Source organism: Helicoverpa zea, chromosome 4 (genome assembly GCF_022581195.2).
Source record: "Helicoverpa zea isolate HzStark_Cry1AcR chromosome 4, ilHelZeax1.1, whole genome shotgun sequence".
Lineage (NCBI taxonomy): Eukaryota > Metazoa > Arthropoda > Insecta > Lepidoptera > Noctuidae > Helicoverpa > Helicoverpa zea.
This window is the reverse complement of record NC_061455.1, coordinates 4,243,904-4,388,082: the sequence shown is the minus strand read 5'-3', so window position 1 is coordinate 4,388,082 and position 144,179 is coordinate 4,243,904. Positions and strand designations below refer to the sequence as shown.

The 144,179-nt window shown below is 36.5% G+C and overlaps 2 protein-coding genes and 1 long non-coding RNA gene across 5 annotated transcripts in view; 2 read left to right on the top strand and 1 right to left on the bottom strand.

The window, feature by feature from the left end:
- LOC124629573 overlaps positions 1-22,181 on the top strand; it is a 26,809-nt gene extending 4,628 nt beyond the window's left edge. The window contains exons 2-3 of the long non-coding RNA XR_006984311.1: positions 18,409-18,804; positions 19,118-22,181. This is a non-coding gene — a long non-coding RNA (uncharacterized LOC124629573). The remainder of the gene's footprint in view (positions 1-18,408; positions 18,805-19,117) is intronic.
- Positions 22,182-28,562: 6,381 nt separating this feature from the next.
- On the bottom strand, positions 28,563-30,341 carry LOC124629652. Its single transcript, XM_047163153.1, has one exon. The coding sequence runs from the start codon at positions 30,339-30,341 to the stop codon at positions 28,563-28,565; it is 1,779 nt and encodes a 592-aa protein (XP_047019109.1).
- A 41,603-nt stretch (positions 30,342-71,944) lies between these two features.
- On the top strand, positions 71,945-138,903 carry LOC124629866. Of its 3 annotated transcripts, XM_047163518.1 has the most exons (15): positions 71,945-73,799; positions 97,420-97,794; positions 110,372-110,536; positions 127,959-128,146; positions 129,772-129,950; positions 130,405-130,546; positions 131,402-131,416; positions 132,222-132,374; positions 132,878-133,062; positions 133,364-133,506; positions 134,321-134,461; positions 134,862-135,119; positions 135,223-135,386; positions 135,572-135,727; positions 136,043-138,903. In XM_047163518.1, the coding sequence occupies exons 1-15, from the start codon at positions 72,482-72,484 to the stop codon at positions 136,151-136,153; spliced, it is 3,693 nt and encodes a 1,230-aa protein (XP_047019474.1). In that variant the 5' UTR covers positions 71,945-72,481; the 3' UTR covers positions 136,154-138,903. The 3 variants fall into 3 exon arrangements, with proteins under 3 accessions (XP_047019474.1, XP_047019475.1, XP_047019476.1); XM_047163519.1 differs by lacking the exon at positions 131,402-131,416; XM_047163520.1 differs by lacking the exon at positions 134,321-134,461.
- The last annotated feature ends 5,276 nt before the right edge of the window (positions 138,904-144,179 follow it).

Here is a 144,179-nt window from a genome sequence, read left to right as displayed (position 1 = left end):
CGCGCCATTTTGTTTTTTGAGTTTAGAAATTTCCTCGATGAGGTGGGATGAAAAGTTACGTGTTGCACTCGAGTGCAAAGATTTTTCACCTTGTGCTCTTTTGATTCCCTCGCTATCGCTCAGGATTCTAATTATTGAAACACTCGCTACGCTCGTGTTTCAATTTTAGAATCCTTCGCTTGCTCGGTCATCAAAATTGAGCCCGCGGTTAAAAAACAACTTTGCACTCTTGTATAACAAATAACTATTAACCGAATTATCCTGCACTTTCATCGAACTCTGTCGAAGTTAGAAACTGCTGCTCATTTAATATTTTGTTCAATTCGTGGAAAATCGAAGCGTGTGAATTTTGATACATTTCTGATAATTTTCATTCGTGGGTGAGACTAACTTTTATGTAAAATTCGACTAACTTTTTAGAAACGAATTGAGGAAAATTGTTTTATAGTAATTTGTCACATCATCGTTGTATACAGGCTATCTTTTAACAATTACACAATTCCTTTCTATTTGTGATGACTTGATAGAACGTTATTAAAAATAACCTTTATATTTTTTGTTGTTATTCTGGATTTTTTGATATGGATAAAGAAGACAATATTATTCGCTATATACAACATGTAACTTAATTAACGCACATCCTGAAATTAGTTTGTTCAGAATCGTTTGCTGAATCGATTTATATCATTTTAATATAGGTAATTGTTTATCCCAAAAATAATTTAAACTACGTAAATTATTGTCATATTAACCCTGTACAGTCAAAACAAATTCAAATAGACCGTAACTCAAAGTAATAAGACTTCGTGTAGGTATTGTCGGCTTTTTCCGTAATTTGGTTATGTTGTGTCGAGTCGAGCGGCGCGCGGCGCGATATTTGCGTGCGTAGTAGTATGACCAAAAAGTTCTCCAAGAATTGATATAACTAATTTAGTAAATAACAATGCATATAAATGTTAAATTAAAAATTCAGTGTATGTATTATGATTCTAACATAATATTCTAATTGGGGTGTTTGAGGGTGTGCGTTAATTACGTTACATGTTGTATATTGAACAGACTAATCTTATACCTACCATATAAAGGATCACTATGCGTTTATATTCTTGTAGGAGCTCCCAACTGAATACAATTAATTATGATTGAAGTGGGTTCATCATAATAGTAGTTGAATGTGAACTCCCAAGACCCCTGCGGGGTGCTTGTCTTTTATTCGTACTAGTATGATTATATCGTATTTGATAATAGTAGGTTACCTCTAAAGATTAGTTTTTGAACTTTGAAGCAGCTGGCCCTTGGACGTTAAGTTTTAAGAATGACCACTAATATCGTACAAATATAGTAATTTAAAAATTAAAAATGGTTTTGTCTAGAAAAGTGATACGGTTTGACTGGAAATTGATAAGTGCGTAAACTAACACTATGCTCATACATTTTTTTATGTCGGAAATGTAGTTTTAGCTACTGTTATTGTTAAGTCAAGTCAATAAAATGCCTGACAAATTACAACTTAATTTAGGAGCTATTTATAACCACTTTTCTAATATTATGTAAACAATCCCGTGACGGACTTTATACTTTCATAGGATAAATTTAGAACAAAAACAAGCGGAAACAAAAGAGTAACATCCCTATCAGCTATTTATAACGAACCCCTTTTTTCATGCCTCTCTTTGTTTTAGAAACTCTTGCTAAAACAATCTTATTAGAACCGAAATTTTCTAAAACATTTCCCAATACCAGCTTCCTGCTTTTTTACATACTTAAGTTTACCTAATTTTCTTCCTTTTTTTGAAAGCCACACTTATCAAATTTTATAAAACTCTCATTGCTTCCAAACCAAATGTCTAACAAGATAAGAAGAGTGTTGATATAATTATTTACGCATATCTATGTATTAACGAACCGTTAACCACAATGTTTAATTAGACACACAATACACCCGCGACAACACTTACATAGTGTAACAAAATACTTAACAAAGACAATAATTATTGAACGTATCACAATACAGTAACACATATTTATTTACTCTGTAATTACGAGGTACACCGTACTTAATACCATATAATTGTAATTTAGAGTAAATATTTATTTAATTAAGAAGCAATTGTTTGTCTCTCCTTGTTTACTTTATAAACTATCTAATTTTGAGGTTTCTATATTTGGACTACAATTACGGATTATTGTTTGCAATAGAAACACAGAGCCCACTGCAGACTTTTAGTCGGCCGATACTTCGTTTGGGATCATAAATCAGTATGAAGGAAGATGAATGATAGACAGTAGTACGCAGATCAGTACAAAGATCAGGTATTCAGCCTGTAATAAATCGACTAATTTTGATTGGAATCAAGATTATAATCAAAAATAATAATTTTGACATCATGTCAACCGTTTGCCGACTATTTAGTCTCCAGTGTGTTCAGTACTCTAAATGTTAGGAAATAATTCAACCCTTCGCGAGCTAGTTACGTCGTCTATTGACTTTGAATGAAGTTTGATTCCAAGTTAGTTTCTGAATGTACGAACTACCTAATGATGTGTATGAGTTGTATGGAGCTCAAAACAAATAGAAAGGAAATGTCTATTTACATTCAAAAATAGTGTTTGCAGTTTGGTATTGTAGTATGAAACCACTATAACAAAGCACATTGAATCACCTGATGAATTTATCATTACAATGGGATTATAATTTACGCACTGCACTTATAGAGGTACATTATATCGCGATTCAATTATAAAATTATAGATGTAATCAAAATATTATTCATTCAGACAACATACAAAAGGCAAAAATACATGGTGAATCCATGTATTTTAATGGATTGATAAAACAGTTAACACATTTTTATTTTACATAACTATTGATTGAATTCAGTATATTTTTTGCCTCATTTACAATTCAGGATTCTGCAAAGGGAATACCTTGTGTACCTACCTGAATTTGTATCCAGAATGTTACAAATATTTATAACCTATTCTAAAACCAACGTTTCAAGATCAACAAGTAATTTCTTAACTTTATAAAGATTACCACTTTAGGTACATTTTCCGCACACAGTTTCCTTTTCCCATGTCATGAATTAATGACGCCACAAACAAATGACTCGTAATAAAAACAAGAGACGCACTAAAGCACTCCTTATAAACTTATATATATAAAGGAACGCCTGACTGCGACCCCTAACACCAGCCATCATAATCAGTAACCCGATTACAAGATACACCGAATCTTAAACTTACGTTCTTAATTAGTGCTAAAGTTATTACGAGCACTCGAACATGAACATCGTATATGAGTTAATTGAATGTAAGGCTCGTTGTAGGCGCCTCTATTAAGTTTGAACATCGCGTGATCGATCGCCATGTGATACGGATGGATTTCGGTAGCCAAGTGGAGTCAAGTGATTTTCTTTTAGATATATGTAGGTAAGAATGAGGTCGGCACGCGATAGATACATATGAGATAAAGAAAAAAACGATGTTAGTTCTTCATAGTTTTTTTTACTATATTGTATAGCAGAAAACTATCTATGAGTTTTACCTACAATAAAATACCGTACGGGTCGAGTTAAATAAAACCGTTTAAAAATATGCCATTTAATATGTATAGAGGATTTCGTCTTATGTACAAAGGTTTAAATAAAAGCCACTTTTAAAACATTTTGTGATTATATTTTACTGAATTATTTGTCAATTCCAGTAGTTTTCCATTAGCAAAAATACTCGGAAATGCATAAATAAATACCTTTAATGAAAGTAGTAAGTGGAAAGAGGTATACCTGAAATTTACGGCAAAGCAATTGAGGTCAAAAGAGCTTCATTCCACGGACATTAGGGCCGGCAATCACGTAGAACACCCATAGAGAGCAATTCCATTTGTAAAGTCATAAAACCAAGGAAAACGGCTGGTGCTCCAAGTATGCCTTTAACGTTTAAAACGTTTTGGAATGAACATGTTGAAAACATAGTTTTCAACTAGATAACTGACGTTTCTATACTGACTAAAGTACACCACAGCTTGTATAAATTAGGTAATTCAAATTTTGGATAAAAGACAGTAATATTTTAGTAATAACTACAGAAATTAAAATTACAGAAATGTTACAATTTATTATTTTTTGTGGAGCTGACTTTTACGTCCTTCCAAAATAAAGACTGATTTACACACATAAACGGGCTCACAGTAAATAATCCAATCGGGCCCAGTCGCAAAAAGTTTCTATATAGGTATCTACGGGAACGTTTTCCAATGTGCGAATATTGCCTATGGCCATGATACGGACGGAGGCAGCATCGAAATAGTTAGCTAAACCGATTGTTCGAGCATACGATAGGAAACGAGAAAATCCAAAATACCCCTTTTTTCGTTTTTCACGAGCTCCAAAACTATCGGATTGAATTTAATTTCAAATCCAGTATTACTTTTTTGCAGCTCAGTCTCTTAAATAACAGCAATTTTTTTTGTCAGCTAAAATCGCTTAAGGATCATCGACGTAAAAGTGTTCAATCAAAGATGAATGAACAAGGGAATGAATTCCTTGATTGGAATACCGACTGCTTTATTCATTCATTTATTCATTCAACACGTATTTTTCTGTGATCTGCCCTTTTTGCTTTATTAATATTAATGTTACATCCCTTTATGACTCGCGTTACCTTTTAACAAAGTTAGTATTGCAGCCTACGTGTCGCTTTTCGTGTCGTAAGTGTATTTATATTTAAAAAATCATGTAGATTGTTTTATTGGCGTATTTAATAAAATAACTCCAAGTTATTTAAGTATAAATCATTGTACACCTAGCTTTATATTATTCAAATAATCCTTAATTCTGTACTGTATATATTTGAATACATTTGACAAACTCAAGAATCTGTGACAGCGGTTTATTTGATGTTTCACTAGTTGGTCAATTTATTAATCTCGTAAAATTAATAGTAGAATCAATGTTAGCTGACCAAGAACAAAGAAAATAGCGGTATCTATTCGTACTTCCGCAACACCAAAATCAGGAACACGCAAAAAACTCGTACCTCTTTTCTAGGTGTACCTAGTATTATTTTGTTCTTTTGTTAAGACCGCATCGAGCGGTACTATCACCTCCTGGCACCATAGCATCAGCAAAATAGAAAACAGCTCGCTTCTAACGCCTGTCTATCTATATCTATGCCAATATTATAAAGAGGAAAAATGTGAACTTTTGTTTGTTTGTAGTGGACAAACTCAAAATCGAATGACCCGATTTGAAAATTATTTCAATGTTGGAAAGCTATTCCCGACACGGGCTTTTGTTTTAACAGGGTACGGGTAGTAATTCCCACAGGACGCGAGTGAAGCCGCGGGAAAACAGTAGTGTTATATAAACCTTTATGGAACACGTCGCTTCAACGCTTAAAGAGTTCGTGAGTAAACTTTATACCGTGGGTGTGCTCGCTCGCTAAGATTCGAAATTCGGTACCGAAATAAACTTACAGTTTTGTTATTGCGATAAGAAATGCTATTTTGTACGGTATCTGTAATGGAGGTGTTGTTTGCGAAATCCTACACAATTCTATTTGTGTAAAAATATATATTTTATTTACCGCTAAATTGATGTGGGGGCGAATAGTCAATATTGTTATTTGTTCGAGATGAGTTTCGCTGTCTTATCAGAGGAAGATAAAGATCAGTAATAATTTTGGCCAAAAATATCACAGTAATTGATAAAACTTTGTAAAAACCGGCCAAGTGCGAGTCGGACTCGCGCACGAAGGGTTCCGTACCATTATTTATAAAATGGACAAAATCACGTTTATTGTATGGGAGCCACCCAAAATATTTATGTAATTCTAGTTTTCAGTATTTGCTGTAATAGCGGCAACAAAAATACATCATCTGTGAAAATTTTAGCTCTCTAACTATCACGGTTCATGAGACAGCCTGGTGACAGACGGACGGACGGACGGACAGAGGAGCGAAAACAATAGGCTCCCGTTTTACCCTTCGGGTACGGAACCCTAAAAACTAGCTTATAAGTAGATAAAGTTTTATTTCCTCTACAAACTTCGAACATGTGCCGAACCTTGCTTTTAATATTCACCTTCTTATAAACCACGGATGTAAATATCACGTGTCATACCCACTAATATATTCCTAGAGCGCACAATACGCTTCCCTACCCTCCATTTAATACTACATCATTACGAAAGTGCAACGTCACGAAGGAACCCATTCTCTCTGTCACTCATACACTATGGGATACACACAAAGCCCTCCATTTGTATATTAAAGTGAGTTTCAAATGCCGACTATTGTAAATAGGTACCTAGTAGCTACATATTGTCTAATTTAGGCGGCCTCGAAGTTGACGGACGATCATTAATAATGGCTTTAGAATATTGATATGTTTGGTGGAACGTACCTTTATGGTAGTCTGAGGCGAGCTCATTCGTAGGTCGAAGTTTGAGGTGCTTATACTTATATCTGGCTTAAATTGGACATGTTTAGGATTTTAAAGCTGTGATTATTTAACATGTAAGTGAATTTATGAATATTAATCACATATTAGGCTCTCTATAGAAAGTGGTAAATTTTTATTTTTTATAATTACTTAAACAGAGCAATCAAGTATCTCTGTTATATAACCCTAGTTTTTAACCAGAACCCTCAACTCACCATATTACTGCCTGCCTTATAACGATCATACCAGATTAAATTCAATCCTGTCGGATAAGACACGGGGCCTTCACAGGAGCCCTTCATCAAATTTGACCCTCGACATAATCTGAGTGATTTACCGCTAAGTACAGTTATACTAACTTATACCTGGGACTAAATCTCAAATCTGTTAATAACAATTTTAGGGCAGGTATCACGGCATAGTTCACTCTAACTATCCAAGTCCGGATTAGGCGCGCGCCTAAATTTTAATACGCAAAGTTGGTGCAACCCTAAAGTTATGCTAAATTGAAACAGGGCTTTGTTGACGCTTAGACTGTTTTACCCACGTCTGTAATAGCTCAAACTTTGTACAAATTGTAGTTAATGACTAAGGCGATTGGGCAGTCGAGTGAGCGGCCATTTATCACAATACAGGAAACTCCTACCTTCGGCTGAGTCAGCAGAATCCTGAATAATCAGGCGAAAAGTGCACATCGATATTTTTAACACGATTAGATTGAGTGTACTATATTTGCTGCGTATGTATGTATGTATGTAAGTCGAAAAAAAGTCGTGGTGGCCTAGTGGGCAAAGAACCAACCTCTCGAGTATGAGGGCGCGGGTTCGATTCCAAGTCAGGCAAGTACCAATGCAACTTTTCTAAGTTTGTATGTACTTTCTAAGTATAGCTTAGACACCAAATGACTGTGTTTCGGATGGCACGTTAAACTGTAGATCCCGGCTGTCACTGAACATCCTTGGCAGTCGTTACGGGTAGTCAGAAGCCAGTAAGTCTGACACCAGTCTAATCAAGGGGTATCGGGTTGCCTGGGTAACTGGGTTGAGGATGTCGGATAGGCAGTCGCTTCTTGTAAAGCACTGGTACTCAGCTGAATCCGGTTAGACTGGAAGCCGACCCCAACATAGTTGGGAAAAGGCTCAGAGGATGATGTATGTATGTATGTATGGTATAAATCAAGGAGTATGGATGTATTACCCGTGCCTGTGATTTCCCATGAGACTTTTACTTTTCCGCATATTTCGTGACCCATGTTACTTGTGTATGAAATATAATCTTATGTAACGGAAAAATCAAAATAAACCTTCATAAAAACTGATATGTTTTTCTCGTGTCGATCATCAGTCACGTAAAAGTAGGTGTATAGAGATGAAGTAACAATTGCAGGTAATGTGAAAACTTGGATTTTCATCAATATGATAAATAAAAATCACGACCAAAATAACATTATGTGATCAATTAAGGTTACATTTCTCTTGCTATTTCCAACAACTCTTGTTTTTTCAAAGTTTATTAAATACACATATTAGATACAACAGACTATGAAAAAAACGTAAAAAGACTACACTATCATGACTAAGCGAATGCTACGCCGTAACCACAACGTAGCGTAGGTCTTAGTTGACCGAGAGATTCCATTTTAAGCTTGAAAGAAATATACGATGGTATTTTCTTTTTGCTTTTATACGTTTTAAAGTGTTATCAAATTTTGAAGTACAATATGACAACTCCCACACTAAAGTTGTATGGACTTTTCAACAGACGTGTATGTATTAACAATTAACACGCCTACGCCGATACTTAGCTACACGTGAGGTAATATCGAGATATTAAAAGCGGTTCATTTTACATAATCGATAATCGATATGATGACTAGTTTCGTATACCATCGTTAGATCACAACCTGGGGTTGGTAAATTTTTTTTCGTTATATCACTCGAGAGACCATGTAGTGTTCAGTAGGATATAAGAGCATAAAAAATAAAATTTATGGGAGTATTCAATTTAAAAAATCGACTCTAGCAAATAACATACTTCTACCAAGAAATATGTCTTAGTAGAAAGCAGTATAATTATTCTGTTAATTCACATAATATCCTATTATACGTACAACACCACAATTTAATTTAGATTCCTTGTACAACCTCAAGTTAACATAGGTAGTCAATAATTGATCAAGCGAGTCAATATTTGATTAACCCAGACATTACATTAAAGTCACTAGCTGTAGAGATAACGAATTTCAACATTATTGTATTACTTAATCCTTTAAAATACCAAAGGGCTGCTTCCCATAGTTTCATTCATTAACTACTACGTACTCCAAGATAAGCAGTGTCCTGTAGCTTGACTAAATGAATAGGCTATCTTACACTGAAAGATTTTTTCTTATAAGACTGGTGTGTTTTGAAGATTAGCACGTTCAAATCAACAAACAAACTATTCAGCTTTATATATTTTATGAGTATAGGTACTTGAAACAGATAACTAATCGCGGCCAAGGCGCGTCGCTAGTTTATAGTTAATGAATTGCGAATATATCTAATGCGACTAATAAATCTAGATCATATTAATTCCACTCCACATTTTGACCATTATCACCCCGAATTACCCACTATCCATATTCTCATCAGACCTATAATCCACCATAATATAAAGCAGACACTCCGTTTTCAATTAATCCTGGATACAGTTTATAGGTCATGGCATTCGGCATACAAACTAATTATTTATTCGTAAACGATTCCTGCGTGAGCCTGATTGGCACGCCGCAGAATCAGCGCCATATTGTTTCAGTTTCAGAACGTTTCTGAGTAAATACTGGCCGTCGGGTTTGCTTAGTTTGGATAGAAGACGATTGTGGCTCTAGTGTGCTCCATCGAGGATATTAAACCTACTTAAAATCTAGAACAAATTCAATTCAAGTAGAAAAAAGTAAGGTGTTAAGAAAGTAAGATAAACACGTGCAATTATGACAGTATAAAAAACATAACTTTTAAAACTATCAACAATCGATTAACACATCTCTATCGCGTAAATAGAACCAATAAAAAAGCACAATGGCTTGGGCCTAAATAAACGCAGCTTACCTGAATGAGACAAAACGTCTAACGTCCTTACACCCTCGCTAATCTGATTTAAACCAAACACAGGTTGCGCTAAACAAAAAACAACGTAAACGAAGAATGTAATACCACATTACCGACATTGTTTCCAGACAAAATACATGTGATGGGTTAGGATTACAATCGAACGACAGACAGTAGAACAAGTACCCCCCACTTACCTCCTTAATCCCCCCCCCCCTCCCTTCTACTTTACTGAGTGACGTAAAGCTGATGTGTGATACCCTGTCAAGACCCCAACGCCATAGGCACAAGAATGGCGCGGAAATTTGCTTACGAATTGTGCAATTTCGATTTCCTTAGGGCAAAGGCAGCGGTGAAATTTACCCGGTTTTATGGAAAACTGTTGGCTATACAAATCAGGCGATTTCAAGTTTGTGATCCTCAAGTGGGAGGCCTAGATAAGGGAGAGATACAGAAATCTATACTAATATTATAAAGAGGAAAACTTTGTTTGTTTGTTTGGTTGTAATGAATAGGCTCAAAAACTACTGGACCGATTTAAAACATTCTTTCACCATTAGAAAGCTGTATTATCTGCGAGTAACATAGGCTATATTTTATCCCGGTACGAGCAGTAGTTCCCACGGGACGCGAGTGAAACCGCGGGAAAACGGCTAGTAGATAATATATATGTGTGGGAAGATACCAAAAAACCTTCTTTGTAGTGACAGAAAACAAATGGATAGATTAGTGGATGGATGAATCTGTTTTTCCTTTTGTCCAATTACAAGCATACAACTTCTATTTCGGTGCTAACAGATAATGAACATTCACCGTCTTACCACAAAAACTTTTTAACGTCAGTTTAAGACTTGTCTAAAAAAATGTCAAATTATGACGTTGACATATGGTTCATTTTGGAGCCACATTTTTTTTAGACAACTGTAAAACAGTGGTTAAAGTTTTTGTAGTAAGGCCATTAAAGTCTAGTCACAACCAGTACATGTATTTCGTAGATATAGTGATAGCTTTATCTAACTTCTGAATGCTGCATTTTTTGTAACGAAGAGTTATCAATCTATCGATGCCTCAATGTTTTTAATATGGCTGATTCTTTATTGATTAGAATCTCCAAAAGATCTCATAACGCGGCTTTTTGATCGAACAAAGTCGATAACCACCCAATAGGTAGCAAAACAAACGAGCAATTACTGCGAGCCGCCAGAGAGTACTTAGCATAACGAGGTTCGATATAGCATCTCGCATCAACAGCTATTTAGCCACGCATGAATTAGCGCGGCTATACTCGTACTAGATTACCTAACTGATATTTCCATTCTGAAAGTTCAGAATATCCATATTGAACTAAGCGTATGGAAATCAAAATCTTTAAGACCTTGTTTCTATCAATTTATGTCGTTGATAAGCAGTGAAAAGTGGTTTATACAATTTTGTAGGTAGGTTGATTCTAAGGAATTCACGTAGTAGAGTTTTTCTTTTGTATCCGTAAATCTGGATAGTTAGTAGATAGGTTAGTAGTCTTTAGGAGCCTGTAAGTTTGGGAATCCTGATTTACGAACAACGAAAAACAATAAGAAATTCCAAGAAGCTCTTTCCTTAATACCTTTCTTTTTTTATTTATATGGCTTCGGAAACCTTGACTGCTTCCCTGAAATCAATCTGTATTTTAATCAAATTTTATTTGTTCGGAAAAATATGAGTCAAAACCACTTGGTCTTGTTACATGACCTTTGTAGTAGGTAGGGTACGACATGTTTTGATTCGACCTTTCTTTAAAAAGTACCTTAATGTATTAAGCTGTTGTACATGTAGGCACATACATATATTTTATTCAAGGCCTTAAATTAAATTACACGCACGGAACCAACAAAAGCCCTTGACCATTCCAGTCTCGGTACATTTTCTTACAGCTAAGTTTACTGCCTAAAACCCTTATAATTCGGGCCTACCACCTGCTTAACGTTTAATGTTTTAGCCTGTAACTTTGTTAAGACCCTTAAAAGGGATAATACGTAGATCGTAATACTCTCACGGTTATGAATTTGCAGATAATGAGGATTAGCGTGCATTTATTATCAAGTAATTAAGTGCTGATTAGGATACAATAAAATTGTAGTTTCAAAGAGACTTGAATGCTTACGGACATATACATAAGGTATAAGTTAAGAATGTATCTCTTAATAATGTTTAATTGTAGATACTATCCTACTCCATGGTATTGTCTAAGATTTATATTTAAGTACATTTCTACTAATTACTTAAATAAAACTCAAGGAAAATTCAGACATAATTGCTAACGTTTGCCCAGTCTGAATGTCAACCACATTAATATTTAATGTGGTGGCCGGAGGTTAGGGAAGGCACTTCCAGCAAGTGGGAACGGTTACGATCATTACTCTAGTCTTCTTAGTATTGGGGATGGAATAAAGGTATATATGATTATGACTATTAAACATTTCATTTACAAAAAATGCATATAACTTTTCTCAAAAGGTCAACACACGTTAAATAATGTCCCATGAAATTACAAAGTAATGACGTATCCCTACTAATAGCCCTACTTCCCTACTAATATTACAAATGCGAAAGTAACTCTGTCTGTCTGTCTGTCTTTTACGCTTTCCCGTCTAAACCACTGAACTGATTTTAATAAAATTTGGTACAGAGATAGAGTTGAACTTGAGAAAGAATATAGGATAGTTTTTATCCCGGAATTTTGAAGAGTTCTCTTGAAAACGCGATATAACCGAACTCGACGCGGGCGAATCCGCGCGCGGAAGCTAGTAACATATAAAACCTTTTTCGATATCTTTGTAAAACCATTTCAACAACCCAATATACAGAATGTTTTTTACTAAGTTCCAAGTTATTATTCCCCCATGGGTAATCGATGGTGGTCGTTTACCTTTTTTCGACCTTCGTTCAGGGTGGATTGTATGGGCCATTTGGTCAATTACTTTGTTATTTATTCAATGAAAATGAATGTTATGTCGATATAACTTTAGGTCTACACTATGTATTAAGCCTAAAGTTATTTTCATTTGGTTTGGTATTATAGTACCAATACTTCTGTACCATTCAAAACAAATCTGTACAGTTATAAAATAACATTATAATTTCAAGGATTTACTATGTACTTTACAAAATTGTGTGAAGCAGTGATAAAGTTAGGAGTATCGAATGTTTTGACAGTTTTCAAGTGAGAATTTCAGTTGTTTGTGATTGACTCTTATGTGGTGCTCTAATTCTTGCATTCTATTTACTTCACAGATCATAAGAGATCATTAGAGGAGTATATAAGGCTAGTAAATAAGGGGAGTATATAAGAAAGCACATAAGAGGAGTACATAAGAAAGTACATAAGAAAGTACATAAGAGAGTACATAAGAGAGTTCATACGAGAGTACATACAAGAGTACATAAGAGAGTACATAGTACGAAAGTACATAAGAGAGTACATAAGAAAGTACATAGTACGAAAGTACATAAGAGAGTACATAAGAGCGTACATAATAGAGTACATAAGAGAGTATATAAGAGAGTACATAAGAGGAGTACATAAGAGAGTACATAAGAGAGTATATAAGAGAGTACATAAGAGGAGTACATAAGAGAGTATATAAGAGGAGTACATAAGAGAGTACATAAGAGAGTATATAAGATAGTACATAAGAGAGTATACATATAAGAGAGTACATAGAGAGTACATAAGAGCGTACATAAGAGATTACATAAGAGAATACATAAGAGAGTATATAAGAGAGTACATAAGAGAGTAAATAAGAGAGTATATAAGAGGAGTATATAATAGAGTACATAAGAGGAGTACATAAGAGGAGTATATAAGAGAGTACATAAGAGAGTATATAATAGAGTACATAAGAGAGTATATAGGAGAGTACATAAGAGAGTTCACAATAGAAGTACATAATAGAGTACATAAGAGAGTACATAAGAGAGTATATAAGAGAGTACATAAGAGAGTATATAAGAGAGTACATAAGAGGAGTACATAAGAGAGTATATAAGAGAGTATATAAGAGAGTACATAAGAGGAGTACATAAGAGAGTATATAAGAGGAGTACATAAGAGAGTACATAAGAGAGTATATAAGAGAGTTCACAATAGAAGTACATAATAGAGTACATAAGAGAGTACATAAGAGGAGTACTTAGAAGGAGTACATAAGAGAGTATTCGAGTGTGTCCTACCTATAGATGTAATATACTAAACAAGATTGCGCACGCTCAAAATATATATTTACGAAAATGAACTCTATTCGAACGCAATAAGGTACTAAATTGGTTGCATAATACACAGAGACAAATCCGAGCCGTGAGGGATAGAACGGAGGCCGTTTGTCTCTTTCTAACACCTTGCCAGCATAAAAAAATGTTGTGATCAACAGTTTTGACTTCCCAAAAAAACAATTGAATCACTTATATTTTTATCTTATTTTAACAATTGTAAGTCAACAAATTAATAACAATCACATTCATTTATTCGTATGAATTCTTAAAACATAAACAACATAAATTTTTATTTTGCTTTTTTTTATTTTCTAGTGGTAACCCCGAACATTCTTGGTGCGTAATCAGCATTTAAAATTTTGTTTATATTTTTTGTATTAAATCAATTTAAACTATCAAAATGGTGAAAAAATGTTGCGTTTATACTTGTAAAAGTGAATCCTATGGTGGTTGCAATATATCGTTCCACAGGTTAGCTAATAATAACATTTTCGTAAATCAAACAACTAGGGTGCCCATGAATTCTTGTAATGAGTCAAAATATGGGTGATGGATTTTAAAACTGTTGTACTATTGTTATAGCTTCCCAAAAAATGAAGAAAGGCGACATAAACGGCTCAGCAGTCTATATGTGAAGCAAAAATACAAAAAAAGCAGTCTTCACTTCGAATCTTCCTGCTTTTATACTGCTAATTCCCGCTAATTATTAAAAGCTTATATTAGTATTTTAAGGTCACAAACTGCGTAAGTTAAAATTTCAATACCAATCTGTGTTTAATAATCTTAGCAAATTCGGATTTGTCCCACATAGCTTAATCTCATAGTCACCCTATTAGAAAGGGACAGACGGCCTCCGTACTAACTGTTTCACTCGGCTCGTTTTTTGGATAAAGGTGCGCGCGCAGTCCTGTTTACTATATTATGTCTATGGTCCTACCTAAGCACATTATATAATTCCTATCACATATTACTTTATGACATTCTATGGCGAATTAAAAAAAGTAACAAGTTTTTTTTTACAATTAACCATAGTCTATCATTAAGAATACCTATGTGATAGGATTTAATGTGATTATTGTAGGTACGACACACCCGATATATCAAGACACGGATAAACTTCTGCGTATGATATAGTAAGTGAGAAACTTGACGTACAATGTACAAGAATGAGTAACCGAATACTCCTAACGGTATAGATGGAAATTTTTTTTAAGGCTGTATTATTTTCATTTTAGTATAATTGTCATTGTTTCATACTACCTCTAAAACCACTTGGCAGTAACATCGATCATATTTCAGAATAACTATTAGGCTATGTTTGATCTAAGTGCGGACAGTAGTTGCTTTAGAAAGCTGGTGAAGCCGCGGGCAATACCTAGTAGACAATAATTTATTCATTACAGGATTCAGGGACGTGATTGAATAGAATACCAGCCCAATCTATATTTATTTAAAATCTTCAAAGTTTTGAGAGCAACATTTGAAAACCTCGTTATTTTTAAAGCGAAAGCCGAAGCAATCTATGAAATTCGTCGGTAAAATTCCATTGGCCTATTTTCTTTGCTGGACTCATATCCGCTAAAATCGTTTGACTTAAATAATGGTCTTGGAACCCTGAATTTTATGCCCGTCATCTCGCTTCAAGTTTCTTAGATTTAAACTTGATTTCTATAATTCAAAAATGTTGATTTTAACTTGGGATTGTCTATTTAATTAATCTATTTAATGGGCATGTAAATAGTTCAACTAATTTAGGAAAGGTCCTTTATACCGACCTGTTGAGCTAAAGAATTGAATTTTACCATAGATGTTTTATGATCCCCATATGTACGTTGCAGTAGGTATTTAAATATCATTATTTTTTGTGGACGTAAGGTGCTTTCATGGCTGCAGAAATAACTTATTAACTTTGAATTCATTATCAACTAAGATTTTTAACTAGCACTGTTATGAATTGACCATAATTCTTTAGAATTTCTCATATAACTTAATTCCAATTTAAATATTCTCACTGTAACTGATATATTTCAACAAAACAAATTGCCAGTTATATCGTATAATAAAAAAAAAAACAAAACTAAAGTCTCACGTATTTACAGGTACATTTGCTATCTTCGATAAAAGAAACCCTCTTTCTTTTGTCTGTAGTTGCAAAAAGAACAAAAAAATTGTCTACGTAATACTAGAAAAAATAGAACAGCCTACGCAGCACCCAAAGAAATGTTTACAATAGGCGCCAAAATGAGAAATAAACTGAGTTCACCTCTGTGAGTAAGGTACCAACAGTCTATTTCAGGTATATAAGTATACGTTTGTGGTACATATACAACGATTAACTATTAACTATTGTATGTTACCTTTACTATTTTAACAACTGTGTGTGTGTAGTCATAGAGAAATTAAAATCGTTTGATGATTTCACATGTACTAAACTGAGAAAAAAATGTTGACTAAAAACTATTTTAATTATCTTTAACCTCGGTCTGACCCGCGTCTTGTGGGAATTCCCTTCCTTCGAACAGAAGCAGGCTATATTGTTTTGGTAAACGAGCTCTATTGTTGCTAGGTTTGATAAAACATCTGCTAAGCAATCAAATCAATTGCGAGTAATTTTATAAGCATAGATAAAAACACACACCAACTTTCGTCTTTACAATGTTTGTGTGATTAATTTCAACTACTATATACCGTATTTTATGCTACAAAAATCATATTCACCTGCTTAAAATTCTAGGACACTTCAATCTTCAAATGTAAGTATCTCGGTGTCAGTCATACAAATATAACGAAACATCGTCACAGTACAACGAACCACAAACTTTGTTGTCAAGAAACTTCGCGTCCTTTTATCAAATTGATATCTTGAACAAAAGACAAAAACATTTGCCCTTTTCCCTTGGGCTACGCAAATGTAAGAAACTTTTTACAAGTAACAGTATGAAAAAGGATAGTCTGACATTTTGTAGGCGTATTTTTATTTATGTTATATTTTTTTGTTTGTTGCTTTGTTAACTAAATTCATCTAGTATATTATATGCCACATAATATCAGCATCATTTTTAACAACTATCCTCGCTTGGATAGTTGTTAAAAGGGATGAAAAACTTATAAATCAACAAACACCTAACATACCACTGAGGCAAACAAGATGTAGGTAGGTATATATAAACTAACTCCCGGCTACCTAGCAAAACTCAAATTAAATAGGAAAGTCACTAGTTGAATCTACTGTAAACACTTCTGATAAACCTAATCAAATACAGTGATAACCATTTTATCCCATAGGTCAATGACCTTTCATTTCGCTCTTACACACCTTTCCGTAACCTCGACATTTTCCACGAAATATTTCTTTCCATCTATGTATCGACACACGGGCGTGTTACGAGCCGACGTTTCAGTGCCAAAACATATAAGATACTGTCAAGCGAAAGGTTCCGTACATAAATCTCTAAGTTACGGCTATTATGTGAACAAAGGGAATGAATTCCACTCTCCGTCCGATTTATCGCTCCGTTATGAATCCTCACAAATGCAAAACAGATATAAATATTTATTTAGTGTACTTAGGCCGGGTAATCGTAAAGGTTCTCGATTAAAATGTATGGTTTTTACGTGGAGAGCTTTACGGTCGCCCGGAAAGAGGTCCGTATTAAAATACGTAGGTAGCAGCCAATTCTTTTGGAATCGTTTTAAAGCCAGATTAAACTGTGCGTGAAAACAATGTAACGGAACCGCACGAGAATATCCGAAGCGGAAAACTCGATGTTACACGGATCCTTTTTCCCAGTAAGACTTCGAAAAAGCATATTACGGGATTGTGAGAATGATTTGATAATTTGTCTGGGTTTTCATTCGTGTGAGTATTACTCACGCGAAATATTTTTGTTAAGTGGCAAAACCATTGACTTAGTGATACTATTTTTGGCTACATTGTTGATACAGAGTAAAATAGTAGTAGGTAGGTATATTGTTAGTTTAAATACCGGGTCTCCCAGGTTTGATTGATTGATTTGGCAAAATGTTGTTCAACTTTTTCAATAAAAAGTCTCATTAACTAGACGTCTGGATTTCAAAACGTACCAACTTTATAAAACGTTAATTCGTGCGTTAAATATACCTGAGTCCTTTATCAACTGTTATTACCAATTGTAATATCAGACTTTTAATAATTCATAAAAAGTCTGGCTCTATTCGAACGTTGAACTCAATGGTGAATAAAAGTCGTGCCCGCGACATGAGACTTACTGAAAATTGGAGCAGACGTTGATAAATTGTATAGACGGCTGGTATTCGAAAAGTCTGTAATCTGAAACTGGCTTCAAAAATACAGAAGGCTGGTTCTATTTGTTCACTACAAGATTCGGAGCATAAAAGCCGAGTGCTCATTCACTGTGACAATTAGGCCGCGTTCACACCAAACGTATAATCAGCTGTTGACTAGGAGCAGGCTGACTGCGCTGCCGTAATGGCGTGCAATCCGCTCAGTGTGAACGTAGCTGAATATGTATGGGGCTGTTAAACGCTCGCTTAGAGTCGGTGCCTGATTGTGATCGCGACTTTATTGTAATGCCGATGAAACAAAGCTTTTTCAATACACTTAGTATGGTTTTTATTTGTTTCAGATATCAAAACACCACAACAATGCTATAAGATGAGAATAGCAGTGCCTCCCAGTTCGTCACGCGCAGAATGTGAGGGGAGCTAGCCAGTGTCATGCAACTTGTAATGCTAAACTTTCTAATCATGTTCGACGTGGTGTTCATATTCTTCTTGTTCCTGATCGCTGTGACTTGTGTTATGAACTACATGCCGGGCCGAAGCAAGCGCTCCGAGGTCACGGAAGATGAGGTGGATGATGACGTCATCCCTCCCCCGCCGCTGTTCGCGGGAGATGACGATGAGGTTCCTACAGCTAGTCGAGACACGTACGTGGTGATTGCGCCGCCGCTAGACAACGTTAGAGCTAATAAGGGCAGCTGTCCTGTACATGTGGTGTAGTATAAGCACTGATATAATATGTAAGTATCTTATATTTTGTATACCTTTATCGGAAAGTGGACCTAATAATCCAAGGCTTATAGAATAGGTTATTATTGCTTGCTCCAAACAAGTCAGTGTGTTAGGTAAAACATTTAGGACCAACTTGGCGTTAACAAAGCATCAATTCATTACCCCAATTCAGAACTAAACTTCAAACAATGAACCCTTCTAAAAACCAGAGAGAGCATTAAATTTTAACATAACTTGTAAAATATTCGGAGCTTCGAAAGTTGGCAATTTATCTGAACAACTCAGCTCAGCATGACTCATTGAACCTTTCCTTTGTTTCAGATCAACGTAGGAGTTTATTATGAAGAAGCCTTATGAGAATGTAGGTGTCGAAATGTAGACATTTTTTACCAATTAGTCGAGTTTAAATAAATTCTTGTTATAAAGACTAAGACGGTGGAACACGGGAATCAAATGGATATAATGAGTTGGTCTGTAACATGGGTACTATCAGAATTAACCTCTTTCGATTGCACTTTATGAAGAAATAGATATAAATATAGAGCTGTAACGCGAACGTTATTATAATAAATGTATAGGGGGCCGTGTATATTGAAATGAAATAAAAAATAGTTGCAGTGTTATGAATTGAATAGAGATTTTGTTACTATACAAAAGTTTGCTACTGCATAACGCATTGTATATGTTTTATCAATTATATTCGGGATTTCAATGGCGTTATCCTCGCTGTGACGGATTTAGGAGCCATATCACAGAGCCCTGACAACAGGGGACTACGCTGCAAATATATAATAGGCAACAAAACGCAAATAGTATAAAACTGAATAGAACTTTTTTCGAATAAAAGAGGTTTTTATCTTTTTCAGCGGTACACGCGGCAAAGCCACGCTTAATCGAATGTCAATAACATATTGAACGTATAATTGAAACATCTGTTTGCTCGCTATAAGAATAAATAGCAATTTCTTTTGTAAAATTTTATCGCCTAATTTTATACTTTCTTGAAGGCCTAATAAAGTTCAGTTTTTATTTCTGTAACGACCATTAACGAAATCGTTTGTTACGCCTAACAAAGTCTATGTATTCGCGTGAATAAATAATTTGTTACGTAAAGTGTTCAATTTTCAGAGCAAATATTTGCAAGTGCTTGTTGAAGATGAATGTGACTGAATTATAAGTAAATGGTTAATAATGTTAGAGTAATAATTAGTTATACGTTTCGCTTGCCACAGTATTTTGTATGAAATACTTAATTACAACATTATGCTAATATTTATTTTATAGGTTTAGTCTGCTAATATATTGGGAGTAGATTAAGGAGTTTCAAATGGCTGCCTAATGTTTCGAGTTATATTTATTCTGAGTGTTCTGAATAGATATGTATCTATATAAAGCTGTTTGCTTTTTAAATAAATTGATATTGTAAAGTTGGGTGTATCGACAACTCTGTATAGGTACCTAATGTTAAAAAAAAACAGACAGAATACAATGCGGAATTCGTAATATCATCTGTAACTGAATACTAGTTTTTCGCCCCTTCTATACATCCATAGCTACATTTATTGAATCCAAAAATATTGTTGTGAAACCTTGTCAAAGTTCTCATTCGCAAAATATGCTGCTTCAGTCCCCTGCCGGCTTATCCTATAATCTTGTCTATTTCCGGACTTTAGGGTGTGTTCAAATGTCACTCGCTGATATAGAACTGTCAAACGTGTTCGAAATTCAAATTGTAATTTCCGTTGTTAATGGCTGTTGAGAGGGTCTTTTAATTTTCGAATTCTATTTTTGGATAAAAATATCTAGTGTGGCTGCAAGCCAGTAACAAACGAGAATCGGATTATATTCAACACTAATGTATGTATGTATAAGTTTGGTTGAACTCATTCATGTAGAAAGCCATATATCCAATATTTCCCCTTTGTTCTGAACATGGAGTTCGCCCCAAATTATTATAACATCAGTGCGATATTGAGTTTGAACTAGTGTCGTCGGAACGCACCCTTCATTTCTCTATCTATCTGTATGAACATACCCCCTCCCTCTTATGTACACACAACGCTTCCCCGCTTGCGTCGACATTCAATTATTCGCAATTAAGGATAAACTTTGAATAATTGACTATTCAAACAATACAAAATATCAATAGACTAACACAGACATTTAGTTATAGTTATAATAGTTTATACATTAGTATTTAAGAAATTATTATAATAATAAAAACGACAATACATGTTACGAATGTTTTCTCATATCATTCTGGTTAAGTGGAGTTTATTGTTCGGGTAATTAGTGTTCTTGTGTTTATAATATCCATTTACTATGGAAATATCTTGTAACCTATTTTTTGTAGGGAAATAATTTGATTTGGAACCAAAATATTATATAATAGACCGGTGTAATCAAAAATAGCATATAGAAACAGTCGATGACAATATACGACAAACAAAATATTTTCGACCCCCCTATATATGTAGAGACATAGCACCGGACTTTGCGGGTACAATAAGTTATAACCTTGTAATAGTAATTCGATAACTGTTTTAAACGATATACATATTAAAGCCTGAGTATTAACTTACTTATGTTGCTAACTGTACCTCTATGAAATAAATAAGGGTGTCTTTTCAGTATAAAAACCCGAGTACGGATACCTAAGTAAACAAAGTGGGTGTGGCTCGCGTTTCAGAGCCACTGAACTGAGTTGGAATGAAAAAACCACGAAATTTCTGCATAGTCACCAACTAAATTCAGCTTTACGAGCACAAAATAAAATATTTAATACAATATCTACATCATTAATCAACCAATCCATTTGACGAAATAAAATTGATATATTTTATAATTTGACATGTTAAAACGTAAACGTTTCAAAGATAATTAAAAACATAATAGATATTTCTTTCGACATTGCCGGCCCAAATATTAATGGATCCGTTAAAATTGTTGGAAACTTCGAAAAGCTGTGTTCATTAAGTATTTGTTGGATACCCTTTAAATCATTCTAAGTCTTCGAAATACCGGGTAATTTGTGAAAAGCTGAAATGTATATTATAATCTTTATTACATTATTTTTATCCTAGAGTAGAATTTATTTGTTTTTTTTTTCAGTCATATAGATTGTAGGTACCTGAAACAAATTATATAACACAAAAATGTAACTAAAGAGGTAAAAAATAATAATAAATTATCCAAATTCGAATAGTAATGAGTATAAAATCAAAAACATACACTATGTGATATAAATATACACAATTTTTAAAATGTAGTTGTATAGAAAAACTAAAGCATTGTTTTGAATTTATTGTTATACTTGCGTTGTCTGAGGACGCATAATAATGATGTAATTAATAAAATGCACTAAGGCAGTGTCGTCATAACATGATTCTTTTGTTTTATTCAACAGTACCCTAACTACATTTATTTTAATATTGTACATTCATATGAATACCTTTTTCTAAAGTGCCAAAGGCAGCTTCAAAACTGTTTACACCATCAAAACCGCAATTAAATGTTAGCTAAAACTTTTTAACGTCAGTTTAAGACTTGTCTAAAAAAATGTCAAATTATGACGTTGACATATGGTTCATTTTGGAGCCACATTTTTTTAGACAAGTGTAAAACAGTGGTTAAAGTTTTTGTAGTAAGGCCATAACAGTTTAATGCAATATAGAACTGTTAATGGAAAACAGTTAATGAAAAAAGAATTTTCCTTACATACTTACATATTTTCAGAAAGTCAGGGTAAGTTGGGCTCTAATACAGAACTTAGCCTTTTTAGTACTTACCTAAATTCACTACTTAAACGCTAAATAAACTAAGACTTACTCAACAGTTGTGACAAGAAACTTTTAACAATATTCTGAACACAATAAAATGGTAAGTTCACGAATCCCTGCCAGTTGCTACAAGTGTTACTTATATTTTATGAATCTACTGAATGCTGCTATATTCGGAGTGTAAAAGGTAAGTTTTCTTTTGGTAAACCGGCGGAATATGTGTCAAAAGACAGCAATAATGTATACAGGTTTATGTATCAAAACCATAGAGGCCTTAAATTAAATTGCTACGATTCTTTAGGTATACCAACACTTGTTAAGATGGATAGATATCGAAAATCTTCTCAGTACTCAATTATTTATTAGCATTCCATCCTAACTCGACTTCTACAATTACATTACATTTTTTACCTTATTCTACGTCAACAATGCGTACCTATAGAAGAGACATCATACTGTAAATATTTATCTATCTTTGTCGTCCTATATGCATACAAACTAAACCTACCACCGACTGCGCCTATTTTAGTGAACATTTTCAAACCATTCTCTCATGAGTTTCACTACAAACATGCAACATTGACTGACAGACACACATCCGCCAGCTTGCCTGTATATTTTTAACTAACATTTTAACACATTGAATTTGGAATACGGATCCAGGTTTTTATTACTCTGAAAAAAGCTGAAAAACATACGACTCTTTTTAAATGGGATGTGTGTGGATAAAACTACGCAAAGAGAAAAGTCCACATGAGATTTTTGAAAATCTATGCATGTATCCGATTTATTTCAAACTTATTTTTTGTTTATATTTAACGACTCAATATTAATCTAGGCACATTATACAGGATGCACCGATACAAATACCCAGGTACTAGCTGAAAATGCTACCCTATTTTATTAAGAACTTTGATCTTTTAAGTAGATAGGTACCTAAATAATAAATTGTTACAGCCTTTTTATCGTCCCACTACTGGGCACAGGCCTCCTCTCACACGGAGAAGGAATAATAAATTACTTACAAATAATTCGAAATATTTTTCAGTCAGTTGTTATAAAAAAAATCAAACAACATCTGCGTACTCTAATGAGGGTTATGTACGGAAGAGAAAACTTCTTCTTTATCTATTAACAAAGGATAAAGGAGTATAAACTTTATTATTTTAAACAACTTAGTTAATAATTGCTACTGAAAAGAAAAGTTAGCTCAACGAAGAAAAACGTAAAAGAAAAGTTAAACCACTCAAACAATGCTCACAATTAATCTTTGTATAGAAACACTTACATACAACACAAGAAAGGCTGCACCAATTTTAATTATTTTCATTAAAATTGTAGATTTTTATTCGTGTAGAAGAGCTGCACTTTAGAAAAAAAGACGAAAAAAATAGGCCACATTAAATAATGAACAAGGTATTTTAGTATGTAATAAACATGTATTGAAAATAATTCCAATACATCTTCTGCATTTTTAAAGTAAATACAAAAATATTGGATACAAACCGCCAGTCTATCGCATAGGCCAATAAATAAACTGAGATTTATCGGAACAGTGTACACTACGTGCAATGCTCGACTCAAATGCGGGGTGTAAATCATTACTTAAAAATTATACTTAATGTTATATTATGCTTTTAGGTCAATATGATAATGTATGCAACTGTTATTGTTTTATGGACAAACATCTAGAATTAAATAGGACTCACGTAAGTATACTTAAAGGTTAAAAATGTTTACAAAAAATCTCGTATTGAACCCACGCTTTCACAATGCTATCGGAAGAGGAAGTTCCGCCTACAAGAGATAATTAAACCATAAAAAAAATATTTATTAAAGAATATTTCAAAAGTTTAAAGAAAGCACAACGGACCCTCTTCCCCAACTTCCATTGCATAAATTTCTTTAGAAAATCGCTATCGAACGCGCTTGGTAATGGAAAATGTGCCCAAGACATTTTAATTAACAGAATCGTGGTCCGTGCCAATAAAATGTCAAGATAATTTTAGGTGTTCTCGAGCGCACCTGCGGCTCGAGTTTGACGGCAAATCGATGGCAAAACAATATGTACGGCACCTATAGATGCGACGACGAACCGACACACAGAATAATACATTTTCCCCTTACATGACGTCAAAAAGGTGATGTTAGCTATAATGGGGGAATATTGAGGTATTTTCTTTGATACTTACGTATGTTATGAAGAAGATATTGTTTTAGATGCCTGTCAATCCGTGATTGAGTTGAAGTCGGGCTAATATTTACATTTAGGTATATTTATGAGATTTTAACAATGAGCTTTGTTCCGTAAAATTAATATTGAGAAAATATTCAAGGTGAAGAGTTGTATTTAAGTGGTTGCGTTTACCATCTGTCTAATATAGGCAGTTCTCAAACTTTTCATTAATATATCGGGTGTGTCGTTCATAATTACATTAAATGAAGTGCGTTAATATACTGGTTAATATACAACATGTAACTTAATTAACGCACACCCTTTTTTTTTTTTTTTTTTTTTTTTTTTTTTTTGTTGTCGCTGGGCTAAAAATGCTATTACGCATCCCCTTCCCGTCGGGGGACGGGAGAGGGGTATGTGGGACTCCCCGGTAAAAACGTTCCCGGTATACCCACTAAAAAGGCCCAGCGGCACTCCGACCTCGCCTGAGTGGAGGGGGTCTGGGAATCTATGGCATCCAGTCCCCCACCGGCGATTGCCCGCCTTACGGCAGGCCCCTCATTCCTCCCCCTAGTGGGGATGGATCCTTATAATGGCCGGAGCGCAGGGGTTGATCCTTGTGATGCAGGCGGTGGCGCCCCCGCGCCTGTCGCCCGCTGATCACCCCCCAGGGCGGATGGGGACGGAGGTTGTATTCGCCGTCTTCTGCCCCTTCTTCGTCTACGGAGCGGCACCGCGAGAGGATCGTTCTCCCGCATGCGCTCCGCAGCTTCCTTCTGGGACATGATGTCTTCACAGAAGGAGGCTACCGCTTCCCATGTCTCTTCACCTCCCAGCATGGCAGCAATCACGCTGGGAAGCGAGAGATCGTTCCCGACCACTGCCATCAGGGCGCGGCGGGGTTCAACCCACGATGGGCACACCTGGAGTGTGTGCTCTGCCGTATCCTCCGTGGCTTCGCAGTGGTGACACTGTGGGGTCGCCTCCCTCCCAATCCGATGCAGGTACGATCCGAAGCAGCCATGTCCGGACAGCACCTGCACCAGACGCATCGAAAGGCACCCATGCCGCCGATCGAGCCATCCGTTCAGGACAGGCCCGATGGCATCCAGCGTCCAGCGACCATACGTTGCCGAGGCAAGATCTTCGGCCCAGTGTAGAGTTATTGCCTCCCTTGCCTCCTCACGCACCTCTTCCTTTTCTGTCGGGTCTGGGCGCCGGTTTAGCGCCTTCTGCTCCGCCGTCCAGTCGTACACTCTGGCGAGCACCCAAGCCTCGAGCTCCCAGGGAGGAGTTCCCGCCAGAACGCACGCCGCCGCGAAGCTCACCGTGCGGTACGCCCTCGACACCCGCTGTGCAATGGCCCTTTGTGGCCTGCGGATGGCAGCGGCGTTCACCCTACTGCACAGTGAGTCTGCCCAGATTGGGGCCCCGTACAGTGCCATACTTTTGAGTATGCCGGCGTATAGTCGTCGGCATTGGTCGCCGGGTCTCCCGATGTTTGGGAGGAGCCATGAGAGGGCGCCCGCGGTCCTCATCAAGCGCGTCGACAGGCCGCTGAAGTGTGCTCTGAAGCACCACTTACTGTCGAGCACTATGCCCAGATATTTCATCTGGGGCTGCACCCCGATGCGGACACCCTCCACATGGATATGGGCGTCGGGCGGTTGGTGCTGCCGAGGGCCATGGAAGAACACGGCCTCGGTCTTGTGCAGCGCCACCGTCAGCCCTAGGCGGGAGATTCTGTCCACCACTTGAGAACCGCCCGCCGAGGCCAAGCTGGCTGCCTCTCCAAAGTTTCTCCCCCTGGCCGTCAGGAGGGTGTCGTCTGCATAGCAGATGACAGACGTGCCACGTGGGAGGTTGCCCCGCAAAAGCCAGTCGAATCCGATGTTCCACAGAAGTGGCCCTAGAACTGAACCCTGTGGGACACCGGACTCGACGGCGTAACGTCGGAGCTGGCCCGACTTGTCCACAAGGAGGACTGTACGGTCCTTCAGGTAGTCCGCCAATAGTCCCCGCAAATATGGAGGCACCCCATGAAAGCGAAGGGCCTCCAGTATGGTGGAGTGGGGAATTGAATTGAAGGCATTGGCTATGTCGAATGACACAGCCAGCAGTCCATCTCCCGCATCCATTGCCTCCCTCACCTGGCCCTTGAGTCGGGACAGGGCATCAACTGTCGAACGCTCAGCTCGAAAACCGAACTGAGCGTCCGCTAGATCCGGGCCGATTGTGCCCAGATGTCTGGTGATACGGGCAGCGAGGATCCTCTCGAACATTTTACCGACCTCATCCAGTAAAACGATGGGTCGGTATGCCGATGGGGAGTCCACCGGCCGCCCTTCCTTCCGAAGAAGGCACAATTGGCCCTCCTTCCATGGCTTTGGGAACCTCTCACACGTCAGGCACGCACTGAATAGGTCCCGAAACCTTTCTCCCATCTGGGAGGTGGCGATGGCCACCACCTTTGCGGGGACGCCGTCCGGACCTGGGGCGGTCTTTTTCCCCCTCAGGCAGAAAGCTGCCTTCTCTACCTCGTCCTCCGTAACCGGCGGGACCTCCTCGGCCGATGGAGCCGTACCCTGCGAGGCGCTCATCACTGGTGGAGTGAAGTTGTCCCTGCGCGGAAACAGGGACTGGACCACCCCATCCAGCAACGACGGCTCGAGGGTCTCGGCAACTGGGGGACCGTACGGGCGCAGTTTATTGCGTGCCGCTTTGTAGGGCCTCCCAAAGGGATCAATGTCCAAGCCCTCAAGCATCTCCGCCCTTGCGCGATCCTGGGCTGTGCCCATTTGCGCCGTCAGCGTCGACTTGGCCTCTATGTAGGTTGCATAGAGGCGGTCCTCGTTGTCGAGGTCGCGAAGGCGCCGCCGCCGACTTCTTGTGTAGGCCCGCCTGGCCGCCACACAAGCGGCCCGAAGATCCCCCAACTCCTCCGACCACCAATAAACGGCGCGTCTAGGAGGCGGACGATGAGACCGAGGCATGCTAGAGTTGCACACCTCGGTCAGGGAGACCCTTAACTGGACCGCTGTGGCGTCCACATCCCGGGCTATTACAGGAGGAGACAGCCAGTCCTGGACGAAAGCCGCCTCCGAGGCGGCCTCCCGGTCTAGGCGGGAGAGCGCCCACCGTGGGAAGTGCGACCGACCCTCCTGGGTCCCCTGGGAGCCCGGGGTGGAAATATCGAACCGCACGTATCGGTGGTCGGATAGCGTCTCCACCAGCTCCACCCGCCAGTCCACTACACAGGCCGCCAAAGAAGGGGATGCAAAGGCGAGGTCCACGATGGAGCCCCCCTGCCGCCGCACGCAGGTGTGAACTGTTCCCCTATTCAGGAGGGACAGACCGGATGACACGGACCAGGTTTCCACCTCTCGTCCTCGGGCATTGGTGGTTGGGTTACCCCATATTGCCGACTTGGCGTTAAAGTCGCCTAAGACCAACACCCGTTGCTGCACCACTCCGCTTGCCACCCTGGCGAGCACTTCGAGAAAGTTCTCGAAGTCCGTGAGAGGGCGGTTTGGGGAGAAATACACCCCTATTAGGGCTATGTCACCCCACGCGGCAGCCACGTATCCCGGTCCCCTCTCTAAGAGTGAGAGGGAGGGGGAATCCGTGGAAGACCGTGCTACCAAAGCAACTAAGCCGTTGTCGTCTCCCAGCCAGCTGCGAGGGACAGAGTACGGCTCGGCAACAACCGCCACGTCCACCAACCACTCCGCAAAGGTTTGAACCAGCAGGCTCTGGGCTGCTCTGCAGTGGTTGATGTTCGCTTGAAGAACACGTCGTCGATGCCCAGCCATCAGTCGGTGTTCATCGCGCTTCCCTCGGTTGCCGGCACTGGAACTGGAGTTTCAGAGGTGGCGGCAGCAGCAGGCCGCACCGGCGCCTGCAGTTTGCCCTTCTTCGGTGGCGGTCGGCATTCCTTGCCCGCCATTACGTGGTCGGATGGACGACCATTGGCAGCGCATACTGCGCAATGCATGGTGGCAGCCTCGCAGCTGGCCAACCTATGTCCCTCTTTTCCGCAGCGGAAGCATAGTTCCCCACGCTCGGCAGTGGACGGGCAGAGAGGCCGGGTGTGTCCGATGCCGAGGCACTTGAAACAGCGCATCGGCGCATCCTCAAGCACTCGGACCCCACCCGAGCTAAACCCGACCGGGAGGCGGCCCTTAGCCAGAACCGCCTTGGCAGCTACGACCGGGCACTCTAACCTCATAGTGCCCATACCCCTGCGGCCAGGTCTAATGGCTCGGCCCTTGACAGATGCGACGGCGCAGCCCCCCGCCGCCGCAACCGCTGCCACCACCTCCTCTTGCGTGACCGAGTCGTCGAGGTCGGTCACTTCTAGAGCTACACACTTAACGGCCCTCACCACCTTGGCCGTGTCCGCGACAGCCTCTCTGAGCTTCGTCGCAAAGAGGTCCGCCTTGGTGCCGCGTTGAGCCCCCGAGAACTCGAAGATACGAGCCCCCGTTTGGGTCTTCCGGCACGTAATTCTGCCAGCCCCAAGTTCTGCAGGGTCGACGTTTGTACGAGCCCGCCGCAGCACGGACTCGTATGTCTCCCCGCGTTCCGCTGCCTCTGGGGTCAACGTGACCACCACGGCTTCGGTTCTTGGAGGAGGAGCGAGCTTCCTCCTCCTGTCCCCTAAAGCGGCAGGCTTGGCTGCAGGGGGCTCGGGAGCTAACTGCTTACCCTTCCGCTTCCTCGCTACCACCTTAATCCAAGGCTGGTTGGAAGGGGTGGTGGAGGGCAGTAATGGGTCTTCTCTCACCGGTTCGGGAGGGACCGTCTGGGTAGTCGGGGCTAGTGAGGTTTTCTTGCCCTTTCCCTTGCCCTTGGTGGTCTTTAGGACCTGGGGCTCCGACTGGTCTGGAGCCGTTGAGGGCCCCGGTGCGATGGGCATCCGTCCAGGTGCTTTATCCGCCGCGAGTGGAGGGCGTAACCGCTTCTCCGGCAGGAGCCGATCCTCTATGCCGGCAAAACAGGCCCTGGTGAATGCTCTCTCCTCCATTACAACCTTACGGATAAGATCCTCAAGGTCAGAGGAGGCAGGTATCGTTGCTGTACCTTCCGACGTCCCCTCGGGCCGAGTCGTGGGCTCGGCAACGCGCGCGTGCAACGCGGACACCTCTTTCTGCAGGCGATCCACCTTCGCCTGAAGTTGCCGCGTCTCATCGGAGGTGGTGCGCTTCGCCAACTCCTTTACAATGCCGAGCAAGCTCGCTGCCCGGCATTTTAGGGCCTTCTGGAAGGTCCCCTTCAAGTTGGAGGACTTGGAGGCGACCTCTAGGATCTCCATCTGATCCTCCAGAGCCATGCGCTCCATTTCCTCCACGGAGTGGTCCGCGTAAAGGACACTGGAGGCGTCGTGGCTGGCCCTGGCTCTGCTTGGCCGGTCGTCGTCTTCCAATACCGCCCTCTTCGCGGGCTTCTCGGCTGCGTCCTCGGAAGAGCCTCCGGATCCCCGCTTGAGGAAGGCCCTCTTCCTCGTACGGCGGGTTGCAACGCCGCTCGTTCCACTTATTTGTGACTCCGTGTCGGACAAGTCGGTCGACACGAGGTCACTACCTCTCATGAGACTGACCGCGGATGGTGCGCGGCTGGTCTCTGATGCCGAAGCATCTCGAGATTGGCCCTGAGAAGGGCCTTTGGGTTGGCCCTGAGAAGGGCCTTTGGGTTGGCCCTGAGAAGGGCCTTTGCGGAGACAGCGCCCGGAGGCGGCCCTCACAGGACGTGGCATTGCCACCCACAATATCGAAACGCAAGACTGTTGAAGATGTTTCGACGCACAGCGTTCGTTTGCCGCCGGCCTGCCACTCCGTTACGGTGGTCAGGCACGGCGTTGCCCAGGGGTCACTACGTGGAAGTCAACGCTGTGGGGGGACCCCCAATTAACGCACACCCTGAAATTTGTTTGTTCAGAATCGTTTACTGAATCGATTTATATCATTTTTAATATAGGTAATTTTTTACCCCAAAAATAATTAAAACTACGGAAATTATTGTCATATTAACCCTGTACAATCAAAACAAATTCAAATAGACCGTAACTCAAAGTAATAAGACTTCGTGTATTGTCGGCTTTTTCCGTAGTTTCGTTATGTTGTGTCGGGTCGAGCGGCGCGCGGCGCGATATTTGCGTGCGTAGTAATATGACCAAAAAGTTCTCCAAGAATTGGTATAACTAATTTAGTAAATAACAATGCATATACATGTTAAATTAAAAATTCAGTTAAATAAATAAATAAATAAAATAAAATTGGGGTGTTTGAGGGTGTGCGTTAATAACGTTACATGTTGTATATGTCGATTAACACAAAGAAAAAAGAAGAATACGTAAAAATAAAAAACTGAATTTTTCAAACAAAGTAAATAGAATAAAAATGTGCGAAAATTGGAACACCATATAAAAGTTAGTCATTACAAACAACTGAAATTCGCCCTTGAAAACTGACAGCTGTCAACTGATCAAAACATTCGATACTCCTAACTTTATCTCTGCTTTATACATGATGTTGTAAATTATAAAAACAAAAAATGACTCCTGTGGTTAAACTACTGAATAGATTAAGTTATTTTTTTTACAATTCGCCATAGAATATCATAAAGTATATGCGATAGGATTTAATGTGATTGTGAACGACACACTCTGTATACTTTTTAAACAACAGTCTAAAAAATGCGAGTAAATTCTTAAATGTTAGCCAACACCATGGAAAATCTAATCCTCAACTCACACGTCAACAGTGGAAAAACCAAAGTTCACCATAATAATTCATTCCTGTTTATTTAGAAAAAAATTTAACATAAAACACCAACACCTACATGCATGTAACAGAAAATATATCTCACAAAATTCTGAACCATTATTCTCTCATTGACGGATGGCTTTTGGTAAGCAGAGCGGGAAAATAAAAACAGGAACTTTGTACGTTAAAAAATCAATTTTCTTTAGCCGCGGGCGTGTGCCTCCAAATTAATGAAAATACCAATATCCAGCTGCCGAAGAGATAATTTATTTTATACACTGAAGAAAATTTCTTAAAAGATTATATTAATTTTTTGATCTCGTTTTGGGCATTGTAGGTTTATAATTAAGTTATATTGCGCCGTTTAGCGAAGTTATAGTTACCAAACTCAAATTAGAGATTTTCATCATCAAGATTCAAAATTAGTTACGTATCAAATTATTGTGACTAAAATCGTACTAGATTAAGTTAATAAAAGTCGATGGGTATTAAATGTTCCTTTTCTTTTTTAACGACTTACGTATACATAAGTGTGCCTATTATTCTGTAAATGTGTATAGTATTCAATAAAAAAACAGACACAATTAAGTCCAAAAATATTTTACAATCTAATTACTAAACAATCAAGCTATTCCTTATATTTTATCCGTATAAAACACACAAAATTTAAATCCTATCTCCAATCCACTACTGATTTGAATAGGTTTGTCTGTAAGTGCGAGCGCTGAATTACACGGCCGGACTGACACGTCAGTTACATAGACGTACGGAGGTTTCATTGTGCAGGCACCCAACACCGCAATGGAATTATTAACGACGATTTTACGGTGCAAATACGGCCTGCAGTTTTGTCTGTATTTAGGGAAAATGGGTTGGTAATCTTCATCTTTCATGAATCTTTACATAGTATGTAACAAAGTTGAACTTTAGTAGTCTTCTTAGTATTGGAGCAGTTATTTGAATACTTATATCTTTCTCTACTATAATATGAATACTTTATCTTTAAAAGAACACAACTAATTTCAATCTCGTTGTCATAAATTAGATAGCGTGCTTAAAGAGGAAGATTTATAAGTAAGTACGACATACCCGTGCAAAGACAGGATGATACGATAGGTACTTATGTAAAGGAAGGAGAAGTCACATGTTTTATCACGAAATGCTGTCAATCTATCAGCAAAGTCCCATGTGACAATAAATGATGATGATATTGCGTCTATACTCACCCACGGCAAAGATTTTTCATGCCCACATGTTCTAATCTCCCACGACTGTTAATACGATGACAGTCAGTAATATTAATATGTTATATGAAGCATTCCGTTTGACCTTTACCACCCACGTCCGGAATACCTATAAATACTGGTATCCTGAAGTTAATTGTCAGTGCTTTCGGTGACATCCTCGTATGACAACGGGATATTCAGACAATACAACTACGAAAATGCCTCCATTAAAATTATAGACTTGATAGGTACCTACTAATACTTGAGTATTTAAATTATATACTTGATCAAAATGAGTTTATTTCATTTCATCTCATGTAATCTTGCTACTTAAGTATACAGATTTAAAGAAAAACCTGTAGTGTACAAATATACCACGGACCTATCACGTTCAGGTTTTTTATTCAGAAAATAATACACACATTGCCGAAATCTCGCACATAAGTATAAAAATTAATAAATAAACAAAATGTTTAATACAAAACTTAATGAACAATAACTTTCAAATGCTCAAACTGAAAGTTAACGCTAAATAATCAGGGCACGTTTCGGTTCCAGTTTAATTTAAATCGGGGGTTATACCACTCGCTAACTAAGCGATAAATCTGGACAAGAAATTCTTTGACCAAAAGTAGAATATACAAGCATACCTATATTTTAGCTTTCAACCAAATTTTCGAGCGTTCTTGGAATTAACTACTTTTGGACACTAAAAACAAATAAACTCACAAGTTAACTTCATTATTTAGAACGACATTAAAAATGCTAACACTGAAATTGCGAAAACGAAAAAATATCTCAAGCTGCGATAGGAACAAAATTATTTTGGGCAAAATTCGATGTAGTTTACAATTTTGTTTTGGTCCTAATCATTTGTTTCTATACGTAAGCGAGTAAATATGATTATTTTCCATACTTTTCCTCGGATTAAATTTATGAAACAAATGCAGATTCAATTTGTAGGATCCCTTTGTTCTACTCGTCCACAAAGAATATGGCCGTTTGATTTACAAGATAATACTTTTGCTGTCATTTTTACTTACAAATCTGACAAAAGAAGAAAACTTAATTATGTCACGAATATGATCTCAAGTTTCATTATATTCAGAACAGAGTGTGTAGGAAGAACATCACTAAAAGCAATCACAACTCATTGAAAAGTTCATGTTGACATTTACCTAGGCAATGTAATATCAAATGAAAACCGTGTTATCCTCATACCTACATAATTTCACTAAGGATTATGATGTTGAAAATAAAATTCAGTCACACGTTTATAAAAAAAAAGATTAATTATTGAATCAGGCGTTACTTCGTGGAAATTCATGACATACAATTTTAGGAAAAATATGTACGATTTTTTGATTCCATAAAAAATACAAACATCCGAATTGATACTACTCTTTTTGAGAGGTCATTCAAATATTCATTCTTTCTCTTTTAAAGCACCATCATTATTCATTATTTCTTCTCTTCATAAAAGTACCAGGAGCACATAAATACACAAGCAGTCTCACACGCCCTAAAAATCAATTCGTAGACGTTATCCGACACCGATTACATGACGTGCCCTCTCTGGCGTGTGTGGGATCTCTTCGATGCTCAACAGAATCCCGTTAATTGAGATCAACTTCAGCTGGCCCAACAAGATGTCTGGGCCATACGGAAATAATTAAAAACTTCTAATTAGAATTTTGTGAAAAGGGTGTAGCGCAACAAACAAAAAACTGATAGTAGAAATTTTATTCATTTCAACTGAGAATTGAAAGTTTGTTTCACTTAATTATTTGTTTTTTGCAGAGAAAGGTTTTTCTATAAAATTAAAAGATCCACGGATGTATTCCCGAATTTCAATGTTTTAGTAAAAATTATGTTCAGCGTGTATATCTCGCAACGTATTTGCATACACAGATATCGAGCATGTGTCAACAATTGTAAAGGTGAGTACATACAAACTGGGTTCACGATACGGGCATAAAACGCAAAAATGGCTGCGGAACGTAAAAGTAACTGTGTGCCACGCAGTAGACGTCAATAATACTAAAGTGGCCATTAATGGCGCACTTAATGTACCTACTGATGGTGTTACGACGAAGATTGTAAATCGGCTGCTATAAAACTGTGACATAGAAACTCTATCTATACATGTAATAAAAGTCTAAGGGCAAGTGCTGTAAATTGTAAACAAATGTAGAACTGGCCTTAAAGATTACACAGATACCTATAGATACTGAAAATTGCTTTGTCTGTCAAATCGTAGAAGAAAGATTGTAACGTTGATTCGACACTAGTATTTTTAAATAGAGAAAATAACAATGCTTTCGTTGACACTATCGTGAAATATAAATAAGAAGAAGAAAGATAAAGAGGTCGCGTCGGTCAAATGACAACATAGTTGCATTCGTAAAAATAACAAGAAATTTTCTTTCTGAAATATGAAACTTTCTGTGAGAAACTTTCATCAGCCTTGTAGTTACGTTCTTCCATTTTATTTCATAATCCGCTAAAATTGTTTCCGTGTTCTCAAACAGACATGAAGCGATAAAAAGCTGAATCTTTAATAAGGTGGGGCGAGAATTTTTGTTGTCTTAACCGATATTCGTCTGACCTCATTCCGATAAAAGTACACTTCGGATACAGGCGACAGTCGCTAACCGCACGCGGCTTGCAGCTCGCAACATTGGTCAATGTATGGAAATGTTTCTGTGACACGCGACAACCAGGCGTTGCTCGTGACAGGAAAACGTGTAGATGATGTCTGTTATTGTCAGCCTATAGGTACGTATCCACACTGAGACTAATGAAAAAGCGCATTGATCGCGAGTCGCTGAAGTGTGTAAGCCTCGCGACAGTTGCCTGTGTCCAAAGTACACCTTAACTGGTGGTGCCCGTTATTAGGGCGTGCTAAACCTCAGCCAACAATTAATGACTAATAAACGTCAACAGCCAACGTTTAGTCGAGACCTCTGAACTAACACGGTCGTTGTCTCAACATATTAAGTAATATCTTATTTTGAGTGAGTTCAGTTCGACTGGTTACAAATTAATTGACTTATTGTTGACAAACAGATACATTGTTTATGTCTGCTTTCTGATATATCTTCTCCTTTTAAACCATACCCGCATGGGGACCTTAGTATATCTAATAAATAAGCGGTAGCCATTAGTGGCAGTAACAATCACATTGTAGGTATTAAAAATTATTTTAATATACGATAAGCTCATGGAAAATAGTTAAGCTGAGACTGTCTGTGACGACTGATAAGACAATTATGACCCTTTTTACATTAAGGTCAGTATTTATCGTATATTATACGAACATATATATATTAATGCACATGATACAGTACACCATATAACGAAGCTTACAATAAAACGACATTATTAATCCGTCAACCCTAAAAATCTTTACATAATAACCCAATAAAGTCCCAGTGGCTTCATCAAAGGAATGGGCCACATTAAAAAGGATATTTTCGTCCCACTTTATCCGTCGTCCGGATCGTGAAATGGTCCGTTTTTCGCGGTATTCTACTGCCAGCCGCGACAAGATGCGGTAAGCCGACTAACCGGCTGAGACCGCAAACCCCTGTTTATTAAACCAAGATCTCTATGCCACAAATACTACACGTTATTAAGAAATACTACGTGCTATTTTCAGTCTTTATTTCTCTTAAATTGTAGGTTCGGTGGGGGAGATAGAACGTTTCAACTTGGGATAATAAAATTCAATTTCGACTTTTAAGGGTTACTTTGTTCTGAAGTATGAAACCATCTTGGTCTGTTGTCACGCTCATTCTCCTTTAACGTGTATGTGTTAAGCTTTTCAAGTTTTAAAATTAGCAAAAATAAGCCAGAGCATTACAGAGGCACACAAATCTCGTCAGTACTAATACTCTGTTTCAGCTCCATTTCAGCGTTCCTTAGATATCTTAGTGGTCCACTTGACCTTAGAAGCTCAGCAGCTGCATAGCGACATAAATACCTTAACAAGCGAACCAACTGAACACAAAATTCTCGAAACACCGTAATACAGAGGGAACCATCCGTACACAAATTAAAAACAATTCCATCGCATGTCGTAATTAAAAGGATTTATGATGTAAATCCGACTCGAAGGAAACAAAGCGAGTCGGCCGTTTTTTTCAGCACAGCCGTATGCCCAACACCTGCACTTAACAGGCTGTACGTGGCCTGAATTACTGAAATAAGTCTAACCTTTTCATTTCTGGGTTGTATTTTTTGAATAATTTTTACGACGCATATTTAAATCGTGGAACAAATCAGTAGGGTATTTTTTTTTTTATATTGAAACAAGTGAAACTCTGAGTACATTATGACTTTTATTTATAATATAAAATATTTTATTTATTCAACAAATGGATGTGTTGGCAGGAAAATTCACTGAATATTTTTATATAAACTTTATGTATTATGTATCAACAACAATCAGGTTTAAATTATGTCAACTTAATGTTTCATTAAAATACAGAGTGCTTAATTAAATTTTAATGAATTGTTTGGCTATTTGGTTTACAGTACTTTAAGGATGACTTCAAAATTATTGTATCAAAATAATTAAAGAGGCACTGGAATAATAGCACAATTAGATTGGTGAAGTATGTACCTACTAAATTAATAGTTTAAAGCACGAATAGATAAAACTGCGAATTAAATAGACGTCTTACGCTACGCATACAAATTATGTTGGCCTATTCTAAATAACCTATACCTTGTAGATTTACAAATGTGGGCATCTGTCACGCAATAGAGTAATCAACAAAACACTCTTAAAACAGGTTAAGCACTTATATGAATATGCTTAATTGTTATTCATTTGTCCCAATTTCCTCGAAGATTTTATTATAATTCTAAATTAAAAAATTATGACAATACCTAAAAAGAGTACCAGCCGTCCTATTCTGGCTTTTGGCAATAAATCCGCGCTGAAGCGCTGAGATAAAGCGGGATAAAGCGCTGCATTCATTACTCGACGTGGCTGTTTGACCACCGCTGCCGGGCCACTGTCGCGCGACCGCTGGTTCGCTCACAAAGCCATCCCATTCGATAAACGATGAACTTTTTTATTCAACTTCGAGTTCTTCTACTTCTTTGAGTCGCTTTCAATATTATGGGAAAGCTTCGAAGAGATAGCTACTAATTTATTAACATGCTAAGAAAGTTTGGATTAAAGTTTTAGGTCTATATAATCCTGCTTATTACAGAGGAGTGGTAGTGGTAAATAAACAAGGCATCGACCTCTGGAACAACGTATTAGTCCACAGAGGTTTCAGTAAAAATTAAAGTTACATTTTTGTTGGTTTTTTTTTTACATAAATTTTCAGCAATATTTTTTACTCAGTTACTCACTCACATGTTTGCATATAATATTCGGTGAGATAAATAATGATAGCAACGTTGACCTCAGAATCAAACATACCTTATTCACAACCATACATTAAAAATACTTTCCTACCAATGAATCGCGCCAATAAATTAAAAATACCTACCTGAAAACCATATCCGCATAATAAGCAAAGAATTAATATCGCCGTAAATCCCCAATTCTGACATACCTAGCTCTTCCTTTCAACAAGAACAATACTACCCGGGCATAATGCCAAATTGCGTCAACCAAGAATTCACAACTGGTGGAATGCAACGGGTCTGTTGTGGACAATGCCTCCCCCAAAACTCATGCATTATGTTAAGGACAATAGAAATGGGGAAATATGATAATAAAATGACATTTACTTTGTGTTTGTGGAAAATCTTATTGTCTATTTTTTTTTAGTCAGTAACTCAAAGCAAAGCTGGAGATAAGGTCTCAAACTTTGCGTACAATTGTGATTTGAGTGATGCAAATAGTTGAGAAATATAACTACGCAGAAAAAAAAAACTGTTTCATTATACTCAGCTAAAATTAATGAGAAGCAGAAATCAAATTAATTGGAACTGCGGTAGATTAATTCAAAGAAAGGCACAGTCCTTTCCTTGAAAATTGTTTGTTAGCAATATTTTCTTTACTCTTTATTAATTACTCGGGCGGCTCAACAAATTCAAGAGTTTAGTTCGGAACATTGAATTTCTTTGAAAGTCCTGGTATCCATTTGTCACGGTAAGTAATTTTTCTTGTCAATTGGTATTCATAGGCACCATCTTGCGTATTTAAAACGGCTCCCGTGCTGTCCATTAACTTTTTTTCTATAATTTAATAACGTTTTAGTGTAAAGTACCTGTCGTTCGCGAAAAACAATATTCGTTTTATAGCCCATTTTTATTCTTTTATTGGGACTATTTTTTATCTAAGGCGTTCATATGATTAAAATCATTCAGTGCTGGCCAATTTGGTCTTATTACTATCAAATACAAAACAAAGATAAAAAAAGTATTAAACCACGCAGATTTCAAACTGCAAGACAGCAAAGTAAATAATTATGACCTAGGTATGTACATATGTATAGAACACACGAAGTCTAAGACCTATGTAGAGGTATATTAATGTGTCTAGGCGTTATCTCTTGGCTTGGCGATGAACAGACTGAACTATTAGTAAACTAGCTTGTAGGATGTAAGCTTGCAATGATAACTATGTGCGATAATATAAGAAGAGGATCGAATCGAACACTCGAATATTCAAACCGAAACTTGATTACTACGTTGTTATATTATTTGAATCTGAACTAAATTGTGATATCGCTTACTTAGCTAGACCATACTGGCAGGTTTGGTATCTTGCAAGCTGTTACTGAAGGTATGGACCAGAATACATAAACTACTCTAATGACATAATGCTAAAAGGTGAAATGCTTGGATCTTATAAGTAATCGATGTTCATCGCCATAAATGCATTCTCTTTTCCAATAAAAGCTTCAGTTTGAGAAATATATTCCCAATAACCTAGCCTTTGGTAAAAATCAAATGAAAAATATGATTGTAACAAAAGGAAAAGACAGTATACATTTGAATTGAATCAGAATTTTCAAATCGATGGATTGCAGAAAGAATACCGAAGTAGAAAGTTGAAAGATAAAGATATAGCTTTTTTTAGTTGATGCATTTCTAGTTTCTGAAGGTTACGTTAGACACGAGCCTACAATGCTCATTTATGGTGAACATTTGGAATTAGTGTCCTGGTTTTAAAAGAGACCATAACCCTTGGTGTTTCTTCTCAAGAAAGTCAGATCTAGACACACGGCAGTGTGTCCGCCAAGTTCGAGCAAAAAAAGCGACACACCGGCCGTGGGTTATATTACACGAACCATTTCGGGCCAAATTCGACCCCCCTATAACTCAAAATCTATTTTATTTACGCATATCAAATTTCTAGTATCTGTAGTTACTTGGCAAGTTTTAATAGAAAATTAAATACTTGATTCATGCATTTAGTAGGTTTATAACAAGGTGTGTGAAAACTTGCCAAGTAACATCATTAAAAAGTAACTATTTTTAACTGAGGTATGTGTATGGAACTTGGTACTTATTCAGATCTCACTTCTTTTATAGGCGAAGCATTCCCATATTATCGAACTTGGCAGTCTTTCACATTTTTGTTTTGGGTGGTAGGATATACTGATAGTGTTTTGGTAAACCTATTAACAAAAATAAATACCATTACCATTAAATTACTATATGACAAAAACAGTTTCCCGTCAGCTCAAAAAAGATGGTATGCAAAATGTCGAATATTTTTACGTCTTTAAATATTTAGATATAGGTACATAGATTGCGTGTCGGACAAAATTGCTTCGACGAGCTTATCTTAAAAAACCGATAAGCTTTTTCTTATTTGAGGCAAATGGCTAAAGATTCGAATATCGAAAAAATATCTCCAAATAAATATCCGGCGTCCCAAAAAGAATTTAATATTTCCTTGAGGATCGTAACCTAAATATTTAGTGTGCGAGTTTTTCTCACAACTCTTATACCTTGTTCTCATAATATATTTACCTTTCTGGACTTACGTTCAGATTGATTTATCAAAATAAATAGGAAAATCGTGATTGTGTATAATGGGTTTGATAAATAAGGGCTGTAACACTTGCAAATAAAAATATTCCAGATTTTTTTCCTTATGCTTGCTCTCTTCACCTGAGAGACAATTTCTGAAAGTTTTAAAAGATTAAGGAAGATACGTTCAAAATTCTCAGAATAAAGATTCGTTAAATTTAAGTCTCCTTAAAGAGCTTATTCAGAAAAGTAATTATTTTTCTAAATGGGTCACGTTATTCCCATATATTTTCTCGGGAAAATAGTCTAAATATATTTTAAGTTAATTAGACAGGATATTAATTTGATAGCTATTGGCCAGCGAATATGCCAACCACTGTTTTACACAACGATACTACTTTCGATTAAAATTAATATCTACGCAATAAAAACTCGTAATAAATATAACCTCGAAAGTATTCATGAAATCACAACAACAGTAACAACGCATCACGATGATCGAGCCCATAATGGGAGTCCGACGAAATTATAAAGCAATTTATCATTTTCACAGGGCATTCGGCGAAACGTCATAATTCATACTGAATCGTGGTAAACGTACCTACAATGTAACCATTGTGCTTTTTAACCGCCCACTTGAAAACGGACCGAAATTCTCAAAGCCCACTTTTAGGCCCCCTAAATACATAGTCGCGTGTTTTTATTCGCATTGATTTTCATGTTTTTTTATGATAAGCCTTGGGCCATGACAGGTCATGATGGATTAATCAACGCTGGTTTTCATTTTATTTTCATGAATAAAATGTTATGTGCAAATATTTTTCAGTACCACTACGAATATCATGCAATCTCGTTCTGGAATTAAAAGTTACAAATCCGGATGCTTATTAAGAAATTAAAAACATTTCAGCGTTCCCATTAAAATACTCGTCTATCAAAATTCAGAATCAAAGCCATAATCAAAATAAAAAAATAAATAAAAACAAAATACGGCGGCCATTTCAGAAATACTGTCAAAATTATTTGGAGTCTCATAAAACAAAAGAACCTCGTTGATTCTCGAACCCAGGACGCTTTGTAAACTCGAAAATGTAATCACGAAATATAATAGGAACAAAAATATAAAATTTTAAACTCAATCTTGGTCACAGTATGGCGTCGTCAAAAACCATAATTGAGTAACACTCGAGTTAAAATTCAATATCAGCTACGAACGTCAGTTTTAACTAACTCTCGTTGTCACAAAAATGGCCATGGAATTTGCGATACCGCTCTCAAACATCCGTAACTTTAATATTTAGCTTTATTCGGTTCTATAAACTCAGTTAAGTTGAGAAGTGCATAACTAGTTACGGTTCGTGGTGAGCATCGATCCTGATTGCGAAGTAAACTTGTATTTTAACTTTGTTCGTGGTTGTTATTTACTTTAACTTAGACTTCCGTAGTCACGAGAGTAAGTTCTTTCCTTTTCACTAATACACTTAGTCCAGCATTTTTCAGACGGAGTAAAAGGCTAGTTAATCAGGAATGCATTAATCATTAACTGTAGATACTTTTATCATTCAGACACGAACTTGTGAAGGTATTCCTACTAAACAAAATGAATATGCTGTACATAGAAGTGCTTATTTTCAGTAATCTTTTCATTCCTTACCTTTTCATTTTTCATTACTTATCTTTTCATTGACTTAGATATGATGGCGCTTCGATAAATAGTGGTGGTTCTGCGAAGAGTGTAAGGTGCAATGGGAATCGTCCAAAGAGTTTTATTGTAGGCTCATTGTACCTCTCGCTCTTGACACAACACTGAGCACTGGCAGCCTACAAAAGTAATGTCAACCGTTCCTTTTGTTTCTTATGACAGACAGATTGGTTCGGGCATGGCGAATGGTGGTCACGTGATCTGTGGCGTGTCGATGGAGTTCTGTATTTCCTATTTTACATGATTATTGAGAATTATTGGATGTTAAGCTTCGAAGTGAGATTAAAGCGCTGATTGTATTGTAACAGTGAATTTTATTCTCCTCGCCCGATATACTCACGCCTACCATGATGATTCTATGACGAAACTATGACAGATCTCTAGTTCCTAACTCCTGATGAGGGGCTACTCCCTACAGATAAATATTAAACATTTCAAGCAACATATCTACAATCTTTAACGCACTAATCCTCAATTCTAACACTAGATCAAATCAATGTTCCATTATATGACGTGATCGTCACCTGTCATGGCCGTCCTGTTGATCAGTTCACCTCTCATAGTAAGTACATCAAGTGGAAAGTAAACATGGGGTCGCTAGTCATCTATTTTACTAGCTACCTCCGATCGGGAAGCAAAAAATAGGGGTAAAAGGATACATGGGTATCAAAGGTGTGATACGATAAGTGGATTTACATATTGTACACAGCCAGTAGACGCGCTCGCTCAGCAGGAGTAATTGCCGTTTCTATTAAACTATTCCGGGTTACTCTGCAGAGCGGCTCATCCCACTGTCTTTGGGAAGACGGGTTGCTGGGTAAATTTTCGTTCGGGCAAGTAATTTTCCATGCATCCATAGCCTCGGCTAAATACGGCACCTCGAAATCAGCCAGTGTTGGAGTAAGAATATTCCTGGTTAATTTCTCAGTGCCGTGAACCGAGGATATGAATGCCGGTAAACTAATACTGGTAATTTTGCGGACGCCGAAACCTCCCATCCGGATGGGCAATGTGGCTTGTTGCCAGGCTCGGTCGTCCAGGGCCACATTGAGAATGGAGCTGAGGGTATGGCGGATAATTTTATCAATTGGGTGAAATACACAATGTATTTTTATTTTATTTTAGAATTCAATCCTAATGATATGCACTTAACATCGGATGTAATCTAAATTTCTATCCAAAGGGATCTTCGCCATAACAAAGAGAATGCCTACCCCAAAATACTTCCCTTTTCCGCAAAATCCGGGCTGAGAATTTCAAAAATACATTGTTAGAATAATAAATAACAGTTTCTTTGCTCTTGCCACGTTGGCAGCCTCTTTTAATGGCTACTATTAATGTCAGTTTCAGGCGAATGAGTACATTTTCCTAATAGTTCTGGTGAAAAATTTCTATATATTTCAAACTTCTACAAAGCAATACCGAGATCTGCCGGGGAGTAGTTTTATTAACTTTTCAAAAGAATAGCCATTAATTTGGAACGTTTTTAATTAGTAGTAAGCGTTTTTGCTTTGTTGTTTAATATGCTTTCTGTTCAATGAAGTGAGCATCAAAATGTGGTACTACTTTTATTTGTCACCCGCATTCCCTGAGTTTGGCTCAATTGTGCGTGAAAACACAGATTTTACAATTTCTATATTTCTCTTAAATGGTCTCAAAGGTGAGATATTCTTTAAATCTATTCAATTTTGTAAGTAACTTTATTTATTTCACTCTAAACCACTTACCTATATTGTCATTTTATTGTTATGTAATTTGGCACACTAGCTCTTTTTGACAGTCGATTTGACAAAAAATCCATGCAATTTTACACCCATTCATATGTTTTCTCCCATTATTCACTCCAGCTAACACGTTTAACGTTGTTGAACTTTTCATTTAAATCCTTGCGTATCATAAAACATCGATGTTTCTAAGTATAAGACAGTAAAACAATATCTTTATTCACAGTTCGTTCGCTTTACTGTTCATTTGCTAGCACAAATGACTTGCTTCTCATTGGAACTTTTATCTCTAGGATAAAATACATAAAGGTACAGAAAAGGAGTATTCTAGCATGCTCTAGTGTTCACAGGTATTTAAACTATATTCTTTTATCAGACTGCTTAACTGAAATAAATGAAGCGTGAATGTATTTTTTTGATGCCAGTACTTTTTAAAGAACGCTTGATAATATCAATGAGCTAATTATAGGTACGTATATCTTACTGTGAATCACATAAAGTCACTTCCAAGTTTTTTAATACCATCTTCTCCTCTCTAACATAAAATGTTTTACAGAATAATAGAACTATGTGAAAAAATATTGCAGCAATGAATTTGATTTACGGTTACTAGAGAATGAAAGAAAACCAAGTGGAAGCGTTAAGATAATTTTTACACTGTTTTATTTTTTAATGTTTAAACTTAGTGACTTGAACACCGTTTGTCGGAGTTATAATATTTAAAGATGTCTTCCTTAGGGATCTACCTACAGTTTATAATTTATCACTTCATCTTACGACTAAAATAAAATACTTAATATAAAGCAGGGCCAAGATATTTGATAAGTATAGTACCACCCTGAGCTAGGCAGACTTTTTTTTAAGAGGGACGGTAAAGTGTTCTCCGATAATTAAATCAATATTGAGAGTCTCGTAATTTTAAGTGTTCCGCGTTGGCTTTATTTTTGGCTTCATAAAGAACAGTCAATATTTTACATAAAATATTACCTTCATAATAATTTTTACTTGAGATACTTCCACAGTAGCATTTTGCTGTAATACGTTTGCTGTAAAACTCATTCAATAAAATACAAAGAAGAATAAAGTAAGTTTTATAGAGGTACAAATTAGTTCTCAAATAATCTGTGAACAACCAATATAACCACGAAAAATAACAGCATAAAATTAAATATAATTCTGCCAACTCTATTACATAAGCGGTACACAAAAACAATTTGTAAGCCTTTTCTTTGTATAGAAATTACAATCCATATTTGATCGGTTTGATTCCGCATGTGGATTCCGGAGGAGAACCGATAACGGAAATACATTTATCTCGAGTGGGGAAAACTTGTTGGCCGATAGAAATGCTTTGAGCATTTTGTACTAATACTGTAAGCATAAGAGTATCCGCTTGTCGGCCTATAGTTTTTTTGGGCTCATAATTCAGTATGAAGATGAATGGTAGTCCGCACATAACACAAAGATCAGGTAGGTATTTAGCTGGTGCCAGACGGACGAATCGTGATTGGAAGCAAGGTTTTATTTTTAAAAAATTGCCAACCATCGGGTCCACTGTCGGCCGATTGTTAAGTCTGCATTGTGCGGGTACTCTAAGCAATGATTGTTGATAGTGGCTGGAACAACTTATGGGCATTTTCGTTACTTCACGTACACAAGGTATGTATCAACGATATTTCATTAAATATGTCCCTATTTCATTAGTCTGTATACTAAATTGTTTGTCCACTTTGGTATTTAAAATAATGAGCGTTAAACGTGAACTTTGTGGTGTAGCATGTGGACGTAATTTAATAACGTCCCACGCACTTTACATTAAGCCCAGTTCAGACGGCCTGTTTTTATATTGTGACTATAGAAAACATAATCCCATGAACCGGGTTTTTCACACTGATCCAAATTTTTGTTGACATCTCCAACTCGTATGTATCAACGTTGCACTTACTAATAATACAGACTGCATGTATAATTTTATAAAAATAGGTTGCTCAAAAACACCCTAAGCAAGCCCTTTATAGCACTAATTTGTGGGTTTACTTTACATTGAGTGCATATTGCAGTGTCACAGTTGTCAGTGTGGCAGTCATTAAATCGACCGCGACCGATGTCGGTTTCTGTACACAGTATTGTGCAAATTGAGATTCAGAGATTGTAATCTAAGCGTCTGTGATTCAGAGCAGTACACATGGATTACATAGCCCACTATTCAATAGGTATTGAATTTGGGCAACTATATTTAATATACTTACATTACAATAGAGGATAATAAAAAAGTTTTTTAGATTTGAGAGAGTGAATTGTTGCACTTGAGTATAGATCTAAGCCTATGTGAAAAAGATTTACTGATTTACTTTCAAAGTTTCCATAGAAATATAGTTCTGTGTAATAAAACCCGTGACTGAATGTAACAAACAGCAAAGTATAGCAGCCCTGACTGCAAGGTAATATCGCACAAATATTTACACCGGCCCACCTGCACGGAAGTAGGTTGCGAGTGGCAACACAGCCATTTTATGCGCACTAATGAATTCGCGGGAACCTTTGCTTGTTATATGCCAAGCCATAATTACAAGAAAGTAGATAAGCAGGCGAAATGAAAACGTAATCTAAACACAAATGGAAAAAATATAACAGAAAATTCGGAAAGAATACGTGTACTAATAATCAGGTACGTGATCATTTTCATGGAAATTGAAATGTTCGCGTAAATGTATAATAGAATGATGAAATATGTTCCCCTGCATGTTATGTTTGGCGATGTACAAAAATAACATTTTCCAATACAAAATTGGAAAACAACTTTCACGCGTGAATGGTGTTATTCAATAGATATGCAAACATCAACAGGAATAACGAAAATATGGTATTACAATAACTAAACCAGTATTTTACATATATATTTTTATGAATAAAATCACAGTGTAAGCCAAATATGATATCGAATTCGGAAATCCAATATACAGTCTAACTAAGAATAGATTACTGAACCTTTTCGTAAAGGTCGTTCTGGAGTCAATCTGCCAGGGTCGTCTTATACATACATTTAAGGATTCACAGATTAAATAACTAATAGACCTTTCACTTTTTCTTCTTTCAGCACAGCTGAGCATGAAGGGGAATCTTGCACCAGTCGTATCAACTCTTCAAGAATCTTAGTCACGTCCTAACACGAAATACTTCCATTTCCTGATCATCACAATTGCAAGGAATAACGAACTGCCATATGTACTGTATGAAACTATGAACACATCTAAAATAAAATGAAACCATTTTAAAACAGTCCACCTCACGTCTTTCCATTAAAGTCTCAAGAAAGACGTACATACAACAAATAAAATGAAACAAGCTACTTTACTAGAGTTCAAACTAGGTACTTATTTTGTAACGTGTTTACCCGAGCATTGGTGTCGTAAATGTCTCAGTCTTAGGTCAGTTGCGTCTACTAAAGAATTAACGGGTGTAACAACTCAGTGGTTTTAAAAAGGAATTTATTGGCAATGGCTTGCTCCAGATCACCGTTATTTCCCCTTCGGGTCTATTTGTCTCCGTCGTAGTGACAGAGAGCTATTGTTTCAGTCCGTGTCCACCACAATATTGGTTTATTTTGTCCGGAGTAGACTAATATTAATAGACTTAAAAAACAATGCTCTTTCTCGGCCAATTTCACTAATTGCTTCTGTGAGTTGTGAGTACCATTTGTTTAGTGATTGTTGTGCTGTATTGCTAAGAATTGGAATCATTTGGGAGATTCACTAAAGAAATATCTCGTTTGTTTTAGGGAACTAGACAGACTTAAAGGTAGTCAAAATGAAAAAGTGAAAAGTGCAAACTTCTTCCTCTCTATTAATTGTTTTATTGAAGTCTATTTAGACATAAGCAGTGTACTCATGTAAACAAATACATATTAGTTGCCTAGATACACATGTTGCCATAAGTAACGAACATAAAAAAACGAACAGGGATTCGAATAAAATACCCATCTAAATAATACAGAATTCTATAATCTCCTTCATAAGTCTAGTTGGGCACAAAGCGAGTGTCACCATAGTCCTTTAAAGCCATACATGAACGAAGTTACAGACTCACAGAATAATCACATTAGGCTAACCTAACACAATTACTCCTAACATCCCCTAGGGAAAAGACGAGAGCTATCATAGAACTGTGATATACGTGAAACTAGTACGCAGAGATAATATTATGCCTACATACTGTTTGCCTCTAGAATACATGCCTAGATAAATGTTCTCTGTAGTGGTCCAACAAAGTTAGTTCTTCAAATTTTACTATCTGGTAATCGTGATGCAATAATGCAACCGTCTGTTTGTTCAATTAACAAATAAATACAAGAAAGAAACTTGGGCTTACTCTAACGTCAAATCTTAATTACTTAACATTATATATAATCCACAGTAAAAATACAGTAGGATTTCAGAACCTGAAAATAAAAATGGGACAGCTAAAACTAATTGAGATATTCTACAAGACATCAATTTTAAAACAAGTCCTAAAACTTAAATTTTACGTCTGTTCTTTGAGGCAAGATCAGAAGATTAAAATTTAATCGTGCCGCTTTATATTTCTTCATTGCCGCCCACTTGATGTGGCCGGATTATAACGACTCGCCGTCAAGCAGTTAGTTTTAATTAAATCTATGTAATTGGTATTTACGTTGGAATTTCATTGCTTCAATGGCCAGAAGGATTTGTCACAAGTATGGTTGAGCTTAGAAGACGCTAAAACAAAAGACGGTTTGCTTAATTACGAGGATTTTGAAGGCTTTTCACCTTTAAATGTTAATCAAAGACATATTTTGGTCCATTTTAATTAATCCTTAATTAACTTGAGATTTTAAGCTCATTACGGATGTTTTAAGAATTAGGAGCATTAACTTTTATTAGGTCAGTCTCTCGGCTGTTCACTGTGTCAATGAATTTTATACCTACCGTTTTTATCACTCCTCATTCCTATTTGCAGTTTGTTCCCTTAGGTATTGGTTTTATTGTTTTCCTACACAATACAGATAATATAGATATTCGAAACTTGTTACAAACATATATTTTATTAGAAAGCTCTATAAGTTTATGATTACATGAACTAAGATAGCCTATGGTATACGGTTTTGGTAATTTCTCTTTGAAGTTGTAAGTATTCTGACCAAAAAGTATCTCGTTATATTTACTTTCAGCCCATAACTAGCAAAACTAAACTATAACTTAGACGTAAGATAGTCAGCGAGACTTCTAAAAGTTGGCTAATCCATTGAAAGCCTGACCAGATGGTATTCGGACAACCTGCAGGGTAATTACCTGTACATATGGCGCCCGTCATCGCCATTTTGATGATCATCACTTAAAGGTAACATATCTGAAGCTACCTTTCCTCACGGTCAAAAGTTTATTATAACAGTTATATATCAATTCAATAAATATAGAAACCTTGATAGATATATTGGGGTCAATAAGAACATGAAGTTTTAGTTACCTTTGACCTAACGTACACATGTATTTAATTAAGTAGCAAAAATAAAGCACTATGAAGCAAAGCAAGTTCACTCTAATTTGTAGAAAAAATAATAATGGAATTCGTAACAAAGGAAATCGTGATTTCAGTTTTAATTAACACTTGTTTAAGACGAAGTGGACTCTAAGGGTTCTCTCAAATTGATTGTAATTAGTCCAGTCTTTATTAGCTTTTTACACATTTCCGTATTCATTCCAATTTTCCAATTATGCTTCTAATTTTTTTTCGAACTTTCTACTCCAATTACAGTAAATCTTGGTCCAGTAATTTTGTATGATTAGGTAATTAAAGTAATTAATAAACATAAAAAATTGTAAACAGTTTCATTTTGGGACATTATGTCGGAGACGGTCATTAGTACGGATACTAAACGAGACGCAAGCGCGCCCTCTGGTGGCGTTTCCGGTGAAACAACATTTTGGCGCGCTTGGCAGAGTCGTGATGGTCAGCGTGGCGTCCGCGGAGTTCAGTCTTCGTTGAGTCGTCGTGTTGCACACATCTTGAAACTGTCCTACGTCACGTGTAGTGTACCTAGTGTTACTGCCTAGCGTTATAGTACCGTTGTAGATTCATATTGTAAAGTGTATAGGTTCTTCTAACCTAACAGACAAACATGTGTTGCTGGGGAATTTGTTCCACCATTTCTTCTCCCCAGCCAAAACACATAGGAAGTGGTGAAGGGCGGGCGTTTTGGGGGCTGTCTTTTGTCCTGACTAATTTGACTAAACGTTTTTGAGTTTTTTGAGTTCTTTTTGAGTTATCTCTTTGTACGATTACCCTAACTGATGTCGGACAATAGTGCGATCCTGATGTTCGCCTCCGACAGGTATATATTTGAATTCGTCTTCGCAAAACAATGTATATGCAATAAGTAATGGATCATCAAAATAGCGATAACAAGTGCTAAGAAATGTAAACCATATATAGTTCGTAACGATGTAAAAATGACTGAAAATTTATTCAACACACTTTAATTCAATGAATACATTCACAACGTCACAGTGAGAGACCGCATTTTGCTTGCATAAAGTATAAAGTTATCAGCAATTAATGTAAAGGATTCTACTGGATTCTGAAGATGCAGCGGCGTGCCCTCTCGACTGGAAATCCATTGATATTAGGAATTATCTACCGCCTCGCTTTGCTGGCTCCCTGGTCCCTGCTGATTCGTAGACGGTAGAATTCAATTTTATGTTACAAGTGTTTCATATTGAAACTGTTGTATTTTACAAGTAAATATTATCCGTTCATTTATTTTCCTTTAGTACTTATACAGAAAGTTTTTTTTTATGTAACAAAACAGGAAATTCCCATTATGCCAATAAAAGGTTTCCTCAGTATCTTTGCTTACAGTCTTAAGAAAGACTGAATAAAAACATTTTTTTTTCTGATCCTGAACAGTTCTATATATCCTAAAGAAAACAAAACGCACGATTACAAATTGTTAACGTTTTCAGTAATAACCAATCTAAAGGTAAAGAAAAATACTACATTTTGATTCACTACAGACGGTACAACCCTCTCGATAACATTCACAAATTCAATAAGGAAAAGTGGAAATTATTTTAGAGTTATCTCTCCGTCAATTTTCACTCTATCGAATAAAGACGGACGGTTTCCACTACTTTAGCGCTAAGACACCCTTTTGTATAAAAGCTTTTTTCAAAGTGAGCGAACATCTTATAGTGTAACAAATAACATTGTATCGCAACTGACAAAGATGTGAAATTGACGAGGGTCGTATTCAATCAAGGGAATGTGAGAGCGCGGAGCGAGCTTTTCAATTGTTTCGAACTCCATTGTTTTATATCAATAACAATTAACGCGAGAATGGTGTAGTGACAAAGCAATGAAAGCGCGAATTTTAAAATTGGATTATGATCGCACAATTTTTTTTTGTTTGTTTTATTTTCACGGGGAATGACATTTAACCTTTGAACCTTGGCTGAAACATAGGTATGAGTACGGCTCGCACCGACACTATTTGTACTTGTACATTAGGTAGTACATAAGGTAGTACATTAGGATAACGTAAGGAAGTATATATTGTATAAGTATACATATAAGAGAGTACATATGGAAAGTTTGTAAGGAAATACATACATAGGAGGGGAATACATAAAAAGGAGAAATTAATGTACCGTTTAAGTAATTCAGGGATGTGGGCATGCACATAATGCCCACTACGGTGGATCCGCTACTGATTCAGAAAGTCTTCATAAATACTAGGTATAGGTGAAATAGTTTTATCGAACTAAGACCAAAGTTTCCTTCCCTTTTCTTTAAGAGGAATTTCTTCAAACACACAAACTTTCCGAGTGTATCCCGTGATTACAAAATTCGATAAAACGTTTACGTTCAAACGAGTAGTACGTAGATATACGAACAACCAATCTAACTTTTAAAACACAAAAGTTTACCAACAACTTGTAGGCCTTGTCATCAGGCCTTTGTGTAACACACACAACTTATATTGGAGTTCATAGTATGCACATTTGGGTTTAAGAATCTTCATACGACATACATCAAAGGTCATTGAACACGTTTTAAGAGGAAGTGTATAGTTTTCCTAGGAGTTAGCTTTCTCTAGGAGTGCAATGGCAGTTATATAATTTACCCACAAAAATTCACAAATCTGGGCCCATCGCAAAGACATGAATCCAATTGAATAACGTCTCGCTTTGGCTGAGAGTAAAACCATTGCTAAACACATGGCTCTAATGTTTCGGCTGCTATAGCAGATAAATGTAATCTCTCACCTAATGGAAACGATTGACTTGCAAACGAATACTCATCTACTTAACTCTTGAACAAAACGAAAACGCACATAAAACGAAAGATGCCAAGATCCTGGTGTAAGTAACTGGGTTCTTAATAAATAGGTCGTTTCCTTCACTCATTCCGCTTAATCAAACCTCCGACGCTCCCGCTTTGCGGCTAATAGAATCGGAAAACCATCAGCGGATGCGCCCTGCCAGATTAAAGGTTGTGCTAACCAAGTTATTGACGATTCGCGTTCAAAGGTCGAACCAATCATTTCTTCCTCAGAAGTACAAGAAGTTTTCTCAAACAGAGTACATATTTTAATAAAGTTATTCGATTCTCTAAAGCTAAATTGGAGCAAACAGCGCTGTTGCAATTGAAAATTGAATCTTAACGAACTCTCGTGCCATGCTTCCTTTATGCTAACGAAGGTTTAAAATATGGAGTAAGGAGATTTTCTTTGATTTAATAAACTTCGGCTTTTGAGCTTATGCTGAGCATGTGCGTTTGTGGAATTACACAAAGCTTCTTATTAGCGTTTGATCGCATTGTTATCTTGCGTCTTTGAATGTACAAGAGTATATAAAAGAACTTTCATAACAGCTGATGTACCTACCATACTATTTTGTGAATTAATAGTTAGATTACTAAAAAAAGTTAGCAATACTTTAGTAATGAAGATTTAGGTATCATAGTTTGCATTGTTCGCTTTCAACTTATAAAATAAGTTCAAATCACTACCTCGGTTTCCCACAATACAACTTCTACTTATCCGGTTAACACCCCTTCTATGCACACAATACATACAAGTCTCCCGAAGTATTGCCAGCCGTCAAAGGCACTAGATTCTCATAATTCAAGCTATTGTGAACCTGGTTATGGATGTATTCCGTAAACAGACGTAACTCATACATACAGGTGAAGGGGTAACCAGACTATTTCCTTTAAAACTGCACAAAATTAATATTTTTTATGGCATCAAAAACAATCTTATTCAGATCAGAAAGAAACGATTTGGATGTGGCAAGATGGTTATTTTTAGAACTTTTTAATTAGCTTGAAATCTGGAAAATAGGCAGGTAATTAAATAAACTTCTTATGTTTTTTATTTATTCCATAAGACACAATTCCAAACCAAATTCGAAACCATTTCCTAACAGGAATCTTGCTCCAATACTTTGCGAAAACTGGGAGTTCACATTGCAGTGCTTCAGATGGAGTTAAAATCTGCTAGTAAGTGTGTACCTACAGTTTGTAACAAAAACCTGCAAGTAAGTATGTAGGAAGACATGTATGTAAAGAAAAGCTGCAAGTATATAGGTGTGTATGTAACAGTAATTTCACTGGATATTACTGTGTGTAATTTAGCCACTTTATACAGAAGGATTAAAGGTGTTAATAAAAACTGAGAGCTTTGTACGACATGTTTTATTTGTCTTTTGTGTTCCAGCAATTTATCAAAATCAATAGTTTTTAACTAAAAACCCGAACGGTTCACATATCGTTTCAAATTCGGTAGTCCTGACAGTGCGAATAATAGTTATTACGAGGGACTGGAAGTTTGCCCAGTATTTTACTGCAGGCTCAAAGCGTACCGTTTTGCAGCACACATTTTATATCTTTATGAAAAAGACTTTAAAAATAAAAATAATTAATGAGTATGAATCTACTGAGTTGTTGTTCTGTGAGTTCGACAAGTGTAGGCGGGCATTAATAATATTTTAGATACACGCATTACAATAATGAAATGAAACTCCAGGAAAGTTACAAAATGATTTAACAATTTAAGTACCCACGCACTAAAATCTGTTTATAATTGCTTATCAACGGCATTTTCCATACTTTTACTATCAAGGTAATGGCGGTTGATGATATCGACTCGATCTAATGATGGCAGCTTGGAATGACAGCGTAATTAATTACTTTATCTGCCTATACGAATATTGTGTGTCATTATAATGATGTTGCCTCTTATGATGTTATGTGATCTACAATCACCTAAGGATCACTGTAAACTGTAACATTGTTTTGCCTAATATTATTGCTGTTATTAGAGCCCGCCTTTTTCAGGAGTCGTCGGGGAAAAACGTTCACGCCACCCACATGTTAAATGTAAATCAACTTCGCAACAGTCATTTGTTCTCAACTCAAAAGTCATTCAAATATTTGTTAAATAAAACAAAGCGTTGTGTAAAATACGCAACAATAGTGTAACTTTTGAGCATTTTAAAATTACAAACAGTCCAACCGCAAAAGCATAAGCCTTTTCACACTCGCACAAATCCACAAATATTTGTCGGTCCAAATATGCATCCTTGAGGTACACCTTCTATTTTTAGGCCACATAAATTGTGCGGTGCCCCACCCTCGTAGATTTATAGGGTTACAACTACACAATTTTCCGGGGCATGGCCGCCGGTACTCTTTCTGCTTATGAATCCATTTATCACAGGTACAACAAAGTGTTTCAAGTTGTTTCGCATACACGGCGAGTGTTTCACATGCTTCGGATGAACTAAGTTGGTAAATTATTATGAGAGGAGGGCTTTTTATAGCAGAGGACAGAAAAAAGACCTTAGATAAAATTTTCAGTGTACATACTATTAGAATATATAAATTCATAGTATATGTAGCATGGTAAACGACAGTCTACTAAACTCGTGTAGAATCACCAACATGTGGTAGGATGATTGATAGCTCCTTTATCATGCTGCCGTATGCTAATGGCATATTCTTAGATACAACTCCTAATTACTTCATTGACTTTGGACAGGTTAGGGGATCGGGAACTAATAAAATAGTTAGTTCTTCAGTAAATCCCAGTCGTCAATGTGTAACTTTGATTTGTTTTATAATTGTCCAGGCATATCTTTTTTCAATTCATAAACTCCTTCGCAGATATATTTTACAACATAAAACGGTCATATTCATTGTACACAGAACCGACAACAACTCAACATTTTTATTGATAAATGGCCGACTGGCAGAGGCACATGGCCAATTTATTTTACGTAAACAAAACAAAATCACGGTCCACTAAAGGAAAAAATCAATTGATCTAAATGTTTGAAACACGATTGATTCTACCCTCGTTTTTAACAAAAGCAAGTACTTTCGCAAATACGTTCATAATCCCGAAAAGCTTTGTGAAGGTTTACACGAAATTATTTCCCGCTGACGGTACCTATTTGCATATTTTAATTGTGCTAGATTTTATTTTTATTTAACGGTAGAAGTAGAATGCGGATTAATAAATAAGCTTTGATTGAATATCTTTGTTTTTATTAAGGAGCTTGCCCTGTATTTAAAAAAATCCCGAATAAGTATTAAAATCTGCATCAATATGCCACAAATATTTCCTGAATTTATTTAACTAAGTCAAATTATCGAAGCTATAATAAAAGTTAATCAGTGTAAGTCGGAACCAATAAAAGCGTCGCACTCTAGCCGTAAAGTCTAGTTTTTAAATTGACTTCTGGATTCAGTGGCTACCTCCATTTAAATTAGTATTGAGTGCTCTTGATAGCAACGATCGGGATTCCTTTTAGAATTCCGTAGGGAAACTAGGATCAACCTTACCGTAAGTTACTCTAGTAGTGAGCTTAATAATCTTTGAAATATAATATTACAGTGCAACAATATTATTGAAGAAGAAATATGAAGACTGAAAAGTCTTGTTTCTGAGAGTAAAAATAACTACAGAAATGATAGCCGTGTCGTTAAGGCTCTTTTTACACACGATTTAGTTTGGATCATACGAGTCCCAATGCGATCGTTCTTTTTGTAAAACGATCCAGCAAAACCTAGTTGGCACTGGCGGAAACGATGCCATCTCAACTCTCGACGTCAAATTCAGACGGTTTCCGAAATTACAGTTATGTATTTGGTACAGATTTATAAAATTCTGTTCGTTGGTACCTTTTGGAGGTTCGTATATATACTAAGTTGTCTTCTTTATGATGTACATTGGCCGTGCATGGAGCATCTGCTACGTGTAGGTATCTATATCGGGTACCTGTATGTGATTTGTACAATTTTGTGGCACTCTTCGGGACAACAGAATTTTCAGGTACACTTGTGTTTTTTAATCTTTAAGTTGTTGAGTTACATCGATAAGATTTATATTCATATTCTTGAAAGAGATTACATTTATACAGGAGCAAAACTTCAAAGCCGCACAAATGCAATCTTAATCCTAAAGCTTATCCCACCCATGTGCAAAGACGTGAAACTATGTAAGTATGCACCCATAACATTACTTCCTACCTACAACACCATGCTTAACGTAGCTTCACTGAATACCAGGTATCTATGAAAGACGATCGGCAATTTGGAATTTATCGATTTTGCAAGTTTCATGGATACGGAACTGCTTCAGAATTCCCTTACAAGAAAATGTTTTTGTTCTACAGGAACTATGGGTAAATTCTTTAGAATAATATTTTATGATTATTTTAATAATACCAAATTTTTAATTATGTCATCCAACGACGCGCACTTAATAGCCTACGTTTATCAGATTAGGGACCAAGGAGGAATATTAAAGATTGTGTACTATATCTGTATTATTATCCTACAAGCTCTAAAATACTCGAAAAACTTTCCCGGGTCGTTAAAACTCTCTTGTTAAAGGCAGCTGTTAACTGAACGAACGTGAGTGTCAATCGAGTGTGACACGTGTCGACATCAAACTGAATTAAACCTGTCTTTTACGATGAGCAATGCCATTTTTGAACTGAAACGTTCATTAATTTGTGAATCGCACGTAGTTTTAGACTTTAATAATATTTACAGGCCGAATATTTACACTGTAAATGTTTCTTTCATTAACTTAAAGGGCTTTCGTTTCCGTAATATTATGATGGAAAGCGCTAAATATAATCTCAGGCTTTAACGAGGTTCCGCATCAGTTAAATTTAGCGTTATTATTGAAGTGTATGATAAGGAAGGAAACTCTGACTATGTAAGAACAGGCGTATTAAAATAGAAACTAAATCGAAAGATAGGTACTTATTATTTTTGGAACAAGCAACGCTACATTAACGAACCAAATCACATGTTCAAACGAATCGCATCAGTTCACAAATCTAAAACACTTGATAGGCTAAACCAATTTTCGGATGCCTGAGCGAAGGAAGCCTCGATTCCCAACACAAAGCTGCATTGGTACCGAGCCTTTCACAATGAGACCAACAAAAATAGGAATGGTATCGACGAGACGCGAATAACACGAGATTGAAGGCTCGAAAGAATGTATCGAAAGCTTTTATATCGATATATCGATAGAATAGAATCGCTGTCACGGCCGGACTTCGTCTGGAGGCGGTAAACGTTTGTGTTGCCTGTTTATATTGACCAGAGACTAGGTAAATAAGTGGGAGTAGTCTTGGAGCTTCGAAATGTTTCAAAATAGAAATCTGCAGTTTGAGTTTTGTGTTTGCCCGTTTTTGACTTAGTACCCACTATAACTATGAATAGTGAAAAAGTCTTTTTCAGTATTATTTTTCCTGTTATTTAAATATTGAATGTCGTTCAAAGATTTTTTGAAGAGTGAAAGTGGCTTTTTGGAAGAGTTGTAACATATTTCTTGTTACATAAATGCACAGGCTTCGGAGATATAAGGTTTTAGAAACATGGTGTAAAACAAACACATATTTTGCTCATTTGAGTTTAGAAATTCATAGGCTTAATTAAATAGAACACTTATAATAAAAATATATTATAAACTTTGCGTCGATACTCACCCCTATACAATTGTATATAAATTATCATGGAACGCTCAAGGGAAGGTGAAGAGTAATCGTATGTCTATTGCGCATGATTGCATCCTTGCCAAGTCATGCCTTTTCATGGTTATGATGAATCGTTGCTTTTAGGCAAAGCGAGGACTTTACTTAAGCCTAATTCAGGTATATAATTAGAATAAATAGAACATGGTTTTAGTGATTACACTTGTAAACAAAACTGGTTCAAAGTTTTTTTCCCTGAAAAAGGATACCTACATTTTGTAAGAAATTTTGTAGATGTAGCAGATTCATTAATATTATTTATGTATAAATCCAAGGCTTACGTTCCTGCCAATAAGATGAACGAGGTATTACAAACGGAACTCTTTAAAGAACTACAGTTAGGCCTCTCCGATGTCGTAGAGATATTTATGAGGAAAGTTTACAAGTAGGCTTCGGGTCTGTAATAATCCTTTACCTTGACTCCTTACCAAACATCCATTACAGAAATAATTGGGTGTGTTATAGCGTTGTTACACCGTTACAAGATTACTTCGCTAATCTCTGAATTTAAAGGAAATTGGATCCTGTTACCACGTAACTCAAAATGTTCTTCAGTAAATTAAGACGGAAATCTTAATCACAGATAAAATTTCATGAAAAATGTTACGTTGTTGCTCAGCCCGGAGAATAACTGGTTATGTTTTTCGTTGGTAGTAATAAAGTTATATTGATATAGATTTGAATGAAGAATTAATAACGCAAAACGTACAACATGAGTGAGTCATCACAGCTTATATTTGATGTTTAACAAAAAAAGGGGTTTTACAGAAATAACAGGGCTTATCTACTTTTCCTTGATCCTTGACATCGTCCCTCGACCGCCGGGAATTCGATTAAAACAGGACCAGTTTAACTTTTAAAACCTTTTTCGACATTCGCACCCACGGGCCCCTGGGCCCCCATGTACATACGTCGTAAATGTAATGGAAAATCCGCAACAACGAATAAACGAGGTTTTAGTGAAGGTTTTACGATTTGTGTAACTACTGAACATTAAAATGTGGACGACATTCTAGTTCGATTAACCGGTAAATTCGATGTTTTGTTTTTGGGGACAGGACAACAGAAAACCCTGTATGTATTACTGCGAAGTCATTTGAATTTTCGTCAAGGAAAATTTGGATTGTCATTCATGGGATTTTTAATTCGAAACCTAATAAACCTAGATGGATTTCTAAAGAGCTACGAAAATACGCATCTGAAAATCACTGGAAGCTATTACTTGGTTTACGTTTTGTTTATAGGCGCCCGAAATGTTCACATACTACACTGTCTGCCTAGCCTTTTCCCAACCATATTGAGGTCGGCCTCCAGTTTCTCCGGATGCACCTAAGCACTACATATAAAATGAGCAATTTTATGCATTTGTAGCCCTTGCGTCACGCTATAAAATACATTAATATTTATACTAGATATACATAACTAGCACGGTATGTCCAAAACACCACGTTTAAGATGTCAAACCAAGGAGAATTATTACAGTTAGTGCCAAATTGTACTTGGCTCTAACTAAATCATAATTTGGCATAAAGATGATAGTCCAAAACATAATATTAAATACCGTTTCAGATGTAAGCAAATATGAACTGTAACTAGTTTGAAATAAAGATGTTTATTATAATAGACTAAGGGTTATTTTTAGTTTGTTTTCGATTTTAATCGGGATCATTTCAGTTCATAATGTCAAGGCAACTAAAATGTATGTGTGTTCCCTGTCTTGTCATGCAGAAGAATACGATAGTGCAATAATCGAGTCGAGCTAAGATTTGTTTTCCCATTTATTCACATCGATTAACGCTGTAGTGGTCGTAGACCGCAAAATGGTCATGACCTGAAAAAAAGACTATGCGCGGTGCCTATATACTAAAATGACTATCGATAGCAATCGATCGATTTTATAAGTTAAGAATGAACTTCAGGGCCTTGCAATAGAAGCTATACAAGCATCAAACAATATATCTCTAAAAACCTAGACACAAAACCGCGATCTAGAAAACATTTTTAATTCCTTCAAAACGTTTTGACGCGACCCTTACAAGATAAACCTTTTACGGGCCCCCGGCGTTTTTCTGCTTGTTAGACAGAACTTCAATTTTGAACCAGCAGAGATCTTTTGTAAAAACTTTTCTTTCTAACGGTACTGTAAAAGGACCCCGTTACTCTTAGACAGTTTTGTACCCTTCTTTTATGAAGTTAAACTGATTGTTCTTATGTTACGGGGTAGAGGGTTTTGTTTTGCAAAACTTACTTTTGGAGCAAAATTTTCTTATGGCCTGTCAATGTAATTAAGTAATTGTTTAATTGGGTGTCAAGTTTAAGCGTCCTAGTCTAGGTATACTTACTAATATAAAAACATAAAGGGGAACGATTTTACTGTTTGTTTACTTACACCAATAGGCACCAAAGTTACTGAACGCAGAATTTATTCAACAACACTATATATAGTAGATTTATCAATTAAACCTTCGCCAACCAAGTACATAATCTAGTTCAGTGATCTGTCTCACATGAAAAAAGAAAGACTTTATCATAACGCCATCAATATATGAAAATTCTCACAGGCTACCCAATGCAATATACACATTGTACCCCAGAGGCAAAAATACCCCAAAAGCAACAAGTAGCGAACAAATTGGTAATCACAGAACATAACGGTGTTATTAATACAAAGTAGGAGTAACTCATACGAGCCCTCAACGCAAACATCCCTCGAGGCATTAATACAAAGATCGAAAATACTGGAAATCAGCTTATTTGTGAAAATATTGCACGTATATAAATAAAAGAAGCTACAATTGTTTTCCCAATGGTCATTAATGAAGCTGAATATTAGCTCTCCACACAGCAATAATGTTGTTTTTTATATGTTTGCAATATACATAGCTACTTACTTACACCTATCATGGTGTCAACAATTTAATGCTCCACTTAACGCAACAAATAAATCAATTAACAAGAACCAAAAACATGACTTACGACTCATGCAAAATAACAATGTTTATATTTAATTAAGTAGAAGGAGCACCTATATCAACCCATGTTAACATTAATGAACCATTGTTGTGAACGACAATGGGAGAAATGCATGAGGAAATGGAAATATCTATGTATCCTTGTTACGGAGATTTCGCACTACTTCAAATTGTTAACTACAATTGAGTGAGAGACTGAATACGTTGTGATAATGCTGTTTTGGAGCTTCGTTTCCTGCTCTTCTCAGTGATATTTTGGTATTCCATGTAGCTTCTGCGAGGTAAAGGAAACGTTGTGACAACCATTCAGTATGTAGAACTTCCTTAGAAACATCGCACACAGCTTGGCGTCAAAAACACCATTTTGCCGCCCGAAAATTACTAAGGTGGGATTAAAGAAAATAAAGTCTATTAAACCAGTAACGGAAGCCTCCCAGCCAATATGGCTGTTCTCAACAATTGTTTAGCAAATTAGTTTATTAATTAAGAACATTACGTTTGGTACTTTGTTTTAAACCTCAAAAGTAAATATTTAGATACGTATAAGCAGTACTGGATACAGACAATAAACACTGTAATAAAAACTTCAAAGATTCTAATGAGCTGTTAATTTGAGTGAAGTTGTACGTACGTACGTACGTTGCAAGATTGCTACACTTCGATTTTTCCAAATACGCTGACTAGCGATTTTGCGATTCACGAAATACGAACTCAAAGAGAATGGAATATGCGAAGCGAACAGATATATCGAACATGTTACACTAAATGTACCTTCGAGCAATTTTAGGACTGAAATGTAAAAGCAAAAATTCTTTTAAAACTTTTTAGAGCACAATTTTTTTTTACAAAATATTCTGAAGTACTAATCAATGGTCTGCCAAAAGGTACTTAATCATTATTAGTTCCCATCTGGAGTCTCTTAGTAACCCTTCCGAAATAAATTAGCCTTTTACTTTATTAGTCGAAAAGAAAAAAGTAGAAAATCATGATGGATCGTTACACCCGATATTGGGTAGCCATCTGCGGTCGGTCAGCTTCGTACAGACCTATGTATGTATACAGGAATGAATTTTATCCAGTGCGCAAACTTTGTCAACTTATAGTTAAATAAGTTTTATAGATACGTATATTTTTATTTTGTCGTGGTTTAGTACAAAAAAGAAAAGTTATTGATATCGAAAGATGTTTATTTTGTAACCGATTGTACGGTCACAGTCGTCATAGTAGGCACGGCGCGGCAACGCGAAACCGGTTTACTGACGCGAGCGCTGCTCCAAGCGCGTAAGAATAGTTGGTATCCATATTTTGCTGATTTTAGGACGGACAAAAGAATGAAAAAAAAAATTTTACTGATGATGCAGATATGTTCTGTTAATGATTCTGGACCATCAGTTTTTTTTTGTGCACTGCTTAAAATTCATTCCTGTATTACCTGTACGGAAAAGGTACCTACTTCGGTGTAGACTACGGTGGTACATACTATGCATGTACCTACATTTTTTAGGTAACACTCTTTTATTTTTAATAGAATTTAGTAGCAAGTTTGAAAATATGTATTTAAGTTTGTGTAAATAGATAAATGAGTATTATCTTTATTTTCATTTCATTTGTCCTGATCATATTCCTAATGATATTACGACCATATCAAACTCTTTTCATTAACGCCCCAAACACATTGAACATTATGCGAAACAAAAAACTTATTATTGCAAAAACCAGGATTGATTTCGTTTTCATACACCTGTTAAAAATAGAAAAATAGCTACGGTTTAGCAAAATTATATATTTGACCATTATTACAATGCTTTCTAAGTAGATTTCTACTCCATCATACTCTATTCAATATTCCTTAATGCACCTACGTCACATCGTCAAACAAGTTTCCGACTACATTCAAGACCAAAGGAAACTCTTTAGCTTCAAACGGCTAGTATATTCAAACATCAATGAATGTAGCATTTTCTATTTCAGGTTGGAAAGTAAATTATTTTCTTGGTCAAAGGAAAAACTTAACTTAAATCCTTAAATTACAGTCACAAAGTAAAATATTCAGTCACTGGGAAAAAATGAGGCCTACCTCTAGTAATAAATACCTATTCGTAGACACAATTAAAAGCACTACTTTTTAAATATGAACCTAATTCGTGTGAAGATTTATTGAGACACAACAACGCCATAATTCCTCCCTATTTCAAACCAACGAAATAAGCCTCGAGCTTCGTTCTTTGATACTCAAAACCCATGATTTACGACTATTATGAGCTTTAAGTCATAATTTATAAGGTTTTCAACTGTACAAGCCCACTGCAAGATGAATTACATGGCAATTAATCAATTGTTTTGAACAATCTATTACCGGTAGCCCCGCGAATAAATTAAGTGGATCCATTAACGAATTGGATATTTGATACCCAATCACTTATCAATAGACCGTTTAACCGAATGTGTACGGAGCAATAAAGTGGAAAAAGGCAAAAGGTTGACTTTTATGACCCTCTTCTTCAGTCTACGCAAATACAGAAATAAATGCGCAATATTCATTCTTTTCTTTTTGTTTTTACTGATTTCATGAACCCATCTGTTTTATACATATAAGGAACAAAGTAACTACTGCTTTCACTATTAACAAAATGTGATAAAACTGCTGACACGTTTCACACTAGAAAAAATCCATTACTAAACGCTTATCGTACAAAATTGAAATATTCAAAAAGCATCCATGATAAAAATTAACCACATACTAGAAAGTCGCTTCAATCTCAATTAGCTATAAAAATTAACGCTATCAAATCCGTGCAATTTCGCTCGCTCTGATTAGAATAGTTGACCCAAATGAATGCAAGTGCACCAATACGGCAGAATACTGCCATCGTCATGGCAACATTGGCCCAAACATTCCGCGAATCTGGGTCGCTGGCCCGTCTGGACAGGGTATTTGCAAAATTCTGCCCGTCTTGCCCACGACAAGGCTTACTTAGGTAAGCAGAAGCACTTAAGTGGCGTTATTATGTACTGTAAATGATAGCGGGTATTTCGTGCTTTCATTTATGGGAGGTATCAGTTAGTTTAGAAAGAAGAACTTTTTATAGAGAAGACATTTGAAGTTCCGCGAAAAAAACGTAACCGAACTAAATGTACTGTTGCCAAAAAATATGCTATTTTCTGCTCTTCGAGGTAGGACGTCAAAAAATCATTGCATAAAAAAACTCAATGTACCTATAATTAAATTACACCACTTCCAAAAAACATACAAACCAGTAAAATAATCTGGAACAGACTCCACAAAAAATTACAGCAAACAAAAAAAAACTTTTAATGTAAAATTATTACAGCTCCAAACAGAATCGAAAGATTGGAGTGGCGGAGTCAATAACTAAGTCAACACGATGCGAATATCGCAAACAATATCGATATCGAACGTCGAGCTAACTGAGATCGAATATTCGAATCGCCTAGACTTACGAGTGCCTACTTAAATTGTATCGAGTGCAACTCGGATGAAAACAATCAATTTGTAGTAGTATTCTGTTTTGATACAATTCTCAATGAGTTCTGTTGCAGCATTATGTTTCTTTTGTTTCTTTAATTGGGTTCAGAGGATCAGAAGTATTCTACAATTATTTATTTATAATCAAAACTTGTTTATATAATAAATATGAGCGAAGTTTCATTCAAACTCCATAATCACAGATATTGTATAGGTCGAAAATATAACGGACAGGAACTCACCTTTTCTATGTATAAAGCTTCTATATTGTATGTATATTCACATGAATCATTAAATACCATGCCACCTAAAACTGTCACCAACACTGCAGCAGATATTAAATCCACTCACACAATAAAATCCCAGTTCAATAATAAAATATCTGAACTCATTCTGCGGTATTGCCTTCGTAACGTAAAAAAAAAACTATACAAAATAATTCCTATGTGAAAATGTACGACGAATTCCGTCAGTATATCGATCGCTATCTAATTTTGTCGGTTAACGGGGTTCAATTCTATACACAAAATCGAATCGTAATGGGTATCGCCTTTTGTAACCCATTTTGTAATGCGCTGTACACGGAAAATCAATCGTTTATCCATCAGACCGCATAATAGGCACAAACCTATCAAGAACTCTAACAATATTTGATAAATCCATCCATTAGGCGATTTCGTCTGGCAGATGAGTCAACAGTTTTAGTACAATGTGAACTTTGTTAATGGAGTAGTGGATACTTCTTAATTCTAAATTGATATTGAATAGAGTTGTCTAGAAAAGTTTTTGAAATAGTTTACTTAGTACTTAGCTGTAGCGAGACAGTCTTTGTTAACTAATCAAAATTAATCACTAAAGGCTAATAAACTTTTATTTTTGTAGACAATAATACTACCTAAGTGTCGTGTAACTGATGTTGTTCTTCCTTAGGGTGCGTCCACATCTGGCGAATGTGCCGCGAATGCGCTGCACGCGAGCCGATTGCGAGCCGTCTGCGAGCTGCGCGCGAGCAGTCACTGCAATAGTTTGGTGTGCCTCTTTAGCGCAACTCATGCAAGGCTCGTATAGAGCGCGCGAGCGGCGCGCGATCTGCGCGCACTCAGTTCTCGCCCTTACAGTTCCTTATACTGGCTCAGTACTATCGAAGATGTCAGACGTTCGCGCGCCGCCTGCGCGCTGATCGCGTACGGCGCTTAGGTCGCGCGCGAACTGCGCGCGGGCGGCGCAGAAGCGACGCACGAACAAAAATGCACGCGCGCAGCTCGCGGGCAGGTCGCAAACGGCTCGCGAGCTGCACATTCGCGGCACATTCGCCAGATGTGGACGCACCCTTAAATCTATGACTGTGTGGGATTTAAACTAAACCAATCTTATCACAAAGGACCTTTCGCTGTCATTTACATGGCTCGATAAAGGCTATACTCCAGCTATACTGCGGCTACACAAAGCTATAGTCAGGCTAACAGGTGGGCATTATTACACCAATCGCGGTGTCGTTGAGTCGACGGACGATCGCCGCAAAAGCTTCCTGTTTGGACATCGGCCAGAATGTCACTGAAACGCTCTCTGAATGCTAAAATGAAGGAACATTTGACTACTGCATGTTATACATTCTTTGAACCTGTTTGAGTCGTGACTTTGACTTATAAACTCACTGCCTTTTCAGTAGCGCGTCGGTGTCGTTTCAGAATTGTGTCAGTGCATTTTCAGACTACTTCCATTTTGGTAGAGTTTCAGAAGCAATACCATTTTGAACTAATGGAATTTATACTAACGCTATTTTCTTGGATATATGGTATATGTTTGTCATAAACAGAAACACTGAGAATATTAAATACACTTTGTTCAAACGAAACTACATTCCAAAGGTTTTCAAAGTCACTCCAAAGAAAGAATTATTATCACAAGAAACCTTGTGTAATTGACGTAAAACAAATGCAAATGAAGACGCGACATCGGGTTTACAAACACCAGAGTCTTACGCTCAATTGTATCAGATATTCAGAAGAACAAATTAACACGAGTATTACAGGGAACGCGAACATTTTCGCTTATAAACAATGCTTTTTATTGATGAATGGGAGCAATAAAATGGCCGACGTCTTTCATTTGACGGCCTTTATGGCTCGCAGGTGAAGCAAGGAAAAATATTTCCAACATTAAATGAAATTGAATTTTTTTCGTGGTATTTTAATTGGTCGCTGAATTATTCATTAGTTTTTACGCGATACGGCTTGGAAAGTCTTACTTTTTGCTCAAATTTATTGTAGACAAGAAATTGAATACGGTAGAAAAGTAAAGCCTGTTCTAAGAACGCAGCTGTTTTTAGATACAACAGAAGTCGTGGCTTTAGGCTTTGTGTTTAAAATTGTGTTTTAATTCATTTTGATTAAAACAATTTGTCCGAATTTTAAGTTCTGGAGTACACATAGCACAGTGGATACTTTTTTAGTTCAACAGCAAAAGCGACAGAGACTGCCACAAGCCAGTACAACAAAAGTAAGTAACATCCAAACAACAAACGAGAGGTAAGTAGGTACTCAACAACAAAACGAAGTAAGCAACAAAACCATAACACAATATTCTGCTCGTTTGCTTACTCGGTTCAAGTTCCCAACTTGACGCCTACTTGTATACACATTAATTTGCATAACGCCTTGTTGGACTTCGGACGTTGTTCCTCTCAAGTCCCAACTATTTAGGTGACGACATATTTCGCTAAAGTAAATTGTGTGTTAGAGTAATGTTGCGTCTTTGTTGTTTCGAAGATTCTTTGGCAAGTTTGGTTGGGCTGTTTGGTTTGTTGAAATATCGTAGATAGTTGTCTGCTTAAATAAACATAATTTGGCGTCTGGGTTCTTAACAAGATAAGGCTGTGTTAGTGAAAGTAAGTCCATATTTCACTCATAAAAGAAGTCCTAGGACGCATCGACCTCAAAACAAAGATCCGGGGTACTTAAAAAGGGAGACTGAATTATACACCTGAGTTTGTTTGTTTTGTTGAACACGCTGATCTAGTGCTACAGGTCCCGTTTGAAAAATATTTCTTTTAATTTAATTATCATTGGTTAATTTGAACTCCACAACCGGCAAAACGCAAGTTGATGATAAAAATGCAAAAAGTACGTAGTAAGTCTTATTTATTATTTTATTTACATTCTACTTACTCTTCAGTTGACTTAATAGCAATTATAGAAGCTTCATTAACAGAAGAATAAACAGAAGCTTAGTGTTTATAGTTACAAAAACATTTATTGCTTCAGATAATTGCCACTTGTAACTACATAGCTTGACTCAACACATTGCTTTAATTAGTACCTACTAGAATAAACTGGCTGAAACCGGCTCATTTACAGCATTTTGCTGATCAAGTAACAAGACTAACAAGTATAAAGATTAGGAGCGATATTGGACCGAAGATAAGGGTACTTGAAGATTTTTTTTAATCAGTTGATGTTCTTACCCTCCCAATTTATGAGGTAAGATGGAAAAGCCTTCAGGAGACTTTTGTAATACCACCTTAGGATAAAATAAGACAAATACTGTCATATATGATATAGGTCAGAGCTCAAGATTCGTGCCGATAACTATAAGTAATGTTGTTTCAAAATACATAACAGGTACATATATTGAAAGATTTTAGACAACATCCTTGTTACAAAATAGCAAAGCCTTGCAATTTTTTTTTTAAGTTTTTAAACAAAATTATAAACTACCACATCACAAAACTATGATAATCCACAACACAATAATTTAATAATTTCCACTCAATGTCACATCAATATCATACACAATGCACTGGGCAGATCGATTGCCCGCCAGCGTGGCACAAATTATTGCCATATTGCATCGCGTTGCCCCCGTTGTCCCCGACACGGCAAATAGATTTGTTTGTTGGACCGTCAAACAAATACCCGCCGTTCTATTGTTTTTTGAACTACCTTTATTTACCAAAATGGTATAACGTGTCAAACGTGTGAAACGGTTTTGTGTAGCTAGTGATTTGAAATTGGAACCAATTGAAATATGAAGGTAGTTTGGTTAAGAAGAAAATAAAGACATTACATTATGTAATACTAGCTTCCACTCGCGACTTCGCCTGCGTGGTGTGTTGATAAAAAATAGCCTATGTGTTAATCCAGGGTATCACCTATCTACTTACCAAATTTCAACAAAATCGGTCCAGCCGTTTATAATATTAGTAGAGTATTAGATACTTAAGTACAGTTCATGGGAACGTGTTACGACGTTATATTGTTTTTATTACAGAAACTTGTGTAACAAAACTTATTGTTGCTTATGCAAAACCCTTTTTTGTTTTCAAGTTCTTCAGAATCACGGATCAAGGGTCTAGAGTCTAGATCGTAATTGTCTGCCATAACTTCCTATATTAATGCAAATAACAACAATAACAAACAAAAATATTATAAAAATCATCATAATTAATGAATTACGTGCTAATAAACCACAGTTATTATTCAAAACAATGTTTTTATACCTTCAGTTACGTAATACTTAGTTAAATATTACAGAAACATTCTAATAGCGGGCCTATAATAACATAAATTGCTATTAAGGTATCTATTCTAAGCTGGCATTCTGCCCATTTAGAGAGACCATCAATATTTACTCAAATAGCTTTATAGAACTAAAACAAGAATATCTAGCGATTCATAACTAAGACTATTGTATGTAATTTATTTATAACTTTTGTATTTATACTTACTGTGACTGTTTGCCTGTTTGTCGCTAATTCGATGTATGGGACAAATATCTCAATTGTAGGTGTTGTAGGTACCTGTGAAATTTTCATGAATATTATTTAATTTTATCAACCATACGGGAAAACTTTCATGAAAATATAATCCCAACATAGAAATACTATAATAATTATTAAATATAGTTATAATTTAGTTTTTAAATACCCAAATTACAAATCCAAGCCATATGAAGAAACCTGGCAAACACATAATTATTCAGAATACCTACTCCTTACAATGAAACACATGAAAGAAAATATCGCACGTTACATAACGGAGCTTTCACACCATCGGATTTTCCGCTTGGTTTTTCCGAGCGACAACGCTTGATTCGTACGGGCGGTGCCATGCGTTTGGCGACACGCGAGAAAAACCCAGCAGTCTGAACGAGCTGTAATTCACCACTTTTGGCAACAACAAACGAATAATAAACATTTCCAAAACTCAGTAGTCTTCAATAAATCTTATTAAAACTAATTGCCATGTCTATCAATTACATTAATTACATGTGATATCCATTATGTGAAATAAATCGCCTCTCGGATGCTGTGACGTGGCTATTAAGTACTAAATTGATATTGACAATACTCAGGGAAGTGCCAAATAAATGTTTGGTAGATATTTAAAATTGTTGGCAATCTGAACAGCTACTTTTAACATCGATAGGCTATCAATATTACTATAATTACTTTGCTGCCTAATTACGAAAACTTCTCATAAGTTTTCGCTTGGTTTAACTAGCCTGCAAAATTAGGGACACCACCATCCCTGAAAGCTAAGTTTTAAGCACTCTGTGTTAGCCGGCCGGTGAATGATAGAAAAAGTCCTTGTCAAACTATGTCAGCTCGTTCTAAATGCATAAATGCTTCACAGCTTTCATTGATACTTACAATATAATAAACCCTACTTCCTTCACCCGGATAGTAAATATCGATGTAGGTAGTACGTTCGGAGTCAAACTGAAAAAAAAACTTCTTTATTAAATGTTCAGATTCATTTAAATATCTAAATATCTATTTTCAAAAGTCTAATTTAATCCAACAGAATTTACATTATACTGAACTGAAAATAACACACGTGACGATGCGATGTCACAAACACGCCCACTGTGTACCGCAACACGTGCCGTTATATTTTGAGTCCAACATACCTAGATTTTAATGTAAATATTATATCTTTTTATACTACAGATTAACTTAAAATAAGCAACCAACGTTATGTTAACTTAATGATTATTTTACTAATACAAAAAAAAATTAAGCATATATAAGTTCCTATAGTTTTCTTTCACCTGACCAAATCAACCATCATTGTATACAAATCTGAAGCTATCTACGTATAATGGAACGTAAGTGACTGTGATTATGGGCGAGGCAATGGCCCGTAACCCCTCAGGTATAAAGACCATTTCTAATAACACCTTTTTGCAAGATAAACACATAGATATACTGCCTAAAAACATACCTAGTGGTTTTTTCTTGGAATCTTCATGATTTTTTACAATTATTACAAGTGGCTACCAGTTTAGTTGACTGTCTCTGAAATGAGGATAGAAACAGAAAGGAGGGAAAGGAGATTTTTTAATTCTAAAAATAATGAAAAACCACTGAATTTAATAACGCAATATTCGTTACGATGTTTTATGCAACAGCGATCCATCTTACCTGCTACGGCCCAGTAAAATTATCCTGAAATGAAAATAAAATAAATATTCACAGGCATATTTATTTAGGCAACATTGCAATGAATGAAATTATCCTACCATTTTAAATATTATTTTTGACATAAATGAATGTTATATTTCATAAACCTGTCCCATGATGTCACTTGTAAAAACAAAACATAAAAGATAAATGGATGGAGAGACTTGCACTCTTACGGTATTTACATGTTAAGCAAATCTTCCACTGAACGACGAGGAAAATCGCACATCGTTCAATAACATTATCAAATACTTCCCAAAGAATGTTATTGTGTGAAAATGATCGCCCCACACGAATTTGTTCAACAATTTTAATAGAAATACCTCGCTGCTGGAGGTAAAAAACGTTCCTATCCAACGATGTTCGAAGGTCAGATATTTAAAACTCTGGAACAAAATATTTCAAAAATAACGTTGGCACATACGCGTTCCAAAACTATGTGTCGTTTGAGATCATTGTTCAATCAACCTATTATGGGCAGATTGCGTAATGTCTTTGTGATGTGATTACCGCAACAGTTATAACTATTACAAACTGTTTTACGCAGGTGAATCTCTCTGAATGCAAAGAAACGCAACATGATGTTATATAAAGACCATCTGTGCTACTATTAGTCACGAATGCATATGGTCGCGCCGGCTGGTCAAATGGGAAACTGTGTCAGTGCGAACATTTGTTACTTGCACACACGTCACAGATTACGTTGTCCGATACAAACACCGCTCGTACTACTAGGTTCAAGGGGAGCCAGCCAGATCGCCGTCTCGTTCGTTCACTATTTATAGTTCCTCGACTATTCAGATATTTGCGCTCAGTGCAGAAATGTCCGGAGTCGCGAACGACCAAAAACCCGCGCTGCCCTCCCAGAGAGCTTCCCGCAGGAAAAGCGCTCGGGAGAGGAAATTGCGCGCTTGCACCGCCCCGACACTCGACCCCAGTGAAAATCGATGCTGTGATCTATCTGCGACACGGACAAATTAAAACCATCGACGTCGAACTCATTAGACGGTGCAATTCCGCGCAATCGACACACACGAGCACTTATGCAATCGTTTTCAACAGCAGTCGCCTGCTTACAGTGTGATGTTCAGTAATCATTTTACAGTGCGTGAAAGTGACTTGTGTGCTGTGCCTGACATATGGACGTAGCCTTTAACCATGCTTCGTTATTTATTTCTGTTCGGAAAACAAAATTGACATTGGTGCTATTTTGAAGTGAATGCCGGATTGTTTTGGTTGGCAATGCGCCAGAATGTATAAGAACAGCTGACTGTAAACAAACAATTTGTGACTATAGAGGACAATAGTTTGCATAATATTTAAATATTTCCTGATTCCACACATACTCACTGTGAATTTACAAAATAATGATGGCGGGAAAAGACGATTCTAGTGATAGTGACGGCCCGATAATAGATGATAACATTATTCGCATACAATTAAGAAAACCGAGTCAAAGGAAATGGGAATTGCGGACGCGAAATCTTTCCCCTGGGGTGAGATTTCCGACAGTACAACTTTTTGATTGCGATGGAAATCTCCTCGTTGAAACAAATGATGAAAACGTATCTATTAAGAGTTCTGATTTTAACGATTATTTATTAAAACCATCACAATCTTTAAAAGAGAAAGATTTCCGACATATCATAGCCCGTAAACCTGTAAAGAAACACAATACAATATCAGGTGACAAAGTATATACTCGCGTTTATAGAACACCAGTCGTCGTCAATGGTTGTGCAAAAAATATTAATGAACGCTTTATCATACGAAACAGTAACAGTGTGTCAAACATTCCGTGTAAACTCACATTAAACAACTTTACTAATTTACAAACAAATAGCCTCGAGACCAGCCCTTTTCACTCGGAAGGTCTGAGTGAAATAAGCAGTTACAAAAGTTCTGACAACGAAACTTGCAACGATATAAATCAAACGTCCAAAACAGATAAAGAAAATCTGGAAATACAGTCTGAAAATTTAATTGATACTCCCAACAGTCCCTTCTCTTCACTTTCTTCGTTGAGTGAAATTAATCAGGTAATCGAAGACGTGCCATCTAACAAGGAAAACGAACCAGATCTGACACTTCATAAATCTCGTTCTTTCAATGACGCAACTCTGACCGGGTGTACGAAAGGATGCGAAAATGATAATCTGCTGCGTTCTAAATCTGGTATTGTATACAATCCCCCACACAATAAAATATCTTTCCTGAACACTTACTTAAAAAGCTTACAAGCTCGAGTGAGCTCTAATCCGGATTGGTTTGCTCTACATCGCCGCCGAACAATCGAATATGCCCCAAATTCACGTTCAGCGGCTAAGCGTCAGGAATTTGCAAAGATAGCCTCTGAAAAGCGTTCCACCTGCAGAATAGGAGATAATACACCGTCGGAAAATGAATCCATTAATATAGCGGCGGACGACGCAGTCCATTCTGAAATGAGGAAACGTTTGAAAATGTATAGACGTGGTATATCAGAGATCGCGCCTAAGCACAGGAACACGAGTGTATTTACGAAAACGAGAAGACATTCCGTGAGTGGCACGTTTCAAGTCGTTCATACTTCCTCGTCGGAGAGTGTGGACGAAGCTGACGTAGTACTTAACCGCTTGAAGAGGAGGATACTCAGGAATAAGTTGAGAGAGAAAAGACGGAGCCTCGGCGCGAAGTTTCAATTCAGTAAGTGCCCACTTTACTTTTAACCTATTTTCTTTTAAACAAACACGGCGTTCGCGCCGCCTTAAATAATGTTAAACAGTTATAAATATGTAATTACATAAGATTTATATTCGCATTTGTGAGACAAAACACGCTGCATATTCGTTATCCGAGGTGTGGGCTTGAATTTTTATTATCAGCGCTTGTTACGTGCACATTCCATCTTGTCCAGAAAATAGTTTTTTGCTAATAGTTTGGAATATTTTACATCTCTTAAAAAATAACCAGATAAATTAATAGTAAAATCTGCAGTTGTTAAAAAAACTGACACACTTGTACCTATCTATTTTGACTACTAAGTTTGATTAAGCGTAGCGTTACAAAAAGATTGTATAATCTATCATAACCGATGACAATAATAACAGATGAAAATCAGTATTTTCGATACTATATTAAAATTAACGCTTTTCAATCCTGCTGCTTCAGTCCTTAATTTGTTTTATAAATGCACTGCAGGAATAAAACAAAGCCGAAATACAATTTTGCACTCACGCTTGTCTCAGTTAACTAAATACAATTCACACGCTAGCACAGCATAAATAAGTTAACGAATTAGCAAACTTTATTTATTGCCCATTTTCTATTAAAACTTGCAAAAGAAAAGTACAAAATAAGAAAACATGAATCGAAAAAGTTTCTTATTATTTTGTTTTTATGAACAAAAATTACTAAATTAACGCTTAAATTGATTAACGATTGTTTAACTTTATTGAAACTTTCAATTATTGAACATGCTATCAAAGATGTTGGTCATTTGTGTTTTCACCTTTACTAAACCCTCGAATAAAATAAATGTATTTGGGCAAACATTCCATGAGCTAAAAATACTCCTTTTGAGGGAGAAATACGGACTTGGTCAAAGGGCAAAGTTGTGTTAATATTACATTACCTTCCATTATGTATGATTTATTGCTAACTGTCACTATAAGTTCCAGTAACCATGCCTTTGTGAAACTGTACTGTGAATATGCTTTGGGAAATATTATTACAGTTTCCTTTTGATATAAGTAATGGATGTGCATGTGTGTGCGTTCAAAGACACCGGCATTGTTAGTTCCTAAGTTCTGTTAAATTACAAGGAGTGATTAGGCAACCTGAGATTGCATTTTCGTACTAATGTGTACCACAGAATTACGTGGAAAATATTCTGTAAAGGTAGAACATTCCTTTTCAATGTTTTATTCAAGCACTTAGTTCTTAAATGAAGCTATTTTTATTGTGTTGGATAAATAAGGTAAAGTGTGACTATTATAAATAAATTCTACAATGCGAGGTAGGTACTAATGATACATGAACAAAGTATACTTCTTCAGAGGTTCATATAAATAGCGTTCAGATCTATGTCAAAATAAAGCCCTAGAAAGTTCATAAAAAGCCATTTAGTTTATTTTCTGCCATAAACCTAAAAAGATTGTTTGGCACAGCTGTGTATTTTGCCCTGTACGTTAATAATTAAAATCTTAATTACCGGCAACTCTTGTTATATCCTTTTGTGAGTTAATGAACCATCTTCTACATCATTAACCTTATTCAAAGTCAAAAGACACGACGCATTATGATTTTGTAAAGACATAAAATGAATACCTAACATCGCGCCTGGCAAAATTAAGAAATATGTGCTTAGTATAACTAAGTCCCATATCATACTAACCTATAATGTAATAGTTTCATGTAATGGGTTGATTTTCAAACGACATAGGTAAGTCATTTCAAAGACGAAAGAAACAAAACACCAGTTTGTCTGACTAGAAAATGGCATTTAGTAAGTCTATTAACCAAAGAAGATGAAGATTTCGAAAATGTAGGAGTTAAAATGAGCTGCGCAACTTTTTAAGAAATCTTCTAATTACAATAATTAAAAATAAAACACCTGTGTTACAAAATTCTTGACCTCTTTTTAAATTAAACCATTTAAAACTGGCTGGATTTTTTAAATAAACAATACAGCAGCGCCATCTGTGTAGTTTTGCGCGAAACATTGTACATTCAAGTTTTCAACTTAGAACGAGGTTCAACGACTCAAGCGCCATCTACAGAGACTTTTGTGTTTCTTTTAGTAAGTGAGGCTTGTAAGTACTGAAAAGTTGAGGACCTCTGCCACTTGATGTCTGAAGGCAAATAAGCTGCAGTTATCCTGATAGGTGTATTGATAAGTAGCAATTTTCAAGTCTAATGTAAGATGTTTGGTAACTGTATCAAGAATAATCTTGTTTAAAAGACACGTGTCTATAATAGTATAGGAAACTATGTATATGTATTGACGTTAATTAATATTGTTCATGAGGCTTCAGCCAAATTATCTACTTTGATAATTTGTAATGTATAGAATGACAATAAGATTTTGACGTCTATTAGCAGTGTAAACAGATTGATAACATTTGTTTACGTTTAATTACGTAGACGATGTAAACAAAATGTTTAAGACTACATCACAGTAAATCTGTATATAAAATATGTGTTATTTTCTACAGTAACTAAATAACGAAGCTTACAATAGAAAAAGGGTTATTTACGCGAATAAAAAGTAATAGTGTTAGGTAACGCAAAATCACTTTCCCCTATATTGGAAAAACTGTTTTTTGAGCTTGAAAAATCCAACCGCTACACGGTTTTTGCCTCGGATTCCATAAATCTAAGTAATTGCTTCCTTTCTTCCTCTGCCCTGACGCCGTAGAAGGCGAAAACCGACGAAAAAGTGACTTTCGCACGAAAACTCAGGAATGTTGGCACTAAGCCAACACTTAGAGATGTCTGCATCTCTGAGCTTGTCTGCACTTCTTGATTCCTCACGCATTACTTGTAAATAACTTAAGTACACACATTGAATCTTCATTGTCTTTTGCTTAATTAACTTTCTACTGAAAATAAAGAAAATACTTTTATTCTAAACTGTTTCGCTCACTATGACTAATACTAACATTTATACTACATGGTGAGTTCACATCCAACAGTATTAATAACGGTAAATAAAATACTGCAAAATACGGCGCTTAATTACGCACGAGGTCAAGGCCGTTTGGTCTGCGTCTACAAGTTTTGCGCCCAGTGCGCAAACCCGACACGTCCCGTGCTGAAATTCCAATCGAAAAATCTCGTAAGCCGTATTAAAGGATTTAGTTGTCGGCGTGGTTATTAGCGATAATTTTCTTATACAGTGTTTGTACAGCTTAAAAACAGAAACACATGATTCAGAACATGCGCATTGGCGGCGCCTCGAGTCAATATCCTCCCCCCCAGCGCCGCCGCGCCGCCATCGCGGTCCTATTCAGTGCCAGCGAGCGTGGGTGGATAACTCCTTATTTGAATCTTTTGTGACTACACGTTTCTGTTGACAAGTTACTTACATAAAAACATGGTAAAACTGGTGTAAGTATGCCGTTTTGCCTAGTGGGCCGCGAATATTTTATGGAAATAACCTTTTGATATTTTTTTGGTGTTGAGGAAGTCTATTAAGTCTCGTTATGGAGATTTTACTAGCCCAATAGATTATAAAGTATTACATAACTCTTAATATTTAATTTATTGTAATTTAAAAGTGATAAACATCGACTATTTAAAAAAAAAACTATTTGTTCAAGTTTACAATTTTTTATGTTTCGAATGTTATCAACTACAATAATATCATACGCATCTTCACAATACAAATCACGAAACTTTTCATTCCATGTACAAGTTTAAATCAATTTCCTAAAAACGCGAACGGAAGGTTGTACCAGTTTACTTGGAGGCGGCAGTTAGTTGTGAGTTCGTCCGCTAGAGTGTCGGAGATGTGGTACCAGCTGGCTGGCTCGAGTTTGACAGTACTCCGCTCACGTCGACAGGCCCGGCCGGCCGGCGACCGGCGCGTCCCTACCTCACGTGCAATATCATCATTCAGTTCTTAACCTACGCGACACATCCGTAACTTCACAAACTTTAAACTGAACAAACAATGACATGTTCTAATCAATTTTTGTTAGTGTTTTGTTTCAATAAATAGTTCGGTTCCGTTGTGCTGGTCGTGTGAAAAGTAATAGTCGTATTGTGTGCTTGAGAGAACCGTTCTGTGGTATTTTTGTTTCGTTTCAATTCGAGTTTTGGACCACTGTGCACAGGATCAGGGCGGTTTATAACTAGATTAAAGTAAGTAATAGATGAGTTGCGTGTATTAAGTAGTTTGTTATTATAAGTTGTACATATAATTACCCGCTGTTTTGACTATGTGCGGGTAATTTATTGTACGCAGTTTAGAATGCTTTTCGCTTTACTTTGTTTAGCCACATTGTTCCTGCCGGGTACAGTTTATAGCCCAGACTCGTATAAATAGAACGTAATCGAGCTTGTAACTTGTGAGGCTAAGCAACATTGTATTGCGTTGTAGAGGTATATTGTACAGGTGGACTAGTTTACTTCTTATTACTTTGTTACACTATTTTAAGTTTACATTTATGGTTTTATGAGGTTTATTTTGTGGCTACTGCACTAAGCCCGCCTGCATACCTTTTATGGATATTACTACCCCGTTATACTATTTACTACTCGTTTGCTGCTTTTGTTTTCTAGTTTAAATAATTTATTATTTACATTCCGCTATAGTTCTAAGATCAAAGTGTTTTATTTATTAAAAATTTAGATTATTTTAGAACCATTTTAAATATCAATATTAAATCAATAACTAACCAGTAATAAAAAATTTCCCTTGCTGGAAGGGTTCCAAAGTCGACTTAGAAAAATCAAAGTAGAATCGTTTATGGATACACCTAACCCTACCTACTATTCTTTGCAAATAAATTCTGACAAATGCAAGTCCCAGATCATTATAATACAGCCGTTCTTACTATCTCAAGAGATCGATGCGACGTCCCAGGCATCCCTTGACCTGCTAAATCCTCTTACTACACTTTCTGTTTACTATCCCCTGCTCATTGGGCCGTACTCCTTTGATCACAAAGGCAGTTTAAAAACTGTATACTCACATCAACATAAAATGTATCGAAATGTCTTGAAAAATCACCTTCAACCTTAATAGGTACACTGTGCATTAGAATGATTTTTACCCATAGTAGAGTAATCTATGCCTATAGTAGCTGGCAATTATTCGCGTGAAGGAAATATTTGAGTTTGTTTTAGAAACCGCACAATTGTAGGTAGGTATAATATGACTGAAACACGATAAGCTAAAGGTTTTGCTTGCATTAAATCTCAAGGCTAATGAATTATGAATCGATATCGCAAGAATACCTCCATTTACTTAGGTACATTCAGAACCCTGGCACATATACCCTTAACCTCACGTCAGTGTTAAAGGAAAGCTAATTCAAAATCCGCATCAAAAATAGCGGAACAAAACGCGTTGTATGAGCTTTCTTCGGCAAATCCGTTTCTTTATTAGGTGGGATTTCCCGTATTATCGCTGTTGTCAGGTCAACTCAAGTTGCAGTGTGTACAGGTGCTAAAACATCGTGTTTATTGCTATTTTATTGGCGTTCCTTTATCACAATTCTATGATTTATGACGACTAATTTGCGAAACTTTATTAGTGTTTTGTCTACTGAATTTTAATAGCCTTTGTACACAGTAAATCGTGAAAACAACCCCTTAATCACGTTTCAAAAATAAACCGCTATTATGAGCTCGTGGTGATCACGTAAAATTATAACTGTTATTTTAGAACATCCGTCTATCTTCCGAATTATCGCTTGATGGTGATTTTAGGGCAAACTGTTAACCGCCTGTCGGTTTAAAAATACAACGTCAAAATGACTATGATGACGGTCGATTAAGGATTCTCGTAAAAGCCTTGTCTATGGTAAAACCAAAGGTATCCTTTCCTAGAAGTCGTACATTCATTAACGGGATTTATTTCTAAGAATTTAAACACTGCCAAGACACCGGGCGCTAATGTGAATTTATAGACGAATGCAAAAGTTACCGGCTGCGTTTGATATGCAATTTCACTTTTGAATTTCTTGAACTAGTTACGTGTTGCGACTTAATTATGAACTGATTAGTTTCTTTCATAAATGCGCATTATACTCGGTACCTGGCTTCTATTTATTTTCATCAATAAATGATTTTTCATTCAATACTTTTAAAATTTCTGAAAGATGGCCGCAGAATTTCTCCCTAATGGACAGACATTTATTTTGCAATTATCCAAAGCAGTAACCGACAGCTGTGACGAATACTTTTTGGTGCTTCGCGTCGACGTTATTCTAACTACGGAATAAATATTCAGTTTGGGTAATATTATGTAGATAGGATTACAGGAACACAGAAACGTGTAATAGATAGAAGCATTTTTCGTTGCCTTTATCTGCCTAACCAAAATTATACCAAACAAGGAGTTGGGAGGGGCTTTTTTATAAGTTATTACTTTGTTGGTTTGTCTCTTTTGGTAGTCATTAAGCGCGAATCTTTGTAAATCTTCATTGCAAAATCAGAAAAAAAATCTATAATCCTTTAATTTGCAAATAGGCATACCTACTTATATTTTATTTAAAGTTCGACAAACAAATACACTTGTCGAGATATAAAAAATATTACTTTTTTAAACGTCGTAATCGTTTCTGGTATCAAAGCGTTACATTACAAGAAAACCTTTATGAATTTCGAAAGGTATTACAATAAAAATATACTATTGAGCTTCTTAGAATACAGAAAACTTATCCCTGAAGTCTGACAAACAGTCTTCTATTACCGGCGCCGGCGTCGCGACGTAAGCCGCTTAAATGCACCGACGCAAACACCATCACTTCATATGATACGAACATTTACTATCTCTATGAAAGTTCTAGAAAAACCAATAAAGACCTTAGCCAGTTCAATAAACAGATAACAAGTTGCCCCAATAGAAGCTACTTTCGAACAATGTGCATAAATTTTGGCACTTAAAACTTATGCGGCAGGCAACTACTAAGTTCTAAAGTTCGGGAATACACATACATAAGGCTTTTTAAAGTTTTAACCGCGGTCTCTTTCGCTCCGGCTTTGTTGAACTAGAGAGTATAAAAGACTACAAGAGATTTTATTGATGCTGTGTATCTGAACCCTGATTTTAACGTTAAAAGCCACTAGGATCGGTACGTGTTTGGAATCAGAGCTATTGGAATTTCTATTTTTCCTGGAGAGAGTTTTTATTGAATGAGGCAGCTACTTCTATTAGAAACGTTTACTTTTTATGTTTTAAAGATATTACTCATTATCTTGAGCATTAACGATCTGTGTTTCGATTTAAGTGGTCTTTTTGCTGTCTTCTTTTTTAAACTATTGTCATTTTGTAAAATATTCACATCAACAGATCTTATGCTTTTATAATAATTTGGACCTCCTATAAAATATTTTAGGACATAGCTAGCAATTTATTTACTGATTATTACACACTTAAATAGGTACCTACATACTTCAAAAGACATTATTTCCTTTTACCGAGGTAGTTCACCCAAACTCCGACATTACACAAACATGTACAAAACTACCAATATCTATAGTATCGACGGTAACTTTTCCTTATCTTTGTCAATTTGTTGCAAATAAATTCCTCGAGCTCCTTCAATACTGTCAAGGTGGGGTCGTAAATATACAATTTCAAACATCAAACTTATAATGTACGCGGGCTTAGGGAGGTCACGTCATACATTTTATACCTTTTGCCGTGACGTATAAAGAACCTTGTATTTAATATAAAATACAACCCTTTTCGCTATTCTCTAGAGTAGGGGTAAATACGCGTATTTCCTTTTTGGTTATTGATTTGTTGTGGTAATATTGTCTATGGTGAATTGAAAGATAAACTAGATGGCCAGGTTGGGTGACAAAAGTCTATGAAATTATTTATTTATTTATAATCTTCATCGCAATCGAGTACACTAATGAGATTTCTTGAATATGGCAAAATTATTTAATTGCTTCTTGATTGCCGCTAATTAGCTATATCATTTTATAACTAGTAATAACATATTGCCTACCTACTCGTAATGTTACCTAGGTATGTGATTATGGAAAATTATTGCATAGGTAAAAACAACTTTCCTTTATAAATAATTATTTTTTTATAATTAATGTTAGCTTGATATAAATAATATTTTCCTATCAAGGAGAAATTGCACTTTACAGAAAAGTAAGGCTGGAAATAAAATATTGTTACATACAAGCAATATGCAATAAATGTCGATTTAAAGAACTAACAAGCATTTGTTATCTATGATCCGTCATACAAAATCAAGAATCCGATCTACAACGAACCTATAATGTATTCGTTTATTGTGAAACTCGATAAATCTTTGTTAAAATATACAAAAGCAAACGACAAAAGATGTTGGGGGCCGACTGTCAGACCTGTCAGGAACATTGCGGTCCAAGCAATGCTTTACGAGTTTACACCGAACAAAACTTGGGTTATTTCGAATAAAGAATTTGAATTTTCAAAATTAGAATTCATTTTGTTTTCAGATCTGTAGAATAATTTGTGTTACATAAGCCAAATTGCGTTTGTTTAGAAATTGGCAATTGCGAGATTAATTCCATGGCAGAATTATGTCTTCTTTTCTACAAATTTAATTTCTTAATCAAACTGTACGCAATAGAAAAAAGAATGTGCGGACAACACGCAATTCTTTCCGTTGCCGCAGCCAAGCAGTAACATTACGTCTTCGCTTTGAATACATCACAAAACTTATCCAATCGACTCTTTAATGTACTATTCCAATTCCTTTTATCTTTTCCACGTTTCCTTTAAAGAATGCTAATTCAGAGTTACATAAAAGCGTCTGGCTAAATCTACGCCATCTTTTACGAAAGAATAAAACACTGATACAGGTATATCAGTAGGTATAGCTATCGTGTTAGGTAAATCTGGAAGTTTCTAAGAGATTTTCTTTTGTCGAATATGTCGGGGTAATAATCCCCTTTGTATAGGCTGGAACGCGTCGTTATTTTCACGTGTTAGTTATAGGTATTTGAACGCGTCTAGCTGAATGCGGATTGCTGGAATCTGCCTCTGACAGCTATCCGCTTCGCATGAAATTTGAGTGACGTTCGGATTTTGAAATGTTTTCGATATCGCATTGTAGTATTCGATGATCGATAACGCGCCATTTTGCTGTTATTTGTATGCAGGCAGAGTCAATTTGTGTAATTTAAAAGCTTGCTGTTGTGTTCTTATTTTGACATTCGAATTAATATCAGCAAAAAGGTAATTTATGCAAGCGAATATGGCAAGTGGTAGGTTTAATAATTAAATGAACCCCAAGAAAATTCGGATCTAGTTAAAACATTATTTCACTAATACTTTCATATTTCTAAAACGCCAACAACTAAAGTCGTTTAATTTCAGCACGCATTTTGAAACGAGCCACGCTTTAGAAAACTTCCACCCTTCGTCAAGCCTGTTATATTGTTACATAAAATATATAAAAACACTGCCCAAACCCTCGCCCCTTGAGAATTAAAAAAAACCTTAGTAAGCCAAAGCGCTTTACATTTTCCTGTATGAAGCCTCAAGCAATTAAATGTCAAGTAAAAAGAAGGCAAAATTTAAAAAATCTTGGCATTCACAGTTACCCACTCAGTTGAGGCAAGACCCTTTGTTGTTTGTTGCCGACTTTTACAAATTTTGAGCTAGGTTTCATTTTCATTGTGTTTGTTTATCAACAATTGGGGCCGCCTCGGTAAACCAAAACTGCTTTGAACTCGTACAATTGCTATCTTCCAACATAATTTTATTCAGAAAATTCAGCACCCCTTCAAAAATCGTGTATTATCGTGCCGACCACAAAAAGATCACATTCCTATAATTCCATCGTACGAATTTTAAATTTCCGCTCGAGATGTTTTGAAGACTTCGCAAAAGGTAACAATTAATAAACGCTATAGATAGCTTGAGAGGTCGAGATTCCTGAATAATTTACATAAAATTTGGCTTTTATTCAAAGAAAGAAATACGTAACATCTGTGCAAACTCGTTTGACGTGACTCCGGACGGAAGAGATTTGATGAAACAAGATTATTTGTTATGTACGCGCTTGATTCATACCACATGTCTAAAAACCGATCCGACGCTCAAAGAACGGTATTTTATTCATTAACAAACTGTTAATATATGCCGCGGATAAAAAAAACTGTTAAAAATAATTAACTAGGTGATACTTCCGGGTTTCGCTACGTACCAACTTGATTTTTTGTTTAAATGTCTTTGTATGTAATAGATAGATATCAATTTTCTTTGTAAAGCCTGTTATTTTTGTCTTATTAATAACGATATTACGGCACAAGAGAACATGAATTCACGTTTTCAAAAGGAAATCTTTCGTAAAATTCTGTAAATTTTCTCGTTAATTAGCTTTCTTTCACGTGCATACGTCGTTGTTTGTAAATTCTACAAGTTCCAAAGTACTTTTGACTACAAAGTTGTGAAATATGTCGTGCCAGGGTGTATCAAGCCCAGGGGAGGCGCCGGCACGGGCTGGCACGAAGCTGATTCAATAACCCTCAGTGTGCTCAACGTGAATATACGTACAATTTGAGTTTTAAACGTGCTCCTTTGAAAACAGAACTTCAGATGTTTAGTTTGTATTTGCTGCTTTTTGATCGAATGTTTTCCGAATTAGCTAGAATATTTTGTACCGAGGTACTGGGCTGTTTCAACAGATGTATTTCAATATGCTTTCAGTCTGACAAAAAAATGCGCTTCATATCCGAAAATTCAGTAGGTCGTTACCCACTGAAATATTTGATCTGAAAATGCGAATGCACTTACCAATGAAAAGCATTTCATTTATATTTACAAAACTAAGTAGGTAGATGAATAGGCGAGTATCAACCAAACGGGTCACAACTGAATGTCCCAAATGGAATCCGCCGTACAAAAGCCAACAAAATAACAACAGGCCGAAATCTAGCACAGCTACCTTCTTCCAGGTAATTTTCATAAATATTCGAACAAACAAACAACGGACTTAAATGGCCGGTGGAAAATCGTTATTCTTCGAACATTAACGTGTAATTTAAACTAAAGTGCACAACAGCGGGGGTTTGTCTTTACGTAATACCCGACAATTAGGTGTAGCTTAACTAGGTACAAATGACTATGATAGTACCATTATGTGAACTACTGGCTACCTGATAATTTTACTACTTACGAGTATAACTGTTACTAGTAAACGCCTCTCAGGTGGTGCAAAGTTTTAAGCTGGTCTATGAATAGTAAGATAGGTGAAATGTAGCGAACTGCTTACTGAGTGAGTGTCAAATTTTGTTTGTAGGTATATCGAAATTGAGGTAGCTACTACTTTAATGACAAGTTAAATTGTTAACAACATCGAATTGAATATAGGTATATGTATAAACCTAAGTATATAAAATAGCTTTTAAACAGATTACCTTTTTTTTTCAAAAGTATAGTTTCTTGGTAACATCAAATTCCTCTCTCTTGTTTATATTTCTAGATACATCTCATCATATTTCCTATACGTCTATTCCCTCAGTAATTCAGTTCTGAAGCAATAAAGCTCTTTGCCTCATAAATTCACATGCAATAGAACACGAAGATTCACGGATCTCAAAAGAATTTACAATGTTTCTCAAATCGCAGCAGTTAGGCTCATGTTTACGATAGATTTTATGTACAAAACTTTTTGGTCCATACTTAAACATTTTATAGTCTACCTACGTATGTACAAAAGCGAGTTATAGCTTTTTCTGTTAGAAATACACAACGCCTTTTACGCTTACGGATATCAAACAAACATTGAGGATTGAGATTTGTAGTCGAACCCGCCTTGCATTAGGTATAATAGTTTGAATGATGTATTCGAAACTGAGCATTTTTATTACAAAATAGGTATAAGTTAGAAGGGTTACAGACATCTTGGAGTCTTTAGAACATTTTAACATTCATGACTACAATACTTGAGTCGCATACAAATCAGTTTGCTGTTAACTTATTGTATGAAGTTCACTAAAAATGATAACTCGGAATTAAGAATGGTTAACTACTTACAGTATATGGAATAAAAAATGTCCTATTGTCTAAAGGAAATTTTTTTATCAATCCATTACATTCGCTGGGTACACAACATCTGACAAATTTAATCCCCCACTGAAGATAGAGAGATAACAATTCACAACATCAAAACACACAACTAACGCTCAAGATCTCACCAAAATTCTCGCACGTGGAATTTAACGCCTACCTAAGACCAATACGGCAATATTATTTTAAACGTAGACACGTTCTCAACATCTCGCCTCAAGGAATTCGTCTCCGTCTCTAAACAGGAGGAAATGACTCACTTTAGTGTCACCGCTACAAGATAACAAAGTCTATAATTAGAGCTACGATAATAAAGGCTCCTAGCTCTTACATCGGGATGAGTGAGTAATGAACTTGACAGTGGTGTTATTATTGCTGGATGGAGGTGGGCGATGCATTCCACTGCCGACGATGCTATAAATACCTATCGCGGAGACAGGGTTGCCCGTGGAAAAATGGGACGGACGGACGTACGTGATTTTTACACAGCGATGCGCTTTAGAAAACATCTCGTGTTTGCCGAGTTTCTACAGGAATGTGTTATGGTTAGTACATTGCACGGAATAACGGCAACGTTATGTCACTGCAAGTGAGTTATTGCGAGCTATTTAAGTAACACAGTATCTTATCTTTTAACGACGCCCATTACGCTTAAACACCAATAAAAAGGTCGCAGTGTTGTGACAAAAAACACAATCTTTTTTACTTTTATGTTTGACACTCAAAAAAATAAAACACCGATCAATCTGGGTGGGCACCGCACCTGGCAATCCTCGCGGCGACCCACTTCACGTCCCCCGCGCCTCCCCCGCACCCCGCCGGCGTCTGGCTACAACTTAAGAACAACATCCATCCTTATCGAAATGTGTCGATATTTTTATCGATATATGACGGGACCCTTGCTCGCCTACCAAATAGGTTACGGTGTCGCAAAGAGCTTAATCCAATGCGGAAAAACTTTTTTGCCCACTTAAGTAATTGGATTAAGTATGCCAAAAAAAATAAGACCCTTCATAAGACCTTTGACATCAAATGTTGCAGACACTAATGCAATCGTCTGACATTTCATTTATTCAAGTTAAAAGCACTTACATTATTTACCTTTCTACTTACGAAAAATACTCACGTTTGTACTTATAAAGTAATACACGATATTTAAAAGCATCGCAAAAACCGTCTTTGTTTACTGAAATAATTTTGAAGTTCGCATAAACTCGTAAGCTTCCATCAAGGAACACGTCATAACGAGCAAATTACAATATTTTTTTCAATGCTGTCTTTAATGGACCATGACTACAATACTTATATAAATTAAATTATTAAACTTGGCACCAGTTAAGTGGCCTTAAAAATAAAGACTGGCAAGCTCTTTGAATATTCATAAGGCTCTAAATGGCCGAATGGTGTATTTTTCTCTTTTGTCTAAAACTTCTTTGTTGGCTATCTACTTGGTCTTTCTTATGCTGTTGGCCTCGCAATTATCTTCGCTGTGGAATATGAAATAAAACTGTATAATGTGTTTGTTTCTTCGGTCTTCAAAAATTACTAAATCAGTATTGACGGAACTTTTGTGTTTAAAATACTGAAATAAACGTGAGACAACATGGCCATATTAGGCCAAATTGTTGTTTTCAAATTAGCTTATTGTTATTGAAGCTACACGTCGCGTCGACACTAGTCTAGAAGATATGACGAATATCATAGACATTCGCTTGGCATAGCATATATCATTGTATCTCCAAAAACAAATCTGCCATCATGCATCATAATCTTAAAGAAGTGCACACCAGATTATTAGCTTTACTTCACTTTATCTTAATAAAAACTCTGGACAAACAGGTGATAAATTGAAACTACACAATAATTGCATTATGGACCTGTATACATAGCTTATCGGTTGCACCAAACACCTTGTGTAGACACCCAGTCTTAGTTGACCCGTAGCGGGACAAGGAACGAGTGATAAATGTTCTAAGTTTGTTCCAAAGACTTCTACAGTGGCGCCATTGGGATAGGCCAAGATATACTAGTCAATATGCTTACCTGTCCTAAGGTAAGTTTGTTAAGACTGCAAGGTGGCCGCAATTTCCAGAAATGTGATAACAATAGTAAATACAAACAAGTTATTGGAGTATGATGAGATACTACTTGAGAAATATTACACGGTTTATAACGAAATCTTCTTAAGTCTTTCTGTAACGAGCATACGTTTTCTTTTGAAGTGTGAGATATATTTTTGGCTTTGAAATCTGATGTAGAAAAGATGTAGCACTTTCTTTTCTAATGAGCTTATGAGATATCTACATATTTGGCTTTACGTAAGTCCGAAATAATTTTTATGTGTATATATTTGTCTACTTTGACGTTAAAGTATTTTGACAGTTTCAATGTTTTTTTTAGGTCTGGAAAATATACCTATATTCACAAAAGCATGAATCCTTAAACAAAAAGTTACTTTAGTTTATATCTACGGTGAGGATAGATTTTTTTTTACCTACATTATCACAGTTCATATATAGAACAGTAATTTATGTAATTGATTACTGAACACACCATGAAACCTCATTATGACCTCATCAATAAATTAACAACATAATGGTAAAACTTTTCACTCTCACAATACGCATTCTATTATAAGACCGCCCTAATAAATTGAAACTAAGGGTCATGACTCTTTCTCTTACGAACTAATCCCATACCTCATGGCGAGGAAAAAGGACCGTTTCGATAAAATATGGGACTGCTATTAATTTGTCTTTTTTATTTATATTCCTATTTATTTGTTCCTACACTATTCCTATAAATAATCGATGTCGATATTTTTAGAGAGGTCATTTACTCGTGTAACTGTGTCAAAGGTTGTGTTGCGTTGACTACAAAAAAAAACATTAACAATACCCTAGTCCTCTAAATCTATTTTAGCAAAAAAATATTTGAAACATTGCCTTCAGGACAAAATATTATAAGGCAGGTACTCGACATGACATCAAAGAAAACAAATTAATTAACCATAATGAAAATCAAATATGTAAGTACCTACTATTATGTTCCTCGATTCCGTTTTTCCAACGAAATGACACATAATATATCCAACACGGCAGGGTTACCACAAAAACTTCTGATGTTCAACCTCTGCGCAAAATTAAACTACTTTTTGTGCCACTAACATAAGATAGTTTCGTAGTTGGAGGGTATGCAAAAGAGCCTTTTTATAACCATTTTCCAGTCCACATACCACGTTTATGTTCTTTGAGAATGTATGTTTTGCCCTCTGATAATAATGCGAAATATATTGTTTGTGCAAAAATAAGTGAAATCCTTTTTCCCATGGTTGACTTAAAGGCATACTCGGCTGTTACAGGTTTTCCATTAAAATAGTATCTAATAGAATGTTTGTAGTAGAATTAAAATAGTAGTAGAATCCATAACAAAAATTTGCTTTCATATAGAAAAATGCTTTTGTTACTCCATGACTTGCTGTCGATAATACGCTAAATATTTTTGAATAGACCACTTCTCCGCTGCGTAAATGTGTGTGTTAATCACCCGCTACATTCATACAAAAAAGAATCCACCCAAAAAATCTTGACACGGATCTGACGGCCTCTTGGCTACACAAAATGTGTTAAGTATCAAGGAAATACAGCAGCGTCCTTGTAACGAGATACCCGGAGAGAATTGGCATTCGGCAGCGTTCAGCTAAAAGGGACGGTTCTGCCTCTTAATACATCCGCTACTAAGGGACGGAGGCTAAGTAAATTTTCGATCCCTTGACAATCTTCGCTGTATAACATTTACGAAGGATAACAGTCGTCACGTGTGTAATCCCTGAGGCACTTTGTCAATCTTGGCACAAGTTTCAGGAGAAGGTCAGAATAGAAAGTACTTGCGAAGATTTAATATCATTACGTATTCAAACGTATTGTAATTGAACTAAGATTGAGTTTGCTTAGCTATTTATTCAAAAAGTTGTGCAAACCTGTGTGGATTCAGGGACTTCACAGTAGGTACAATTTTCAATAGAAACCGACAAATATTTTGCAAGGGAGCCTAAAATTAAACGACCACTAGGTATAAAGTATAATCGGTGACCCAAGTCAGCTAGTTGTTATTGTTATGACAGCACTTCTGCAACACAATAGGAAGACTTGCTTTCCGCCATCTTCGATATTTTATTACACTACAATATACACATGACAAAATTCCCACGCTACGGAATTCAGATATTCTTGCATTTGAGTCATCAAAATATGTCCATGTTAATATTATCATAGGAACTAAGTTATTATAAATATCAACATAAGCCATTTTTATTTAAGTTGCAAGCATATCTACCGTAAAACATAAACCATTTTCATTTAACTTGCAAGTTCTAGTGGCAAGATCTTATTCTCATATCGGTACTATGTAGGTAAATCTGCTTCACAACAAATTATAACAGGACAGAAATAAAAACCATTTTTAACAAGTTTAACAAATGTCAAGCCATCCTTACCTATATAAACTAGGTATTTACCAATATGCGTGAAAGTTTTTTTTTTTTAATTTCAAATAGGCCTATAAAAACTCTTTCGAAACGTCAAACTAGTTGAGCATTCACCACTTCGCTGACCACGGTGCAGACACAATAGTTAAACAATCGGTGTGTATCACATATGACTCATACGACAGGCAAGTTAAATAGTTATAAAGTTACACACTAGAAATACAAAATTCATAGTAAATGCTATTAAAATTATCCCTAGACAGATAATGACGTAAGCGCTTTCTTCATACCCTTGTAAATCGACCTTTCTAGCAAGTGTGACGTACGATGCTAGGGAAAACCGACTCGTTAATGTAAGGGTGTTATGTTTGTTCAAAGGCATATCAATATTATTATTAGGTACCTTTACTTTTCGCGTTTATACTGCGAGCCTTATTAAGATGTATTTTTTGCTGTCTTTTGAGTTCAATTTTAGATCATTTAAAGTGAAAATGCGTCAAAGGAAGAACATTTATTCTTAAACCTTTTTCACTATCAGATTTTAGAAATAGGTATATGAAAATATCCAATCGTCCACATCCATTCGATACTCTTGACATATTTCCTATAATACGCACGTACTGCTCTCGTCTCTGTCGATTCGAATTACGAATCACGACATCTGTCCCAAGTTGCTTACAGACACGCACTTGTTTCTGCAGCAATCGAGAAAACCGAATCGATCATTATCATAGAAAAATATGTACGTCGGCCCCAGTAATACATTAGAACCAGGCACAGTCTTTACGATATTATATCGAGAAGCTTATCGATTTCCGATTATCCGCAAAATATGCTTACTCTTAAATGTTGTGCAGCTTCGCTGGGCTTGTTCTAACCTACACAAGATTTTATCGGCCAGTTTGCTCAGAGCCAGTAAACATGTTTGGTCCGCAGACTGGTTAGCTAGACAAATAGATAAAAAGTTTTACACTGCAGAAAAATATTAAGTTCGTGATTAAAGGTAAACTTTATTTTGAGTTTTGTAATAATGTGTGTATTTACATCGTAGTTCGTACACAAGTTTCCTAAAATTAGTCGGTTGAGATTTTTTAATTAAAAACTTTATGTTTTCAGCCACAAGATATAAAAAAATATTTTCGGTTGTTAAGATTTTTGCAACGGTGTTTTTCTTTCCAACATACCCAGCTGTAGGTCCTATGTCTAAGTTATTAAGAAACTAGACTCTTTCTAGAAAGATGCGTAATGAGATTATAATAACACAGAGTGATATTATACACCTTAAACTTATACGTACTGTTCACACGAGAAGAGTACTACGTGATAATGTAGGCAGACCTACCACATCGCTTATGTTTTAGCAGAACTAGAAATTATAAGTCTACCTATAATTACTGCATTAATTTTGTTACATAATTACTTTCAAGGTAAATCGCTCATATTAAAATCGCAAGCGATTTTTTGTTAGGTACATGTCTTGGTTTACCGTTGATCTTTGATCACTTTATAGATGTTACGAAATTAACATGAGTAATCTTAAAGTATGATTTGATTAAACCTTTGTGAACATTTAATATAGATTACTCATTGAATACGTGCTGATCTACGATAAATTTCGTAAAGAGAGCAGTCCTTAAGATCGGAAATTAAAACACTTATTCTATTTGATCGCGTCTCAATGTAGGTAGCTACCGATGTGTCCCAAATTGGTATAAGTAGGCCTCTAATCCTTCCTTCATTGAGTGACTCCGTCACTTTAGATATTCATTCGTTCCTATTACGTTCGTTCTGAATTTACTTTTATTCCAATTGAACGAGTGAGTATGAATGAAATTGTGAGAGCAGACGATGAATTGTGATTGCAACGTCTCGTAGAGTTTATGGTTCTGAGAGCTTATTCTAAGTCTCCTTTTTGAACTTTTGGTTTTTGAAGTAGGTACTATAATGAAATAGTTTGATTCGGATTCAAATTCTTATTGCTTACTTTAATTGGGATGATTTCTCAATTAGCCAAGACTGGCTATGGTTTCGCACGAATCCTAAAGGAAATATTTAACGTACCCAGTAAAATTATCCATTTTGCCTATCTTATGTTCTTGCCTGAATCGTAACAAACCGACTTCGTTACTTTCGCGTCTATATCATTAAGTAAGGATGATATCATAAAAGCCTTCAGAATAACTCAAACAACAGCTAGAAACAACCGTAACGTTAGCTAAACGTAAAGATTGAGGCAGGCGGCGCATTCCGCCTTCTCATTGTGACGGCTCTTAATTGTCTACGCGAGATTTCATTGCGGTCCAAATCCGGCCCCGACTTCAGAGACACTTAAATAAATCCCTAAAAGTACCCTTTACTTTACCCCACACTCATAACAAGCCACCTTTGAGAACGTACTCAACTTCAAAAGTAAAAGTCTCAAAAAACTTCATTAGTCTAATTTACATTTACATTATTTTTGAACTATGGGAACTCGAGTGTACTTTTACCATTGTTTACTTATCAAAAACAAAGCTCTCACTTTCCAAATAACAAGATTAAAAACGTAGATCAAGATGTTTCCGAAACAATTTGGAAAATTCACTCGTTTAGAAACACTCGGGCAATCGTTCAGAAACGATCTTTGGACCAAAGGAACTAATCGAGCGTTCAGATTCGCTTAGAAATTCCGAGATATATCTGTAGGTTCAAGTACAGCTGACTGTTACGAAATTGTTTTTCGATATAAAGAAACAAAATATGGCTATAATAAAATTAATATTCGATGAAAAGACTTGACGTCCTTATAAACGACTTCAATAAAATTAATGACTTAGTTTGTAGGTACAAAGGAGGGAGCCGAAGAGCCAGCACTAAAGTATTTACATTGCAACAATTGAAACCTCTATTCGCATAACCACAATACCTACATAAAGGGCTAAAATCGATCGAACCACGCCGCAACTTCTAAAACAAAACAAATGACAGTTGAAACAATAGCAACGACGATGTTGCATGAAACAAAAAGGTCATTGTTACGCATCATTACTCAATCACTGACGTCCCGGCTCAGTAGGCCGAGACCATGGTATCTGTAAATAAAAGATTTTAACCGGACTATTAATCAAGATAAACACCAATTCTGAGAATGGTTGACCTGTTTTAAGTCGCCAATTTAAACCAATAAAAGTAATTATGGAAGCAATCACCTTTGTTGTACTTTGAAGTTGTATTTCGTTCGTTGTTAATCTCATTTTAAATTGAAATGTTTCTTCTCGATTTTAAAGTTCTCTCTTTATGAATATTGTCACAAACATTGAAAAAAAAAAATCTCTTTTTATGACGGAAAAATACATTTGACGGTACACTTTTATCAATTCCATGGATAGGCAGTTTAATAAAAATATTATATAGGTTAATTAAATTATCCACGTAAAAAGCAACCTTGCATACAACGCAGCAGGTATACATAACAGGCGTAGTTTTTGTTCGTTCTAACAATGGGGTCCCATGTGTACCTGTTCTATTTGTTTTGCTTCAAACAAGAGGAAGATCGACTTCAAAACGGAAGTCGTATTGTGTGTGTTTTTGTTGCATTATATTGACATTGTTTAATGTAGTACGTGAGACAACAATGTGTATTGCTTTGCGGTGTAAAGGCTTAACAGTAATGAGAAACGGTGCTCGCTTGAAACTTCTTGCGGTGGGATTCTCGGTAAGACTGCACGGCTACCTTTGTCTCTTTAAGTTGCCAAAGACATTAAAAGAGGAAAGAACTTAAATTAAATATGCTACTTTACGTTTTAATATACCTTGAGCAAGCGTTGTGATTAGCGACGCTCATTTCTTCTATGTATGAGAAGAGGCCGGTGCTCTCATGATTATGACTTGTTAGATGTAATAACACAAGACGAATTAAAATGTGCTTTGCTTAATATGCACACTTATTCTTATCTCAGATCTATTTCGGCATAGATGATACCAAACGATATCATTGAAATTCATGATTGAAGCTTATGTTTGGCTACAGTAAATAACCGCTGAGTTGCCATCAAATAGATAGGTACTCAATATCGGCCGGGCCCAGCCATTTATCAAGGCTTACCGTTCAGCCTAGGCTGAGCTTTAGCCGCCACCGGATATTATGTCTAGTTGGTAATTTTCAGAACATCCGTGTTTCACTGGAATGTTAAATAATTTCGGTATTTTACGATCATAGGGTCTTTGAGCCTTAACAGTCAACGTTCCGAATTGTAGATTCCTGGAATATTATTGTCAGTATGTTTTAATCATAAAATTGTTGAAATTGTTACCCAAGGATATAATGCGTCTCTTGTCTCCAAGTGCCTTTGATGTAGCTGCTGACAGAAAGCTGCTTAAAGACTTTAAACCATCCTTCCTATTTACCCTTTCAGTGACACGACTAACGATGTAATGACCTTTAAATCCACATTCCGTGGAAGTAAGCCTTTGAGCGACTTCGGAATACTCGAAGAGTGCCCGAGCAAGAGTATCTTAGCGACGAAATACGCAACTGTAAAATGTCCTGAATTCAACATATTTAACGCCATTACAGGCAAAATACGCCAGAAAGCCATGTCACGTAAGCCCGTATAACGTGTGAATGTTGTATTTAGTAGTGTGTTTGTAGTTCCAGCGTGGCGTGTAAAGCCACAAATACACGAGCCGCGCATTTAGTTCAAAGGCTAAGCTCGAACGAATCGTTCTGCGTCGCTATTCATATTTTATACGCAACACATAGTGTGTACACTCGCCGGCATTTGTGGCGGGAGCTCTTAATGAACTCGCGCCAAGCGGGTGAAAGATTCATTAAATCTTCGGAAGTAGGCACGACACAGGCCACCGCATCTCATTAAATATTCCCGATATTTTTGGTGAACTGGCGAATATTTCCAGCAATTATGGAAATTACTAAACCGCCGCGAGGAAATGAATTTTGTAAATTTAGTTTCTCTGCGAATGAAAGGGTTGAGAAGAAACTCAACCCTTTCATTCGCAGAGTTTCTTGAACAATCTTATGATTTTATTAAGATTAAAATGATTCAATCCAACGTTATGAATGATAATGACGTAATAATTTGGCACAGGTCATTTGTTGGGTATTCAAAATTTACTTTATGAATATTCCAATAGAATGAGAATACTGCTCGAAGACATAATCAAATTAATATCCTATATATCCACACAACAATTAACGCTATCTATGATCTCGGAAAAATAAACGATATGCGTAATTAATAACGTACTCGGTCCATCGTAACATTGCGATAATTAAAATTGCCGTGAGAACGGATAAAAAAACACTCGACAGTAATTTAAATATTATTCCCGTATGCGAGGAAGATGGTAAAATGAGTATTTACACACAGGAAATCATACGTATAGCAAATGATCGTAGCCTCTAACCACATAATGTATTTTAAATGAAACGCATATTCATTAGGTTGCAAATTGCCCAAACGATGGCCTGGGAATAGCGAGATGCTATCTATGTGCTTCAGACAAACTTACAAAGGAAACATGTTCATTTAATTCTTGGAATTAAGCAAAGCTCTCGCTTAGAGAATTCATTGTTTTATCAATTTGATTTCATTCAAGAGCGTATGTACAATCGTACCTTCACTTGTAAAACATCAAATATTGCCATTTCATATTTTACTATAACAACAGTAATAAATAATTTTATGGAACTTTCATTTCAGTCGTGTTTGCGTTCTTGATTAATGTCAAAATTGATTAAATCCTTGTGAACTGTGTAGGTAAACTGAAAGAGCAATTTGTCATGTTCCGTCAGTTGCGTGCGTACTTCAAAGTGTACTGCCCTGATTGTTTCCTAACGATTACATTGATTTTATCGCAAACTCGTTACCCACTTTCTCATACAAAAGAAATTGTAATAAATAAAGCACTTTTGTCAACTTCCAGTTCATAATCGTACTGTAAACTATTAGGTACGGTTCAGTTCTCAGAATTTCGTCTGAAATTAAACCAGATCAGTAACCTTTTATAGAATTTAACAATAACAGTAACTTGTAAGATTCTCTAAACGATTAATCCTGAAAGAATTTATTGGAACGAAACAATTTATCAACAATTAATTTTGGCGCAGCTCTAGTCCCGTATCTTCATAATTCCTTTTAATAGCACTTTCATTTATCGAAACATTCCTTTATATATAAAGAACAGATAAGTAATGCAGATATCGGTAAATAAATACGTCCTCGGCGTGGATTTGAATAATTAGTATAAGCGAGAAATTTCGTGAGCTCGAGCAACTGTCAAAAGTTCCACGTGTTACCGAATTCGCACTTTCACAGCCAGGGAGAAAATGTAATTGAAATATGTGTTCATACAGGTACGGCTCAAACTTATAATCCTATACGCAGAAAACTGTGTTTATAATGTATGTAAACGTACATTATTTGTGCTTTTAAAAGCATTTTTGTTTCTTGTATCCGCGCTTATTACGTCGACTGGCACAATAAATCAATAGAATGCTTTGACGTTGCTAATGTATCGATGCTAACAAACATCAAAGGTAGCTGTGAACTCGCGAGAAAATTCAATTAAAGCGTGTTACAGCCTTTTTATCGTCCCACTGCTGGGCTCAGGCCTCCTCTCACACGGAGAAGGATTGAGCATTAATCACCACGCTTGCTCAATGCGGGTTGGTGATTTCAGACTTTTTATAGTCCAGGTTTCCTCAAGATGTTTTCCTTCACCTTTTTATCAGCCATTGGTGTCTAAGTATACTTAGAAAGTACATACAAACTTAGAAAAGTTGCATTGGTACTTGCCTGACCCTGGAATCGAACCCACACCCTCATACTCGAAAGGTTGGTTCTTTACCCACTGGGCCACCACGACTCTTAATTAAATTAAATTAAAGCGTAACAATAATAATATTGTTTGTACCGTTTGTGTCACAATATGAGATATTTTGCTTCTTCATTTGTATAATAACATTTGTAGATAGGTTATGCAGTAGGTTCAGCAAAATTATGTTTATGCAGATTCTAGACAGGCCCACCATTTATAGGCTTTAAAAATATAGGCTGCTGTTGTAACATAACTTTTCCTTTCAGGTCAGAACAACTGCAGACGTGACAGTGTTGAGAAGGAAGGTTGGCGCGATGCGGGCGGCGGGGCCCCCGTGAGGTCCCGCCAAGCTATGGGCTCAAACATCAGCCAGCACTCCGCCAAAGGGTTAAAGGGGCGGCGCGCGCGTTCCAGCGGCGACCTCTGCAATGGCGACACCAAGTCTCAGACAGAATCGTCCGTCTGCGGGTCCGTGGTCGGCGATGTTATGGGCTGGAACCGGTCGTTGCCGAACCATCTAGACGGCAACCGACACTTGGCCGACTACAGCCGAGTAAACAACAATTACGGCGAGTTCGGGACCTACAACCGCTGCCATCCGAAGGGAGGACGCGGCCTGCGGTACAGAGTTAGCAAATCCGGTGAGTGAATTCTTAATGTTCTTGTTATGCAATTCTCCGCTCAATTGTTATGCTAATTCGGTTTTTCTTCTCTTGTCATCCAATGCTGAATGTAGCCTTCATTTGAATGTAGCGAAGGTCGCTTTTTGCTCGCCATTTTATTTTTAGACAACACTGTTTTCTTTTCTCACGATTTACAATGCCTTTAGCCTTGTGGCTAATCTTCAGAATAACGTCCTGCCTCAAGTGTTCACAAATATCAATCGGCCTATTGTAATGTAGTAAAATGACTATGTATTGAAATCGTTGCTAAAGACTAACTTCATTTCAATAAAAGCTCAAATAAAAATAAATTGTAGTTCTATGTATCGGATACGGGGACGGAACAGCGCAGCCCGGAGAATCACTGTACTTAAACCCGGAATTTCTAGACATTTAAAGTTCTCGTAACAATTTTTGGACCTATTCCAACGCTGGGATTCCGCAATTGTATTACGTATACCCTTCTATTAGTCGTTCCCTTTAACCCACTTTCATTGAGAAAATAAAGCCGAGCCATTTCACTGGAAATGATTTTAATAAAAAGAACTTAATCTTTGTAGCCGTTAACAAAGGGAAATCATTTGGACAGAACCCTTTGGCCCTCGGTGCGGAACTGAGCAATTCAGGAAGAATTACATATCTCGCCGCTATTTTACAAAGGGCGATACAACCGAGCTTTGGGTAAAAGGAATATGAAACATGTACCTACCTACACATTCACGCTATGTTGGTTAAATGTGTTTTGAAAACAGAATTTATATTCTGCCCTATTTACTTCTCCAGCTGAAAAATTAAATATTTTTTCGAATCGTGGACTGAGAAATGGAACACCTTAAAATTTAGAGTAGCGCGCAAATTCTTGCGTCAGTACCATTTCTTCCTGGAGCTTATCTAATTAATTAAATCGATTCCACTTCATAACGATAACGAGCAAAAGCTCTTATTATAATATTTACTCAAAATACTTCCTTCCTTAAAAGAGAGTATCTTCAAATCGATAATAAAACAGGGTTGCTTTAAATTCGACACACGTTTTCCTCCACTCGAAACATAAATAATTTTCCGTGCAAAATAACGTCTATATCCAGTTTGATATGTATTCTGCTCACTTTATAGCGTTCCTACAACTTTTTATAGTGAGAGGGTCTAGAATTAATGTGTCCGATTAATACCGCGGGCGATTTAATGAAATAGCATCGCCAAGTCAAACATTTCTCATATTGTGTACTATAGTATGTATTTGATTCTGTGTGGAGGTAGGTAAGGCTAATATCGTTATTCTATGTGCAAAATAACAATATGTATTAAAAAATGTGTAATAAAAATGAGAATCGTTATTTACTTAAGATGGAACTATCATCAATACAAAACATTTCGCGTTATGCAATGCATGTGCGTGCACATGGAAGGCAATGTTGTGTCTGTTTTGAAATACTTTCATTTAACTTCACATTATTTACCAATAAACTGGAAATCCGTCCCTAATCCTCTAATTAACCGCACGCAGCCCAAACTCCTCTTTAGCAAGTAAACAAATAAAACCAAGTTCTCGTTACAGACTAGTGAAATCAAAGTTACGGCCAAGTGTTTAGTTACAAAACAAACTCATTAGATGAGTTGCTAGTTACCTCATAATCTACGCCAACAGTACCAATTAGCTAGAAACAATAAACGCGGAAACTACGTCTTATTCAGTTAAGTTAGTAAGAGCTTTTGTTTTGTAGTTATCACCATTGGTGATTGTAGTTGTAGTTGTAGTTATCACCATGATGCTAGTTTTTGTTGGGTCTCAACTTTTTACTTGCACTGTGTGCTACTGAAGCTTCGTAGCTGAGATATGGGTTGTGAAACAAGAACAGTGTATTAAAGTATAAATTTGGATGCTAATAAATTGTAAGAAGACTTTCACACTCGAATTAGCCTCACAAAAACAACTTATTACCTTTCTTAGTCCGTGTTATGTCCACGCTGCCCTCATTTGGTGTAAATAAAACAAAGTGCACCTTAATAAAACTGCATTATAAATGTTATCTTAAAAAATATGCAGCAGAATAAGAAACCGAAGCCCGATTTAGTTACTTTTATAATATTCCAGTGGAGGCACAAAAATTTCAACGAATCTTGGCACCTCATCTACAGACAATCTGGTTTAAAATATGGTGTAACTTGCTCGGATTTTCACTTAAATTTTTATGTTCTTTGGAATCTAGATAGGCGGATCCCGAGGCGTAAGAGCGATAAGGGAAAAGATAAAAACTCTTAATGGCAGCGTGGTACGAAGATCATCGATCATCGCCTATAAAAAGCTAGTAAGAAAAGATAGCGGTAATAAGGTAGAGAAATGTGAGTGATTTGAAACCACCACTAGCTACACTCGAGAGCAATAAATCCGGGACAGAACAAAAAAAACTTTATTTCACCACAACTACGACAGAACGTCGTAGACTTTTACTTCTTCTGTCTTTAATAAATAGGTAGATATGTATAAATTTTTTCATTGCCAAAATCAATCCAAATGAAATCGATCCACAATTTACGTTAAATTAGAATTTAAACTCATGAAATAAAGATTGTTGTTTACTTCAACCAGGACAGTTATTTTTTCATCAAAAACTGAACATACTATTTTTCTAACACTGATCCCGACTCTTCGCTCTCAAGTGTATCTTACAATATTTTCCTCGTAGGGTGGGAATATATCTTTGCCTCACGATGAGGAAAAAAATTGTGTTACAAGATTCGTCAGTGAGTCTTGTGGCAGCATCTTCAGATTACGCTTGGCTAGCTACCGCCCCACTGTTTACTTTGTTCCGTCGTGTGTACGCAAGCCTAGAGTAGAATTTATATGGAGAGCTTGTGTCTTTATCTACAAGGAAGTTCCATGTTTGGATTACCTCTTAGAGCATGCATATGCTTACAGTAAGATGCAAATAAGAGTTTTTTTTAACTTAGGAAATCATTTTTGAACCTCAAGAAACTTATATAGAGATGCTTGGTTTAGAGAAATGATAGAACTTGAAATTTTATGAAGCCAAGATGCAGTTGGTTGAAAAGCTTTAGACATAAACTTGGGTCTGCATAAACTCTCAAAGGAGTTTCTTAAATAAACACTTCAGTGGCCAAAATGCACAACAGCATTCAACCCCAGTGTTCTAATGGAATTAAATCGCCTTCTAGACAGATGTTTGCTCCTGCATTAAAGTCGTGCTGCCTGGAATGTTCTAGCAAGCGTCAGATAAACGCTGCAGCCATAATTACAATAAATTCACATTTAACACTGCAGTTCGGTTCAGACGCAGCGACTTGTTATGTGTACTTTATAGAGAAGGACAGAAAGTCTAAAACGAAATGAAGCCTAAAAAAATTCAAAACAACATCCATGGCCAACTTCTAGACTAACGTTTGGACCACCATTTACGATTTTTTTTCATCCAGCTGTTAAAAATAGTTCACTAAAAGTCAATAAATAATAATGACGCAATTTAGTCTCAAAATACTTCACTACTGCAGTCTTGTAAAAAACTAAAGATTTAGCTACGAGTATTTCTCCTTTTCTGTACAGTCGCAAATTCGCAAGTTCTACAAAGCGTTCCTTCTGTGACAATTTATCTATACAATGGCGCAGGGTTCGGTCGTTCTCGCTGACGTCATCGCTCCGAATAACCGCGGGTCAAGGGCGGTGCGGAAGGGGTGGCGATCGCGTGCCACCGAAAACCAGCATTAATTCTAATACATTACTTACACAAAGCGCTGGCAATATTTCAGCACTTCGAAGTTTATAACGTGATGTTTTGTTGAATTTGCATATTTCTTTCCTTTTTGTTGCATATTGTAAATTGAAATTGTACTGCATAAATCGTTGCAGAATGAAATGTAAATATTTCATCGGTTAGACAGCTTTGCCATAATGGGAAAAAGTTCAAACGTTAGGTACATACTTTCCTGAAGGCACATAATTTTATAGAAGACTCCGCATATAGTAGGTATTCGTCGAATATATTCTCGAGCGACTGCATAAAACAAAGTATTGAATAGCCCGCGATAGCATCGCCTTGTAAATCAAGTACAAGCCACTACTGCTCCAATGTTATCTGATTAATTACTGATAAGATAGGCATTAAATTATACAAAGATTTCGCCTGTACCAAGATAAACATTTTGCTATTTGACCTCGATATTTCTTCCACCTAATGTTATACAATTATGTTCGCAATGAACGCTCTTCCGCCTCTGAAAAGACAAACAACTAATTGGTCGTATTTGTTTTCGGAGTCCGTAATTATTTTTACGGACAAATCATTTGAGTGGCAGCCCTGGGGCGCGGCTATCCTTCAGAAACAAAAGGCGAGTTGAAAACATTCCGTGTTTTCGCACTATCCGAACCGATTTGTCTTGCCACCTAATCAGTAAAAGAAAATGTGGGGGGAATTCTTTCGTAGTAAGACCGTTATTAATCCCAATTTGCCCGCGTCCGAATCAGACTCTTCGCTCGACGTTGATATATGGCTAATGGCTACAGTATTGTTAAAACTTTTACCAGTTTCACCTTGGCATGAAGTATAAAAATGAGATTAATATGCTAAACGGAAGACGGTGCTCGTGCTGAAACATGATTGATACGTTTATAAAAAAGTTAGTCTTGAGCAAAAGGTCATTGGAAACTGCGAGAGTGATGAGTTCCTTCCTGTATAGTCTGATATGAGCATCGAAATTGCTGATGCCCGCTCGACTCCCGCATAAAATTTAACGATGGCGTATAAGTACGTAGGTGTTGTGCAATTGGCTGTTGCTGTTTCGAGTTTAATTTAAAGCAAGAATGAGTTCGAAAGATAGTGTAGTGTAAGTATCTCTTGCTATAGTTATGTGAAGTACCTCAAAAGAAAATAATAGAGCAAAGTATAGCAAAACGACGAGGGATTTGTATAAATTCTCCATCAGTCATCGAAAGAGGTAAAGTTATCGAGTTTTCCATAGAGGGAAAAATGTGAGGAATTGCGCAGCGGGGTGTCGAAGGAATACATTATCCCGTGGATCCGCACACCTGAGGCTAACCCTCGCGATAACAGCTTACTTAAACGGCCGCTAAACAAACTCCCCTCTATACGATTCCCATCGAGAATGATTAATAGACTCCCATTAAAATATGTCATTAGTGGTTCGCCTCAGAGTGCGTGGTTTATTCGAGAAATACTCGTTAATAGCGGGTTATATATCATGTGACGTCATATTTTCCTCCTAATGTCTTCATTGTTAATTGTTATTGAAACTTTTACGACGTTTTGCTTTATACTTCCATTAAAGTTATAGCGAGTAAGGCGCTCAGCATGGTTTCCGCAACTTGAAAGTACCATTTACCGTACAAACGAAACGCAATAGATTTTCTATTTCCGACTGCAAATAAAACTCTTCTCGTATTTCTCATAATGTTTCTCGTTCTTATTTTTACTTGTTAAGGTACTGTATTCCTGTAATAAATTGCCATTTTATAAAATGCAGTTTTTATTAAGGCAGGTACGGAGTTACTCTTTTTGCAGTATCTTTTATTTCTTGAAAATTCATGTTGAAATAAACTTACTATTTACTAAGGGAAAACTATCTTTAGAATCTCAGTTGCTTACAATAAACTGGAACTTATTTACTCAGACTTCATTTACGAAAAACAAAAGTGTAACAAGCATTGGTCAGTGACCTATGGGACTATAACTGCCCCAGAATGGCCATCCTCCACATCTCAAAGCTGCCTTGAGGAAAACATACGAAACTACGATACCTATCTCACCTAATTCCCTTACCACCTAATTCCACCCAACGTGCATTTTCCCCTCATAAAACAAACGAGCAACATGAAGTTTCAACGTGAAACTTGTTCTAATATAATTTTAGTTGACAAAACTTGTGTTCAAAAGAAAATTGTTTTTTCCCACGTACGTAAAGTACGGAGGCTGTAGGCGCGCCGCTTTTCACTACCTTTGAGCACTTTAATCTGAGCCTTTCAAAGGTTCGCCTCTGACTTGCCTTTTACGTCATGCGACAACACTCGAATTAATGTTCTAACTAAATTTTCTTGGGAGACCGACTGACGGTAGATTGAAGCTTTGATTAAAAAGTACTATGGTTATGATTTTACAAGTAAAGCGGTATATACCTCTGCTCAAGTAATATGAACGTAACGAATGATTTATTTCTCGAAAGATGACTCATGTTTACTATGTCTTCACAATTTCTATCTAAGTTACAAAAAAATACATTTGATACCTAGTCTGACTTCCAAAGATAAAACGCCGAACATATGTCAGTATCTTTAGAAGCAATTATTCGGGACGTTTCGCCTAGCTCAAAGCCAGACAGAGAGGCGTCACGACATTGTATTGTCACTCTTATCACGTCCCGAGATTTGAGACCAAAGCCTTTATTCCCTTGCCTATTGAATATAACTTCCACAACTTTTGTTTACCTATTAAATATTAAACAAACCTAGTGTCATATTATTACTCATTATATGTACTCAACTGCTGTAAAGAGGTGGTATTATTGTATATCACTGTCTATGGCTATAAGGTGTAATAAAACGGCTCCCAGTCTTGAACAATCGCTGCTGTTGTTCTAATTAGATAAGTTTCTCTGTACGGACCTAGGTTTCTTCATTATTGCTTCGCTGTTAGTTTCTAATCGATGTTAGTTTGATTATCGTTCGGGATCGTAATTATCTTTGTAACAGTATTGCTGAGTTTACTGTTGGTGAATACAGCTAGAGTAATATTGTTAAATTAAATTACACCGATACTGTGGTTGTTACTATTGGTGTGTGAATTGTAACCTACTTATGGTAGCGTAAAAGCATAAGCTATAAAAAGAAACAACATATAAATTATGATGAAAGAACACAGCACTCATAAAAAGCCAATAACTATCTTGAAACATTCCGGATGAAAACAAGCGCCAATCACGAGTAGTTGTTGTGTAGCCGGCCGTAATAGGAACCAATAAGGTGCAGGTGTAAACACAATAAATCAAGTCGAAAGCGGCGCCGTTACGATAAGCCGACGCATCTTACGTTCGAGGGTCGTCGATTACGTTCTATTGGAGTAAGGAGCTAAATATGAAATGTGAAATATGGCAGCGGATGATGCTAAAGCTTTGAACCATTTTTTGCTGCCAAAATGATGGCCTTTATGAGTGTTGGGCCAGCCATTATGAGTTTTATAACGCATGATACCAATTTAGAAAGTGTATTTTTATGTCCAGTTCGTTCTATATGAAATGGAAATGAATAAAAGTTCGGACTTTTTATTATAATTTGGTTTAAAATGGAAATACTTTTTTATAAAAATCAGTAGGCACGACACGACTGTTTGTACTAATGCATAAAACGATAGCGTGAGCGACTTTTAATTAAATTAGCTTAAAACTGACATACAATTACTTAATTTTAATTGAAAGTTTTATTTACTCAGTGAATATAGACTAAATAGGTGGCTTTTATTACTCAACCTTTTATTTATTTTACGCCTCATCACACCGTTACACGAGTTGAAAAAGAGTCCAGCTAGAAATACCTATTCAATATTACCTACCCATACTATACTATCGTACGAAAATAACACAACTGTTACTATTTATAGGGTAAAGAAACCCAATAAATATGACTCATGTTTTTCTATGAAAAGGAGAAAATTATCTATGTGTATGTAGGATATGCCCAAACATTACATAATCGACATGCGTCACTGATGAGGACGTGTTTCTAACGACGTATTCCTTGTACGAAAATAAACTATAATTAGACTAAAAATAGTCATCCTTCGAGCCTTTTTCCCAACTATGTTGGTGTCGGCTTCCAGTCTAACCGGATTCAGCTGAGTACCAGTGCTTTACAAGAAGCGACTGCCTATCTGACCTCCGCAACCCAGTTACCCGGTCAACCCAATACCTCTTGGTTAGACTGGTGTCAGACTTACTGGCTTCTGACTACCTGTAACGACTGTTAAGGATCTTCAATGACAGCCGGGACCTATAGTTTAACGTGCCATCCGAAATACAGACAAATTAGACTAAAAATAGTACGGACTGGAATCAATTTAGGTTTGCGACATTTGGACCTAGACTGAATTAGGTTAGCTATTTCCGAGAAATGCCGATCACAGCCGAAGCGAAGGTTTAAAGGTCATCTGTTCGAAATTGAATTAATATTTTCAGGGTAAATATAAATAAATGTTGCAGTATTTTACCAGTGTTTACTTTCGGAATTTCTCGATTTATAATATTTCACACTAGCATTTTTTCATTGAGCAAAATGACTAACCTAACGGCTAGTGCGTACAAATTACGTGCTCCAAAAAAGTGCCTAATTAGTGGTCCAAAAAGTCACATTTACATACCATACCCATATTTTATCACAAGATGCGAGTAAAACCAGACAAACCAACCAGTATTGTAATCATGATTATGCATGAGTCATACACACAGTCCACTAACTATTCACTGAGGAAGGTTTACAGCCAAATGTAGGTATATTAGGGTAAAACTAGGAACATTGGGGGAAACTAGGGTCGTGAAACTCAATAGAACTCTAGCATTAGAACTGGAAACTTGACCCTCATTTACTTATCTATGATATTGTTCCTTACTCTGCGATGAGCATATTCAAAGCTTCTGTATAAAATGGTTTTGCTTTATGTTTGATCAAAACCCACACAAAGACTGAGCAGTTTACTCTCGTCCATATTTCGATTGGAAATAAAAATAAGAATTGCGCAATCCATTGAGATTAAAGTGCACAGTGCAACTGCTATAGAGTTGTGAAAATTGTTGAAAGATTGATGAAAATGGATGAGTGATTTCTTTTGATAGATTAAAAAGCAAGTTAACTGCCATTGTATTATAAAGACAGTTGTTTTTATTATTATTTATCGCTAAAAATAAGGCATGACCCTCAGATTTTTCTTATTACATAAAATATCTCATGCGCATAGTATAGGTACATACATACAAACAAGTACATGACGAGTAACATAGCACACAGGACCTGTAGTTTACAAAACAGTCCTCAAAAAGCCTGTCAAAGTAACAAAACACTACCTACACTAGCCATTAAGCCAGTGCCGAAATATAGCACGTGGCTTCGTGGTTTCACCACCCTATCTCGTCTAACAGAGTACACTGGTCACTGGACATCACATAAACAAATGTGAAAATGTTGCCGAAGCTGAAACAAGTATTCTGGCTTTTCAAGTCATTTCTTTGACTGTTTCACCGCGTGCGCACGAATAATGATTGAAATTGACTATCCCTATATTTGTAGCTTGATTAGTAGAATTTTCACAAATATGAATTAAAAGAAAATTATGTTTTTAAATATAAGGCACATGGAAGTGGTGAAGGCTGGGCGTTTTTGGGGCTGTCTTTGGTAAATTTTGACGTTCAAAAAATGCTGTTTTGCAGCCAAGGTTGAATAAGTTAATGGTAAATGATTTTGAGTTTGAGTAACTATATGGTATTATGGTTTGCGCAAGAGCATATCGTATCTACCACACTATCTAGTTACATTAATAGTTAAGTGCTTAACGTGGGCATTTTATAATAGTAGATATCTAGACTATTAGAATCTTATTTTATAAAAGTTCTATTAAAGCGGTGTGATTAATGAGCCGACTAAAGACGTCTGCAAAACGATTAAGAATCCATTAATCTATGTATTTCTTTATATAACACTACTTTTGCCTACGTGAATGCTAAAACTACAAAAAATGTAGCTCTGTGAAAACTTCAAACGGCATACTACATAGGTTTATTTTGGTATAAAATAATTCAGTTAACCTTGTCAATAAATAATTCTAGCAAAAAATATAGCCCGATAAATCCATGTCCAGTGCCAATTACGAAATGAAAACTGAAATTTCGGGGAATCAAGTTTTATGTATTTCAAAATCATATTCGTTTGAATGCATTAATCATATGTAAGTTCGATATATTTTTGATTACTTATCCGTTTTTCATATTGGAGTAGTTACCTTTTAGCGAACCTTTAAATATTTTATAACTTGCAATATAAATGCAAACGAAACAACAAATAAAAATATTTGAAATATTTTTTACTACCTCCTCCCCGCATTTTTGTGAGAATTCGTTCTCACAGTCAGTAAATAAATGGCCTATATAATATCTTTATGTACATAAGCTGTATTACTGTAAAGTTTTATCAAAATCCTTTTATAAAAATGCATATTTTTTTATAAATCCAAACCCAAGTCTTTCCAATCCTTCTTTACATACTTACCTAGTATTATTGCTATGTGATAGTGTAGTTCACTTCAAGCTTAACAATTAGAATGTTCATAAAACAGACAGCTTTCAACAATCCCAACCAACAAAATGAACCACCGAAACATGAATTAAAAATGAATTCCGATGTTTTTTGTTTACATAAATAAATTCGCATTCAGTTCCGTACACTAACTTAGCATACTATGCTAAAGAGGCTTAAAATATACCCTGATTTATTATTGAAATATATTATTTAGCTTCTATATTTTCCGGAGTCATTTATAATAACTTAGTTTTCCGTGTGATACCTATTTACACATGGCGGCTTACTTTTCATAATTTATAGTCCGCGCCACGTAACTTTGCAATTCTGAAGTTAGCCATTTGATGCACCACATATACCCAGAAATGTTTTCACGATATTTATTATTGTGACGGCAATAGTAGCCAACTTCACTTCTCAATAATATCTATACGAGTAAATGGCTAACTTCAGAATTGCAAAGTTACGTGGCGCGAAGTGTACCTATTGTATCATTAAAAGTTTTATTTACAAAGCTTGTTTACTTTCTAAAGGATGAACAGCAGTGCAAGTTACAAGGTGACTTTCAAGAATGCGTATTTCGAATGCAGCAGCAATGTCCTTGAACTCTGAACATGTGAATCGATATCATGAACCTCAGTAGAGGTTATAAAGCAAAAACAATTTGTAGATTACGCTTTGCAAACAATCTTTTAGGAATATTTTATGTTTTTAATTTTTAATCTTTTAATCAAAATCTTATTTTCTTCATACCTTCGATGCAGTCAGAACTTTTATGCATAAAGAAAATTTATACCAACTTATGTATCACAAAAAAAGCACGAAAGTTCTTTTCTAACGACAGAATTGCATGTACGATATGTCCCTGGATAAAGTTGATTTGATTCCCATCAACAATACATTTCGATGTGATTATGGCCCTAGCATTTCACTGATAAATGACCACAGAACCTATTAACATACTGTTACTTAAATAAGTGGGGTAGGTTACAGTGCTACGTTGCTATTCGGGTGAAAAACGTAAATCAACGTTACGGCCACCATATTCAGAGCCGCCTAACTAATCCGAAGCACGCAAAGCGATATTTTACCAACCGTTCCTTCTTCATACATAATACATTTCCACGTAAGATTATGCTTGAAACTAAACATAGGTACCTTATTTTCCATACGAAGCTTCGTTTTATGTTTGTCTGGCTCTAAAATGTTCCTGTTAGTTATTCTGACATTATTGATCGGTTTTTGATAGTCATGCGCTAGGACACTTCGTTACAAAGTACGGCCGCCCGGTTTACCCAACCAACCATTAATATTATTTACAAAAGGGAAGTAACAACTGAATGACCCCGAAAACAAAAGATAACCAACGCTATTTGTTATTAAAACGTAGTAAAATAAACGCCAATCAACAGTCAGAGAAACAAAAGAAAATTATGTGAATTTCTTTATATTACATGAAACATCGCTACTTTACGCTCTGGGTATCCGCAAGCCGATGTCAATCTCATATTATACCTTACCCCCTTGACATACAGCCGTTTTTTCGATAATCTAGAAATAACAAAGAGTACAAATTCTTACTGTTTGCCAAAAGATATTCCCGGGAGTCGCATACATACATTACACATAATATGTATTTATAATACGTTCACCATAAGCCGCAAAATGCCCCGGAGATAAATATCAATGGTTTCGTGATTTTGTGGGAATATTAGAAGCGTAACAAAGAACCGTATAGGTGTCTATGTACACATACATTGTAGAATCGTGTATTCACTTGCATGAAGGATACGTTACGCTTTCAAGTTGAATCGATTTTACTTGTAACTGCTACGTAGAGGTCGAATTGCATTGACTGGCTGGGAGTTTTCTCTCCACGCGTAACAAGAAAGGCGTCAGTATCGAATATGCTTTAAGTACGTAAGCTTTGTGTTGCTCTTTAGTAAAATAAATTTATTAAATAAGAGTTCATAATATTTGTTTCGAAGTCTTGAACGGCTGCTGTTTGAGTTTATGAATAACATATACAATACCCTACCTCAATAGTACTAGCTATATACTTAAACTATGTATTGCATGGTATTATAGCATATTATTTCTGATGTGTGTTTTAACCATAAACCGTTTAAGTTTATGGTTAAAACACACATGCAGTGTCTTTGCACTTTTTCCAATAAAACTCACCGTAGTAAAAGAAAAATAATTCCTTTTTTCCTTTTCATTAATATTTACCATTTCTTTCCTCCCCAGGTTCTGACGCCGAGCCAGTCTGGAAGCTCCAAGACCCCGGGTTCGACCAGGGCTACGGATCAGAGCGGTCACCAGAAGACGACTACGTTCCTCCCATAGCTCCGGCTGTATCGCTGGAGGCCTATGAGGCAGAACTGAGAGCTATCTACCCGTTCATCAATGATGGTAAGATTTACTACCTTTATGTATATTGGTCGTGGATACAAAGGCAAAATGTCTTTTGGTGGAAGGTCCATTGGAATTGCCAAATACTGTCTACAATCGTATAGTAATCGTGCATATTCCTACAAGATGAAATGTGTTCGTAAATTAAAGGAATCGTGATAATTTTAACGTACACATATGCAAAGCGCAGTCCATAAATCAATATCTATGAAATAATAAACATCCGTGAATTAGTAAGCTTAATAAACATTTCATTTCATTAGCTCTGATTTATTCAAAATATTATCAAAATTAATTACAATACATTGAGTGATTTAAATAATTACGTTAAACGACGTTGATCAACCGTATTGAATGACCCAAATTGAAGTATAGGTGAGCACCGCGCGTTAATCAGTTACCCATTAATGAAGCCACGTTTGTATCAGTTGATGTCCAATCCCGAACGCAATAACACCCATTAAACTGTCAAAGGAAACATAATTTTTAATCTAGGTGAGGCTTTACGTACGGAGGCACATTTGCAAGGCTTTTGTCCCCAGGATTAATATAAGTTGGCCGGAGTAAGCACCTTAGCAACACCATTCAAAACAACTTGAATGTTTGCCTTTGACACACGCGAGAGGTCGTTGCTATTTGAGCACGCACATTGTGCTGCTCGGGTACGGAAAATACTACTTTAAATTGCTTGTGGACATGTAAATCATTGGAAGTGTATGAAAGAACAAAAATTGCAGTAGCAGGAATTAAAAGTAGAACAATAAGTGTGAATACCCTGTCTTAATTATACTGTCAATCAAACTAAAATAAATAAACAAATATACTTTCTGAATATTCAATCATTCTTTATTTGTTTGGCTTGAAAATGCTTCTGTATTTTGACGTGCAATTATTCATCATTTTGATTCATCTTTGTTTTTATCTCCATCTCTGCTGTTTCCTAGTCATCCAATATAACCCTTGTCACATCTTACGACCCACTTGGGAAAAGATGAAGATGGAACTTATCTTTAATCAGATTCAGAAGCGCTTTAAAAACGTACTTTCTTTGAAGACTGTTTATATTTCATGCGAACTTAGATTATGAAGTTGTGAGTTTGATACCCGAATCAAGTACCTAAGGGGTTGATTTGATTTTCATTGTGCAACAATTGGTGAATGCTAAAATATAGGATTTGAAATAAAACTATCCATAGAATTTTGGTAAAAAATAATAGTAGGACCTACAGAAAAAGCAAAATCGGCAGGAATTTTTCATAACATATTTCTACATTTGAATACGAATTGATTCGCGTCCGCCATATTATATTCATGACATATTCACTGTCAATGCTGTACATGACAGATTCGATGTGTCGTTTGTCAAACAAAACAAATCCAATCTCGGAACGGTAATAAATTAATATGAATATGTTATGAGCAATATTGTTTGTGTTCGCATAGTCTAGGTTTTCCTTTTACCAAAGTAATCATGTTTGTTTTTATGTTAGTTAAGGACATTTTTATGTGCTAATATTTCTTTTGTAATCATTCCCCTTTTTGACTTCTTAAGATAATTCAATAACATCTAAAATGACACTACTTTCCATAAACAGAAAATTCCAAAATCATGCGGAAAGCTTTTAATTTCATTAAAATATTACTCCGGCTTTTAATATGAAATCGATCACTAACTTCGAACTAGCACACAAGACAAGCCATCGCTAAATACTTTACCAACAGCTGCTAAGAACTTTAGAATCTAACTTAAAGATCTAGTGCAATTCATCTGGGTAACATAAGTGCTTCCTCAGACGCGCGTTCTGTTCTACTTCAGTGGCTCACGTTCATACAAGCTCTGCGGTTTCATCTGCTCTCTGGCAGAATACGGCTTTATCTACATCAATATACGTATTACGAAGAGCAATATGTTGTTCGGTTTCCAGTTCAGCATGTTCGCCATAGTTTCCCATTTCCCTTGCCTCTTAGAACTCGTGGGATAATGATCGATTGATACATGCCTATTAATTTCTATTCTCGGAATAGTTGGAATATAATTTTACCCTAACATTGAAACTTATTCCCAGGGGGGAGAAAGTTGGTTTCCTATACACGCACATTCTGTGAATTGTCATTAGTTACTTCAAGGTCACTTTTTCAATATTACAGATAGTTATTTATTGAAAATGTTTTGAGTTCCTTGCAAGTACAAGTTCTGTTTAATATGCGATCTAGCCTAAGAATAAACGATACTGCCTAATTGTGTATATTAATACACCTAGAAGGTTGTTAACCGGAAACAAATACGCAACAAAACATAAATATTCCACTTTATAAATAGCAATATATAAATAACGAGAACTCCGACAACAATCTCGGTATCAATCCCAAAGAACGCAAATTCGAATTGAAACAACCAACATTGTTATAACTTTATCGCACTTTTGAGGATGCCTTTCGAAAACCAAAACAACTTGTAATACCATACCAAGAAACAGCGAATGAAATAAGAAGAAAAACTAATTCAATATTGGTAAACTTTTTGGAAAATTTAATTTCGTCCGAAATCTCGCCTTTGTCCCTTATAAGGGCCGAATCCTTCCAAATTTGTGCCCGAATAAGTTCGGAAACAACTTGTGAGTAATTGGCTCTGTGTTGTGTACGGAACTGTCCTGCTATTTACAACTTTTCAATGAGACCTTACGAAGATTCGAATGATGGGTAAAGGATTAATTCAGAAAAATGTGTTTGTATGAAGATTAATGGAGAATTAAAATAAACATTACTTCGGAGACTTATTGTACCCATAAAATAACATCATTGTAACCAGTAACTTTTCCCTGCATAGGTAACGTGAGTGTAACAATTAATTTGTGGTAATGAATCAACAACTTTGTTTTGCGACTAACAAAAACTAATCTAAAACTAAATAATGGATTGGTAGTTTTAGACGTGGCAAAGGTATACCAACACAGGTGCCAATTTAGCGTATACGTAAAATCTAATTTTCTCGTTATATTTTTCATATTTCCCTTCAAGGAAAAATTGAAATTATCTTCATTTTTTGCCTCCATGAATATATTTGACAGCCACAAATATACAGGTAAAATTGTTCATATTTTCCGATACATTTATACAGATAACTAATTATACAGTTAAAACTAACCAGTGCATTAAACACACAAATCCCCTGCGGCCATTGACGTTTTAAAACAACCGTCAATTTCGGCAGCCATTTGTAATTTCACCTATCAATAATGAGATGGCATAACGCCGATGTTAATTGCAAACGACAATTATTCAGTTAATGACACGAACATATTGACTGGTGTAAATCGTTAATTGTATTGTCATGTAACACTGTTAAATGACTGTGTTTTGCCTTTTAGTAATGGTTGATTGATTCGGTAGAGTGTGTAACCGAACTACTGATGTAACTAGGTAGCTTGTGCGTAGGTCTTAGAGTCGTAAAGTAATATGAGGTAAATAAGCCCATATCGATAGCTATACATTAATCTACAAAGGGTTAATTTTATTTTTTCATTTTCCGGTATATTTAACAGTACCTATGCAAGTAGAAGTAAATTGCAGTAAATGTGAAAGACCATCTAGAATGCGCTTCGAAAGTCTTTTTATATCCTTTGTTAGAAGAAGCCCGAAAAGAAGTTTATGAAGTTAGGGTGAACTGACAGTTAAAATTATTGTAATAAAGAAAAACTCTTGAGAAAAATACAGCTTAAGAAATTTTCTGAATATACAAAAAGTTCGCGACCATTATTGCTATCTATACCTATGCTAATCCTGAAAAATACAGGGTGAATTTTGCCACGGTTTTGAACACCGCTTAGGGATTTTTCGAGGCCAAACTGGTGTATTAATTCCACGCCTGCAAAGCCACTGGAACCATCCCGTGCCGAAAGCAGAATTTAATTTTATACACTTTGAGATTTTTATCCTTTACGTTAGCTGTTAAACATTTTGAGCACTCTTAAGTGAAATGATATAGCTAGCTGCTCTTTGCTAAATTGCAACAAAGCCCACTTATTAGCTTCGACACGATTGTCAAAGGATTTACTCAGCATTGGCAAAGACAGACACAACTAGCACTCGATAAAAACCAAGAAATTGACTGCTCCGCAGCGTCAGTAATTCAATTTCCCTGGAGAATATTGGCAATATCAACAAAATGGAATAACATCGAAATGTCCGATGTTGTATTAAGAGGATATTGCTTGAAAACGTGGCTCGAATCCATTAGTAAGGGTGGGTTTTTAATTAACTTGATCCTCTCGATGCGTTTAAACGATCGATACTCGTATATAATTAGAGTCGATTAGCAACGTAACATGACTACGCCGCTTAGGCTCAGGTTTTAACTACATAAGTACTTGTATTTCAAACTACAGGGTATTAATTGTAGTAGACTAATGATTATTGCTATTGAATTACTGAAACCTTATCTAACTGCTCTGTGGCCGAGAACCGACCTTATTATGTTACAAAAGCTACCTACAAAGGTCACGCTTTATACACCAGAAGTAAATTGAAAGCATCTTTGGCATTACATATTTAAAACAACAGCCAGAATACCCGAGATAGGAAACGCTCTCAAACGTTTTCCGTTGCGAAAACAATGTGCCGTATCAGGAGTTCCCATTACCCGGTTTTATTGTAACACGGTCCCACCTTCGTGTAAACAGGGTGTTATCTCATTTACGTGTTCAATTTGTATGCACGGTATAGAGCTCCCCTGGCCGCCAGTCGCTCGTATCATTTGCAGCGTCGCAGCCAAATAGAAAAATGCCGCGGCGAAGTTCAGCCTCCACGAAATCGAATGTAATTGAATTGTTCGCTTAGTTTCAATAGGGCCCACTATCTGCGTCGGTCAGCACTCCACTCAATAGTCACTTGTTCGTGACGCAAGTCCTATTTGCATAGACTTACTCGTAATTCTACCTCTCTTTGTTCATGGAGGTTATTTTCAAATTTTCTTTCCACCGTGTTCGTGCCTCGAGCACAAACTGCAGGAACAGGATTCTCATTTCTTTTTATTTGTTGAGCGTTGTTGGTATTTTGTCTTTTTGCATCGTAGGCGACTAGTTCGCTTGCACTTTCTTGATTAAACATCGAATGGTTGTGAGTTGTAATTAATGGCGTCAACTAGAGAACACTGATTTAGCGCCTTCGTTTTGTAACCTCTAGCGAGTCTTTTGTAGAAGAATCTAACTTTTACCACTAGCGCGTACATACTTTAGATGAAGCAGTAAAAGTACTAGGTATATCAATTTGATGTCTTCTATTTTATGAGTCATATCTTCGTGACTTGTTCGCACTGGTTTGATGGTTATGTAAAGGTGGAATGCTGTTAGACAACCATTAAAAGTTTTATGGTCTGAATTTCATAGCGTTAACTTCGACCTCACATGTATGTTTGAAAATGTGTCAATTTTATATTCTTTGTATATGTTATTATATAAGTATTACATTCTAGGAACCGCAAAATTTTTCTCAAATTCAAAATATGAATTTTCTTCAACAAGTGCGAAATTCTTATATGAAGTACCACTTCTTTGCATTAGTATTATAAGACTTTCCTTTACATTTCGCTGTAACCTGAAAAAGGATATCCTTCAGTGGTTCCGTATATTTGTCACCCCGGAGCCATTTTACTACGTACTTGAATACTTTATTCACCAACTTTAGTACCTACACTACCTTTTACGCATTTCTCTTCGGTTTGTTTAACGAAAAAACCTCTCCCGAAAGGTCAAAGTCCCGTGACATTTCAAATACTTTCTAATAAAATACCTATTGTATAACAAACGTGACATTAACGTAAAATGAATGTTGCTGAAACAAAATACAATTCGATACGGAAAAATAGCAATATTTGCTCCAAATCATTTGAGAGATTATATTATTTCTGGGGAAACATGACTCCGTAAGTAGAACTCCAATCCGCTTTCAAGTTAAAGCAATTATCAAAAAACATTCTCATTGTTTCATTAAGGTTTTAACAGCTCCGATAGACAATTAAACTGCCATATTATGAACAAAATAAGTTCATTATGAGTTTGGTTGATATAAAGGGATCAAACCCTCGTCACAGTATGTACGGCACGGTAGGTAGGTACTCTGAAATTCGCTCACATTCCCGATATAAATTTTATCCAATTCACACAGGGATGTGCTATAAAGTTTGGCCGATAACGATTTCACTTCAGAGCCAGCCGTTAAAGTATAATTACCGTGTGTAGAAGATAGTTTATGACTCTCGATTTAATACATTTGTCGCCATTATTCCGTGACATACTGGCGCATTTTAATCTTAGTTTGTAATGTATTATATATATTACATTTTATTTTATATGACCAGCAATTTTTAATGTGAAAGCGATCGTGATAAATATCACATACAATCGAGTAAATTCATCCTCCGAGCCTTTTTCCCAACTATGTTGGGGTCGGCTTCCAGTCTAACCGGATTCAGCTGAGTACCAGTGCTTTACAAGAAGCGACTGCCTATCTGACCTCCTCAACCCAGTTACCCGGGCAACCCGATACCCCTTGGTTAGACTGGTGTCAGACTTACTGGCTTCCAACTACCCGTAACGACTGCCAAGGATGTTCAATGACATTCAATGAGTAAATTGTTAATCATTAATTAACAATAGATGAAGTCACCTTTGTTTATTTATATTAGTAACTAAAATGGACAAAGTATGTTTTCCAAGAACTCTTTATTAACATGAAGGGTTATTTTTTCTATTTATGTGGACAATAAGTTCGTACTCTCTTGGTCTAACGACTACCAACATAAATAAAATCCTCAAGACAATCAAGCATCAAATGAAGTAAATCCAAGAACAACCCTACTTAATAGCACATACGAGGACAACATTTCCTCCGACTTAGCTATTCGGGCCATTCCATTACTTACGAACACTATTTCCTTCCAATTTCCATTTGCCCCGCTTCCCCGGCAATATGCGCGGTCGACATGCAACTGCCACAGTTTTTCATTGGCAAATCAATATAAAAACGAGCACTTTGTTATCTTACATTCCGTGTTTTTCCTTCGTTGGCTCCATTCCGACGGTACGGTACCAAATTACTTACATTGTAAGTTCTTACACGGTTTTGCATTGTTGTTTCAGTAAGCGAACCATATTGTTACGTAAGTTAATAATATGCGTATGGTTTATGTATGTAAATTACTTATGGACTATCACTGGAACTATAAAAAAATATCTGCTATGATAATAATTAGATTCTGAAGAAATTAGAATATTGTCAATAGTATTTAGGTACGGTTCTATATTTTATGATTCAATTCATGAAAAAATAATGAATTCAAAGTGCAAATATGGCGAAAAATAAAATGCTTTTGTTATATTCAGGTTAACATTTAATTCAAGTACCTACTGAAAAGCTTTAGAATATTGTAGACAAAATATTCCAGTACTATGTTTTTCGTTAGACTAAACTAGGAAAGATATGGCAAATAAAAATTGAGTTTTTTAGTAAACAAACATACAGTGAACAATGTAGGTACGTAATCGCGATCGCATCATCAACTTTGATGTTTCCTTCCTCCCATTCACACAGATAACTTGGCAAGAGACATCGCAACTCAACTGTTATATACCTACGTCAAATTCATTTGTTCAACAATCAATAACGCCATATTGTCGGTTCTAATATAATCTTTCATCACCACGGAAGAAAATTACCTTTATTTTAATAAAACTTTATTAAAAACCTCATCTAGAATATAATTCGCGAGAGGAAACTTAATATTTTTATATTAAATTTTTACCTTAGGCTGCTATGTATTTTTAGATAGTAAGTACAGCATTATCTGTTACACAGAAGATTGTAATAAAGCGGGCAGCGGAAACAGCGAGGTAAAATGCAAATAAGTGTAGAAAGAAATTCAACCATTTTCAGTACATTGTAGCACGTTTAAAATGAGGCAGATTTTTGCAGCCGTCTATTATTAACACTTGCATTTGATGCTCCTTTTACTAATAAGCTACTTTTTATGACCAGGTTTTTTCAGTAAATGTTTCAAAGTTCACTGTAACAAAGCCATATTTGAAGTATACATGAAAAGCTCATTGTGTCAGGATGCAGAAATAATCTCAAAAAGCACTCAACGCATGATGTTTAAAATTTCAATTTTCCTAAGTGCTATGCTTATGGTGTTATTACAATACTCAAACAAAGAGGATAACGCTCCCAGTACAATCCAATTCCAAAAACAGGAGGTACCCAACCACACAGTTCTAAACCACTGTACGTACAACTTCTGCGGATCCTAAACACACAACTCAAAAAAGCTGCATGCAATCATAAAATTAACCAAGCATTGTGAGCAAACGTGAACACAGTAGGTACGTAGGTACATACCGACCCCACAACAATGGCATTTCCTCAACAGGTCAAACCTATTTGCTTACCGCTCCAGAGCATATTGAAATTTTAATTGGATTTCCATAGAAAAGTAAAACAAGGCCTTGTGACGTGCGTTACCTGGTACAAGATTGAAAGAATAATAGTGTCAGCTAGGTCTATGCCACTTTCTGCTTACAAACAGTGACGCAAGACCTCGGGGGAAATGAACACGCTTTGTGCTTTTACTCGTTTTCTTCGCATGATGGTTTAGTAGGAATTTCCAACTACTTTCAACGTGATTTTACTGAAACAACGTTAAACTTTAAGAAAACAGAAAAGAAAAATTTACATACATACATAGAATTAAGATTCTCTTTTTTTGTTGAAAAAAGTCTTGATAAAACTTTATCAGAAATACCTTCAGCCAAAACATGTTAAATTCATGAAATAATAATATCTGCAAATAAAGTAAATATTCGGCACAGAATATAATAATTCCGTATGCCATATTTTTACATGCATTTTCAAGCCTGATGCCTCAACGTCAACTCGAAGCTCTCATACATCAGGTCTATTAAAGCAAGGAGGCTCGAATACTTCCTCATTATGCCAGCTAGAAGCAAAATTAAATAGGATACTCCCGCCACTTCATAAACTTTAATTATCCCGAGCTTGTACACAGGTAGGTATACTGTAGATGGTAATCAAGGTACCATCGTGCTCAAACTACGGCTACTTATGTTATTAATTCAAGGAGACGGTGTAAGGCAATCTCCTCTGATGTCAATCTAGACAGTTTACGTGATATGTCACTATGATGAGTCGTTACAGGGTTTGGTGAGCTGAAATCTGGTTGAATCTACTTGGTAATTAGCAGACTCACCACCAGTTTCTGAAAATTCATAAGCTGGTGTCTAATCTCTTTTCAATATCAATTGAATTACGTTACCAATCGATATTTTGTACGTTGATAGTTATTCTGCATCATATCGTATCCCCAGGTTGGTCGGTCGCCTCTCCAAGTGTGACATAATAAAAAAACATGTGCGTTCAATCGAACTGAACTAAATTGAAATTGTTGATTGAAAAGGTTCGCAGCACGTTGGTATAAAAGCGAAATTCAGTCAGACATGAATATTTATGTGCACTCGCTGGCTGTTTTAGATGAACTTGATCTAATAGGTTTTGTGGCAGGGAAGTGTATTTTAGATTGATAGAATATTATTTCTTATTCGTTTATATTTGAGTTAATTCGAATAAGTGTTTTAGAATGAGAGATAATTACCTATTTCGTTTCACGAAATAACACACTTTAAGCACCTACGCTATAAACAGGTTCAACACGAATGACTACACAATCTTTCTTATTCTTTTACTTTTACAACATGAAATGGACAAAACCATCAAAAATCCTTAGCCAATAAAAGTCCGCAATTGGCTCAGGAATTCTCTTGAAGCGAAGTAATCTAATGAAAATCCTTCCACGCCTACATTTCGTACACGTTACCCCAGCTTTAACGCGCCTGACGCCACTCCATTTTATTCATGGGCAGCAATGACGTCACGTCTGAATTCCACGCGTCACTCGTGCCAGAGTTATTAGGCCATCTCGGCGTGCGAAATGTCCTGCGCTTAAAACTTACTGACATCGCCGTGGTCGCTAGATTAACGTGCGTTAGGAATAGGGAACGATTACTCACGTTTTATCATCGAGCTTTATTGGTTTGGTGCTAAATTCTTGTGGTTTACTCTGGTGCAATTCAAATGTGTCATATTCATATTTCAATTTAGTTGCGCAAGAATTGAACTGCACAATTGAATTTATATGACTCACCTATTTTCTTCGTTCTGCATAAACCAACTTAATTTTCCACTGAATTTCTGGAATCCAAACGAAGTTCTGTCGTACTAATTACTTAGTCACATTACTCTACAAAGAGCTAGAACAGTTCCGATTCAACCGCGGCGCGGCGCGGTAAACGTTTTGCATTCCGAATACCCACTTTCAGGCGTGTTTTATTGTCTCAACGTGATAGAAAGGGAAAACGAATCGGATACTGCGGTTCCGGACTTGAAAGCACGTAGCGTAACAGATAAACCTTTGTTTGAAAATGCTTTTGTAAAGCTACCGCAAAGATCACTTAGGACAATCTAATTAAAACTATAAATTCAAAAGTGATTCTTACATTGTACTTACAATAGAAAGCAGTCACGCATTGCCTTTAATATCTTATCGTATTTCCATTTCAAATCTGTTTTGAATAAAAGATCGGCCATTAAACGTGTTATTTCGTTTTTATGGAGCCCTGGTAGGTGTGGCGTGCATCGCGAGGGTCACCGCGGCCGGTGATCCAGAACACGCAATAGGTGAACGAGCAATCGCTATGTGAACCATGTAATATTTCTTTACGGAAAAACATATCCGTGAAGCATTTATCAACATTCATTCCAAAGAACATTTCCCTACAATTACTTATTGGAAAAATTTTCACATATTTATGAAGCTACCGCTGCAAATATCGAATGATATGAATGCCTATTTGGAACACGTACAAGAAATCAAATAAGCCATGTTGTATACGGAGGCTGCAAGCTCTCATTTTCAACGGAAGCTTTGAGAATCAATTCAAGAAGTTACACACTAGGCAAATGCTGACCGCCCCCGCTTTCTGTACAACTTACGGGCCATAAAATGCAAAGTAAAGACTCTTCGATTTTCTACTTACCTGGTACAGTTCCGTGGTACCATATCTAATTTAAAATAATGTAAAAACATAGTTTAGACATTTTAAGACAATACGCTAATGGTAAAAGAAGAGAAATATTCAAATAGAGCGATTTCATTCTTTTTTACGACTTTGTTTTCTAACAGTTATGGCTTATACGGTAATTCTGCCAACCAATATCTACTTGATGGTGTTACAATTCTAGATTTCACTTAATAACATCATTAAACATAAACTTGAGAAGGTATTTTCATTGTAATATGAATTCTGTCTAACAGTCACAAACAAGAAACAACGATAACATTCAGTTCCTAAATGTTGGAAGGTATTCAGTATTAACTTGAATACACACTTAGAATCAACTTTTAACTTAATACAATAAAGAATCTAAAGTAACGAAGCAACCTGAAATTTGATTTGAACATTTTCTGCTAAAAGTAATAGTCATAATTCTTGACTAAAATGTGTAAAAGTCATGTTACAAAAAAAAACAGTTGCTTAACTTGTCTCCAAAGGGTTGAAAAATGCAGTTCGACAGTTCTTCTCACAATAGTAGAAAAAATAACATACCAGGGCAACAGCATCGCAAATGTAAGTACAACAATGTGCCAAATAACTAGTCGTTTATTTATCTGGTCGCAACATTTGTAGCGGGCAAGTAATAAACCGTCGGGTCCGAGTCGTGACTCGTGCGTGGCCCAATATCACCATTGTCTGGTCAGACCCGGATCTGCTCAGATTATTGCAGATTATTGTTGCAAAGCGACGTTCCGACATAGGATGACAAGCGATAATTAAGACCGCCTATATTAGCTTGTGAAGCTTAGAAATCTGTTCTATCAGCGCTCTTTTGGAGGAAAATATTATAGGTTGATTGTTAAAAAGCTGGATAATATTTTTTTAATACGATTCTCACATGGGGTCGTCTCTATCTGTGTCGAACACCCTGAACTAGAACTCAATGAGCAGATCTTTCGACGCATCATTTTTAAAGAGTAATTGATTACAGTAACTATTTAACTTGTTACCCAAAAATCAACTATGTAACAAAAGCAAATACTTCCTCAAAACGCCCACAGAGTCGTCTGAACTCATTTACTTCACAATAAACAAGAACCCAAAACTTTACGAATGTTCCAAAAATGAACTCTCTGTACAACCAGGCTCCCCATTGTTTTCAACTAGACGAGAATTATGTCAAAACAACTTTGTTCTTGTAGATATTACATCATTAGTATTTCAACTAAGTTTTCAAAGTACATAACTTTCGTTAATGTTATTTATGTAGGTAAACATAGTACCTACCCTCGGGTCCTGATAAAGTGCGCGGCTGCCCACAAAATACAAGTTAATGTATTTGTAAAAGAGAACTACCCTAATCAGCTTTACGTTTCACTTAACTTTAGCGTAAACGGTAATGGCTGAAAATTTAATATAATTTGATAAGTTTATTTATAAACTTCGGGGCTAGGTTAATTATATTCGCTAAACCGTACAACGCTAAACTTAGGTGTTGGTTTTGAATATTAAAAAAAACTGATAAATATTAATCAGTTCGATAATACAGAATTGCAATGGACTGCATTTGTCGGAGAGAGTTTATTTGAGTTTATCTCTATCCATGCATGAATGTTTCTATGCGACATGCAATTACACTGCAACTGACCAAGTCAGTAGTTGCGAGTCTATCATTTACCTGAACAAATAACAAGGCCTGGACACAACCCTGAAATTATTTTAATTAGTCAAGCTTGTATTGGCAAATAAACTAATTTGAGCCTGTATTTTTCAAGTACCATTATTGAGGAATATTATCATTTCTCAGAAATCTATATTTAGATTTTCCGTCAATATTTTCAGAATTTTCATTAGGCCTGTTGAAACACTCTTATAAGTTCCTTTATCAGCTGTTAATAAAAACGAAATAAATAAAATGTCCTCTAAACAAACTTCATTAAGTATGTCCTCAAGTTTTAATAAAAATGTCGAAAGCTTCCGCTGTCTGTCTGTCAATGAGCTTTGAAGTGTTTCACTTTACCCCAGCATAAAGTTTCAGTCCCGCAAATATTACCAACAGCTATTTATAATTACAGAGCTATGTGCTTTTTAATTTATTTCAGTCATTTTGTAAAAAAAATTCAGCCGTTCTGTGGGCAAAATATACGAGTATTTCCCAGGAAAAATGTGGCTGCATTTGCTGCTCAATTTTATTAAATTCCAGGTAATTTACCTACATTGCTGTTATTATTGTGATATTCTCTTCATACAAATGTTATACTATAATAATATAATCTTCCATACTATTACTGTAAACTAAGGCAGTTGTTCTAAGCTATTACCGTATAATATCACAGGCTTCGCCGTCACTGCGCTGCAGGTAAATCACTGAATAATAATTATTCAAATGCATCTAAGCTGTAAGTATAATTAACTAAGAAGAGCTTAGAATTTCCAAGACGGAGAGCCAAATACGTGCCATATACTCCTCTGAAGTGTGTCAGTCGAAAATACACCATAAAGCTAAGAAACCTAGGTTGAAATCAGAATGGAGTCTTTCACCTAACAATGTTAATCAAGTGGTACGTAGAACCAAGTATGGATTAAATAGTTAAGTAATTAGTCGGTAAACAAGCACGTGCTTAAATTAACGACCAAATTATTATTGCAATACGGAAATCATGGTTAGTGTTGCTTGTCTATTGTGTTACCAATTTTGATCTAATTGATTCTGACTAAGCGTATATCGGGTGTGTCGTTCATAATCACATTAAATGAAATGCGTTAATATACTGGTTAATATATGTCGATTAACACAAAGATAAAAGAAAAATACGTAAAAATAAAAAAATGATTTTTTCAAACAAAGTAAATGGAATAAAAATGTGCAAAAATTAGAACACCATATAAAAGTCAGTCATTACAAACAACTGAAATTCTCCCTTGAAAACTGACAGCTGTCAACTGATCAAAGCATACGATACTCCTAACTTTATCTCTGCTTTACACATGATGTTGTAAATTATAAAAACGAAAAATGACTCCTGTGGTTAAACCACTGAATGGATTAGGTTATTTTTTTTACAATTCGCCATAGAATATCATAAAGTATATGCGATATGATTTAATGTGATTGTGAACGACACACCCGATATATCTTTGTTTATTTCGGTCAATTGCTTGATAAGCTAGATTGTAGTAGTTACAAAAGATACCATGCAAATAACTTCATTATGTTAAGAGCGTAAAAAAGTAAATACTAACTTAACAATGAAAAAATAAAATAAACTTAAAACAATTCTATCAATATCGTACAAAAGTAATTCCTGAGTCGAAGAATCTCTGTTTTGATTTAGCAATCCAAAATAATAGTGCGACAATAGCCATTACTAGTATCGTTAAATACAGGCCATCGAGAAAGTTCGTGACCGTAGAACTTTGCCAATATCGGAACTATGGACAACTAGTGCACTCAGCTGTTGTCCTTTCAAACTGATACAGAGCTATTTCGGTCAGTTCTATAAGTACCTATGGAGATGATGGTCAGCTTACCATCTACATTTGGGCTAGCTTAATGGTCTTGTACTGATATGCTCCTGTCTATCTCGACAGCCCATTATTACCAAATAATTCATAAAATGCCAAGAAATTGTGTATGATTGGCACATCATTTGGCTCTGTCAGTAAATAGCATCTAGATCTAACCAGCCAGTCCTGGTCTATACCCATTTAGGGCATTTGTAGACAATCGCCAATTTGCCAACATGGTTACCGTTCCCCTCAACGTGGTATTGTATTTCACGATAGCATTCGGAGCCGCCAGCGAAATGGATTTCGGAGAAACATGATTGGTTTTACTTCGTTGACGTCATATCGGTATCGATACTAGAATTCTATTTGTACTTGAGTGGGCCTCAACTGTTTGCAGTCGATGTATTGTGTGCTATGGAGTCAAGTGGTTGCAGTTATTTCTGTCGTCCGTTGAGTGGCTGTTAACTTTTACAGGCTTTACATGGATGACTTAATCATTGTTTTGCTACTTGTCTAAAGAGCTAATTTTCAAGCTCTAGCTCACTCCGGACTGTCATTATAACTGTACTTTGATAACTTTTCGTGAATAAAATGTATTTCAATAGATGGGATCTATTTTTAGTAAATTCCCACCTCATCAGCTATCCCAGATATAACAATATGTAACAATGTGTTACCTATCTTATACTAAGCTTATAGCTTCACGAAACTATGTAGCAAGACCGGCTCTAGGGACAGGAATGCAACGATATTATTGATTTTGATTACCGTGTCAGACCTGATGACGTCATCGAGGTTTTGTACTATCAGCCGATTCTCAGTATCAGGTCAGCGGTAAGGCATTTTCGGCGAATATATGGAAATTATTCAAATTCCGGGAATCTTACTCGTGTACTGGAAATACAATTACTTGACCCATACTAATTATGTTCCCATAGGGATAACCTTTGCTACTAACAGCATTAGTAAAATTCGAAGACTACTAAATAGTTAATCTTTAGACCCATGCTTCGACAAATAAAAGGCAGGTGCAGGCGCTGGTGCAGATTCCTTGGCGAAAATTGGCTTACTTTTAATAAAGTATAAAAGTGGTTCTGGACGTAAATTCCCGATATACATGTTAAGCCAATAATAGTGGTCCTCTTAGGAACCAATGCCAGTTTAGATAGCATATTAAACCTGAGCACATTAATAATATTGGAATGTTAAACAAATCACGTCAGATGTGACACCTAGCAGGTGTTAACTGCAGTTCAGAATGAGCTTCAAACGGACAAACAGTTCTATTTACGGCAAAAGCTTTGATTTCGTTTTTTAAATTATAAATTGGAATGTCGACCCTTTTCCTTGATGTTTATTTGGCGATCCATGTATGGTTCACTGGTTTTTTCCAATCATGGTTGTATTTTTTAAAGCAGTAGAAAAATAAAAGCAAAGACATGACAATATTTGACGCTTTTGAGATGAGCGATATCGAAGTTATGATTGAATTATTTGAGCAGCATACGATTTTAATACAAAACACTATGGGAGTTTATTAAAATTGAAAACACTTTTTTTTAATACACATAAAATCTGTAAAATTCTCTAAAGCATTCAAATGGAAACAGCATTGGCACCTGATCACCAAACAGAATAAATGAAATAATCCCGCGTCCAAATGGTTGCTATGGCCTCCCTTAATGCATAATTCATGTCAGACACCCTCTAACGTCCATTTTGGACCTAAAAGGGACTTAAATTGACCGTGGATCGACACTTGTCCACCTTTCATTTGCAATATTGAGGTATCTATATCAATAATTGGGGTGCGGAATATAGCCAAATGTTTGAAATGTTCCATAATTTACATTCCAAATATAGGCTTAATTTGGACTCACATACGTCCAAAAGTACTGAATAAATAATGTTTGTACCCAAACAAGCCGTATTTACTTTCGTTTGCTTTGTGTATAATGAAAACACCTGGGCGCTTTCGGGTCCACATAAGCGGTCCTTACAAAATGGGCACTTATTCGGTCCAAAACAAATATTAATTTCATATATAAATCCTGATATGTAAGTAAGTACGGGCCTCGTTCTAAATAAAGGCTGTTTATTTTTCACAGTTCCGTTAATTAAGTGTAGTCCGAAGTACGAAAACTACATTTATATTTTTGTTTCGGAAAGTCTATGTACCTACTTAGAGTTCGAACTCTTCGGACCAAAAACTATTATCTCTGATCTAAAGACACTACCATCAAGGATGTAGTAAAATTAATCTCTTCCTGTCTCCGTTATTATGAAGCCCTGGGATTTTATCGTAATCCCCTTACTGTTTGTGTGTACCACTATTCTCGCATACCTCGGCTGCAGCGTCAGCTCCTAAGTGTAAATAAGCTGTAAAACGGCTCGTAACGGAATTCGGATCTCGAGTTTACTGCCAGTGATGGAACGAGCACGTCTCGACATCCCGCTCCCTACATAAACAGAGACTTTGACAACCCACCACTTTCCTTTATGAATAGATAGAGAGATGAAACGATCTATTTTAGTGATAGCTCCGATAAAATAAATGTACTTTTGTCTATTTGCGTACGTTCTTTCGCTAGTCATGATCCAACTTTGAATCAATTTATTCTATAGTCATGATTAAGTTTACAGATTTATAGTACTGGAAGCCATATTCCATGCTGAAACTGCTAGGCACAAAATTTATCATTCGTTAGCTCAACGTTACCACAACTATAACAGAGTCTAGAAGCCATCTACAAACAGAAAAAATGAAGTGTTTGTTATTCTTTGTCCAACAGAAAACTGCTTCACTGTAGTAGTAGAAAAAGATGGCCGTGGTCTGGGCATGTCAGTGTGTGGCGGCGGTGGCCTGGTGAGGATCCGAAGACTGTACCCCCCTCAGCCCGCGTGGAGGACCGGGCGCCTGGCCCCCAAGGACCTGCTCCTATCCGCCAACGGAGTACCCCTAGCCGGACTCAGCACCTACGTAAGTACACTAAAGCACAGAATTAATAGAAAGCAATAAAATACTAAAGCGCTCTCATTATTCAAGTGCAATAGACCCTGAAAGTTTGTTCCGCACAAAAATATTTTTCTTCTTTATCTTTGGCAGGTAAAGCTCGAGCACCAATAAATTTCCCGAAATTATGTTAGCATATTGCGCATTTTTTCTTATCTTTAGCACTGCTACCTTTACCGACGTTACTTGCGAATGCACGGCCAACATTTTATATTCATTACACAGAGCCTATGAAATTTAAGTGTACTGCTCTGCCCTTTACAAAGCACTGCTTGCATAGCTGTTATGAAGGTACAAACGTAAAACACGGTCTCGTGCTTACAAAAATAAACAGTAAGTCATGTTAAAAATGCCATTTGTTGTCGCAACACTTCCCTCGCTCCGGAGGCTGGGTTATAAACGTAAAAACTTTTATGAAAACTCCAACACGGTCCGCGTCGAGGCCTCGGGTTCAAATGTAATAAACTGTAAAATGTTTGCCACAAAGTTATACCAAATTATATTAGACTTGCTACACTAGGCGATGAAAAATAATCTCATTTGTAAAGCATTTGTCGTTTTGGACGGATTGAAATAATCCGAGAAAATTACAATGTAGCCAAATCACGCGCATATCAAAGCGATTCCGCGAGCAAACCGGATTCAATACCTACAATAAATAAATGGGCCATTAACTCAGTTTCGTTGGGAAATTCTATTAATTCCCTTTGAGTTCCCTTTATCGGTCGCAGCGGGGTGCGCACCGTTACCGAGTTATTCTGGTCGGTATTGCCTCGCAACTTGTGGTTACTTTCTCAGTCGCAGACTCGAGACTCATTGGGCTTAACGAAACCACAGACTGAAAACATTAACATTTACTTAACCCAAGAAATCTATTCATAGTTCTTCACGTGGTATTGTACAGTTTGTGAGTAACTACTAAAATAAAGGTGGTAAAGTAGCTGTAAATTAAACATTTTTTTTAATATTTTATGTAGGTAAATACCGGGAAACACGTACAACACATTTTCTACGGTACTAATTGCTAATCTGTCTTGTACATGCATGCAGCAATATAACTGTAACTACCTACAAGACTAGGCAGAATGCTAATCCACATGTACAGGTTTCTTTTGGTCTCACGTTGATAAGCAAAAGCAGTCGCAAAAACGGTATTCTGTAACTTATTGCTCGAAGGTAGACGTACAATCTATAGCGCAAAGCTTCCGGATAGCCCGTCTCTCAAACTTTGAAAATGCTCTTGATATTTACGCGATTTTGTAACAGCCAGACACGAATTTGGAATTCAAAATTCAGGGTGTATTTAAAATACAACCAGAGTATTTGGCTTAAGTGTTATAATTTTAAATGGAAACAGGAAAGTTTTGCTAACAATTAAACATTCATCAGATTGGAACATTGAAAGCTTTCGCTTTTATCATTGTGTGAATCCGATACAACTTGAACAATCCGAAGTAGGTACAGCACGAACAATCGAATGAAAATGAGACTACGAAGGTCAGATGTCAAATTGAGTCGATTCTGTTGAATTACGTGACAAAGGTCAATGGACTTCTCATCCAGCTAAATTTAATCCATCTGTTTAATACTAGGAAGCCCTCGAGGTGCTCCGGACGGCCGCGGCGCGGGTGGAGCTGCGCGTGTGCCGGCCGCCGACAGACGTGGTCGACAGCGTCACGCCGCCGGAGCCGCCGACGCCGCCGGCCCGCACCCCCCACCCGCCCCACCTCCCGCCGCTAGACCCCCTCAACTGTCACCCTATGCATGCCAGGTAAACACTCATTACACTGAGCAACCATAACACGTCACGCTCGCATAATTTGTCCCCTCGATCATCCCACGCTCTAAGGTCATTCATTTCGTGCATGATAAATAAACCAAACACGGTACGAGGGCTCACAGATTTCTGTGCATGAATGTTATCGTACAATAGCTCGTGTCATTAAGGACAACAAACAAACCTCGGTACACGTACCTGGAGATTAGACATAAGTGTATACTGTACAGGCGACGAGACACGAACGTCAGAAACTACATCATGTTATCCAAGTTCCCATCTCATTGTATCTTAAAATCGGACGTTCGCTGACGAACCCGCTTTGAACGTGTCTCGTGTGTGGCATATCACTGATTTCGATCTGCAGCATTTAAATACAATCTATAGTTGGAAATGTTAGATGTAGATAGCCGGGAATTGGTATTGACCTTTAGTATTTGGCGTGCAGGCTGTCTCAGACGACAAGCAGTGCGACGACGTCGTCGTCGGAGGGGCGCGGGCGGCGCGAGGCCAGCCCGGAGCCCGACCGGCGCAACCTGCGACTGCCGGACCTCGATCGGCCGCTGCCCGTTTACGACGTGCAGTACGGGGTGAGCACTAAACTCTCACTTTAAAAAAACCGCTAGTGCACCTACCACATTGTTGTGCAGGTTACTGTTAGCTTAAAAAACGCTGACTCCCGAATTTTCGTTACGTAATAGAGGCTATCGTACTATGCACTTAAGCAAATGTTTACTCAATTGGAACCGAAATAATCAGAAAAATGAAAACGATGGACAATTTTTCTTGCTCGTTACTTTATCTGACACTAATTCGTTTCATTGGATTTCAAAGTAAAACCCACACGCCATACGAACATTAATTTAATTATTATAGTCTCTTAAATCATTAGACGGAAAGAAAAGGATAGAATTCATTTGACACAGATCAAAGAGCACTAAAAACATGTTACGTGATCCTGCTGGCAATATACTTTCAATAGGGCCCTCTCTACAGACTGAATAAGAAATATAGACAATTTACTGTGTATTTAGTAATACATCAAGCAAGCTACAACTTATTCGTTGTTTTATGCCGTTTATTTCCACGATGATCTATGGTCTTAGTCACGGAGTTAGCCTTTTTAATTGCATTTATGATTTATGTTTTAATTTTCATCCACTTTTCTTGTTCACGGCTAAAAGTAGTTAAATTTTTTTGTAGGAAATAACAGTCGTTTTATTTGATGGATTAGGATTCATTCCACGACTAATTTAAATAAACTTTGTAATTTTAGAATCAAATATCAGAACCATATAATCGTGAGACCCCACATTTTGTAAGACGAGTCATTTGTTAGCAGGCGTTATATTTTATGAGGTATAATTTCACTTGTGTGCGAGTTGTGCGACTCGGTAATATAATCCGTGCGAGTTATTAATAAAGCTCTTTGTTCACGCCTACAGGATGACGGATCAGTGGTGAGTTCGTTTTAACTAATGTTGTATGATGGAAATTTGATGTGGAGTGAGAGAATAGCTATGTGTATGTAGGTGCCACCTGTATACAAGGGCTGTGACCTCAAATCCGGGTATATCATAGAGTAATATACGTACTCGACATTATCGTTCTGAGTGCGTAAACATAAATATTTAATGAATGTGTACTATTAAGTAAGCTACAGAGAAATGCAAATATTACCAAAAAAGCTTTCTAACTAAAGCTTGATGCGAATAACGGCTAAACTGCAATTTATATCTTTCTGGGCATCGAAAAAATCTATTGCTATCTGACAAGGAAAACATGGTAAATAAAATGCGTGTTCAAAATAAATTCAGCATTGCAGCCATGAGAACAATGATGGTATGTTTAGCTCCGCTTGTCACGTTTTGTATGGACCACTGACGCAAGTTGCATGCGTCGAGTGCCAAGCATTTGGCATGCTGACTGACAGACGATTATACATAAACGAAACGAAGTTCCGCTTGCAATATTTCCTGATATATGATATACTATCGTCAAGAAGAATCGTAAATTTGGCAGATCTCTAAAAGTGAACTAAAATGATTACTTGTTGTACTCATGACAACTCATGCCAAGACTTCTATGTCTTCTACATAGAAGTCTTGGCAATGATATCTGGATTATTTACCTATTAATCGGATTGGATGACAAAGTATCCAAAAGATGGTGACGTGGTAGTGGACTAAAAAATTGGAACACTCCGTGCAACCATTCATGCCTTTGTGGTTAATACACTCTTGATCCTGAATTTTTATTTTCCAGGAATTTGACATCGTAATGACGAAGGTGAATGGATCTCTGGGCTTCACGCTTCGGAAGGAGGATCACAGTGCGTTGGGCCATTACGTCAGAGCGCTGGTGAGGGAACCTGCCCTCAGCGATGGCAGGATACAGCCTGGTGATAGGATTGTTGCTGTAAGTGTGACTCATACAAACCAACTACTAATTGTAACTGTTTTATATCCGCGTGACGATTTATTCGATTCCCTGAAAACGTTTAAAAAAATTATTGAATTAAATCCCTGATTTAGGATATTTTTTAACGTTTTGAAATTTCACACATTACATTATCCTTATTATATCGGTATGTTTCAAAACACATCCTTTGTTCATACAAGTGTAACTAGATCACTGCAATGCATTCCAAGAATATTGATTCAAATGAAAGCGAATGACTCATACAATTACACTGGAGGTTACATGTCGTAAATTATGCTTAAATATAAATCAACTGTGGGAATTTGAATGAATTGGAGTCAAAAGTACTAACAACAGCAATAAAGCATAATGAGATCATGATGAGAATTCTATAACTGAAAATCGCGGACGTATCCCCAATTCGCCAAATGCTCGACATACCAAAAGCATTACTCAGATTCCATATGTATGATTGTCAGTCATTAACCTCGTTTGTTCAGGTGAACGACACTGCGATGTCCAACATGTCTCATGCTGAGGCGGTAGCGTTCCTGCGCGCATGCGGCGCCGAGGTGCGCCTGCGACTGTACCGAGATCACGCAGCCACGCCGCTATCTCCGATGTCTCCGAGGGAAGAGCCCACGGATTCGGACGCACCTATGAATAGGCCTAAACCCCCGCTAAGGTTGGTTGGCTTGATTTCCAATATAGCTTTAGTCTTCTCTCACGTTCCATCAGAGAGTTATGGAACTTACTGTGTTACAAAAGATTAGACTTGCTAGAGTGTATTCTACCTTCAAAGTCGAAGTAATCACCGTAAACTTAACCAATGTTTCCGATCATGTCAGTAATGAAGGAAGGGATTAAGTGTCCTTGTCATCAAACTTGTAGAGATGGAAATGGGCAAGCCACATTTATTTGCGAACAAGGGTAATTGTACAGGTACTTTTTCAAAATAATCAAATACGCTTATCAAACATCATCAGGCCTGAAGCAGTATCAATGTTATGCGACCTGGCGGCGCGGCGCCTCACCCCGGACGCGGCAGACGGGTCCCGCTCCCCCTGCCTCTCCCCCCGCAAGTACCGCAAGCTCACCAAGGAAAACAACCATTACGAACAACCCAATGGTATGTACAGGTTACTGAGATGTCACGTCATCCGAAGAAAGAATCGTGGCAACGGAAAAATTAGGACCGCCTAATATATGTAATGGGTTTGGGATGAGCTTTTAGAAGTTTGGAAAACGTTATGCAGAGATTGTCTCAGAATCCTAAAAATTTAATTCTTTCCTGCAGGCATATTTTCTTTTGCGCTCAACAACGTAATATTTCGGTATAACCAAATTCCATTTCGTATTGTCACTCGCTCCGATGCTTGTGGCCCGAAACTGAAAGGTTAAACTTATTAAGCGATTAACTGATCGAAAGTGCTGTAAATGGATTAAAGGTGAACCCAACCTTTCACTTGATAGGTTCAACTGTTGACGCTTAACTGTCCCTAATACGTAAATTTGCGAAGCCTGAATAGTTTTTTCTAATCAATACGACCAACAGACTGGTTTATTTATCAACCCAAAATTGCAAAAGTGATAAAATATCATACGTCTAATTTACCTACTCAAAACCTTTAATGTAATTTCAATATTGATTACGTGAAATGTGTACACGCGCATGAATCATATTAGGCGGGTACACGTACGTAATATATTCAAAGCACAAATGAACGTAATTATCTCTGCTCTGTGTTCATTAACTAAGCCGCATTACCATTGCAAACAACGCGATGGATGTATATTTATCACACAGGTGGATCCCAGCTAGCTTAATTCAATAAAGCCTGCACAAAACTAGTGAGCTGCGAAACTTTGCTAACCACATTTGACACTTGTCACACGATACAATATACACGCCACACACTAAGCGATGTAGGTTTTCCACGCAGATGTTCCAAGTTCCAACAAAGTAGAACACGGTTCGGAACATACAGAAGTGGTTCAGGAGTCGCGGCGGCCGGGCCGGACTGTGTCCCTCGCCAGCCCCACCGCACCACCCACTTGTAGAAAACAAAAGTTGAGCCTGACAGGTGAGACGCTGTCGGCCGCACACTGTCCAATCATAACCCATCGCTTCACACCCTGATCCAAAGCAGCGTATAAACTGACTGTCGGATTCCGAACCATACCAGGACTATGTTTACACACCATCGTAGCATACAGCACTTCATAGATGTTCTTCGGTCATTTGGCATTACCCCGAAGACTTGTGTTTAGCCTTATGTGCGTGCTCTTCTACTTTACTTTCATTTGCACTCATAAATGTCTAAACGAATGGCAACATTGTTAACAAATTGTGGTAAATTTTCTCTGGTTACCTCTTTTTCAGAGACAACTTTCTGTGAACGAATAATTAAAAATGAACCAATTTGTTAACAGTGTTCGTAAATAATAGATAGATTTTAATATTATTACTTTGTGGAATTTCAGTGCCTCCCCACGGTTACGAGTTGAACAACTTGGACAATGACACGTTAGATGCTCCAAACTACCAGGAAGATATGTCACGCCAGAGGTATCAGGAGCCAGTGTTCCCAGTGGACTCTGACGAGCCGGTGTCGATGCCAGTCGAATTACTGAGCGACGAGGCGCGCTTCAAGCACGCGAATCCTGCGTATCAAAGCGCTGTGCTCCATACAACTAGCAGTGATGGTCACACTACCAGCTCTGAAGGACATAAAGATGATGGTATGCTTAGTAAGAATTACAGACACATTGAACCTGTGATACATTTTCCATAAAAAAATATTCATGATGCGTCAAATACTGATTGCTTATCTCTCAATTCCAGGCAACGGTTTGAAGAAATGGAAAGGTGTCGCATTGTCTCCTGACAACGAGCGCAAGGTGAAGACGGAACCTCCCCCCCTGCCCAAACCTAAAGAAATTGATCCCGTCCAAAAAGAAAACGTCAAGCCTGAAACTCCTAAAGACAACACGTGCAATGAACCTACGGTAAGTTAAACCAAAGTCAACACCATTTTTTTGGAATTCCAAACATGATATCGTCAAGTTTGCTTCATCCTCGCAACTTATTGCAAAAAACTTTTTTGACTTTTGTTTTATACAGCACGCCAGACTTTGTTTTCTAAATGTAATCACTGAAATAGCCCCTAATCCAACAAACTTCGTATTTCCAGATAGTAACAGTGGAACTGAACCGTGGCTGGAACAGTCGGCTCGGGTTCAGCGTGCAGAGCCACCCCGAGTCTGGACAGAGCTACATATCTGCAGTTTACAATGATAGCGTGGCTGCGAGGGATGGACGGCTTAGGCGCGGTGATGTTATATTGCAGGTACGTTGATGATTTTCTACTCTATTTATAAAGTTCTCAATAGACGTGTTCTCAGCGATCATTTGGGTTATTGGGTAAAACGCTACTGATATCTCTAGCCGACAAGGCAATATTTTTAAGTTATCAATATCTATCTAAACGGCATGGTAGATTTGCATAAATTTTGTTCAAATGTACCTAGGCTAATCACTTCAGCGTGAATATACCGTATGTCATGCAATAGTTAGTCATTAAAATAAAACCTGTAGAAAGGGGCATTTCTCATCATTGTAGATTTTATGAATGCAACTAATGAATTTAATGTCTTGATTCCAGGTAAACGACGAGAACGTAACATCAATGAAGACCCCAGAAGTGATCGACCTGCTGCGAATACTGAGAGGCTCTATTTGTATCACTGTACTGCGGCCGCCGAACCCACAGTGAACATATACAAACATTTTGTTGGATGAAGCTTACCCCCGGGCCCGCGAGACCGGGCCTGGCAGGAAAAGTGGATGATATCTCGTCGGTGAAACCGAGCATGTTACCCAACACGGGAACAAAGCACCCTGCAAGAAAATTAAATAAGTTGATTAAAATGAATCTCTTCCCAAAGCAATGATAAACATTGCACATCGATTGTACCTTCATGACATTTATTACTTCTTACAAATCCAATTTAATCGTTAAACAATTGAAACGCAATCAGTACCTATCATGAAAATAAAACAGACCACAACTAAGTCTACGCGATTATTAAATGTTTTCTTATATAATTTGCTATTCAAGTATTATAATGCATTATTGTGATCAGTATGATAAAGGAATGATTCGGTTAAATCATGTATTTTTTTATAATATATTACGATTATATTTTAAATCAAAGCTTCATTATTGAATCTTGCATATGATTGTAAATAATCCATTCAGTCGAATACACGCTGTTTTGTTAAAGTTCCTAATAGTGGATCGTGCTAATCTTTGCCGTCGTAAATTATATTTCATATACTTGATAAGTTACCTAATAAAATAATTTATTTTCGGAAAAGATCTCTGTAGCTATCTCATAGACAATTTATTAGGAAAATATATAAATCTATTGATATAAATACATCATTATATTTATTTATCTATCTTACCCGACCAATATAGATACTCAAAGATAGTCTAACGAATAATGAAAAAAGTATTTTTATTTTATATGTACACTATGGTTGAAAGGCAATAAGCGGCTTTTATTTCAGAATTAATATATTATGACTATTAAAATTATGGAACTTTAAAGTTATTATATTCTTATTAGAAAATGAATTACAGAGTAGAATTTCTAAATGTAAGCGACAAGTTAAGGCATCTGGCGGCCTATATTTGTGCAAATATAAAGTCCCTTGACTAATAAAAAGTAGACTATGTTATTGTAGAAAATATTGAAATGTCATGAAGTATAGCATTCCAAGAGGTTAGCCTTTGTAAATAATGTAAAGTTAAAAGACAGTTTATGTAGTCATTGTGAAGTCGCGTTATGTGCAATTGTCAAATGCAACAAACTGCAAAATGTCGCTTAGGTTTTTTTTATTTGTGAATAATATTTTGCTCAAATATATTTGTAGTCAGAACACAATGGTTACTTTGATGATTGCCCGTAACGTTTTATTAACATGTTTGTAGCGTCACAGGATTTGTGTACCTTACGAGTAAACGTATTGAGTGACGAATTGCATGCGACCAAATGCAGATCCCTGGTCTATACAGATAAAAGTACACGTTTGTCGATAAGCGCTAATGCGACAAACTAAAACCCTTGAGTTAAATTGCTATTACGATTATAAATGAATGCATTGTACGCTATACTTCCTATAGGCACTGAATATAAATTCTAGTCAAATCTAAATTTTAATTGAAATTATTACACAGTTAGCCTTTGAGAAATATAATATTGACGTAAAACAGTAGTTAAATTATATTCTTACATAAATAAATAAATAAAATATTATACAATATTCACTCTTTGATTTCTCATAAGGTGTCTATTTGTTATGAACTTGAAAGATTTTATCAACAAATCTATTTGAATATTAACGATACTAGCATAAGCTGATAGAAATAAATTGTTTAGAGAAAAAGTATAATGAATCATTACCCATAAATCAAGCTGAACGAATCAATCAACTGATATTCTAAAGTAATTGTGATGGAATTGTGTTAGTTTAACCGTGTAACGTATACTAGAGGTAAATAATGTGCAACCGCAGTAGATGTGAAATGGCCCAGCGCACCCATAGCTATGTACGTACATATTGATTTCTTCACCCATTAGTTTAATGGTAGGTATCTGAATGTTAAGTTTCTTGTCAGCCATCTTCTTTCCGAATTAATTATTTATATCATCATACACATATATACACATAATGCGATAAAACTACTTCTTATAAAGAATATAAAATGCCTTAGATCAACTACTGCCTTGACCTTATGATATTTAAAAAACATTATTTTCAACCATTCGCAAACATTGTATTGACACTTAATTTTGAAGATATAAAAAACTACGATTTGAAGACTATGAGAATACTATCGTCACAAAACACGCGATGTTATTGGTCAGTTGACTAGCCACGACTAGGAAGCACGCACGACATCCCTTAGAAAGTACTCTTGTCACGACTATTCGTGACACATATCTTGTCACTAAATGCGTGACCAATATGGACAGGACCTGAGGAACAAGAAACCTATCCCATTAGCAACTCCAAGCTTATTTCTCACTAGCTCAAAGCTGGCAGTAAAATATCGCTGACCATTGTCTTCACGATTAACGAAATATTGCTAAACTTTTCAAAATGTTACATAAGAAAAGAAATTCCTAAGAAGCAAAAACTAGTTGTTTCATAAAGTGGGATAGATGTCTAAAACTGATAATAATTAACCTTGATAAGTAAAATATGCCACTGTCATATTTGGAAAGTATTCTGATAGTCTTTAACTACATTATTTGATTTCTTCTAAATGATAAATTAATTCCATAATTGCACATCGCCTACTAGTCGATCATGCCTTAACAAAGTCTGGGCCGTAATCGTTGTGACGTTGATATTATTTCACCGAGTATCGTGTCAGTCATAGAAATATTAATGGAATGTACGATAAACTTAATTACCTTACTATGATACGAATAAAAATATGAAATTAAATTATTTTGTTGTATTATTTTACTCTTCCCCGACAAGTTGAACTCCCTGAAGAAACGACCCTGACTCTATTGGATGCTGTATCTTCGCAAATTCTTGTAAGATGTCGAACCTCTCAGTTAAGAACACGATCTTGTAATCTGATACCGAACTTGGGCAGATTTATAAGATTACAAGACCACTCTACAAGATGTTCTGAAACTACAAATTCTTAAGAGAATTGCTTCAAACTCAATGCTGTATAAAGTAGGAATTCTAAAGGTTTTTAAATAATTTAAAATTACCTTACCTAAAGCTTTCCTAGTTTTTCACTAAAGTCTCGTCGTCTTTTCAAGTATTTGTGTGAAATTTATGCTTAGTAAGTTAACCATTTACAACGTGAATAAACTGAAATGAAATAATTTAATTACTGGTGCATTGTACGCAACATAGTGCAGCAACAAACAAATTTCAATATCTTCAATGTTGGAATTAACTTCCCCAACGATGATACCCCCTATGGCTCTTTACCAAAACACATAATGGATGTAACTTAACTTGACAGGGAAGTTTTCATAATTGGTGCCTTATTGTCAATTTCCGCATTACCCAAATTACTTTTTCTATCTAGTGAGACAATCTTCGCCAATCGATATTTCAACACGGTCAATATTCAGTCTTATGCAAAGCCTTACTTCATGCTCTTTCACCCGTCTCCTATCACCTATTACGAATGCAGTGTCCATGAGGCGGAACAATCGAACGGTGCCTTCGCAGCATCGATCCATAACACTTGGAAGCACGCCATTAACACTGGCCACTTTTTATGCCGTCGCGTGCAACTACCGTGTATATCCAAAACACTGTAACTCGAGTTACAGTCTTTTGCCTTAATAGCGCTCATTTGATTCCTTCGAGGCAGTTACATATCTCTATAATATTACTTTTTCATTTTAAAGTACATAGAAGGAGATAGGAGCACCTAAAAAACACTGTATTTTAGTTACATTTATGGTTTAGTTTGGCATATCACTGTAATTGAAGTTACAGTGTGTTGGCAAAACATTTTACGCGCGAATAGCCGAAAGCTTTAGATACAGTGTTTTCGATACCCAAACAATCTTGACACGCCGCGCGCGGCGACACTTCTCTGCGCGTAATACTTGCAAGACGCGCGGGGGGTGGAGCGAGGGCTCAACGGTTAGTAGTCAGTCGTGAATCATTGCTTGCTCGGACGCGCGTGTTTTGATCGATGGCGCGTACCTACTTTCGATAGATTTTCGTTTGTGCGTTTAAACGAGTTTATAAATAATAACAATGAGTGGGTATCGAAATAGATTATTAGTGAAATTGTCACAAAGCAATAAACAACATCACAACAACTCATCATGTACCACAATGGCTTCAGAATTAAACAGTGTGTTGAATGAAAAAGAGAATATCACCGGCATTAATAAGGAGCGTCCTGGTATCAATACATCATACGATTGTGGTAGCATTGAATATGATTGTTCCACATATGCATTCGATTCACGTAATATAAGCCCCTTGATACCCCTTAGTGAATCTCAAATAAATGAGTGTATTGCCGACAATCTTGGTGGCGACGTCAACTACGTTGATTTATTACCCGTACCTGCTTCTAGTACCAATCAAGAATTATGCAAGGATTTAAGTAGCCAACCCTGCGCAGAGAGTCCATCATTCCATTCTGATACTGGACCCGTAATTAATGTAGACGCGGCGCCCTCTTCTACTTCCAACGTAGAGTGTCTCGATACGTCAAGTGCTGTATTTCCGTGTGAAACACTAGAAGAAACTTATTCTCCACCAGTCAAAAGATGCCGAGACCCTAACGTTATTTTGGAAAATCAAGCAAAAAAGCATCCCATGAGACCTTCTTGCCAAAACTGCAAAAAAAACTGTTCTGTTAACATCTCTGAATCCAACAGAGAGACCATTCACAGTCAGTTTTGGAGTATGGACAGACAGAGACGACGGGATTACTTATCAAGACAGGTGCATAAAATGTCCACGGCAACCAAAACGGCTGGTCCTACCTCAAGGCGACACAACACTTTGACATGGACTCTTAATGAGTTCAAGGTATGCAAAACATTTTTTTTAAATACCTTAGGATACAGTAACGATGAAGCAGTCCAGGCTGTTCTAAAACAAAATCACTTGAGTGGAAATAAAAATCCTAAAATTAGTGCTGCTCCTGATCCCAGAGGTCGTCACACACCTTATAATGCTTATTCTGCGGAGTACGAAGACGAAATGAAGAATTTTATATTAAAGTATAATCCTATGCCATCACACTATAATATAAAACATGCGCCTAACAGAAAATATCTGCCAGTAGGCGTGAATTTTACATCCATATACAAAGAATTTCAAATATACTGTCAAGAGAAAAACCTGAAAGTTTGTAGTTGGGCACATTTTCACCAGATGATCAAACAGCTCAATCTTTCTACAGCAGAGCCAGCTCAAGATATTTGTACAAAATGTAGAAACCACGAGGTAAAACATAAAGCATTACCTCTACCGTGTAATTGTACTGACTGTATAGATATAGGCAAACATTTAGAAAACAAAAGAGATTCAAGAAGAGATTTGAAAGCAATAGAAGAAAAGTGTGAAAATTCAGAAGGACGAGACGTGCTGTATACTGTAGATATGCAAAAAGCTATTTGTATGCCACTGTTAACTACAAAAGAATACTTTTTTTCAAGAAAACTCGTACTTTTCAATGAATCATTTGTGCCTCCGGGAAAAAAACAAACAGGCTGTCTGTGCCGTTTGGCATGAGGGAGAAAGTGGTAGAAAAGCTCACAATGTTGCTTCTACGTACACCCATTTTCTTAGAAAATATTGCAGAGACCTGAAGTCCGTAACATTTTTCTTGGATAATTGTAATGCACAAAATAAAAATAAGATACTATTGTCTGCTTTGATAAGAGTTATTAATGATAAAATGACAAATATAGACAAAATTACTCTGGAATACTTTGAACCAGGACACACCTTTATGGCCGCTGATGCTGTACACGCCGCAATCACAAAAAAATTGAAATCTAAGGGACAAGTCTACGATATAGATGATTTTATATGTACAATTAAAAGTTCACGAAAAAACATGCAAGTCGACTTATTAGGTCACCAAAATATGATAATGTTTAGTAATGATTCCAAAGTAGCATTTCCCAAAGAATATAACATACATAACCTTAAAGTAATCGAATTTAGAAGAAATAATGTAACAATATTTGTTAAGAATGATTACAATGCTGAATTTAAAGAGATATTTTTTTTGAAAAAGAAAATAGAAATAATATTGCGGGCAAAAATATCAAACGGAGTAAATGATCTTTTGGAAGACATACCTAAGGAGAGTCAACCCAGAGGTATTAGCGAGATTAAAAAAAAAGAGTTATTAGACTTGTGCAAGTCAATACCTCAAACAAGAACATTTTTTTATGAAAATCTTGTTGTCTCGGAATCACCCGATCTTGACGAACACATTGATACTGATTTAATATAACTTCTAAGTAATTTACAGACTGATTACTAATAAAAACTTGATCTCATTATTGAATTTTTTGTATTTAATTTGCATTTTTTTTTTTTAGTTTTGTTATGTTAATTTTAATTTTACTGCAACGGTTATTCTACCTAAGAAATAAGTAAGAATTAAGAAATAATAATTGATGTTTGGAGAAGTCTAAGTTGAGCTTTTGTTATTCAAGTATTTTTGATTTTATTTTTGAAATGTTTGATTTTATTTGTAATTTTTCGTTTGATTATAATGTAAGATTTGATTCATTTTATTATAACAAATAAATAATTTTTAATGTAAATTCTGTTTTATTATTTTTGACATAAGTGGACCCAAACAAAATTTAACACCCCTATAACACTTTGTAACTGTAAGTATTTAAAATTGTCAATGTAAATTCATTCGGACATCCTCATAAATACTTATTATTGTTAAGGTAATACACTGTATTTGAAAATACAGTGTTTTTGTATGATCCATTGGCTCTGTTCTCATAAAACCAATACACTGTAACTAAATATACAGTGTTCTGCTCAAACAATCGGATAAATAAATCTTAGTTTTATTGGGGCAATACACGTTTACTTAGTTAAGTCTTATTGTATGGATCGTATGGTTGTAAAATTAAGATGGTTAGATTAGACGTAAAAATGCCTATAATTTGGTACCTATTACTATATACTTTATTTTTAATATATTAAGAAAACAAACCAAAAATCAAAAAAAGTTTTAATAGCCCTTTACACGAAAAAGGTACTTTTGAGATACAGTGTTTTGGATTTACACGTCAGGCAAGGGGAATGCAAATGGACGATCTAACATGACGCGAACGCGACTCTAATAGGGATAAACTTACGTGTTAACATTGTTACGAAATACTTAGAGCAGTTTATGATCTGGAGCTTAGCATGGGAATTTCACAAGGTTTTATAATGGGTAATCTGTTATAAGATAAGAATTAACAATCTACTAGTCACAAGAGTACTATCAATTAATAGGTAAACAATTTTCCTGTCACTTTCCGCTAGAAGATGACAAAAGGCGACGAACCCCCTAAGGAAACTATCCAATTCTACGTCTTGTAATCGTTGCCTCGCCATTTCAGCAAATCGTAGTTTTTACCAATGTCATTACCATTAGCAGTGGTACCGCTTGAATGAGTCAATTGAATTGTCAACCCGTTATTTTAAATCAGCGTAAAACTTTAGTGCCATTTTCAATTCATTATAGTGGAATTACAATTTACGTACAATGTCTTTACAACGGCGTATAAAGTACCTACCTACATAGGTAACTTCTTGGAAATTAAGGTATGAGTAGTAATTAGCATCCCGTTTTAAGCTACAGTTAAAGTTCTTCGTTTGTAGTAAGTATGGTCAGTGGCATATGGTTAACTTCACGGTCATCGCGCGTCCACCGGCCTGCCGAGGGAGTCCAATTCTCCACGCTCGGTTGCCAACCGACTGGACCTAAACACTAAGTAACATCGAACAACCAACCTGTCATAACAAAATCAGGCCATCTTTTGTACTTCTTATAACATTCTAAAGAAAAAATACTGCAATTACAGCATAAAAAGTTCATTAGAAAATAACGTTCTGCCAAATTGGACTTTTCTTCTCAAGTAGGACGTTTGTATCAATGAAATGGATTAACAGAACCACCCAAGAAACGCGGAAAAACGTTTCAAATTAAACCGATAAATTAACGTTACAGTAACAAGAAACTATTTTGCTTAACT

Coding starts and splice junctions, on each gene's coding strand:
- LOC124629652 (XM_047163153.1), bottom strand. CDS start 30,341: ATGAGAGGTAGTGACCTCGTGTCGACCGACTTGTCCGACACGGAGTCA.
- LOC124629866 (XM_047163518.1), top strand. CDS start 72,482: ATGATGGCGGGAAAAGACGATTCTAGTGATAGTGACGGCCCGATAATA. Junction 132,375..132,877: donor CTGGTGATAGGATTGTTGCT/GTAAGTGTGACT, acceptor TCGTTTGTTCAG/GTGAACGACACTGCGATGTC. Junction 133,063..133,363: donor AGGCCTAAACCCCCGCTAAG/GTTGGTTGGCTT, acceptor AAACATCATCAG/GCCTGAAGCAGTATCAATGT.